This window comes from Pristiophorus japonicus, chromosome 18 (genome assembly GCF_044704955.1).
Source record: "Pristiophorus japonicus isolate sPriJap1 chromosome 18, sPriJap1.hap1, whole genome shotgun sequence".
Classification (NCBI taxonomy): Eukaryota; Metazoa; Chordata; class Chondrichthyes; family Pristiophoridae; genus Pristiophorus; species Pristiophorus japonicus.
The window spans coordinates 95,874,073-96,000,241 of NC_091994.1; the positions used below are offsets into that span (position 1 = coordinate 95,874,073).

Sequence of the window (126,169 nt, forward strand, 5' to 3'; positions counted from 1 at the left end):
CAATTTGCTAAATGCACTCAGTGACGTTACCCTGCAGCAATTAGATGTCTTGAATTCCACTTTTTATTCATCTCCGCTGTCTGACATGCCCGATTACAGATAGCAGCCATTGTCTGAATTACAGCAGTCATGTTGCACAGTACAGTACAATTGCTGCAAGCTAATCACAAAATCCCTGGCATTAGTACGCAAGTAACTTGATTTAGCCCAGCCCTACAACCTCCCCCGCGAACACTCTGAAAGACTGATCTTTTATGCATAGTACCCTCCCCCTCACCTTTAGCAGCTGCGCCTTTGTTCCCTAAACCCCTCCACCTCCTCCTTAAAATCACAGAATGGGACAGCAAGGAAGGAGGCCATTCAGCCCCTCGTGTCTGTGCCAGCTCCTCAAAAAGTGCTATCCCAATTAGTCCCACTCCTCTGCTCTTTCCCCATAGGCCTGCAAGTTGTTCCCATCTCTTTGCCCAAGCTATTGGTCACCCCTCAAAATATCATCCTTGGCTAGGCATCCATTTTAGTTTGATTCTGCCTCTGAAGCACCTCAATGCATTTTTCTACATTAAAAGGCACTATATAAAGCAAGTTATTGTTGATGGTCCAAAATGTGGGGATAAATACACACTATATTGGGATAGTGAGATGTCCTGTTGTTGTCAAAAAGCGCTATATAAATGCAAGTCTTTCTTTTCTTTTTAGGTGATCAATAATCACTGGGTAGCTATTTTCACATTGTTTGGCCCAGGGAGAGATAAGAAAAAATGAGATGAGAATCAGACAACTTCAAAATGACAGACGGTACTTTGATGCAGAATTTCTCTTTAATTTAAAAGACATGGGCTGGTAAATTCCAAAAAGAAACCTTGATAATATGCAAATTTCCATGAAATCTCCACACACATGGATATGCCCTGCTCATGGTAGCTCAGGAACAAAAAACATCTTTGTTGCTACAAAAACTAGAAAATGCTGGAAAGCACAGTGAGAGGCAGTCAGCACGCGAAAGAGAAAAGACAGCTTAATATTTCAGGTAAGCTGTTCTATTTCAAATTTCCAGCATTTGCAGTTTTTCTTTTCATATCTAAGTAGATAATGTTTTTCTCTTCTCTCTCCCTCAACAGTGCAGAGGTAATCAAATTGTACTTAATAGAATGTGGTCATTTTTGTGTGTAGATTTTTCTCATCAAGGTGGGGAATGGAACACTTTCATTTCAGACACCCAGTGTCAGCATTAAGTAGTCCCAAGTCAGGTACGGCACGGGTTAGATACAGAGTAAAGCTCCCTCTACACTGTCCCATCAAACACTCCCAGGGCAGGTACAGCACGGGTTAGATACAGAGTAAAGCTCCCTCTACACTGTCCAAACAATGTGCCTCAGCTCCAACCTCAGAAGAGCACCATCTATTGCACCAACATGCCCACTCCTCTTGAGAATGCCAATTCATCCAAAATTACAGATTTTGAGGAATGGGCCCATGCCCAGTAGAAATTGGGTTGAGACGTCACCCATTTAATTTCATGAAAGGCCTTTGGTAGAGGAAATTTTCATCCCATCAGCCTGGCTGGATGTGTAACCAGGACCCAGAGGTGATTTAAAAAAAAACAGATCAATGTAAAATATCACTAATGTTAACATCTTCCTGAATAAAATGTAACAGGTTTTGATCCAGACAAAATAAAAAGCAGTTGTCCCTATCTTCTACAGACCATGATTATCCTGTGTTTACAATAAGAGACTGATAATTATGGAATTTACCTTTCCTGATACAGTATGTTGGTATATTGCAATACTGCGGCATCCCTACACAGTATAAAGCAGCCCTCCATGGACTTTCTTTTTGGTCAAAAACAGACAGTCTTTACGTAAAGTACCAAGTCTATAACGAATGGCTTTTGTCAAAGCAATAGCTGGAGCAAGTGGCCGCTACAATTCGCACTGCGTTGCCAGTTCCCGCTATGCACAACACAGCGCGCCCCTGTACAGATAAGCCCTCTGCAGCACCGCACTCTTGCTCTAACAGACTGAAGCTAGCTAACATATTCTCGACAGCAACAGCCGTGGAATTCTTTTCAAGGCTGAAATCAAACAATATTCAGGTGCTAAGGATTAAACTGTAGCCTGTGGATTCAAGGCCCGTTTTGATTGTGCATTTTTCTCTTCCCGTCTCTTCCCACTTCAGGGCTCTATTTTGGCACCTTTGATGAAGGGAAGCCGTGTTGGAATTAGTTTCTTGTACTGTTGATAGTCTTCGCCGAAAAATTGGATCAGAGTCAACTCCTCTTCCTCAATGCGTTCACGGAAGAAACGCCATGAAGCCAGCGTGTATCCTACAATGCAGATGGGGTTACACAAAATTACCTGAAAGAGAAAGAGGCAACGATTACCTGGGTGATGTCTCTAACAGTTTCGGGGCGGAGAGCGAGAGCAGGTGGGCGGAGGGAGAGCGGGCACACAGCAAGCTCTCACAAACAGCACTGTGATAATGACCAGATAATCTGGTTTTGCGATGCTAATTGAGGGATAAATATTGGCTGGGACACCAGGAAGATGTCCCCTGCTCTTCTTCGAAATAGTGCCGTAGGACCTTTTACGTCCACCCTAGAGGGGAGGCGTCTCATCCGAAAGACAACACCTCCAACGCACTCCCTCAGTACTGCACTGGAGTGTCAGCCTAGATTTTTTTTCCTGCGCTCCAGTCTCTGAAGCGGGTCTTGGACCCATAACCCAGAGGCGAGGTTGCTACGAGGGTGTGGAAACCAGTGATGAACCTACCTGAGTGCCGATACTCCAGTAAAACCAGCCCACGTAGGAGGGGTGCCTAGACCAGCCGTAGACTCCGGAGGTGACAAGCCTGTGTGTCTCGGCCTTCTCGTTCTGTACGACATGATTGAAGTTTGACCCGGCGGTCAGCATGGCCGCCTTGCGCAGCGACTCCCCGACCAGGACCATCAGCAAACCAAAGAAACTGAGCCATGTGATCTGCTTCATGCCTGCAAGTGAAAAGCAAAAAGAGATTTATTTTTCTCTATTAAGACAGAAAAAAATTCTGGAAAATACTCAGGTCAGGCAGCCTCGGTCGAGAGAGGAACAGAAGTTAACGTTTCAGGTTGATGACTTTTCATCAGAACTGGAAGATGTTAGAGATTAACAGTTTTTAAGCAAGTACTGAGCCAGTGAAAAAGTGTGTGTGTGGGGGGGGGGGGCTGGTGGGTAGTGAAGGAAAGAATAAAAGGGAAGGACCGTGATAGGACGGAGGGCAGGAGTGATTAAATGACAAACTGAATGATGTAACATGTTCCCCAGGAGATCTATTATCCGACAGTTCTGATGAAAGGTCATCGACCTGAAGAATTAATTTTTTTCCCACTGTCTGACCTGCTGAGTGCTTTCCTGCTTTTATTTCAGATTTCCAACATCCGCAGTATTTTGCTTTTATTTTTTTCCGATTTCTAATTTGTGCTGATTTAGTCGATGTCAGCTGTCAGGATGGGATGGGAGAGGCGGGGGGGGGGAAAAAGAGACGAGCCAGAACGCCCATTCCCGGTCAAAATCTCGTGGCTCCTGCGGGGAAATGCACGTATATGGATGTCAGATTGGGCTTAGCTGTGATCTCCACCCCTGTCCAGTGCATAGTTCATCAACACTAGGCTTACAGATTCACAGATGAAGAAAAGCTACATAGGTGAGGCCTCACCTTGACATGAAACTGTATCCAGCAGAAGTCAACAACCCTCCGGAGAAAAGGGGGAGGAAATGGAGGCAACGGAAGCAATTTGGAAAAAAAACCCAAGCAACTGGGCGACATTGTGCCTCATGCAGTCCTTGTGGTTTCAGAAGTGGGTGGTGGGTGATACTATGGTCGACATCAAAAGGGTTTCATGTCTACTGTACTCCATCCAACTTTCCAAAGACAGACAATAAGGCTCCTGTTAGATTCTGTGATCAAGCAAGGGGACATCCCCACAGCCATCTCCCATTTTACTCAGATACCTCAACCGAGATGAACAAGCTCGCCACTCCCCCTCCCAGATATGAATGCTTAATTCAGGCTAGAGTCCAAACCAGCTACTCAAAATGTGGAGTCCAGCTCTTAAGTGTCACAGCTACTGAGCTACGCTGGCCATTCCTTACAGTGAGGGGCACGTGACACTGGTCTTGGGGTCATTCATCCAGCACCTCTTATTATTCAGGTCTTTGTTGATAAATGCACATTAGTGAGGTATCAATACAGTCAGGAGACCCAACAAGGAATGTGACAAGAGTGGAGATTCTGGGCACTCTGGCTATAATTTTACCAATTGAATACTTGGGGCATGCTGGGATCTACAGGGTAAAAATACATTTTCCTAAAACCTGTAACAGCACCAAAATTTAGTCGTTCCTCCAGTTGCTTTGAATGAGAAAGCAAGGGGCAACAGAACCACTTAGCTAATCACGTGCCCCTTTCGCTGAAGTGGATGAAGAATCCGACAGTTTTAGATCAACAGGAGATGCAGAATTGCTCTATCTTGACCAACTCTCCAAAGATGCACTCAATGGCGTGGAACGAAGCTTCCCAAAGCAGGAAGGTCCCAGGTTGGATTCCTGCTCGGGGAATTAGCTGATCTCAGTCGCGGCAACAGTTGGAGCATTACAAATAAGCCACATTACCCTGGGCTAGCGAGGCAAAAATAAAAATCACCAATGCCCGGTCACTACCATGAAGTGAATGTCACACAGGACAGGAGAGGGCTTTGGTCCGCACGGTCAAATCATTAACACTCAGTCAAATCGCAACGATTTGTGATGAGCAATTTATCTCTCTTTTGGACCTCACCACTAGAGCAAATCTGGGAGTATATTACGAACCACACCAGGTTTATAAAAGGGCAGGGAGAATTCAGTACTGTACGCAGTGCACCTCCTCAAGCTACCACACCATGTGAATCCTAAAACAAAACAGTGCCACAACTCACTCACCTGGAAAGAGAAGCTTCTCGATTGTGAATTCCACCCAGGATGACATGGCTGCTAGCTTGTATTCCACACTATGATTTAACAGGAAGGAGTCCAAAGAGAGGGACCTGGGATTGATAACCGCAGTTACCAGATATTCTGAATAATGGAAAAAACTCAGCGAACACATGTACCTGTGAAAGAACAAACAGAAACTTGCAGTATTATTCTGAAATGCAAGAGCACTTTGTGCTAACTATGAAACAGAAGTTATCACAGGGAGTAGAGTCACTGTCTGTGGCGACCAGTTAGAATGGGAAAGTACAGGGATGATAATTGCTCTTTGAATGTTTAAACATTGCTACAACCTGCACTTGTTGGGTGCCAGAAAATCACTCACAATGTCGAATTGTATTGCTCCCATTTTTATTTTTTGCAGTTTGCAGTAGATAGTTGCGGGGGAGATCAATTATTTTTTGTTGAAAAAAACCCAAGAGGACTTTGGGAGTCGCCCTAAAGTCACTGGTCACAACTGTACACCTCTTTAAAGTATATATTAGTGAATCTTCCATGACATTGTTCACAGTTGACATCCGTTAGCCATATTTGTTGTAACAAAACAAAATGGCAGGTGGACCTGGGAGGGCTGAACAAGCAGGCATTACTGAGAATCCACTTTTGAACCTGCGAACAAAATCTTTGAACATGAGGTGGCGTTGAACAAGGCAAGTTTATTTTGGCCATCAAGCCTTTCGCCTGCACACCACATACAATCTACCAACAGGCAGCTTACCAGCCAAAGTGTTGCCATGATGATCCTCCAAAGCTTAGTATTAAACCACAGCCACAAGCAAAGCCGAGGAAACAGGCCCTCACAGCAACCTAGGAGCACAGATTAAAAGTCGGGAAACACATTTGAGAAACAGCCTTAACAAGTGGTTCAGTAAGAGCTCGAGCACAGCAGCTGCAAGTAGCTAGAACAGTTTAACAAAAATGTCATGGCTAAGAAAAGGGACGTGATCCACTGAGTCGATCTCACAAGTACTCCAGTTCGTCCAACACGTGTACTCACATTTTGAACTCCCATAATATCTGACTACTGCCTTAACCTGCTGGATTATTTCAAACAGCTTGAGCAGAGAGCACATCGGGGGAAGGGGCTGGGAACATGCTTTGTTTCCCCACGGGTTCCACAGTAAGAGATAATCTCAGACGAGAAAAAATTGTGGAAGGAGAGGGGCAGCAGCCAGTCACCATGGTCAGTGGGAGCCAACGACACAGGAATGGAAAAGCCTGCAATTCTGCAAAAGGAGTTTAGGAGATTACGAAGCAGTTTAGGAGCAGAACTTCAAGGGTGGCAATCTCCAGGTCACGTTCCCCGCCACATGCTGGAATAGGGAAGGATAGGAAGATTAGGGAGCTCAACATGCGGCTAAAGGGTGGTATCAGGAGGATGGTTTCCAATTTATGGGGCATTGGCATCAGTTCTGGGGAAGATGGGAGTTAATCCATAGGATGGGCTACATGTGAACCGCAATGCAGCTAATGAACTGGAAAATGGATAAATAGAGAAATCAAATGTTATTTAAAACTACGAAATGGCATACACTTCAATTCAAGGAGTCGAGGGAATAAGGCAGATGACCTGAGGGCACTGATAAACACGTGAGATTTTGATATTATAGCTATTATTGACACATGGCTGAAAGAAGGACTGGAATGGCAGCTCAACATTTCTAGTTACAGGGTTTTCAGACGGTATAGAGAGGGAGATAAAAAAAAAGGCGGGGGGGTGGGGGGGGTTGCAGTTTTGATTAAAGAAACAATTACAGCTGTGAGGAGGGATGATATGTTAGAAGAATCATCAAATGAGGCCATGTGGGTTGTACTGAAGAACAAAGAAGGGGCAATCACATGGCGAGAGTGTACTATAGACCCCCGAACAGTCAGAGGGAGATAGAAGAGCAATTATGTCGGCAAATTTGAGAAGTGCAAAAACAATAGGGCAGTAATAGTAGGGGATTTCAACTACCCCAATATTAACGGATAGAATTAGTGTGAAAGGTATAGGGGGGTGTAGAATTCTTCAAATGCATTCAGAACTGTTTTAGCCAGTACGTAGAAAGCCCAAGAGAGGGGGCGGTTCTGGACTTAGTTTTAGGGACTGAAGCTGGGCAGATGGAATGGGTAGCAGTGGGAGAGCATTTTGATGCTAGTGATCATAATCCCATTAGATTTAGGGTAGTTATGGAAAAGGACAAAGATAGACCAGGAATAAAAGTTCGCAATTGGGGAAAAGCCGAGAAGTGATTTAGCCAAAGTGAACTGGAAACAGCTACTGGAAGGTAAATCAGTGTCAGGGCAGTGGGAGGCATTCAAGGAGGAGAAAGTGAGGGTTCAGAGCAAGTATGTTCCCTTAAAAAAAAGGGTGGGACTAACAAATCTAGAGCCCCCGGATGTCAAGGGGCATACAAAGTAGGATAAAGAAAAAAAGGGAAGCTTATGACAGATACCAAGGGCTCAATACTGCAGAAACCCTAGAGGAGTATAGTGTGTGTACGGTAAAATTAAAAGGAAATTAGGAAAGCATGAAAAAAATATTGGCAAGTAAAATCAAGGAAAGCCCAAAGATGTTTTATAAATATATTAAGAGCAAGAGGATAACTAAAGAAAAAGCAGGACCTATTAGAGACTGTAAAGGTAACCTGTGTGGTGGCAGAAGACATAGGCATTGATCTTAATTAATACTTTGCGATGTTTTCACAAGAGAGACACGATGCAGGCATTGCAATCAAGGAGGAGGAGTGCGAAATATTAGATGAAACAAACATAGCGAGAGAGGAGGTATTAAGGGGTTTAGAATCTTTGAAAGTGGATAAATCCCAAGGCCCAGATTAAATGTATTTCAGGCTGTTAAGAGAAGCAAGCGAGGAAATAGCAGAGGCTCTGACCATCACTTTCCAATCCTCTCGGGCTGCAGGTGTGGTGCCGGAGGACTGCTAACGTTATACCGTTGTCTAAACAGGGAGACAGGGATAGACCGAGTAATTACAGGCCGGCTAGCCAGCCTAACCTCGGTGGTGGGAAAATTACTGGAAAAAATTCTGAGGGACAGGATAAATTTTCATTTAGAAAGACACGGATTAATCCCGGACAGTGAGCATGGATATGTTAAGGGAAGGTCATGTCTGACAACTTGATTGAATTTTTTGAAGACGTAACAAAGAGGGTCGATGAAGCTAGTGTGTTTGATGTAGTCTATATGGATTTTAGCAAGGCTTTTGATAAGGTCAAACAGGGCAGATTGATCACAAAAGTAAAAGCCCATGGGATCCAAGGCAAAGTGGCAAGTTGAATTCAAAATTAGCTCAGAGGCAGGAAGCAAAGTGTAATGGTTGATGGATGTATGTGTGACTGGAAGGCTTTTTCCAGTGGGGTTTCCTAAGGGCTCAGTACTAGGTCCCGTGCTTTTTATGCTATATATCAATGATTTAGACTTGAATGTAGGGGGTATGATTAAAGAAGTTTGCAGATGATACAAACTTGGTTGTGTGGTTGATAATGAAGAAGAAAGCTGTAGACTGCAGGAAGACATCAATGGACTGGGCAGAACAGTGGCAAATGGAATTCAATCAGAAGTGTGAGGTAATGCATTTGGGGAAGGCTAACAAGGCAAGGGAATATATAATAAATGGTTGGACACAAACGTGTAGAGGAACAGAGGGACCTTGGAGTGCATGTCCACAGATCCCTGAAGGTAGCAGGACAGGTAAATAAGGTGGTTAAGAAGGCATACAGGATACTTGCCTTTATTAGCCAAGGAATAGAATGCAAGAGCAGGGAGGTTATGCTTGAACTGTATAAAACACTAGTTAGGCTACAGCTAGAGTACTGCGTGCAGTTCTGGTCACCACTACAGGAAAGATGTGATTGCACTGGAGAGGGTAGAGGAAATTTATGAGAATTTTAGCTATGAGGAAAAATTGGATAAGCTGGGTGTTTTCTCTTTGGAACAGAGGAGGCTGAGGGGAGACCTTAGAGTTGTAGAAAATTATGAGGGGGGCTAAATAGAGTGGATAGGAGGGACCTATTTCCCTTAGCAGAGGGGTCAACAACCAGGAGACATAGATTTAAAGTAATTGGTAGGAGGTTTAGAGGGGATTTGAGGGGAAATGTTTTCACTCAGGAGGGTGATGGGGGACTGGAACTCACTGCCTGAAAGGGTGGTAGAGGTTGAATCTCCCTTATCCGACACCCTCGGGACCTGGCCAGTGCCACATAAGGGATTTTGCTGGATGCGGGGAGGTCAGCGGCCCGAGGTCGGGGAGGGGGAGCAGTTCGGGACCCTGGGCAGGCACAAAGTGTCAGTGGGCCCTCAGCAGGCCGAGCGTCGGTGCGGCCCCAAAGTCGGGGTGGAGGTCGGCCGCGTTCTATGCATGCGCCCCTGGCATCATGCTGGACGAGGGGTGGTGCCGGATAAGCGAGTCCCGGATAAGTGAGGTCCAACCTGTAGGGGCAAAAACCCTCACCACATTTAAAAAGTACTTGGATGTGCACTTGAAGTGCCATAACCTACAAGGCTACGGACCAAGAGCTGGAAAGTGGGATTAGGCTAGATAGCTCTTGTCGGCTGGCAGGGACACAATGGGCCGAAATGGTCTCCTTCTGTGCTGTACATTTCTATGATTCTATGAAAAACAAGGGCACAAAATTGGATTAAGGCAGATTTTAGGAAGGTGATTGAACGGAGATGGAAAGCGAATTGGCACACAGGATTTTAAAATCAACAATTAGTTTTTTTAAAAAAAGGATGGCAAAGTTGCAGAATATCTTGAACATAAGAAATAGGAGCAGGTGTAGGCTATTTGGCCCCTCGATCCAGCTCCGCTATTCAATAAGATCATGGCTGATCTGATCATGGACTCAGCTCCACTTCCCTGCCCGCTCCCCATAACAGTTTACTCCCTACCAATAAAAAACTACTATAAATTCCAGAATGCCATGGATATATAAATAGGTTAGAAACAAACTAAAATTGAAGAGGGCATATAGAGCCTCAAGGTATAATTGAAAACAAGAGAGAATGAGAAAATAAAGAGGTTAACAAAGGATAAAGAAAGCAAGAAGAATGAGGAGAACCTTAAAAAAAATTAAACAGTAAAGAATTCTACAAATATATCAGTGAAAACAGAAGTGTCAAATCTGAGGTGGGCCCGGAGAGGAAGAACAGAGGATAAATTGAGAGTGGCAGTATCGACAGAGACCAATTGGGTTAAATAGTCTGTTTCTGTGCTGTAATTTCTATGTAAAAATAGAAAGACATGAAAAATTGGCATTGTTTCATTAGAACAAATGATATTATAGGGTGATTTGATAGAAGTGTGTAAAATATTGAAGGAATGGGACAGAGTTGATATAAACACTCTGTTCCAGTGATTGAAGGGTCTAGAATCAGATTATATGCATCAAATTTAAGACAAGGAGGAGTGTTTCCTTTTTGTAAAAAAACACATACATGGTTGTCAGGCTTTAGAATTAATGACTGAAAACAGGTTAGATAGGTGGTTAATGGTAAAGAGAATAAAAGAGATGTGGAAACAAGGCAGGCACATGGGATTAAGACAACCATGGAACAGTTGAGGTGAGTGGCATGTTTCTGTTTTATGTGTATGTAATTTATCACCTCCCCCCACAAAAAAAGATACTTTATCAATTTAAACTTGTATTATCCTATTGACCTGATTTACCTTGAAGTCGTATATTCTAGATTAACTTTCTCTATACTATTCAGTACTTCACATACCTCAGTTTCCTTCAACCACCTTCTTTAACAAGATAAACCTCTGCTCACCACACAAGAAGCATAAGTATTGAACTAATCCCAACTTCAGGGGCTGAGTGAATCTGACTGGGGTACGATTCTAGACACCATTTGCCCTCTGGTACCTCACACAAGTGGACAACAGTTTGGCAAGGGAATAATATTAGCCATGACACTTGTTGCTCTTCAGAGTAATGTATGGGATTTTATAATCATGGCAGTCAGTGCCCTCAGTTTAATGTTTCACCACAAAGGAGGGCAGCACCTCTGTCAAATCAACAACAACAGCTTGCCTTTATTTAGCACCTTTAACGTAGTAAAACATCCGAATGCACATGAGTTTTATCAAACAAAATTTGACACGGAGTCACATAAGGAAATATTAGGGCTGTAGACCAAAAGCTTGGTCAAAGAGTTAGGTTTTAAAGGAGTGGCTTAAAAGGAGAAGAGGTAGAGAAGATGAGAGAGCAGTACTCCCTTCAGTACTAGACTGGTGCAAAGAGGATAGGGATAATGTTATCCTGGGGGAAAGAGAAATTACTCTCACCAGATAACTGAACGGCGTGAGCGTGCTATTCAACTGTAAGAGGCATCATGTCAAGCCCTCCACAATCCCTGTCCTTACCCGCACCTTTCACCACGGGGCGCTGCATAGCAACCGGGGTGAGAACAGCGGCCGACTTTCCCTCTTCTCGCCTCGACCCGCCCCCTGGGCCCAACACCAACTATCTTAGCCAAGACCGGGGATCCCCACCGTCAGCTCCTCCCGCCCGCTGGCCTCACCTGGTAATGGGGGCCGCGGTACAGCAGCAGTAACAACACGTTAATCGCGGCCAGGTAGGCGGCGATCAGTGCGCGGCTGGCGAAGCCGGACTGGGCCCCACTGAGCCGCGGCACCAAAGTGACCGACACTCCGAGCGCGAAGCAGCCGGCGCTGAGGCGGCCCTCAGCAACCATCCGGCCGCCTGCCATCTCCGCGCCTCGTATCGCGAGAATTTGACACCAAACACCGCGAGAAGGGCGGCACTCACCAAACATCGCGGGACTTGCAGGACCCCAACAGTGAGACTGAATGGCCTACATCCTAGGGTATTAAAGAAAAACAAAGACTTGCATTTATAAAGCGCCTTTCACGACCACCGGACGTCTCAAAGCGCGTTACAGCCAATGAAGTACTTTTGGAGTGTAGTTACTGTTGTAATGTGGGAAACGCAGCAGCCAACTTGTGCACAGGTAAGCTCCCACAAACAGCACTGTGATAATGACCAGATCATCTGATTTTGTTATGTTGATTGAGGGATAAATATTGGCCGGGTCACCGGGGGATAACTCCCCTGCTCTTCTTCGAAATAATGCCGTGGGATCTTCCACTCGAGACGGAGCCACGGTTTAACATCTCATCAGAACGATGGCACCTCTGACAGTGCAGCACTGGACTGGAGTTAAAAGAGGTTGCTACAGAGATGGTGAGAAAGATGTGATTGCACTAGAGAGGCTACAGAGGTGATTTACGATGATGTTGCCAAGACTGGGGAATTTTAAGCTATGAGTAAAGATTGGATAGGCTGGGGTTGTTTCCTTTGCAGCGGAGGAGGCTGAGGGGAGATTTAATTGAGGTGTATAACATTTTGAGGACCATAGATAGAGTGGATAGGAAGGACCCATTCACCTTAGCAGAGAGGTCAATAACCAGGGTGCATAAATTTAAAGTAATTGGTAGAAGGATTAGAGAGGATTTGAGGAGAACTTTTTCACCCAGAGGGTGGTGGGGGTCTGGAACTCACTGCCTGAAAGGGCGGTAGAGGCAGAAACCCTCATCGCATTTAAAAAGTACTTGGATATGCACTTGAAGTGCCATAACCTACAAGGCTATGGACCAAGAACTGGAAACTGGGTTTATACTGGATAGCTCTTTTTTGAGTGGTGCAGACACGATGGGCTGAATGGTCTCTTTCTGTGCTGCAATGATTCAATTGGTTTTGATCTTCCAGAATTCCCTAGATTCTAGAATGGTCTCCGTGGATTGCAAGCTGGCAAACGTAACCCCACTATTCAAGAAAGGAGGGCAAGAGAAAACAGGGAACTATAGTCCAGTTAGCCTAACATCAGTAGTAGGGAAAATGCTAGAATCTATTATTAGAGACTTGGTAACAGGGCACTTAGAAAATCATCATATGATTGGGCAGAGTCAACACAGATTTCTGAAAGGAAAATGCTGGCACAGGCTCGAATGGCCTTCTGTACTGTAACCATTCTATGATTCTATGATTCTAAAGCATGTTTGACAAATCCATTAGAGTTTTTTGAGGTTGTAATTAGAAGGGTCGATAAGGGGGAACCAGTGTATTTCGATTTTCAAAAAGCATTCGATAAGGTGCCACACAAGAGGTATTACACAAAACTAAGGCTCATGGATTGGGGGTAATTAGCATGGATTGAGGATTGTTTATCGGACAGAAAACAAAGAGTAGGAATTAATGGATTATTTTTGGATTGGCAGGCTGTAACTAGTGGGGTATCGCAAGGATCAGTGCTTGGGCCTCAACTATTTATAGAGTAATTTATATAAGTGACTTACATGAAGGGACTGAGTGTAATGTATCCAAGTTTGCTGACGGTATAAGGTTAGTTGGGAAAGTAAGCTGTTAGGAGGACGCAAAGGGGCTACAAAGAGATATTGTCAGGTTAAGTGAATGGGAAAGAACATGGCAGATGGAATATAATGTGGAGCAGTGTGTAGTTATCCATTTTGGTAGGAAAAATATAAAATAATATTTTTTAAATGGTGAGAGACTGGGGAGTGTTGGTATTTAGAGGGACCTGGGTGTCCTTGTGCACGAATCACAGATAATTAACATGCAGGTACAAGCAATAAGGAAAGCAAATGGTATGTTAGCCTTTATTGCAAAGAGATTGGAGTACAAGAGTAAAGAAGTCTTACTGCAATTGTACAGGGCATTGGTGAAACCACACGTGGAGTACTGTGTACAGTTTTGGTATTGAGTCCCAAGGAAGGATATACTTATCTTAGAGGGAGAGCAACAAAAGTTCACTAGACTGATTCCTGGGATGAGGGAATTGTCCTATGAGGATAGATTGAGTAGACTAGGTCTATATTCCCTAGAGTTTAGAAGAATGAGAGGTGATCTCATTGAAACTTAAAATTCTGACAGAGCTTGACAGGGTAGACGCTGGGAGGATGTTTCCCCGAGCTGGGGAATCTAGAAGTAGGGGTCACAGTCTCAGAATAAGGGGTCAGCCATTAGGTCTGAGATGAGGAGAAATTTCTTCACTCAGAAGGTTGTGAATCTTTGGAATTCTCTACCCCGAAGAGCTGTGAACTCTCAGTCATTGAGTATATTCAAGACAGAGATTTTTGATACCAAGGGAATCAAGGTATATGGAAATGGTGCAGGAAAGTGGAGTTGAGGTAGAAGATCAGCCATGATCTTATTGAATGGCAGAGCAGGCTCGAGAGGCCAAAAGGCCTACTCCTGCTCCTATTTCTTATGGTCTTATCAATTTGTGCAGCAACTTTTAGTTATTTATGTATCTGTATTCCCAGATATCTTTGTTCATCTCTCCCATTTCGTTTCTTGCCTTCCAAAGAATAAGTGGCTTCTTTATTTGTCCTACCAAGATAAACCACGTCACACTTTGTTATATTGAATTTAATTTGCATTTTATCTGTCCACTCTGCAAGCCTGTACTTTGGTGCAGTCCTCCACATTATTAGCTATACCCCACAATTTGGTATCATCTGCAAATTCTGACACCAAACCTGCAATTTCTGAGTCCAAATCATTTATGTTTATGGTGAACAACAGTTGTCCCAGCATGGATCCCTGCCGGACATCACTTCTCACTTTCTGCCAGTCTGAGAAACGTCTTTTAAATCCTACCCTTGTGCAGGAAAACATCAAAAGTGTTTAACATTAAGCAGGAAATGAAACAGTGGCCGCAGAGCATAAGGAAAAAGTTGGAAGGGTTAGGGTAGCAGTTTCAAAGCACAAGCAAAAAGAAGCATTATGAGGGAGTTCTTATAGTATGGAGGGAACTGGTAAGGGAGCTCCAGTGACAGTTGAATCCTGTAAGGGCTGAATGAGTTACCGCCAGTAGTGGAAGGGGGACAGTGCAGAACAAGAAGCCTAATGTTAGTCAGTTCTAGGTGTCAGCTGTGGCTCAGTGGGTAGCACTCTTGCTCTGAGTCAGGAGGTTGGGAGTTAAAGTCCCACTCTAGGACTTGAGCTCATAATTTAAGCTGACACACTAGTGCAATACTGAGAGAGTGCTGCACTGTCGGAGGTGCTGTCTTTTGGATGAGACGTATTTTTCCCTCAACCAGCATCACTAAAATAGATTATCTGGTCATTATCACATTGCTGTCTGTGGGACCTTGGTGAACACAAATTGGCTGCAACGTTTCCTACATTACAACAATGGGTACACTTTAAAAATACATCATTGGCTAAAAAGCGCTTTGGAATGTCCTGAGGCCATGAAAGGCGCTATATAAATGCAAATTATCTCTTTCTTTACAGTACTGGAGAATAATGTTTGCTACTTCACAAAGTGCTGGGTTTGAAATGCCTGGGGAGAATATTGAGGGGAGATACAAGATTGTAGATAAGGTTTTTACCTTTATGATGGTGGCTCTGAAGGGTATTGGTGACGACCATGTCTCTCTCTGGTAGTTGATTGAAGAACCGTAGGCTTCTTAGCTTGTTTCTTTGTGTGAGAGGATCATCTTCATAGGGAGCGATAAGGACTTTTCTGAATTGCCATATTACTGCTCAGAATGCTTTGGTGTGCAACCCCCGGTGGGCCGTGAGTCGAGCCCCAGTGGGCCGTGAGGGGCCGTGAGCCAAGCCCCCGGTGGGCCGGTGAGTCGAGCCCCAGTGGGCCGGTGAGTCGAGCCCCCGGTGGGCCGGTGAGTCGAGCCCCCGGTGGGCCGGTGAGTCGAGCCCCCGGTGGGCCTGTGAGTCGAGCTCCCGGTGGGCCTGTGAGTCGAGCCCCGGTGGGCCTGTGAGTCGAGCCCCCGGTGGGCCTGTGAGTCGAGCCCCCGGTGGGCCTGTGAGTCGAGCCCCCGGTGGGCCTGTGAGTCGAGCCCCAGTGGGCCTGTGAGTTGAGCCCCAGTGGGCCTGTGAGTCGAGCCCCAGTGGGCCTGTGAGTCGAGCCCCAGTGGGCCTGTGAGTCGAGCCCCAGTGGGCCGTGAGCTGAGCCCCCGGTGGGCCTGTGAGTCGAGCCCCCGGTGGGCCGTGAGCCGAGCCCCCGGTGGGCCTGTGAGTCGAGCCCCCGGTGGGCCGTGAGTCGAGCCCCCGGTGGGCCGGTGAGTCGAGCCCCGGTGGGCCAGTGAGTCGAGCCCCCGGTGGGCCAGTGAGTCGAGCCCCCGGTGGGCCAGTGAGTCGAGCCCCCGGTGGGCCAGTGAGTCGAGCCCCCGGTGGGCCAGTGAGTCGAGCCCCCGGTGGGCCTGTGAGTCGAGCCCCCGGTGGGCCTGTGAGTCGAGCCCCCGGTGGGCCTGTGAGTCGAGCCCCGGTGGGCCAGTGAGTCGAGCCCCCGGTGGGCCAGTGAGTCGAGCCCCCGGTGGGCCAGTGAGTCGAGCCCCCGGTGGGCCTGTGAGTCGAGCCCCCAGTGGGCCTGTGAGTCGAGCCCCGGTGGGCCGTGAGTCGAGCCCCCGGTGGGCCGTGAGTCGAATCTCCAGTCAATTCTGGTTTTCACTCCCCAGTTTGACCAGCTGGCTATTGCATGGAGGCACAAAAATGGTGACCTCATGGCTGCAGAGATAGTGGATGCATTGGTTGTAATCTACCAAAATTCCCTAGATTCTGGGGTGGTCCCAGCAGTTTGAAAAACTGCAAATGTAACACCCCTATTTGAAAAAGGAGGCAGACAAAAAGCAGGAAACTATAGACCAGTTAGCCTAACATCTGTCATTGGGAAAATGCTGGAGTCCATTATTAAGGAAGCAATAGCGGGACATTTGGAAAAGCATGATTCAATCAAGCAGAGTCCGCATGGTTTTATGAAAGGGAAATCATGTTTGAAAAATTTGCTGGAGTTCTTTAAGGATGTAACGAGCAGGCTGGATAAGGGGGAACCAGTGGATGTGGTGTATTTGGATTTCCAGAAGGCATTCGTTAAGGTGCCACATAAGAGGTTACTGCACAAGATAAAAGCTCACGGGGTTGGGGGTAATATATTAGCATGGATAGAGGATTGGCTAACTAACAGAAAACAGAGAATCGGGATAAATGGGTCATTTTCTGATTGGCAAACAGTGACTAGGGGGGTGCCGCAGGGATCTGTGCTGGGTCCTCAACTATTTACAATCTATATTAATGACTTGGATGAAGGGACTCAGTGTAATGTAGCCAAGTTTGCTGATGATGCAAAAATGGATGGGAAAGCAAATTGTGAAGAGGACACAAAACATCTGCAAAGGGATATAGACAGGCTAAGTGAGTGGGCAAAAATTTGGCAGATGGAGTATAATGTGGGAAAATGTGAGGTTATCCACTTTGGCAGAAATATTAGAAAAGCAAATTATAATTTAAATGGAGAAAAATTGCAAAGTGCTGCAGTGCAGAGAGACCTGGGGGTCCCCCTTGTGCATGAGACACAAAGTTAGTATGCAGGTACAGCAAGTAATCAAGAAGGCAAATGGAATATTGGCCTTTATTGCATGGGGGATGAAGCATAAAAGCAGAGAGGTCCTGCTACAGTTGAACAGGGTACTGGTGAGGCCACACCTGGAGTACTGCGTACAATTTTGGTCTCCGTATTTAAGAAAGGATATACTTGCATTGGAGGCTGTTCAGAGAAGGTTCACTAGGTTGATTCCGGAGATAAGAGGGTTAACTTATGAGGACAGGTTGAGTAGGTTGGGCCTATACACATTGGAGTTCAAAAGAATGAGAGGTGATCTTATTGAAACTTATAAGATAATGAGGGGGCTCGACAAGGTGGATGCAGGGAGGATATTTCCACTCATAGGGGAAACTAAAACTAGGGGACATAGTCTTAGAATAAGGGGCCGCCCATTTAAAACTGAGATGAGGAGAAATTTCTTCTCTCGGAGGGTTGTAAATCTGTGGCATTCTCTGCTCCAGAGAGCTGTGGAGGCTAGGTCATTGAATATATTTAAGGCGGAGAGGGACAGATTTTTGAGTGATAAGCGAGTAAAGGGTTATGGGGACCGGACAGGGAAGTGGAGCTGAGTCCATGATTGTATTGAATGGCGGAGCAGGCTCGAGAGGCCAAATAGCCTATTCCTGCTCCTATTTCTTATCCAGCATCATCATAGGCAGTCCCTCGGAGTCGAGGAAGACTTGCTTCCACTCTTAAAAATGAGTCCTTAGGTGACTGAACAGTCCAATACGAGAACCACAGTCCCTGTCACAGATGAGACAGATAGTCATTGAGGGAAAGGGTCGGTGGGACTGGTTTGCCGCATGCTCTTTCCGCTGCCTGCGTTTGATTTCTGCAATGAGACTCGAGGTGCTCAGCGCCCTCCCGGATGCACTTCCTCCACTTAGGATGATCTTTGGCCAGGGATTCCCAGGTGTCAGTGGGGATGCTGCACTTTATCAGGGAGGCTTTGAGGGTGCCCTGTAACGTTTCCTCTGCCCACCTTTGGCTTGTTTGCCGTGAAGGAGTTCCGAGTAGAGCGCTTGCTTTGGGAGTCTCGTGTCTGGCATGCAAACAAGGTGGCCTGCCCAGCAGTGCTGATCAGGTGTGGTCAGTGCTTCAATGCTGGGGATGTTGGCCTGGTCGAGGACGCTAACGTTGGTGCGTCTGTCCTCCCAGGGGATTGGCAGGATCTTGCAGAGACATCATTGATATTTCTCCAGCAATTTGAGGTGTCTATCTACATTGTCCATGTCTCTGAGCCATACAGGAGGGCGGGTATTACTACAGCCCTGTAGACCATGAGCTTGGTGCCAGACTTGAGGGACTGGTTGGTCTTCAAACACTCTTTTCCTCAGACGGCCGAAGACTGCACTGGAGGCGATGTTGAATCTTGTTATCAATGTCTGCTCTTGTTGATAATAGGCTCCCGAGGTATGGGAAATGGTCCACGTTGTCCAGGGCCGCGCCGTGGATCTTGATGACAGGGGTGGGGTGGGGCGGGGGCAGTGCTGTGCGGCGGAGACGGATTAGTGGAGGACCTTTGTCTTACAGATATTTAGTGTAAGGCCTATGCTTTCGTACGCCTCAGTGAATACGTTAACTATGACTTGGAGTTCAGCGCAGATGCAGGCGTCGTCCACGTATTGTAGCTCGACGACAGAGGTTGGGGTGGTTGTGGACCTAACCTGGAGACGACGAAGGTTGAACAGGTTCCCACTGTAGTTTAGTTTAGTTCCACTCCAGCGCTTGGTCACTCAACCAGGAAACACCAGGACTGGTTTCATGAGAATGACCAGGAGATCCAAGAGCTAATAGATCACAAGCGCAAGGCATTTCTGAGCCTTAAACAACAACCCAACTCGGGAGCAGTAAGGCAGCATTACAGACGGCTTAAGGCTGAGGTCCAACAAAAAACTCGGGACCTAAAGAACAGATGGTGGATGGAGAAAGCACAGGAAATACAGCAGCTGGCCGACAGCCATGAAGTGCAAGGATTCTTCACCACAGTCAAGACCTCCTATGGCCCAAACACCCAAGGCTCCGCCCCAGTGTCCTCGACTCCATCCCGAAGCATGCTACCCGCCACCACCTCGGTAAAACTTCAGCCCTGCACGAGGTAGAAAAAGCCATAAGGCAGCTTAAGAACAACAAGGCTACGGGAGCGGATGGAATCCCCGCTGAGGCACTGAAGTATACTGTTGGCGCAAACCTCATCTCCCTCATCTGGAGGGAGGAGAGCATGCCGGGAGATCTCAGAGATGCAGTGATTGTGACCATCATTAAAAGAAGGGACAAGTCCGACTGTGGCAACTACAGAAGAATCTCCCTGTTATCAGCCACTGGGAAAGTTGTCGCTAGAAACCTCCTCAACCGTCTTCTCCTATTTCTTATGTTCAAACCCATTGCTAACGCATCCAATAATATGGAATTCTGTTGAGTTTCTGATTGAGAAACATCAGTGCACACCAAAACGAGATATTAGCACTTCCTTGGTAAAGTTGTGGTGCTCTGGCCCATGCCAATCGTCTCCATGGTTACCAACTGAATCAAGATGGTGGCCGAGAGTCTCGGAGACGGCGCGTGACCAGCGTGAGAATCTCGGTCGCCATTTTGCGATGCTGCCGCGCAGTTTGACCGCCGGAGGCCGCGCTTCAACAGACAAGGGGGCCTGGTGGAGAGCGAAAGGTATTGGGGCAGACAGCTAGCCGGAGGCGAGAAACCCTGGCAGGAGGCAGGGGAACGTACAGGGGAAGCGGCAGGCAGACGGTGGGGGAGGAGGGCGAACCCGCACATGCCGCGGCCAGAGGACTACAACTCCCGGCGCGGCGCTCGTGCACATGCGCAGCGTGCGGCGGACAGCAGGCCGCGCATGCTCAGTTTCAAAGTTTCACTTGACAGCTGCTTGGAAGGTTTAAAGCATTTTTTTTCCACTGAAGGCATCGTTCACATTGCATTCAGCTCCTGTGGTGGTCAGGAACCATCAGCCTCCAGGTAGGAAAGCCTAAAATGCATCATTTTCACCATCAGTCAGCAGCCCTCCTGCTTGTAACCTATGCCGCTTTGAGAAGGTTTATTCGGTAATGGAGGGAAATGGGTCTTCACCTCCTCCTCCTCCTTCCAAAGGGTCTGTCACTGACCGATTGACTGCATGCATGTTGTGTAATGCTGAGCTTCCTAACTGTTCGCTGACATGTTTTATTGTACAGATTTCTGATTAAAATTATTTTGGCCTAAATAGGCCTTTTTAAAAAAAAAACAGGCTGACTTGGTGAGTTACTGAAAAGCCAAGTACTAAGTGGCACTGGATGTAAAGTGTGTGTGCCTGAATAACAAGTGAATTATGCAGAGCCAATTTTAAATTCATTTTATACGTGTCTTCACCCCACAATGCCCTGATTTTCTATCTGTGTAGCTAAATTGAGACAATATAATAGTTTATTCTGTAGGTTATTTGGAGGGGAAGGATGCTGAATCCACTGTGATATGATACTCTTGCACTACAGTGCAGTCATATTGTTGGTTATTCTCGGATTTATCCATCACTCCTGCCCTTGATCACCTACACTGGCTCTGTGTCTCCAATACATTGAAATTAAAATCTTTGCCCTCATCTTCAAATCTCTCCAGGGCTTCACCACGCCCTATCCCTTCAGTCTTATTCACGCTTGTATCTCCTCCTGAACCCTTATGTTCTCTTTTTGTACATCGCCTTCTCCCTTTTCCCCAGCGATAACAGGTCTTCAGCCACATTAGTCCTGCTCTCTGGAACGCCATCCCTAAACCTTTTTGCTTCTCTTCTCTTTTTCCCCATTAAAAACCATTTAGTCGCCTCTTCTAACTCTCCCTCCTCGGCTCAGAGTCCAATCATTTATCTATTTTGTTCATCCCTTTCTGTGAAGCACATTGGAATGTTTTCTACATTAAAGACTCTATATAAATGTTGTAGTTTGATACAAAAGTGAAGCAAGACAAAAGAAAAAACACCAGTGATATTCTGGCTAAAAATGGTTGTGGAGCTGAACTCTCCAATCAGTTGGCAAAAACAGCATTGATTTGCAAAACAGACCAAAAGCTCCCAGGATTGAGCCCCTTGACTGTGATGCGTCAGCTGATCGCAGCCAGCACGCAGTATGGATGCTAGAATTGGGCTCTGGGCTAGGGAGTGGGAAAATCAGTCAGCATTCCCACTGCTGGTAGCTGTCCAGTAACTGCTGCTGCTGGAAAGTTCATGTTTGTGGATGTCTGATGACAATTGGACTGGGCTCGGTTGTGACGACTCCTGTAGTCAAATAGCCACTGTCTAGGGTAACTCATTAAGAATTGGCAATCGGACGAGGTCCTGGAAGTCAGCTGGCAGCTTGGAACTGTACTGAAACACGTTCAGTGGAGGAACAGGAAAGAAAGATTGTGATTTGTTTATATTTGAGCTATAGTCCAGGTTTAAAGTTGCTGTACAAAATGTTATTGAGTAAGCAATCTATGGCAGTGAAGTAGTGATGACCCCAGGAATCAGAGGTTTGATTCCTTCTCTCCATTAATTCCAGTATCAGTCATTGGGAGGGGGGATTACACCTGGGCATATGGTGGGCTAGTTTCATAGTAGCATTGATACAGCCTGGGAGCGATCACTCCTATTCCCCCTTGGCTCAATTTCCACCACCCAGACCGGTTTACAGTCCAAGTGCTGTTTTGAAGAAGAGCTTAGAGTTCTCCCAGTGCTCTGGCCACCATTCCTCCTTCAGCTAACACCGCCAAAAACAAGACTAACTGGTTATTCATTGGATGTTGCTGGCACAGAACGGGTACCACATTTGCCTACGTAACACTTGCTATACTCTGCAAAGTAAGTGTTAGGCAGTCTCCCGTGTCCAGGATGACCTGCTTCCACACCAAAAAGGATGAGTTCACAGGTGTTCAATGAGGGACCTGATATTCTAGGTCCCAAACTATATCCTGAAGGGTGGAAGATGCCTGCGTGTGAATTCTTTTAATGTGGCGTGGCCGTTGTACACCAGCCACCACACGGGCCTGACAGAGCAAGGCTTTGGTCCAGTGGCAAGGGTTAACCAAGACAACTGGAGACCAAACTCTGCTGCACGGACCTAGTATGCATACATACTCCTACTGTCCATAGATCGCAGTGTGGGCTGGCCTGTGCTGCACCTTCCCTGGGCCCCGACCCTGCTGTTATACACCGCGTTGCTCCTGGGGGCCTCTGCCTCACTGCTGGGCTCCTCAACTCTGACCTTGCCGTTCCCTGACTCCGACACTGCCGCCCCGGGCAAAATAAATTTGATGCGTGAAGCACTTGGAGATGTTTTGATGGAACAGGGTGCTGTATGTATGGAAATATTATAAGGAAGAGCAGGCCCCCTCGAGAGAGACACTTAAAAGTGGTTCTGGTTCTAGAGTGCGATTCTGATTTGTTTCTTTAAGTCCACTGTGCTAAATCCTGGGAATTGTAGTTTAATTTTAAAATGTCTAAGTCAGGGGACAGAAGTAATTGCTGCAAGTTTTAGGCTCCTGGTCGACACCTGCTTTCTTTCTCCTTGTATTCAGAAAGATTATAACATTCTAGAATTTTATAGCTTCAGAAAGAGGTCTGTTGTGCCTGAGCTGCCTCTTAAAGAGCAAGCCACCTGGTCCCATTTGAATTTTTCTTTTTCAAATATTTAGCCACTGCCCTTTTAAAAGCTGGAATGGATTCTGCTTCCAGCACTGTTTGTGATTGGGCATTCCAGATCCTAAATTCTCCTGACCACTCCTTGTTCTATTGGTGATGATTTTAACATTTTTGCTCTCGAGATTTTGTGTATCTGTAACAAAGTGTGATGGACACCACACTTTTTGTGGATGGAGAAGTGGTGGAAATAACTCTTAGTACCACTTGAATTTTGTACAGTTGCTAGATCGGTATATTTAAATACATTGTCAACCCATTCTGTTTTTAAAGTTAAACCTTATGTGGGGAAAATACACATGTACAGCCACAGAAACTTTGGACAGCCTGAATTAGATCCTGTAATAAAGTAAGGTGCTTTTAATCCTGAATTCAATGCGTCACCATCATTAATTACAATTTATGGATTGCTGATTCATAATACCCCGCAGCAACGTGTGGGAGAGAGGGCAAGCTAGACTCTTGGGAATTTAGCAGCTAAGTACTTGGTGTCGCACATTGGGATATCTCGGGATGAGACTAAAACAAACATCAATTATATCTTGTGCATAACTGCAGTAACCAATGCTATAGGTTTGTGTGCAATGAACAAAGACATGACGGAGTTCTCAAAAAAGAAAGATTTGTATTTCTACAGTGTCTTTCACAACTTCAGGATGTCCCAAAGCGCTTTACAGCCAATCAAGTACTTTTAAAGTGTAGTCACTGTTGTAATGTAGGAAACGCAGCAGCCAATTTGTGCTCAGCAAGCTCCCACAAACAGCAATGTGATAATGACCAGGTAATCTGTTTTATTGAGGTTGAGGGATAAATGTTGGCTTGGACACCGGGGAGAACTCCCTGCTCTTCATGGGATCTTTTATGTCCACCTGAGAGAGCAGAGGGGGCCTCGGTTTGACGGCACCCCCGACAGTGTAGCATTCCCTCGGCACTGCACACAGAATGTCAGCTTAGATTTTTTTGATCAAATCTCTGGTATGGGACTTGAACCCACAACCTTCTGACTCGGGCGAGAGTGCTACTACACAACCATGGCAGACACCAAGGGAGTAAAACCAAAGGCAGTGCCGAGGGAAGCCTGTGTTTGTATAGTCAACTCCATTTAAGTTCACAGCTGATCCAAGCAGAGAATCGCATTGAGCACTCCCACTACGCAGAATCCCAATGGACTAAACCCTTTTTCTATTTATTCCAATTGCATATAGTCGCATTGGACCAAACACATTGTATAGAATCTCAATCGACCAAAACCCTTCCCATTCATCCCAATTACTGAGTTCTGAGCTAACCATAAACTGTTCCCCAATTATCTGGGGCTTAATGCTCCGCTTCTGAATATTGGCAGTCTGTTGCTAAATTGCCCTCAATTGTACAGTGTGGCAATTGGTGCAAACTTGGATTGTGCACAGTGTGGTAACTGGTGTAAAGTAGTCTTGTGCAGTGCATTGTCTGTTCTTTAGGGTGATTCAACAATTGTGAGACAAAGAATTACATTTATTTGCAATAAATTGAAATCCTTACTTTTGTGTTTATAAGTATCCTTCGGTGTATATAATATCTCTTTTGTCTTCAAAAACACAGTAAAAGGAATTTTTCCTGTTTGAAACTGAAGACTGGCTTTGTGACATTGCTGAAATGAGCTGCCACTGTAATTTAACCATGTTAGAAATAGAAAACAGTAAAATCTCTTAGAATTTCTGAGGTTGGGCTAGGAAATGGCTAAGAACCTGCTGGGGCATTATGGATGTGCTTCTGAGCCTAGAGCCATGACATAATGGGGCAGTGTAGAGGGAGCTTTACTCTGTATCTAACCCATGCTGTACCTTCCCTGGGAGTGTTTGATGGGACAGTGTAGAGGGAGCTTTACTCTGTATCTAACCCGTGCTGTACCTTCCCTGGGAGTGTTTGATGGGACAGTGTAGAGGGAGCTTTACTCTGTATCTAACCTGTGCTGTACCTGCCCTGGTAGTGTTTGATTGGACAGTGTAGAGGGAGCTTTATTCTGTAAATAACCCGTGCTGTACCTTCCCTGGGAGTGTTTGATGGGACAGTGTAGAGGGAGCTTTACTCTGTATCTAACCTGTGCTGTACCTGCCCTGGTAGTGTTTGATTGGACAGTGTAGAGGGAGCTTTATTCTGTAAATAACCCGTCCTGTACCTTCCCTGGTAGTGTTTGATGGGACAGTGTAGAGGGAGCTTTACTCTCTATCTAACCTGTGCTGTACCTTCCCTGGGAGTGTTTGGTGGGACAGTGTAGAGGGAGCTTTACTCTCTATCTAACCTGTGCTGTACCTTCCCTGGGAGTGTTTGGTGGGACAGTGTAGAGGGAGCTTTATTCTGCATGTAACTCATGCTGTACCTGCGCTGGGGGTGTTTGATGGGGCAGTGTTAACAGATTGCTTGAGGAATAATGCCTCCGTCCTTTTTTTTTTAAGATATGGAAGACCATTTTTCTGAACACAGCAAGAAAATTCTTCATGCTTTGAACAAACAACGGGAAGATGGTAAATTTTGCGATGTTACTCTGGACCTGGACGGCCATTGTTTAAATGCGCACCGCAGTATCCTGGCTTGTTGTAGTAATTTCTTCCGTGTTATCTATGGAGCTGGCACGTCCGCTGAAGTCAACCTTCCTGATAGTTGCACTGGTGTCTTGGGCCTTCTGATTGACTTTATATACACAGGTGAGCTTCAGTTGACCCAGACTAACGTCTCCAAGGTGCTGATCGCAGCGGAGGAACTTTCAATCCCTGATGCTATTCAGGCTTGTCGTTATTATCAGCAGAAGTTCACAGACAATGAGAGAAGGAGTAAGGAAACCTCGTGCAACCAAGCAGCAGCTGAAGACGGACCTGCGAAGGTACCAACAGACACCACAACACAGACAGGAGAAGTTGGAGCTCTCGAGAGACAAATCACGAAATATGAGTTCAGAAATCTTGGCCGAAGGAGCAACCGACACACCCAAAAAGAAAAACTCAACGTGCTGACTGAGAACCAAAAAGATAAAATAAGATCCCTTGCTATTCAGAAAAGGTCTAGAGAATCCTTGACGGTCCACGGAAGCCAAACTTCTAAACAAGTGGAGAAAGCCAAGGAAGTTGACCCAGGAGGCAGCAGTGAGGAGAACAGTCACGAGAGCACCAATGGGAACAGCAACCCTGCATTGGATATGGGCCTCATCAAAGTGGAGGAGGAAGAGGATGAGGAAGATTTGAACGACAGCGGCGAAATGGACCATGACTACATTCCATCCAGGCACATTTGTAAGAAACGGAGAAAGGCTGGCATGCTGGGCGACAGCGCACAGGGACTGGAGAGACAGAAGCTCAAGGCCTCAGACCCGGCAAACAAACAGAGCGAACCAGTGGAGTGTGCGACTTGTCATAAGAAGTTTCTCAGCAAGTATTACCTCAAAGTTCACAACAGGTAAACCCAGTGCTTCCTATGTTCCATTGTTGAAGTCAATGGAGATGTTGCTGTGTCCTGTCAGTGTGATGTGGAGAATGATGGAAACCCAGGAAACGCAGCAGCAATTGCAGACAGTCACCTCATCACACTGACTGCATTAATCATGAGAGCAAAGGGCAAGTGATTTATAATCAGCATCTGAGATCAAGGATGAGATTGCTGGCCTGAAATCCCAAGTATCCATTAAAATGATTATCCAAATAAAATGAGTGCTGTGGAGGTTGGGACACTTTTTCGTTCTGTTTGTGTGTGTCTGGAGAGAATTTGGCCAGGGCACTGGTACAGGGGACATCCTGACCGATTAACAGTTGGGGGGGGTAATCCGTCATTTTCTGTTTGAGCGGCAACTGCACTTTATCACCAGTTTTGTTATTTATTTGAAATTGGTCAAATCGTGCACGAACAGTAGAACTCGGGATACTGCACCTTGACCCTTCCACCACTTCCCAGAATTTAAGTGGCAAAACTGCATTTTTTTCCATACTCTGGCCAACAGCCAATATTCCAATTGAGCAGAATATTCGTACCAACTTTTGTGGTTTACTCCTGAAAGTAGTAATATTCGGGGCAAGGGCAGCTCGTGAGTTTTGACACATCAACGTTAATATAGCAAAGAATATTGAAAACAGCCTCTGCACTTCTTGTAACCCCTGGACTTGCAACTTCCTCTCTTCATATTCCTGGTGAATAAAAATCAATAGTTCAAAGGAAAATATGATTATTGTGGGAGGGGGAGGGAGTAGTTTTAATCTAAAGTGCTTTGCAGGCTCTGAGGAAAATATGCAAAAGAATATGTGGTCACCTGCAGTCTCTTGGACCCCCTCACTCAGATAACGTATCCCTCAGATCCGTCTATTAGACTCGTTTATCATCCTCCCTGTGCCTGGACGCTGATCCCACCACAAAATGGCATCTCACTGCAGTCCCAGTTCAGTGGGTTCCTGCTGAGTCTGCAGTTATCCTTTCAGGAACAAAACATTCTGTAACTTAATAGAATCATAGAGCTCAGAAGGAGGCCATTCGGCCCATCATGCCTGTGCTGGCTCTTTGAAATTGCTATCCAATTAGTCCCAATCCCTCTTTCCCCAAAGTCCTGCAAATTTTTCCTTTTCAAGTATTTATCCGAATCCATTTTGAAAGTTACTATTGAATCTGCTTCTACCACCTTTTAGGCAGTGCATTCCAGATCATACCTCCCTCATGTCACCTTTGGTTCTTTTGCCAAACACCTTAAATCTGGTTATCACTAGAAACAGTTTCTCGATATTCTACAAAACCCTTCAAGATTTTGAACACTTCTATTAAATTTCCCCTTAACCTTCTATGTTCTAAGGAAGGTTTTCTGGGGAAAGTACTTTTAAATTTAAAAGCTGTTTCTTCTTGCTGTTGATAGTAACATTTCCCCTTTAATCACTTAATGAATGTTCAAATTCTGTCTGCTGGTTGCATAAACACAGCATCCAGTAGGGGAAAGCAATGCAATACATAGTCATACTCATTCATGGACTGACTCATATCACATATTTCTGACTTGAGAATGAATCCCAATTATTTCACAGTTCCCTCTGTTCCCAAGATGATCACAAGATCATCACTCCTCCAACAGCACCTCCCAAACCCACGATCTCCACCACCAAGAAGGACAAGGGCAGCCAGTGCATGGGAACACCATCACCTCCAAGTCTCACACAAGCCTGACTTGACACACATCGCCGTTCCTTCATCGTCGCTGAGACAAAATCCTGGAGCTCCCTCCCTAACAGCACTGGGAGCACCTTCACCACACGGACTGCAGCGGTTCAAGAAGGCGGCTCACCACTACCTTTTCAAGGGCAACTAGGGATGGGCAATAAATGCTGGCTTTGCCAGCGATGCCCACACCCATGAATGAATTTTTAAAAAATAGAATAGAATAGTACTGCATGTAAGGGGGCTATCCAGCCCATCAAGTCTGCGGCAGCTCTTCAGTTAGAGCAATCCAGTTAGTCCCATTTCCCTGTTCTTTTCCCCATAATCCCCGCAATTTTTTCTCCACGTATTTATGGAAATGGTAGGAAGTTGGACCCATCTTAGCTAATCCACCCAGAAAGACCCTAAAATCTCCACCCTCCCACCTCACGACAGTTGGTTAAATTATTCCAAGGTTTTGCCTCCTGTCTATTCCATGTGTTGATTACTGTGTGTGAAGAACTTCCTGTTGTCAGTCCCAAATGTGCCTTTCTCCAGTTTAAACTTGTGTCCTCTTGTCCTCCTCTTACGGTTTAGTTTGAAGTATATTCTGGATCAATCTTTACTATCTTATCTACTTTTCGGTCTCGGCTGAAGAGCTCAAATATCTTTTAGACATCTGATGCTGGGAATCAGTCTCGTGGTTCTCTACACCATTTCCTGGGCTTAAATGAACATAAGAACATAAGAAATAGGAACAGGAGTAGGCCATATGGCCCGTCGAGCCTGCTCCACCATTTAATACGATCATGGCTGATCCGATCATGGACTCGGGTCCACTTCCCTGCCTGCTCTCCATAATAATCCCTTATTCCTTTATCGTTTAAGAAACTGTCTATTTCTGTCTTAAATTTATTCAATGTCCGAGCTTCCACACCTCTCTGAGGCAGCGAATTCCAGAGATCCACAACACTCGGAGAAGAAATTTCTCCTCATCTCAGTTTTAAATGGGTGGCCCTTTATTCAAAGATCGTGCCCTCTAGTTCTAGTCTCCCCTATCATTGGAAACCTCCTCTCTGCATCCACCTTGTTAAGCCCCTTCATAATCTTATACGTTTCGATAAGATCACCTCTCATTCTTCTGAATTCCAATGAGTAGAGACCCAACCTACTCAATCTTTCCTCATAAATCAACCCCCTCATCCCAGGAATCAACCTAGTGAATCTTCTCTGAACTGCCTCCAAAGCAAGTATATCCTTTTGTAAATAAGGAAACCAAAACTGCATGCAGTATTTCAAGTGTGGCCTTACCAATACCCTGTATAACTGTAGCAAGACTTCCCAGCTTTTATATTCCATCCCCTTTGCAATAAAGGCCAAGCTTCCATTGGCCTTCCTGATCACTTGCTGTGTACCTGCATACTAACTTTTTGTGTTTCAAGCACAAGTACCCCCAGGTACCGCTGTACTGCAGCACTTTGCAATCTTTCTCCAGTTAAACAATAACTTGCTCTTTTATTTTTTTCTGCCAAAGTGCATGACCTCACACTTCCCAACATTATACTCCATCTGCCAAATTTTTGCCCACTCACTTAGCCTGTCTGTTCTTTTGCAGATTTTTTGTGTCCTCCTCACACATTGCTTTTCCTCCCATCTTTGTATCGTCAGCAAACTTGGCTACGTTACACTCTGTCCCTTCCTCCAAGTCGTTAATATAGATTGTAAATAGTTGGGGTCCCAGCACTGATCCCTGCAACACCCCACTGGTTACTGATTGCCAACCTGAGAATGAACCATTTATCCCGACTCTCTGTTTTTTGTTACTTAGCCAATCCTTTATCCATGCTAATAAATTACCCCCAACCCAGTGAACTTTTATCTTGTGCAGTAACCTTTTATGTGTTTCTCCTTGTTAAATGCCTTCTGGAAGCCCAAATACACCACATCCACTGGTTCCCCTTTATTCACCCTGTTCGTTAGAGTTCCTCAAAGAACTCTAGCAAATTTGTCAAACATGACTTCCTCTTCATCAATCCATGCTGACTCTGCCTGACTGAATTTTGCTTTTCCAAATGTCCTGCCACTGCTTCTTTAATAATGGACTCCAACATTTTCCCAACCACAGATGTTAGGCTAATTAGTCTATAGTTTCCTGCTTTTTGTCTGCCTCCTTTTTTTTTTTAAATAGGGGCATTACATTTGCAGTTTTCCAATCTGATGTGACCTCCCCAGAATCCAGGGAATTTTGGTAAATTACAAGCCATGCTGTACAGTTTTGATCCCCTTATCTAAGGAAGGATATACTTGCCATAGAGGGAGTGCAACAAAGGTTCACCAGACTGATTCCTGGGATGGGGGGGGGGGGGGGGGGGAATTGTCCTATGAGGAGAGATTGAGTAGACTAGGCCTATATTCTCTTGGCTGATCTTCTACCTCAACTCCACTTTTCTGCACTATCCCCATATCCCTTGATTCTCTTACTATCCAAAAAGCTATCGATCTCCGTCTTGAATACACTTGACGACTGAACCTCCACAGCCTTTTGGGGTAGACAATTCCAAAGAGTCACCATCGTCTGAGAGAAGAAATTTCTCGTTTGTCCAAAATGGCCAACCCCTTATTCTGAGACTGTGACCCCTGGTTCTAGACTCTCCAGCCAGGGGAAATATCCTCCCTGCATCTACCCTGTCAAGCCCTGTAAGAATTTTGTATGTTTTAGTGAGATCACCTCTCATTCTTATAAACTCTATAGAGAATATAGGCCTAGTCTACTCAATCTCTCCTCATAGGACAATCCTCCCCCATCCCAGGAATCAGTCTGATAAACCTTTGTTGCATTCTCTCTATGGCAAGTATATCCTTCCTTGGGTAAGGAGACCAAAACTGTACACAATACTCCAGGTGTGGTCTCACCAGAGCCCTATACAATTGCATTAGGACATCTTTGTGGTATCTTCTCTACAACATCACTGAAGCACATACACTCAAGATGGCTTCAACTCAGGAACTTGGTCAGGTGACCTGTATAAACATCAATCGCTGCATTAACACAGTAGTCCACTAGGTGGAGCTATATGTTAGTCTTTACTATCATCATCATATCCTCTTGTAATAAAGGCCAATATACCATTTGCTTTTCTAATTGCTTGCTGCACCTGCATGTTAACTTTCAGTGATGTGTACAAGAACACCCAGGTCCCTCTGAACATCAACATTTCCCAGCCTCTCTCCATTTAAAAAATACTCTGCTTTTCTATTTTTCCTACCAAAGTGGATAACTTCACATTTCTACACATTATATTCCATTTGCGATGATCTTGCCCAGTTACCTGTCTATAGCCCCTTGAAGTCTCTCCTCACAACTTACATTCCCACCTAGCTTTGTATCAGCAAACTTGGATATATTACATTTGGTCCCCTCATTCAAATCATTGATATAGATTGTGAATAGCTGGGGCTCAAGCTCTGATCCTTGCGGTACCCCACTAGTTACAGTCTGCCAACCCAAAAATGACCCGTTTATTCCTACTCTGTTTTCTGTCCTTTAACCAATCCTCAATCCATGCGAGTACATTGCCCCCCAATCCCATGAGCCCTAATTCTGTTAACCTTTTGTGTGGCATCTTATTATTGAATGTCTTCTGAAAATCCAAATACACCACATCCCACTTATCTACTCTGCTAGTTACAACCTCAGAAACAGATCTGTCAAACATGATTTCCCTTTCACAAATCCATGTTGACTCTGCCCAATCCTATTATTTTCTAAGTGCCCTGTTACTGCATCTTAATAATAGAGTCTAGTATCTTCCCTACTACTGATGTCAGGCTAACTGGTCTGTAGTTCCCCATTTTCTCTCTCCTTCCTGTCTTAAATAGCCGGGGGTTACATTTGCTACCTTCCAATCTGTGGGAACCATTCTACAATATGGAATTTTGGAAGATGACAACCAAAGCATCCATTATCTCTATAGCCACCTCTTTCAAAACCCTAGGATGTAGGTCACCAGGTCCAAGGGATTTATCAGCTTTCAGTCCCAATCATTTCTCCAGTATTTTTTTTACTAATACTAATTTCTTTTAGTTCCTCATTCTCGCTAGACCCTTGGTTCTCTACTATTCCTGGGAAGTGTTTTGCATTAACTTCCATGAAGACAAACACAAAGTATTTATTTAATTTCTCTGCCATTTCCTTATTCTCCAATATAATTAAAAAGTAGGACCTCAAAAGTAGTAATCTCGGGATTGCTACCAGTGCCACGTGCTAGTCAGAGTAGGAATCGCAGGATAGCGCAGATGAATACGTGAGCAGTGGTGCAGCAGGGAGGGATTCAAATTCCTGGGGCATTGGAACTGGTTCTGGGGGAGGTGGGACCAGTACAAACTGGACGGTCTGCACCTGGGCAGGACCGGAACCAATGTCCTAGGAGGAGTGTTTGCTAGTGCTGTTGGGGAGGAGTTAAACTAATATGGCAGGGGGATGGGAACCTATGCAGGGAGACAGAGGGAGACAAAAAGGAGGCAAAAGCAAATGATAGAAAGGAGATGAAGAAAAGTGGAGGGCAGAGAAACCCAAGGCAAAGAACAAAAAGGGCCATTGTACAACAAAATTCTAAAAGGACAAAGTGTGTTAAAAAAACAAGCCTGAAGGCTTTGTGTCTTAATGCAAGGAGTATCCGCAATAAGGTGGATGAATTAACTGTGCAAATAGATGTTAACAAATGTGATGTGGTTGGGATTACGGAGACATGGCTCCAGGATGATCAGGGCTGGGAACTCAACATCCAGGGGTATTCAACATTCAGGAAGGATAGAATAAAAGGAAAAGGAGGTGGGATAGCATTGCTGGTTAAAGAGGAGATTAATGCAATAGTTAGGAAAGACATTAGCTTGGATGATGTGGAATCTATATGGGTAGAGCTGCAGAACACTAAAGGGCAAAAAACGTTAGTGGGACTTGTGTACAGACCTCCAAACAGTAGTAGTGATGTTGGGGAGGGCATCAAACAGGAAATTAGGAGTGCATGCAATAAAGGTGCAGCAGTTATAATGGGTGACTTTAATATGCACATAGATTGGGCTAGCCAAACTGGAAGCAATACGGTGGAGGAGGATTTCCTGGAGTGCATAAAGGATGGTTTTCTAGACCAATATGTCGAGGAACCAACTAGGGGGGAGGCCATCTTAGACTGGGTGTTGTGTAATGAGAGAGGATTAATTAGCAATCTCATTGTGCGAGGCACCTTGGGGAAGAGTGACCATAATATGGTGGAATTCTGCATTAGGATGGAGAATGAAACCGTTAATTCAGAGACCATGGTCCAGAACTTAAAGAAGGGTAACTTTGAAGGTATGAGGCGTGAATTGGCTGGGATGGATTGGCGAATGATACTTAAGGGGTTGACTGTGGATGGGCAATGGCAGACATTTAGAGACCGCATGGATGAACTACAACAATTGTACATTCCTGTCTGGCATAAAAATAAAAAAGGGAAGGTGGCTCAACCGTGGTTATCTAGGGAAATCAGGGATAGTATTAAAGCCAAGGAAGTGGCATACAAATTGGCCAGAAATAGCAGCGAACCTGGGGACTGGGAGAAATTTAGAACTCAGCAGAGGAGGACAAAGGGTTTGATTAGGGCAGGGAAAATGGAGTACGAGAAGAAGCTTGCAGGGAACATTAAGGCGGATTGCAAAAGTTTCTATAGATATGTAAAGAGAAAAAGGTTAGTAAAGACAAACGTAGGTCCCCTGCAGTCAGAATCAGGGGAAGTCATAACAGGGAACAAAGAAAAGGCAGACCAATTGAACAAGTACTTTGGTTCAGTATTCACTAAGGAGGACACAAACAACCTTCCGGATATAAAAGGGGTCAGAGGGTCTAGTAAGGAGGAGGAACTGAGGGAAATCTTTATTAGTCGGGAAATTGTGTTGGGGAAATTGATGGGATTGAAGGCCGATAAATCCCCAGGGCCTGATGGACTGCATCCCAGAATACTTAAGGAGGTGGCCTTGGAAATAGCGGATGCATTGACAGTCATTTTCCAACATTCCATTGACTCTGGATCAGTTCCTATCGAGTGGAGGGTAGCCAATGTAACCCCACTTTTTAAAATAGGAGGGAGAGAGAAAGAAGGGAATTATAGACCGCTCAGCCTGACCTCAGTAGTGGGTAAAATGATGGAATCAATTATTAAGGATGTCATAGCAGCGCATTTGGAAAATGGTGACATGATAGGTCTAAGTCAGCATGGATTTGTGAAAGGGAAATCATGCTTGACAAATCTTCTGGAATTTTTTTGAGGATGTTTCCAGTAAAGTGGACAAAGGAGAACCAGTTGATGTGGTATATTTGGACTTTCAGAAGGCTTTCGACAAGGTCCCACACAGGAGATTAATGTGCAAAGTTAGAGCACATGGGATTGGGGGTAGTGTGCTGACGTGGATTGAGAACTGGTTGTCAGACAGGAAGCAAAGAGTAGGAGTAAATGAGTACTTTTCAGAATGGCAGGCAGTGACTAGTGGGGTACCGCAGGGTTCTGTTTACATTGTACATTAATGATTTAGACGAGGGGATTAAATGTAGTATCTCCAAATTTGCGGATGACACTAAGTTGGGTGGCAGTGTGAGCTGCGAGGAGGATGCTATGAGGTTGCAGAGTGACTTGGATAGGTTAGGTGAGTGGGCAAATGCGTGGCAGATGAAGTATAATGTGGATAAATGTGAGGTTATCCACTTTGGTGGTAAAAACAGAGAGACAGACTATTATCTGAATGGTGACAGATTAGGAAAAGGGGAGGTGCAACGAGACCTGGGTGTCGTGGTACATCAGTCATTGAAGGTTGGCATGCAGGTACAGCAGGCGGTTAAGAAAGCAAATGGCATGTTGGCCTTCATAGCAAGGGGATTTGAGTACAGGGGCAGGGAGGTGTTGCTACAGTTGTACAGGGCCTTGGTGAGGCCACACCTGGAGTATTGTGTACAGTTTTGGTCTCCTAACTTGAGGAAGGACATTCTTGCTATTGAGGGAGTGCAGTGAAGATTCACCAGACTGATTCCCAGGATGGTGGGACTGACCTATCAAGAAAGACTGGATCAAGTGAGCTTGTATTCACTGGAGTTCAGAAGAATGAGAGGGGACCTCATAGAAACGTTTAAAATTCTGACGGGTTTGGACAGGTTGGATGCAGGAAGAATGTTCCCAATGTTGGGGAAGTCCAGAACCAGGGGTCACAGTCTAAGGATAAGGGGTAAGCCATTTAGGACCAAGATGAGGAGAAACTTCTTCACCCAGAGAGTGGTGAACCTGTGGAATTCTCTACCACAGAAAGTAGTTGAGGCCAATTCACTAAATATATTCAAAAGGGAGTTAGATGAAGTCCTTACTACTCGGGGGATCAAGGGGTATGGCGAGAATGCAGGAAGGGGGTACTGAAGTTTCATGTTCAGCCATGAACTCATTGAATGGCGGTGCAGGCTAGAAGGGCTGAATGGCCTACTCCTGCACCTATTTTCTATGTTTCTATAATTTCTCCTGTCTCAGCCTGTAAGGAAATCACATTTACATTTGCTAATCTTTTTCTTTTTACATGCCCTATAGAAGCTTTTACAGTCAGTTTTTATGTCTCTCGCTAGTTTACTCTCATATTCTAATTTCCCTTTCTTGATCAATTTCTTGATCCTCCTTTGCTGACTTCTAAAATCCTCCCAATCTTCAGGCTTACTTCTCTTTTTGGTAACATTAGAAGCCTCTTCCTTTGTTCTAATACTATCTTTAACTTCTCTTGTTAGTTAAATGTGACGAGAACTGCACAGCTCCTAAACTGTTCTTCCCTTTCCCTTCTTTCCCAACCCCTCCTCCATAAATGCCGAATGTCTAAAATAAAAACAGAACTTGCTGGAAATATGGAGCAGTCAGCAAATGAGAGAGAAAATAAGTTTGTTTCGGAGGGAGAGCTTTTATTGGAACACCCAAAACATTAATCTGTCTTTAAAGTTGCTGACTAACCTGCTTGTGTATTTTCTGCTTGTGTCCCTGGTGCTGAGATTTATTTAATGCCGAGGTAATTCTTGTACAAACGAATGTGTTCCTAACTTGATTGTTTTGCCATCAGGAGACATACGGGAGAGAAACCGTTTAAATGCAGCAAGTGTGGAAAGTGTTACTTCAGGAAAGAAAACCTGCTTAAACATGAGGCCAGGAACTGCATGACCAGAACAGGCGTGGTACGAAAATTAGGTTTCTAATCACTTTTTTTAAATTGTTTTTTTGGGTGACTTTGTTCATCAAATTAAGGGTGTCAATGCTGGCAAGTTTCAACATCAACCCATTTCTGGGACCAGTTTGGCCATGAAGTTGTACTTATATTTCCTGTTTTGCTAGTTTGTTTGAATTATGTGGACCTGGAAAGTGCTATTGCTTAATAGGCGGATGAATCCTAAATCCAAACGCAAAGATCTATTATTATCAGAGGAACATAGGCCATTCAGCCCCTCGAGCCTGCTCCGCCATTCAATGAGATCACGGCTGATCTGCAACCTAACTCCTTATACCCACCTTTGGCCCATATCCCTTAAAATCATTGGTTAACAGATATTAATTTCCAATCTAAAATTAACAATTGATCTCGTATCAATTGCTGTTTGCTGAAGAGAGTTGGAAACATCTACCTTTGTGTGTAGAAGTGTTTCCTAATTTCACTCCTGAAAGCACTGGCTCTAATTTTTAGACTGTGCCTGCTAGTCCTAGAATCCCCAACCAGTAGAAATAGCTTCTCTCTACCCTATCTGTTCCCCTTAATATCTTGAAAACCTCCATTAGATCACCCATAACCTTCTAAATTCTAGGGAATACAACCCTCATTTGTGTAATCTCTCCTCGTAACTTAACCCTTGAAGTTCGGGTATCATTCTGGTAAACCTAGGCTACACTCCCTCCAAGGCCAATACACCTGCATATCCTTCATAAGGTGTGGTGCCCAGAACTGCTCAGTGCTCCAGGTGTGGTCTAAGCAGGGTTTTGTATAGCTGCAGCATAACTTCTACCCCCTTGATTTCTAGTCCTCTAGATATAAAGGATCCCATTAGCCTTTTTGATTATTTTCTGCACCTGTTTGTGATATTTTAATGATCTATGTACCTGGACCCCAAGTCTCTTTGAACCTCTGCTTTGTTTAGCCTTTCACCATTTAGAAAGTACCCTGTTCTGTCCTTTTTAGGCCCAAAGGGGATGACCTCACATTTACCTAAATCGAAATCCATTTGTCACAGTTTTGTCCATTTACGAATCCGTTGAAATCCCATTGTAATTTTATGGTTCCAGCTACGCTGCCTATTGTACCACCAATCTTTGTGTCATCTGCAAATTTGGATATATGACTCTCTGTGCCATCATTTAAGTAGTTAATAAACACTCTGAATAGTTGAGACCCCAGCACTGATCCTTGCGTACTAGTAGTCACCACCTGCCAATTTGAGTACCTACCCAGTATCCTGCCGCTCAACCAATTTCCTAACCAGTTCAATACTTTGCCCTCCATTCTTAAAGTCCCACATAAGAGATTGTTAATTATCAGATGCCTTCTGGAAGTCCATATAAATAACATCCATAGACATTCCCCTGTCCACTACTTTAGTCACCTCCTCAAAAAATTCAATCATGTTTGTCAGACATGACCGACCTTTCCCAAATCCATGCTGGCTCTCTCTGATCAACTGAAAATTGAGATGTTCAGTCACCCTATCCTTAATTATAGACTCTAGCATTTTCCCGACAACAAATGTTCGGCTAACTGGTCTGTAATTCTCTGGTTTCCCCCTCTCACCATTTTTAAATAGCGGAGTGACATGTGCAGTTTTCCAATCTGAAGTAATGGTCCCTGAATCGAGGGAACTTTGGAAGATTATAGTTGGGCATCTGCCATGTGCTCGCATACTTCCTTTAAATTCTGGGATGGAAATCATCTGGCCCTGGGGATTTGTCACTCTTTCGTCCCATTATTTTCTTCATTACTGTTATTTAACTTACATTAATTTTATTGAGTCTCTGTCCCTGATTCAGAATTTGTTTCCTTGGGATTTCTGGCATGCTCTTCCTCTACTGTAATTATTCAGCAGGTCCGCCATTTCCTTATTATCATTGACCATATCACCACTTTTTGTTTTTAAGGGGCCAGCATTGCTACTGACTACCTTTTCCTCATATAATTGTAAAAAAAAATTGTTGATTTTGATATCCCTTGCAAGTTTCTTTTCATACTGTCTTTTTGTAGCTCTTACTATCTGTTTTGTGACACTTTGCTGTTCTTTGTATCTTTTCCATTCACCAGGATCTGTGCTATTTTTTTCATTTTTGCATGCTTTTTCTTTTAGTTTTATGCTGTTCCTTACCTCTTTTTAGTTGTTCATGGCTTTTTTTTGGCAGATAGAGCTCTTGCCCCTCAAGGGTATAAACTGATTCTGTATCACATTAAATTATTTTTTGAACATCTGCCACTGATCGTCTGTCATTTTACCCATGAACAGATTTGCCCAATTTATTGTGAACAGTCTCTGTCTCATCCCTTTGAAGCCGGCCTTACACAAATCTAGAATCTTAGTAGCTGTTCCGCGTTTCTCCCTTTCAAACACTACGTTGAACTCGATCATGTTTTGATCGCTATTGTTGTAAATGTTCTCGCAGTTAGGCTGTTCACTAAATCTGGCTCATTACTAAATCTAATATGGCTTGCCTCCTTATTGCCGCTAGGATATATTGTTGTAGAAACTATCCTGGACACAAGAAATACACTACCTTTTTGACAGGTGCTAGTCTGCTTATCCCAATCTATATGAAAGTTAAAATCCCCCATTAAAACCACTTTGCCTTTACAACACGCTTGTCTAATCTCTGCATTTGTACAATCTAGCACCAGCTGCTACCAGGGGGCCGAAACATAACTCCCACTACAGTCTTAAATCCTTTCCTATTTCTTAATTCTACCCATAAAGTCTCCACTGCCTGCTTACCTCTCGTTATATCCTCTCTCATTGAAGTGATTTCATCTTTAATCAATTAGGCTACTCCTCCCCCTCTGCCATTTTCCCTATCTTTCCTGTCGACCTTATAACCTGGTATATTTCATTCCCAGTCCTGACCGTCTTGTAGCCATGTCTCAGTAATGGCTCCAATGTCATACCCTCCAATTTGAATTTGAATTTGCATCTGCAGTTCATTCAATTTATTCCTTATACTCCATGCATTTGTGCAAAGAATGCTTATTTGGGCCACACACCCTAGCCGGTCTTTCAGCTCTAATGTTTTACTTACTTATTTCTCTCACCTGGTTTAATCACTTTACATCTTTTAGTTTTCCCTCTGCATTTAGTGCCTAAAGCACAATTTCTGACCGTTACTTGAGATGCATGCAAATTAATGGAAGCAGGATTAAAGAAAAAGCTTGCATTTATATAGTGCCTTTCACAATCTCCGGACGCCCCAAAAGCACTTTACAATGAAGTACTTTTTGAAGTGTGGTCACTGTTGTAATGTAAAAAAATGTGGCAGCATTTCAGCACAGCAAGATCCCAGAAACAGGAATGAGATAGTGACCTGATGATCTGTTTGTGATGTTGGTTGAGAAATAAATATTGCCCTACACACTGGGGATAACTTCCCTTCTCATGGGCTATTTTACGTCCACCTGAGAGGGCAGACAGGACGTCTGATTTGAAAAACCAGTGAAGCACTGGAGTGCAAGCCTAGATTATGAGCTCGAGTCTCTGGAGTGGGGGTTGAACCCACAATGTTCTGACTCAGAGGCAAGAGTGCTACAAATTGAACCAAAGGCTGACACCTGCTTACACTTTAAAAACGGCTGCTGAGGCTCCATTATATGTATTTGTGCACTTTTTTTTATTTCTCTCTCCTGGTTTAATCACTTTACATCTTTTAGTTTTCCCTCTACATATAGTGCCTAACGCACAATTTCTGACTGTTTTTATATGTATTTGTGCAGCTGGTCTTAGCTGGGCAGTTATAGCTGTGATATCTTTGTGTGCCCAGAAAATACAGCTTGCTCATTGGTTCTGTCCTCACTGACATCTCTAGCCCCCTTTTCCCCCCAAATTATCCTTGTTTCCTACATTACAACAGTGACTACATTTGAAAAAGTACTTCTTTCACTTTAAAGTGCTTTGAGATGTTCTGAGGTTGTGAAAGATACTACATAAATGCAAGTCTGTATTTTAATAAAGCTATTTATGGCCTCATCCTTCCCTCCTCTAGCCTTCCATCCTAGCTCATTCTCTAAAGTCTTCAGACTGTGGCATCCTGTGTAGTCCCTCGCTGCTCGTACATCAGTAGTGGAGTCACCACTGCCTAGGCCTCACTCTCTCAGAACTTTCTTCCAGACCCCCTCTTGCATTGCTCCTGTCCTCCCACCTTCAAAAAGCTCCTCAAAATCTGCACTGTGGACTGTACCTCTCATCGTCTCTCCCAACTCTTCACTCTTGCTTGATGTCCGTGCTGTCCTGTGTGAAGCACCACGGGAGTGGTGGGGGGCACTTTATTCTGTTGAGAGGTGCTGTCTAACTACATGTCAGCACAATGTGAACAGGCCTTTAGGCCTACTAAGCCTCTTCCCTCTGAAGACTGGTGTAATTCTGACCGCGGTTTTAAATGCTTCTTTCCCCACAGATTTACACTTGTCCTGAGTGTAATGAGACGTTTAAAGGACGGAGCGAGCTGAGAAACCACCTGGTATCTCACACGGGCGAGATGCCCTTCAAGGTAGGTCCTGTGGCACTGTCCGATTTGGACTGATTTAAGTAATCTCAGCTGGGGTTGGCATTTTGGAGCTACAATTGGCCTCAGCACCCCAGGGCTAGGGAGGGTAGGGTGGAAATAAGCCAGGGTTCCCATTCCTAGTGCCTATCCTGCGTTCTTTGTGGAGGTGTTGACAGTGAACCAGGTGTCGAGGCTCCGTTAGGTGGCTGGCTGGTTGGTGCCCGTTAAACTAGGGGGCAGCAAAAGCCAACGCCCTGAGAATGAAGGTGGAAAGAAACTGGGAAATAGAATCATACAGCACGGAGACCATTTGGCTCATCGTGCCTGTGCCAGTTCTTTGAAAGAGCTATCCAGTTGGTCTCTCGTCCCCTGCTCTTCCCCCAGAGCCCTGCACATTTTTACTTTTCAAGTATTTATCCAATTCCCTTGAAAATTATTATTGAATCTGCTTCCACCGCACTTTCAGGCCGTGCATTCCAGATCATCATAACTCACCTCTGGTTCTTTTGTCGATCACCTTAAACCGGTGTATTCTAGCTACCGCTCCTTCTGCCGCTTTAAACAATTTCTCTATCAAAACCCTTCAAGATCTTAAACATCTCTATCAAATCTCCTCTTAACTGGCTCTGCTCTAAGGAGAACAAACCCAGCTTCTTCAGTCTCTCCACATAACTGAAGTCCCTCATATCAGGTACTAGTCGAGTAAATCTCCTCTGCACCCTCTCCAAGGTCTTGACATCCTTCCTAAAGTGTGGGTTCCCAGAATTGGCCATAATATTCCAGCTGGGGCCTAACCAGAGTTTTATAAAAGGTTTGGCATAACATACTGAAAGGTGATGTAAAGTCCAAAAAATAATGTGGCAAAATGTTGAATAAGTGCAGACAATCGATGTAGGTGTAATCCATGAGCAGTATACCATACGTACAGGAGGTGTACAGTGTGTATATCTGCCACACATCTCATTAGGTGCCAGATGTGGTAAAAGCATCTGCATTAACGTCAACAAAACTCGCTGTGCTGCAAATATCAACTTCTGTGTGTCATAGAACAGCAAAAGAACAGAGAGAGCAGTAACCTCGCATTGTCTTATCTGCAGAAATTGTGATTTGGTTCCCGCTCGCCCCTCCCAATTCTGTTGATTCTCTCTGTTTTAACCCTTTCAGTGCCCCTCGTGTCCTCAGCAATTCATGCAGAAGAAAGACCTGCAGACTCACATGATCAAATTACATGGAGCCCCGAAACCCTACCCGGTGAGTAACTAACGCAAGTTGTAATACAATATATTCCCATTTTTGCGACATCTGAAAGCTCTACATACAGGAGTCCAGTGACCGTTCCGTAGCCAAACCTCTAACCGCTACATCCCATAGATACCCAGTGTGAGTCACTGCCTCCCGCTCGGTGTCTGTGAAACCGTAACCCAGTGTGGGTCACCGCTTCACTCGGTGTCTGAAACCGTAACCCAGTGTGGGTCACTGCTTCGCTCGGTGTCTTAAACCGTAACCCAGTGTGGGTCACTGCCTCCCGCTCGGTGTCTGTGAAACCGTATCCCAGTGTGGGTCACTGCTCCCGCTCGGTGTCTGTGAAACCGTAACCCAGTGTGGGTCACTGCCTCCCGCTCGGTGTCTGAAACCGTAACCCAGTGTGGGTCACTGCCTCCCGCTCAGTGTCTGAAACCGTAACCCAGTGTGGGTCACTGTCTCCCGCTCGGTGTCTGTGAAACCGTAACCCAGTGTGGGTCACTGCCTCCCGCTCGGTGTCTGAAACCGTAACCCAGTGTGGGTCACTGCCTCCCGCTCGGTGTCTGTGAAACCGTAACCCAGTGTGGGTCACTGCCTCCCGCTCGGTGTCTGTGAAACCGTAACCCAGTGTGGGTCACTGCCTCCCGCTCAGTGTCTGTGAAACCGTAACCCAGTGTGGGTCACTGCCTCCCGCTCGGTGTCTGAAACCGTAACCCAGTGTGGGTCACTGCCTCCCGCTCGGTGTCTGAAACCGTAACCCAGTGTAGGTCACTGCCTCCCGCTGGGTGTCTGAAACCGTAACCAGCGTCAGCGGCCGCCTCCCAGGAGAAGCGACAAGGCAAAAAGATGGATAAGAAAACGATTAACGTGTAGTGTGTCTCTTGTTCATAGTGTCCTGCTTGCTCCAAATGTTTCCTCGCCCGCAACGACCTGCACCTGCACGAATTGTCCAAACACCAGGGGGAGAAGCTATTTGTGTGTGAGGAGTGCGGTCACAGGGCTTCCACTCGTCATGGCCTGCAAATGCATATAAAATCCAAACACAGGTACAGTATAAATGCAAGCATTCTCCTTTATGCAGGCTCCCTAATGGTAGCTATACCATTGGACAGAATATCAATAAATAGTAGGAGCTTGTAACAAAGGTATTGCAATAATCGTGGGGACTTTAATCTTCATAGACTGGGCAAATCAAATTGGCAAATGTAATCTGGAGGACGAGATCATGGAATACATTCTGGACAGTTTCCTAGAGCAAGAAGTCATAGAACCAACCAGAGAACAGGCAATTTTAGATCTTGTATTGTGCAATGAAACCGGGTTAATTAGCAACCTTTTATAGTAAAGAATCCTCTGGGACAGAGTGATTGTAATATGATAGGATTTCACTTAAAGCCAATTACATAGGTATGAGGTGCAAATTGGCTAAAGTAGATTGGAAAAATAGATTAAAAGGTATGGCGGTAGATAAGCAGTGGCTAGCATTTAAAGAAATATTTCATAATTCTCAACAGAAATACATTCCATTGAGATATAAAAACTCCTCGGGAAGTGATTCATCCGTGGCTATCTAATGAAGTTAAGGACAGTATTAGATTGAAAGATGGAGCTTATAATATTGCAAAGAATGGTAGTAAGCCTGAGGATTGAGTGTGTTTCAGAAACCAGCAAAGGATGACCAAAAAGGGAAAAAATAGAATGAGGGAAAACTAGCAAGAAATATAAAAACAGAACTTCTCCAAGTATGTAAAAAGGAAGAGTGTAGCAAAAGTAAATGTTGGTCCCTTAAAGGCTGAGACAGGAGAAATTATTATGGGGTATAAGGAAATGGTACAAAATATTTGTTTAATATTTCTATCTGACTTCACAGTAGATGACACAAAAAGCATACCACAAATGGTGGGGAACCAAGGGTCTAATGAGGGTCAAGAACTTAACGTAATTAATAAGTAGAGAAAAAGTACAAGAGAAACTAATGGAATAAAAAGTCAACAAATCCCCTGGACCTGACAGTCTACATTCTAGGGTTCTAAAAGAGGTGGCTAGAGAGATAGTGGATGCATTGGTTTTGATCTTCCAAAATTCCCTAGATTCTAGAACGGTTCCAACAGCTTGGAAGGTAGCAAATGTAACACAACTATTCAAGAAAACCGGGAACTACAGACCAGTTAGCCTGACGCTCCATCATGTCATCTTCCCAAATAGAGGAGTATTCCCCCCTTTCCTTCTCCTAGGATTCTCCCATGACCTGCCCTTCCCTGTGCTGCTGTACAGCTTGTGTATATCTGTGTCTGCTGCTGTGTGACTAAGTACTGGAACAGATATTTGAGAGATGGATGAGTGGGCTTGTGTGACCAGGACCCCAGATTGCGTACAGTAACTATTTAGAGTGTATCTCGCCAGCAAGAAGACAGACAGACTTCCATTTTAATAGCGCATTTCATGAGCTCAGGATGTTCCAAAGTGCATACAGTGAATGATGAAGTGTAGTTACTGTTGTAATGTAGGAAACACAGCAGCCAATCTGCACACAGCAAGCTCTTCCAAACAACATTGTGATGAGGACCCAATAATCTGCTTTTGCGATGTTGGTTCAGATTGGAGAGAAAATGGTATTGTAATGTTATTGGGGGAGAAAGGAAGTGACGTTCACATTGTTTTTGCACCCCGCTATTGTAGGAACGAGCGGCCATACATTTGTGAATTCTGCGACCGTGGGTTCACTCAGAAGGGGAATCTGAACGTCCATCGGCGGACACACACGGGCGAGAAACCCTTCCAATGCCATTTGTGTGGGAAAACTTTCAGGATCCAAGGTGAGCATCTGCCTCCATGGGGAGCTCAGCTCGGATTTGCGCGCAGCTCCTGTTCCGAGTATTTACAGCTACCTCTCTAACGGAGGAACCCGCACAAAACCCTTCCTGTGATGGCTCAGTTGCCACTTAAATCACCCAGTGCTGCACTAAGGCCATACAGACCAGCCGGCCCCAGGAAACTGTAGTATAGCGGTTATGTTACAGAGGCCTGGACCAATGATCCAGAGATGCGAGTTCAAATCCCACCACAGCAGCTGGGGAATTTAAATTCAGTTAATTAAATAAATCTGGAATAAAAAGCTAGTATCAGTAATGGTGATCATGAAACCATCGGATTGTCGTAAAAACCCATCTGGTTCACTAATGTCTGCTGTCCTGACCTGGTCAAGGCTATGTGACAGCACTGGTTGACTCTTAACTGCTCTCTCAAATGGTCCAGCAAGCCCCTCAGTTGTGGAAAAAAAATGGCCCGGCACCTGCTACGGACACAACAATGCCACAACCAGCCCAGTCGACCCTGCAAAGTCCTCCTCAATAACATCTGGGGACTTGTGCCAAAATTGAGAGAACTGGCACACAGACTGGTCAAGCAACAGCCTGACACAGTCATACTCACAGAATCATACCTTTCAGCCAATGTCCCAGACTCCTCCATCACCATCCCTGGGTATGTCCTGGTGCACCAGAGGTGGCGGCAAAGTGGTACACGGGAGGGAGTGGCCCTGGGAGACCTTGACATTGACTTCGGACCCCATGAGGTCTTGTGGCTTCCGGTCAAGCCTGGGCCTTGTGGCAAGGAAACCTCCTGCTGATTACCATGTACCGCCCTCCCTCAGATGATGAATCCATGCTCCATGTTGAACAGCACTTGGAAGAAGCAGTGAGAGGAGCAAGGGCACAGAATGCAGTCTGGGTGGGGGACTTCAATGTCCACCACCAAGAGTGGCTCGGTAGCACTTACCACTGACAGTCAGTCACTACTGACCCGAGCTGGCAGAGTCCCGAAGGACATAGCTGCTCGACTGGACCTGTGGCAGGTGGTGAGAGAACCAACACGAGGGTAAATCCTACTTGATCTCATCCTCACCAATCTATCTTCGCAGACGCATTTGGCCACGACAGCATTGGTAGCAGTGAACACCGCACAGTCCTTGTGCAGACGTAGTCCATCTTCACACTGAGGATACCCTCCATGTGTTGTGTGGCACGACCGCTGTGCTAAATGGGATAGATTCAGATCAGACCTAGCAGCTCAAAACTGGGCATCCATGAGGCACTGTTGGCAGTCAGCAGCAGCAGAGTCATATTCCACCAAAATTTATAACCTCTGGCCCAGCATATCCCTCAAGGGAGGGGCCAACCCTGGTTCAATGAGGAGTGTAGAAGGGCATGCCAGGAGCAGCACCAGACATATCTAAAAATGAGGTGCCAACCTGGGGACTACATGCACGCTAAACAGTGGCACTCAGGACTACATGCATGCAAAACAGTGCAAGTAGCATGCTATAGACAGGGTTAAGCGATCCGATAATCAGTGGATCAGATCAAAGCTCTGCAGTTCTGCCATGTCCAGTTGTGAATGGTGGTGGACCATTAAACAACTAACTGGAAGAGAAGGCTCCATGGATATCCACATATCCTCAATGATGGCAGAGCCCAGCACGTGAGTGCAAAAGACAAGGTTGAAGCGCTTGCCACCATCTTCAGCCAGAAGTGCTGAATGGATGATCCATATCGGCCTCCTCCTGAGGTCCCCACCATCACAAAGCCAGTCTTCAGCCAATTCGATTCACACCACGTGATATCAAGAAACGGCTGAGCGCACTGGATACAGCAAAGGCTATGGGCCCCGACAACATGTCAGCTGTCGTGCTGAAGACTTGTGCTCCAGAACTAGCTGCGCCTCTAGCCAAGCTGTTCCAGTACAGCTACAACACTGGCATCTACCTGACAATGTGGAAAATTGCCCAGGTATGTCCTGTCCACAAAAAGCAGGACAAATCCAAGCCGTCCAATTACCGCCCCATCAGTCTACTCTCAATCATTAGCAAAGTGATGGAAGGCATCTTCGATAGTGCTATCAAGTGGCACTTACTCATCAATAACCTGCTCACCGATGCCAAGTTTGGTTTCTGCCAGGACCACTCGATCTTGGTCCAAACATGGACAAAAGAGCTGAATTCCAGAGGTGAGGTGAGAGTGACTGCCCTTGACATCAAGGAGCCCCAGTAAAACTGAAGTCAATGGGAATCTGGGGGAAAACTCTCCACTGGTTGAAGTCATACCTAGCACAAAGGAAAATGGTTGTGGTGGTTGGAGGTCAATCATCACAGCCCCAGAACATTGCTGCTGGAGTTCCTCAGGACAGTGTCCTATGTCATCTTCAGCTGCTTCATCAATGACCTTCCCTTCATCATAAGGTCAGAAGTGGGGATGTTCGCTGATGACTGCACAGTGTTCAGATCCATTCGCAACTCCTCAGATAATGAAGCAATCCATGCTTACATGCAACAAGACCTGAACGGCATTCAGGCTTGGGCTGATCAGTGGCAAGTAACATCCGCGCCACACAAGTGCCAGGCAATGACTATCTCCAACAAGCGAGAGTCGAACTTACCCCTTGACAGTCAGTGGTATTACCATCTCCGAATCCCCCATCATCAACATCCTGGGGAGTCACCATTGACCAGAAACTTAACTGAACCAGCCACATAAATACCATGGCAACAAGAGCAGGTCAGATGCTGGGTATTCTGCGGCGAGTGTCTCACCTCCTGACTCCCCAAAGCCTTTCTACCATCTATAAGGCACAAGTCTGGAGTGTAATGGAATGCTCTCCCTATGCCTGGATGAGTGCAGCTCCAACAACACAAGAAGCTCGACACCATCCAGGGCACAGCAGCCCGCTTGATCGGCACCCCATCCATCACTTTAAACATTCACTCCCTCCACCACCGGCACACCGTGGCTACAGTGTGTACCATCAACAAGATGCACTGCAGCAACTCGCCAAGGCGGCTTGGGTAACACCTCCCAAACCCGTGACCTCTACCACCTAGAAGGACAAGGGCAGCAGGTGCATGGAACACCACCACCTCCATGTTCCTCTCTAAGTTACACACCAGCCTGACTTAGAAATATATCGCCGTTCCTTCATCAAGACTGGGTCAAAATCCTAGAACTCCCTCCCTAACAGCACTGTGGGAGTACCTTCATCACACAGGATGCAGTGGTTCAAGAAGGCGGCTCACCACCACCTTCGAGGGCAAATAGGGATGGGCAATAAATGCTGGTTGTGCCAGCGACACCCACATCACATGAACAAATTGTTTTTTAAAAAGGCCTGTGTTGAGTTGGCTGGTCCCTCATCCCAGCCTTGGGGCACTGCAGTAGACTTCTGCTCTTGGATTGGGGAGGAGGAATGTCAGCCAGGGTTTCTGGTCCCAATAATTATCCAGTGACCCACTCCTGGTGCAGACTAGGATGTGTTATGAGGCCCTCTATAGTGGAATGATCTATATTAAGCCAGGATTAGTAAAAGTGAAACTATCCGATTGTCCTTAAAACCCCAACTGGTTCACTGATGTCCTTTTTTGGGAAGGAAAATTGCCGTCCTTACCCAGTCTGGGTCGACGTGACTCCAGTCCCACACCAACGTAGTTGATTCTTGGCTGCCCTCAAGTGGCTCAAACTGCTACGCACAGCGGTTCAAGGTGAAGGCCCACCACCTTCTTGGGGCAACTAGGGATGGACAACAAATGCCTGTCTTGCCAATGATGCCCATATCCTGAGAATGGAGAAGAAAATAAATTAGCAGCTTAATTAGAATGGCAGGATGGAGGGTGGAATTTACTCATCTCGGCGAAGGTGAGGGTTTTGCCACGAGGGAAGGGAAAGTGCGAGGAGCTTGGTCTGATTGTCCAGGTACGAAGCAGCATCCATGGAAGCCCGGGATGGGTAGGAAACGCTTGGCCAAGGAACGGTGTGTAACGTGTGGGGTGGAAAGCTCTGCTGGTGCGGTGAAGCATGAAATAAAATTACTTCTTCAGCCATGTTCTGTGACATATTAAGATTCGGGTTTCTTAACACCACGTCTGATCTTTGCACCAGCGAGTCTGGACAAACACAACAGGACTCACACGGGTGAGCGGCCATTCAGCTGTGAGATCTGCAGCCAGAGGTTTACAGAGAGAGGTCCCCTCCATCGTCACATGGCCAGCAAGCACCAGGAGGGGCGGCCGCACTACTGCAACATCTGTGGCAAGACCTTTAAAGGTAATGTTGGGTGCGTAGCACGTGAAGGCAGTTTTCCCTCCACCAGCCCTTCCTAATGAGCTCTAGCCTCTGATGACTTTCTCCATGAGTGGGAATACTGGCTGGCATTGATACTGCCACATTAACTTTTAATTTAATTGTTTTCCTGTCTTTCCTTCCTTCTCTGTGGTTCCACCATCTTGATGGATTCCTCTCTTTACTAATTCTGCTGAAACATGTCTTTGGTGCACTGCGCTTGGTGTCTGTGGCCCTGGGTTAGGGATAGAAGTGGAAGGAGGGCCAGAGTCCCTGCTCGTTGTCCCAGTGATTGTTGCTGGAACCTGCTGGTGAATGTTGTGAGGGGACACTACTGGGGACCAGCTGTGAAACCCATCCGTGGCCACACCGCGATCGAATACCCTTTCACATCCAAAAATGGCCGAGGTACAGGAGGGTGCCTGTAGCTAGCTAGAGTCACCCCATTCAGGAAAGGAAGGGAGAAAGTTTGGGGAACGGGGAGAGAGATGGTGGGAAAGTTGATCTTAACGGGGAAAGAGAAAACGCAGTGTTGTTACTCAGTTTATCTAAAATGTTCTCCTTCGTTCCAGCCATCGATCAGTTACGTGTTCATGTTGGGAGGCACAAAGGGGTGAGGAAGTTCGAGTGCACTGAATGTGGCTATAAATTCACTCGCCAGGTAAGACGCTACACCTACTGATGCAGGAATTCGATTGTATTTTGTAAAATCAAGTGTCGTTGAGATAATCTGGAGAACTCACTCACTCACCCACCCACCTCAACCCCCACCAAATCCCCAGATAGACCTGTGAAATTTGGTTGAAGAGAAATCGTCCCCCGGAGCTAAAATGTCAGAGTAATGGGGGCCATTAGTAATCTGACTAATGAGCAACGGCTGGAGCCGGACTGTGTGGATAGCCCGGGAGCCGGATCAGAGCAGCCGGGGAGTGTGGGCGAGTGTTGGATTACGAGATGGGGGAGGAGCCAGTGACGCTGTGAACAGCGACCGCATTATTCAGGTGGAAAGTTCTGCCGCTGCTGTTTGCATCAAAGTAACAATCTTGTGCCGCGCCTCGCTACGCTGCGCAACCCACATTTTCCGTCCTGACCACTTTGCTGTGCTCCCAGCCTGTGTCCCCGGATTTGGTTCAGAAAAGATGGGGACTGAAATTGCGGTTGGAGGCTTCCCGCGGGCAATTTCTACATTTCTACGAACTTACCTGGTGGTCCGGGAGGAGCGGGGATTCCGGTGGGGAGGCCTTCTCTTCCCGCACTGCGAAGCGTGCTCCTGTCCTCCAGGTTCCCACGCAGAAAGTGCAGTCACATGTGACTGCTCAGCCAATCAGGTGTAGCATTCCACAGCTTTCCCATTAATAGCAATGGGAACTCCGTATCTACCAGTTGTCATTACTATTAGAGAAAAAAAAACCTCAATTAAAATTAATTGAAATTAAAGTTAATAAATGCCTTAAACAATATTCAGATTGTTTTAAAGTTTTGTAATTAGTGTTAAACTGTGCCAACTAAGATAAGTTTACTTTTTAACAAAATGTTTAATTTAATTTAATTATATTTGTGCGTGTTTTTAAACACTTACGCCTGTAAAAGTAGGCTATGCGCCTGCTTTTTGAGGCGCAAGAATTTTGAGGACATTTGCTGGGCAAGATATGGGTAAATACCGCAATCTTGCCCTTGCAAATGTCCTCGCTCCAGAGAGGCGGATCATTTGTCAAGCTCCAGCGTGACAGAGCGGAAAAGCCCATTTTCAGCATAGGCGCATTGTGCGCTGAAAACCGGCTTTTCCAATGACTTCCCAGGTCCGTAGAAACTTCGTACGGAGCCAGGGAGGCCGGGATTTTCAGGCCATGGTCACCCTACCTTGTATGGCCCAGTATCAAGTTTTATTTGATAACGTCCCCGTGAATTGTCTTTGGACATTTTATTACATTAAAGGCGCTATAGAAATACAAGTTTTAGTTGGCATTCTGCTCAGCAGTGACGTGTTTTGTTTCAATGCAGGCTCACCTGAGGCGACACATGGACATTCACGGGCGAGTAGAAAACTACAGTCCCCGCCAGCGAAGGCTCCGCAACCTGGTCATCACCGAGGAGAAAGAGGGAGACACGGACGCAGATCCACACACTGCTGACCCGCCAGACAAGGCCCCTCCCACTGTGACCGCAAATGAACTGACCAATTGGAGTATAGAAACCCCAGAACTCTCGGCTCCTAGATTGACAGACAATGGGAACTACCACTCGGAGGAGAACGTGGAGCCATCAATCGGCGTGACAGACATGTTTGTCGAAGAGATCACCATAGTCAAGATATAAAAGAGCCAATTGCCTGACTGTGGGGAACAGAGGGGGCAGAATCACATTAAACAAATAATAGTGTAAAAAAAAATATGTAACATAAAATTGACATTCACCAACCAAATGTATCTTCTGTACTTCAGAAATCTCCTCCTTTAACCCCCTCCCACCAAGACTTGGGCATATAATCCAGGCTGACACTCTAGTACAGCTGCACTGTTGAGAGTCATTCTTCGGATGAGGCAGTAACCGAGGCCTGTCTGCTGCTCACATGGATTTTGAAAATCGCATTGTCACTATTCGAAGAGCAGCAGGGGGGCTCGCTCTGGTCCTGCCCAACATCCCTCACTCAGCCAACACCACCATAAATAGACCAACTGGTCATTTACCTCATCGCGGGATATTGCTGCACAAAAAGAACAAATTGTTTTTTTTTAAAAAGCGCCTTTCATGTCCTCAGGATGTTGAAGTTTTTTTCGAAGTGCAGCCACTGTTGTAATGTAGCGAAACGTGGCAGCCAATTTTGTGCACAGTAAGATCCCACAAACAGTAATGGTGATGACCAAATAATGTGTATTTGGTGGCACTGGTTGAGGTGTAAATATTGGCCAGGACATCGGGAAAACAAAAAGTTAGTGCTGACATTAGTTCTCCTTCCCTCCCCAACATAATGGAAATCATATGTCCACTGATTTGCAACCAGCACCACCGCTGTCCCTTAATATCTCACCTCCAGCCCTACAACTATTTTTGTTGTATCTGTAAACAAGTGCCCTCCAGCCCTACAACCTTTCCCCCCCAGACTCTGTCCTCAGCTTCTTATGCCTCCCTCACCCCACCTTGCCATTAATGGTCAGGGCTTCAGCCTCCTGCGTCCCACGCTCTGGAATTCCCTCCCTAAACTTCTGATCACTCCTAATATCTCTCCTCCTTCCTTGGCTGTGTCTGCGGTAAAAAGGTACTGGATAAATGCAAGTTCTCTTCACTACAGGATGGGTGACAGTTTGAGATTCAGCTACTTTCTCACTGAATGTGTGGTGTCTCAACCATGCAATATGGATCAGCGTATGCTGACAGATGTCGCTGCCTGCTTGCATGCTTCACCTGCAAAATAATAGGGCAGGAAGACGTACATAAATGCGAATTAGAAATAAAAGCAGGAAATGCTGGAAACACTCGGGTCAGGCAGCATCTGTGGAGTGAGAAACAGAGTTAACGTTTCAGGTCAATGACCTTTCATCAGAACTGAAAAGCCATCAGAAGGGCAGAACTTCAATGTGGGTATTCCTAGAAGAGAAGTGGCAGTGAATTAAACACACACAAATTTACAGCGCAGAAGGCGGCCATTTCGGCCCATCATGTCCACGCAGGCCGACAATGTGCCTAACGGCCAGCAGCCCTGAAGGTTATAAACCTATGAACAATGACGGAAAGGCAAAGAGCAACCAGCCCAACCAGTCCGCCTCACACAACTGCGACACCCCTTACTCCACCCCAACCGGAGCCATGTGATCTCCTGGGAGAGGCAAAAACCAGATTAAAAACCCAGGCCAATTTAGGGAGAAAAAATCTGGGAACGTTTTTCTCCGACCCATCCAGGCGATCGAAACTAGTCCAGGAGATCACCCTGGCCGTATTATATTCCCTGCAGTACTTACCATTATATCTGCGCCGTCCAACAAAAGGTCATCGAGTCTAATACCAAGTACCAGCTCTAGGTCCGTAACCCTGCAGGTTACTGCACTTTAGGTGCCCATCCAACCATTTCTTAAAAGTAGTGAGGGTTTCTGCATCCACCACTCTTCCAGATCCCCACAACCCTCTGCATAAAGAAACACACCCCCCCCCCCCCCCCCCCCTCAAATCTCCTCTAAACCTTCTACTAACCCTTTGCGTGTAGAAGTGTTTCCTAATTTCATTCCTGAAAGGTCTGGCTCTATTTTTAGACTATGTTCTGTACTCGTAGAATCCGCAACTAGTAGAAATAGTTTCTCTTGCCCTCTATCCTATCTGTTCCCCCTAATATCTTGAAAATTTCGATTAGATCACCCTTTAACCTTCGAAATTCTAGGGAATACAACCCTAATTTGTGTAATCTTTCCTCGTAACTCATTCCTCCAAGGCCTTCACAGGTTCAGTTTTAGCAGAGCTGAATTGACTTGTTATTCAACCAATAAATTCCAGGGTGTTTTAATTAAGGGTTGTGTGTTTAAAGGGACACTACATCCCCTAAATGGAGAGTGTTTCTGGTCAGAATAAATAATATGCAAACTGGAAAAACACACAACTTTCTTCATTTCCCCATCTCGGTTCCACGGGCAACAGCCGACCTCTCGTGCCTCAATAAGGAATCCATTCTGCATGGTTGAGCCTGGAAGATGAGTGACAGCAGCCATAGGTCATCACAGCCCAAACCTATTCCTATCCCCACTGCCTTCTAAATAAATGCAGCAGGGTTTCTGGATAGGGAACAGGAACCCTGGCCGATTTATTTTTTTCCTCAAAGAGCAAGGAACAATCCATGTGTAGTGAGCAACTTTCTTCACATCCAACAACAAAAAAATAATAGGTCATTCGTGTTATTGCTGGCAATAGGATTTCACTATGCAAAATGGGATCTTTCTCTGTGCAAAATGGCTACTGCTTTTGGCAGCCGAGAAACAGTCACTGACCGAGATGAGAAACAAGAGCTATGAGAAGGTACTCTAAATGCAAGTATTTATTTACTTTACCAAATGAATTTTTTTTAATATCTTAATTGTGAATGGTGTTTGGAGCTGTTCCATATTTGTTTCACATTCACACTTGGGATAACGAGTTTTTCATCCCCCACAAATTAAAGAGACAGAGTCCATGTTAAGTCAGCATTAAATTATTTTGACTTAAAAAAAAATCAGACCCAATCCTTCAGAGTAAACACATTTTATTTTGTGGAATTTGTGTTGTACTAAATGTAAACTACAGTGTGTGTGTACAATAAGTCACAACACTTAAAGAATAAAAAACATTGAAACAATTCAAGATAAAACGAGGAAATGCTTGAAATCCACAGCATCTGAAAGAGAAAACCACTTGTCCCAACTTAAAGGTAAATGTATCAATTTTCTCTTTCAGGTGTTTATATCTAGTTTCGATATTTAAAAAAAAGTTAATATTCTAAGTCTGATTTAGATTTTTTTTTAAAAACACCCCTCCACCAACAACAGAGTTTATCCACATTGAGCTGAGCTGTACAGACCAGCAAAAACACAGGTTCAATCCCTGGTCTGCACTCAGCTCACCTCAGCCACCAGGCAGTGGGGGCTGCTGGAATTGGTCTCGGGAGAGATGGGGTGAAAAGTAGAGATATAAATGACAAACTCCTGCTATACATTTAATATGTTTCCGAACAAAATACTTCAAACAATTGGACTTTTAATACTGTCAGCAGCAAATAATATCATTTGTTTCATAATTTTGTATTCAAGTTATCGCAAAACAGACACAATAAGTAACACTTACTTTCAGAATCCAAAAGAACTACAATTGAAAAGCTCTCTTTTGGTGGCATATTCTGAATTAGCGACCCTGGAATATTTAATTGCAGCCCTGTCGCTACTTCCACTGCTTTATAAATAAATATGTGTGTATATATATATATATATATATAAAAAACTGCCTTTCCCATCCCTTCTGTCCTGATCACGAATGGAGAAGGCAGGTGCACTAGTCTAGAGCAAGCCTTAAGCTGGGACAGTGTTACAAGGAAACTCCTGGCAGATTCTGCCCTTCCAAACCTGGGTTGTGTTTTGTTTCAACACCAGGGTGAAGTACTGAGGGTTACAAGCCTGTTACTGCTGGGGAGGATGGGGACAAGGCAGAGCAATTCGAGGTGAATTAAAAAGGTGTCCCACGCGATTAAAGTGCACCAGTTCCAACTCACCATCCAAGGCAGTGACACCCCAGTTCTACAGTCCCCAACAAGCTATTCCCGCTGCACAGATTTGCTCACTTGGTGTCGGGAGAATTCATCAAATCAGATCCCGCCATAACAGAAAGCATCAGTCAGCACCTTCAAAGGGCTGTTCGCGAGATCTATTTGGAGCCAGTCCTAGTCAACCCTTGTACGGGCCGAGCTGTCCTTCAAACTGGGACTCACCACTTCTCCTTCACGTAAACAGTAACACTGGATTATATCAAGGGTCTTCATTAAAAGTCAGTAAACAGCTCTCTACATGTTCAACATGAGCACCTAGCTCTACACTCTATCCCAATCCACTCATAGAAAACTCACAAACAGTAAAAAAATATTTTAGACTCCACTTAGCTGTGACTAAATGCACAGCTCAGATAGTTCTGACCAAAGTATAAAGAGAACAAATTCCTGGGCTCTCCATCCCTTCGCAGTGATGGTTCCAGAGCCTGCTTCACGGTCGGGCAATTGCAGTTTGCACTCTTTAATCAGTGTTGCCATATTGGAAGCACCAATCAACAGGTTTCTACGCCCTCCCAAGCTCCCCCACCCACCTCTCCTTGCTGGGTTACAGCTCCGTTGGTGCCAAGAGCCCATTCTTCACGCACAAGTCTAGTGTCCTGGCCAACATTTAATCTTCAACCAATAAGATCTCTATAACAGATGATCTGGTCATGATCACATTGCTGTTTGTGGGAGCTTGCTGTGCACAGATTGCCTACATTACAACAGTGACTACACTTCAAAAGTACTTTGTTGGCTGTAAAGGCTTTGGGACATCCTGAGGTCGAAAAGGCACTATATAAATCCAAGTCTTTTTAGATAGTGAATGGCAGAAGGCTATTTGACTATGGAGGGCATCAGACAGGAGATAGGAATTGGGATATTCCCGTTTCTGCTACTCGGCCACACAGAGTATTGCACCCAACTGAACCATCATCAGACTTTATGATAGTTCGAGGAACAGGTCAAATCCAAATGCACCTGAAACTCTTCCCCCCCATCAGGTGTGTGTTTTTTTATATAAGGGCAATGTGCAGAGTAACCTCACTGTAGCACACACCTTCATTGAAGATACCCAGCACCTGGTACGGTGTTGTACAGATTGGCTCATTTTTAAATAGCATTTGCAATACCATGTAACATTGACATAATATCTATAGCCTTTTACTACCATAGAATCGGACAGCACAGAAGGTGCCCCATTCAGCCCATCATGCTTGTGTCGCTCTGTAAAAGTGCTATCCGATTAGTCCCACTCCCCTGCAATTTGTTCCTTTTCAAGTGGTTCTTTCTCTACACTGCATCGTCTGCCCCAGAGTTTACCAATATTATCCATTATACGGTGTCTTTAAAAAAAAACTACCTGGGCAGATCAATACAGATCAGAGCCCTCGGGATCTGTGATGTTTGTGGTCTGCCCAAGCTTTGGTCTCAAGGTTTAGGATGTTGTGCCCACCCCTTCCCTCCTATTGATTGAGACTCAATCTTTATCATATACAGTACACAGGCATCACGTCACCTCACCATCCCGCAGGTGGGACACTAAACCAAGGCTGCCTCTGCTTGTGCAGGTAGAAGCTGAAGATCCTGTAACATTATGTGAAGAGCAGGTAGTTCTCCTGGTGTCCTGACCAGCCCCAAACATTATCACTGCAGCCAGTCAATGGCTGTTCGTGGGTTCTTGCTCTGCACAGAATAGCCGTCTCATTTTGCTACATCGTTACACTTCAAAATTAAACTGATTGCAAGTGAAGCATTGTTGCGATGCGATCAGGCGCTATATAAAGGCAAGTCTATCTTTCTTAACCAATGCTTTGTAACAAGCATCAGTCGTTGAGTCCAAGGGAGAAGACAAAGCTGATACATCTCCTCACTTAGCAGAATCGGGTCAACAGATACAGTGAAACCTGCGAGTCTAAACACAGCCGGCAGCCAATGACAGAAGGCAACCAATGAAAGTAGCCAATGGCAGAGCCCAGCCAATATTAGCAATGCAAGACAAAAAACCAATCTAACTGGGAGCAGCGATCTATGGGGGCCACTTAATCCAACACGGACAATTTTTTAAATAATAAATTGGGGAAGGCCGTTGTCCAGTTGACACATGTCAGTTCACTATTGGACGCGAGCTTTTTGAAGTGGGCTAGAAACCAGCTGGTTTTGGAGAGAATTAGAGCAGGTTTCACTGTACAGCTTTCAGCCTTCAGTCCAAGCGGGTCAGTGCAATAGGCGGAGGTTGTCGTTGTGCAGGTGCCTCCGGTACCTGGCTAGATTCAGCACGTTTATTTCATTGTTGTGATTGTCGTTCACGGTCCCTTCGAAGGTAACCTGGGCGGTGGGCATGAACTGCCGGAAGATACTGACGGTCCCGTGCCAGAAGGTGGGCTGTGGGAGATGGCCCACAATGCTCCAGCTGCCAGTCTGTACGTCGAAGCTCTCGATTGTGTCGGATAGTTCAAACGTGTTATCGTAGCCGCCGGAGACAATCAGCTTCCCCCCCAGAGCAGCCACACTGCCCCCAACATGGACCTGGAGTGTAGAGAACACACAATTGAACATTACACCATCGGCACAGGGAAGCATCCTACATTGCGCAGGGATTGGTGGGAGCGAGATTATGGAACCACACTTAACCACTCAGCACCAGGAAATTCTCATCCTTGTTTTCAAATCACTCCAAGGCGTCGCCCCTCCCTATCTCTGTAACCTCCAGCCCTTTAACTCGCCCCCCCCCCACCCCGGCGCTGCTCCACCCTGCCCTGCCCCGCCCTTTCTCCCCCTGCTCCCACTATGTTCCTGGACCCCTTAGTTGTCATAGAATCATAGAAATTTACAGCACGGAAGGAGGCCATTTCGGCCCATCGTGTTCGTGTCGGCCGACCAAGAGCTATACAGCCGAATCCCACAAGAGCTCTTGGTAAATGGGATTTACCCACGTGCCTGGAACTAACGCAGAAGCTTGTCGGATTCCAAGCTAAGAAACCCGATATCATCAAGCATTTGTCAGCTGAGTGCTGCTGGTGAGACCCCGACTCCCCTCGCCCTCTGTACCTGATTCATGGGCGGGATTTTGTCCCATTCGTTCTTTGTCGGGCTATACACATCGATCTCGGAAGAATCGTCCCTGTGGAGAGAGGGGAAAGAGACGGGGTTTAATGACCAGCCCAGATCCCAGCAGTCTATAGCCAGAAGCATAATACCGACAAGTGAGTATTCACAAATAGACGCCCCTCAAAGCTCTCCAACACAAACTGACATTCTTTATTTTGTTCTCTTCCCACCAGAGAAAAGGAGGAAGAACTCATGCCTTTCACAACCTCGGGACATTCCAAAGCACCTTTACAACCGATGAAGTACTTTTGAAGTGAAGTCACTGTTGTGATGTAGGGAACTGAGGCAGCCAATTTGCACACAGCACGGTCCTAGAAACAGCAGTGAGATAACTGACCAGATAATCTGGTGTTAGTGATGTTGGTTGAGGGATAAACATTGGCCCAGAACACCTGGGGAAGCACATGATTCTGTAGCGTGAAAACTAACCTGCTGGCTGCAATTTAATTCAATCTTATTTACAGACCCGAGATCCAGTGTCACCTTCGCAACGCTAACCACAGCTAATGGTTAAAAATCACACTGGTCAGCAGGTGCAGAAATATTAGGTATTCATAAAAGGTTTCTGGGAATTGACAAGAGTCAGTGAGATAGGTCATTGTGGAATCGTTTTAATAAGCCCTATTTTGTTGCTTAAAGTGGCACCAATTGGAAGCTCCTTTCCAGCTTGGTCAGCACGGTCAGAGGTCAGTTAATCTCTGTCGGGGTGGTGTTAATGATGCTGCACTTGGCTTCGGTCTTGGGGAAACACAGGGTTCCCTTTCCTGCTGCACCCCCCCCCCCCCACCCCAGTCTGTGCGTGGACATCAGGCTCAGGGTTGGCTGTAATCTCCCCCTCCACCCCACCCCCTGATCCAACTGACACTCAGTGTCCGGGCTCACACACGGACAGCGAATACTTGGGATGGGGTAGCAGCGCTTGTGGAACTGAAGCCAAGCAGAGAGGAGGGGTGTAAAACTGGCAAATAAAATAACATTGCGATGAATCAGAGTTCACACAGTAAACAACACGATTAGATAACAGACAGTTGCTGCTGATGCCTGAAAACAAACTCCTCCGCCCCTGTGTAGCTCAGACCCACTTGTTTACTGGGTCAGTATCTCGCGGTGTGCCTGACAGCAGCAGGTGTAACAGCTCCTGCTCCCTCCCATCCACTGGGAGACCAGAGAAGACGGGCGAAGAGGTGACATTTTTTTTTTTTAAAAACACACACAGCTAGTTGTTATGATCTGGAATGCACGGCCTGAAAGGGCGGTGGAAGCAGATTCAACAATAACTTTCAAAAGGGGAATTGGATAAATACTTGGGAAAGGAAAAATGTGCCGGGCTATAGAGCAGGGGCAGTGGGACAAATTGGACAGCACTTTCAAAGAGCCAGCAACAGCACGAGGGGCCAAATGGCCTCCTTCTGTTCTGTATGATTCTATGAAACAGGCACAGTTGTTGCATGTTAAAAGAGAAACAGGTAACCGAGGGGTGGGGTGGGGGGGGGGGGGGGCGGCGGGGGTCAAGGGCTGTTTGATTGCGGAAGAAAATGCCACCAAACATTGAAGCCAACCCATTGCAGCAGGCAACCCGAGTCACTCAATCAATGGGAGCTGTCCCAGTACCACTTCAAGTCACTGAGGGAAGTCTGGAAATGAGCCCGAAGGCAGTGAAACGCCATTCTCCTTAATGGAGAGTCAATCTGGTCACACCCACATACATTCACTGAAACTAATCAGGCGGAGGGAAGCTGAACTGGAAGAGAGGTGGGGTGCACCCACGCAGGTCGGGGGACAAATAGTTATCAGGCTGCGATGCCACCACAGTTGCATAGCCTGAAGCACAACCAGCAAGGGGAGAGGGACTGCAGCATCAAGAAAGGAGGGGGAACCTCACCCACAAAGGTTCTTGGCGCTCCTGTTTATGGCGGCCCCCCTTACCCCATGACGCACCCCATTTAAACTCACCGCACAAAGTATATCAGTCCATTGAGAGTCACCGTTTTCGGCACAAATGACCACGGAGGCAAGGAGCCGCACACCACGACGCTCCAGGAGTCGGTCCCCGGGTCGTAGCACTGAATCGCCATCGACTCTTTGCCAGCGAGAGAGCCGATGGCGTAGAGCTTGCCCCGGCAGGCCGTGGTCGAGCAGTTGTCCATGGCGAATGGCATGTGTTGCAGGGCCTCCCAGCTGTCGATGGTGTGATCGTAGCGCTCCAGGCTGTTGTGGGCGATGATGTAGATGTGCCCCTTGAGCACCACAGAGCTGTGGTACTCGCGGGCCTGCAGCATGGGCGAAACCTCAGTCCACTCATTCACGCTGGAATTGTAACGCCACACGCAGTCGTACAGCGACGTCCCGTCAGAGCCGCCTGTTGGGACAAAAACAGACACAATGTAAGACCCGAGACTTACCGACCATTCCTCCCCCTCCCACAACCAGGTGGCCATTCTTCACCTATGGCTCAGTGGGCAACACTCTCGCGCCAGAGTCAGAAGGTTGGGGGGGGGGGTTCAAGTCCCACTCCAGAGACTGGAGGGCTGACAATACCAGTACAGTACTGATGGAGTACTGCACAGTCAGAGGTTCCGTCTTTCAGATGAGCCGTTAAACCGAGGCCCCGTCTGCCCTCTCAAGTGGATGTATAAGATCCCGCGGCACTCTCTGAAGAGCAGGGGAGTGCTCCCCGGTATCCTGGCCAATATTATTCCCTCAGTCAACATCACTAAAATAGACTATCTGGTCATTATCACATTGCTGTTTGGGAGAGTTGCTGTGCACAATTTTTCCTACGTTACAACAGTGTCTACACTTCAAAACCACAAAAGTACTTCATTGGTTATAAAGCACTTTGGGACATCCTGAGGTTGTGAAAGGCGCTATAGAAATGCAAAACTTACTTTCTTTCATGTGGGCCTAGGCGGGCTATCCCTCTGTGAGAGCGTCACAGCCAGACTAATGCACTGTCCTTAGTGGTTAACAGCACAGAAAGAGGCCATTCTACCCATCGTGTGTGTGCTGGCTCGAGAAATCCAAACCTAATCAGTGTCCCATATAGCCCTGGATCTTCCTCGGCTTCAGATATTTAGCTAATTTTTCCTTAAAGCACTCCCTGAGGCAAAGCATTTCATTGGATATATTCAAGAGGGAGTTAGATATGACCCTTACGGCTAAAGGGATCAAGGGGTATGGAGAGAAAGCAGGAAAGGGGTACTGAGGTGAATGATCAGCCATGATCTTATCAAATGGCGGTGCAGGCTCGAAGGGCCGAATGGCCCACTCCTGCACCTATTTTCTATGTCTATGTTTCTATGCTCCAACAACCCTGTGTGTGAAGAAAGTTTTCCTAAATTCTATCCTCAGTCACAGTGACAATTTTAAATTGATGACCCTTGTCACTGACTCCCCGACCAGAGAAAATAATATTTCCCCGTTCACTCCATAAACCACTCAGAATGTTTAAAAACCTCCATTAAATCTTTTGGCCTTCCCTGCTCCAGTGGAACCAGTCCCAGTATCTCAAGTCCCTTCTCAGAACTATAGTTGTCCACCCCCGGCATCACCCCAGTGAATCAAAGCCCTCTATACCTCTAATAGGGCCCCTGAAACTGCTCAGAGTGCTGCCTGTGGCCTAGCCACTGCCTTGTATAAATTTATCATTTTTCTCTTTGCTCTTGACCGCTATGATTTTATTTATAAAACACAAAATACTGTTGGCATTGGGTCTGAATAACAATTAGCAGCAAGAACTCTGGCCAAGACCAGACCAGCCAACTCAGCACAGACCCCGGTCGTTCTCAGGGCTGGGCCCTAGTGTGTGTGTGGGGGGTCTCAGGGCCAGACCCGAGTGTGTGTGTGAGTGTGTGTTCAAGGCCAGCTCGAACTCAGCGGAAAGTTCTCGAACTCCGGGAGATCTAAACAAGTTTTTAAAAAAAAGAGGCAGGCAAGTTAAAGAGGCCAGTGCAGCTCTTGCAGGCTCCGGCAACACGACACTCTCAGCTTCCGACATTCGCCCTGTTCCTTGGGGAACGCCAATCCCCCAGCTGGGGTCAGTTTACCGGCACGGAGCTGTCTCATCAGCTCTGGGCAGCTGAGGCCGAGTACGTACACTGACCCACACAAGAGTCCCTGGCACACCGTGTGCGGGGGTAAATGGAGATCTTTAACTCTCAGAAATATATATTGGAAAGATCATTTACATCACACCTCACCACTAGCTGCTGATTAAAAATAAATTGTACAAATATAAAATATTCCATGAAGTAAAAATAGCCGCATGCGCTGCCCACATCGGCACGATGTGCGTGTACAGCAAGCGCAGAAATAACAGGACAGTATTCCCCGGCAATGTCGCTGTGTGTGTCTAGGCAGTTATACCCCTGCCTGCGCACTGCAACGGTGTACTTAAAACAAACATGCAAAGTTCTGCGTAATTATCAATTATATAGAAAAGAAAGACTCGCATTTATATAGCACCTTTCACAACCTTAAAATGTTCCAAAGAACTTTATAGTCAAGGAAGTACTTTTGAAGTGTAGTCATTGCTGTAATGCAGGAAATGTGGCAGCCAATTTGCACACAGCAAGTTTCCACAAAGAGCTTGTATGGATATAGAACCTTTTACAACCCCAAAACTTCCCAGAGTGCTTTACAGCCAGTGAAGTACGGACAACAATATGAACATGACCAGTTAACTGTTTTTGTTTTAGTGATGTTGATTGAGGGATAAATATTGGCCAGGACACCGGGGAGAACTTCCCTGCTCTTCTTTGAAATAGTGTCACGGGATCCTTTAAATCCACCTGAGAGATCAAACGGGGCCTCGGTTTAACATCCCAAACAAAAGACAGTGCAGCACTCCCTCAGTATTCCACTGGAGTGTCAGTCTAGATTTTTGTGCCCACAACCTTCTGACTCAGACGTGAGTGTGCTGACACATATACCCAGAAAGTTTATTTTAATGTTGGGTGAGCTGTCTTTCTCGAAGCTTCTAAAAACAAGATCACGTTCACCTCTGAGGTGATCTCACACTGAACGACCGAATTCAAACTAACGTGAGGTTTGGTTTTGATTGTACCACATATTTGTGTGGCTGTGAAGCTAAAGCAATCTCTTGGGAGAAGCGGTTTAACTACCAGAGGGTGGGCAACAAATACCAATCTTGCCAGTAATGCCCACATTCTTAGCCTCAATTTAAAAAAAAAAGTCTACAGCAGCTTTTGCTTTTATTTCAGATGTCTGGTGTTCACAGTTGTGTTTATTTCATCGGGTTGTGAAGTTTAGCCTCGAGCCTCTGTTGAGGGAGCTGACTTAAGCACTCTCGCCTCCGAGCCAGAAGGTCACGGGTTCAAGTCCCACTCCAGAGACTTCAACACATAATCCAGTGCAGTACTGAGGGAGGTGCCATCTTTCGGATGAGATGTTAAGCTGAGGCCCCATCTGCCCTCTCGGGTGGATGTAAAAGACTCAACGACACTATTGTACGAAGAGCGGGTGGGGGGAGTTCTCCCTTCAAATGTATTCTATTGAAGGGTGATCTAATCGAGAGGTTTAAAACGATCAAGGGAATTCGATAGCATTGATACAGAGAAACTATTTCCTCTAGTGCGGGAATCCAGGACAAATCACAGAATCTTACAGCACAGAAGGAGGCCATTGGATCCATCGAGTCTGTGCTGAGTCTTTGAAAGAGCGATCCGATTAGTCCCACTCCCTGCTCTTGCCCCATAGTCCTGCAATTTTCTTCCCTTCAATTATTTATGTAATTCCCCATTGAAATTTACTGTTGAATCTGCTTCCACCACCCCTTCAGGCCGTGCGTTTCAGCACACAACAACTCGCTGCATAAAAAAAGATTTTCTCATCTCTCCTCTGCTCTGCTCCTTTTGCCAATGGCCTTAAACCTGTGCCCTCTGGTTACCAACCCTCCTGCCAGTGGAAACAGTTCTGTCTGATTTGCTCGATCAAATCCCTTCATAATTTCGAACACCTCTATTAAATCTCTCCTTAATCTTCTCTGCTCGAAGGAGAACAACCCCCAGCTTCTCCAGTCTTGCCACGTAACTGAAGTCCCTCATCCCAAGGGGGCACAATCTTAAAATTAGCGCTAGGCCATTCAGGAGTGAAATCAGGAAGCACTTTTTCCACACGAAGTGTAGTGGAAACCTGGAACTCGCTTCGCCAAAAGGCTGCGAATACTGTGGGACAAGTGAGACCTTCAAGGCGGGGAAAGAGCAGGGAGGGAGTGTGATCAATTGGATCACTCTTTCAAAGAGCCGGCACAGGGACGATGGGCCAACTGGCTTCCTTCTGTGCTGTAATATTGTCAGAGATGGATTTTTGTTGGGTTAGGGGTGTCAAGGGACTTGGATCAAAGACAGGGGTTGAGGTATAGATCAGCCATCATCTAATTGAATAGAAGAGCAGGCCCGAGGGGGCTGAATAGGCCTACACCCGTTCCCATGGGGACAGGGGCCAGACTAAAGTACTTCAGCTAGTGGCGAGGGCCTTAGGGACAAGCCCCAAGCTCAGTGTAAAGTGCTTTCACTTGCCGGTCACATAGATGTCGTTGCCGAAGGCCGTGATGCTGTAGCCGCCGGCCAGGTGGTCGGGGAACTCGGCCAGGTAGCGCCACTGGCCGCTGTGCGGGTTGAAGCAGTCCACCGTCACCAGCTCGTCGCAGTCCTTGTCGCAGCCGCCCACCACCACCAGGATCTCGGCCAGGCCGGTGGAGGGCCGGGCCCTCATCCGCTCGCACGGGTAGTCGTGGCGGTCGTAGCCAGACGACTGGAAGGCGCGGGCCTGGTGGATGAGCTGCAGGCAGGCCGGCGAGTAGTAGACCAGCGGGTCGCTCTCCACGTAGGCCAGCAGGTAGAAGCGGCGGATGAAGGGCAGCCGCACGTGCTCGAAGAGCTCGGGCCAGAAGCGCAGGCGGCGCTGGAGGTCAGCCTTGACCCAGCGCAGGGCCAGCTGGTAGGCCGCCTCCTCCTTGTCAACGTGCAGCCGGTCGTCGGACAGGTACTCGAGCAGCCGGCACGGAGGCAGGGCCTCGAACTCCTCCTCCTCCGCCAGCTCGACGATGTGGCGCAGGATGAAGCGCTTGGCGTTCTCCGCCAGGCCCCGGCAGGCGTAGGCCTCGGCGAACTCCTGGATCTCCAGGCAGTTGGCCACGTCCAGCTGGCGCTCCAGGTAGGCGCAGCACGCCTCCTTGACCGACTGGAACTGGAAGAGGTCGGCGGCCCGCGCCAGGGGCTCCACGTTGCCCTGGGTGACGGTCACCCGGCCGGTGTAGCAGAAGTCCAGCAGCAGGTCCAAGGTGTCGGCCTTCACCCCGTGCAGCTCCACCCGCTCGGCGTAGCTCTCCTTCAGCCGGCCGGCGAACATGGCCTTGAAGTAGTGGCTGGCCGCAGCCAGCACAGTGCGGTGACACGGAAAATCTCGGCCGTCCGCCGACAGGGTCATGTCGAAGAACTTGCGCTCCACCCGCAGCTCGTTGATGCCCTGCAGGATGTTGAGGGCGTGATTGGGGTCAAAGAAAGGCAAGACCGAGGCCTGGGTTAGCGTGCTGGGCCTGTCCATCCTTCTCACCGCTGGAGATCAAACCATCTGCAAACAGAGAGAGAGAGAGAGAGAGAGGCCGAGAGATTATTACAGGAATGAGCAAATCTTCCAGCAGCTTTATAACCGAGACCCAGTCATGTGGCAGGTTATATTTACCAGCAATTGGGCCAGGTGCAACCTGTAAATCATCCAGACATCACTTGCATTCAACGGATTAAAACTTGGCTGGTTGCAGCCTCTCAACAACCCAATACTCCCAGCTCAGCCACACAGACAGTCGCAGTGCAAGCTCGCGCCCTTTGCTCTCCCTTTTTGGTTTTTGGTGGTGTTGCTCGAGGGAGGAATGTTGGCCAGGACACCAGGAGAACTCGCGTCGAGTCCCAAGATCTTTTGAAGTCCACTGGAACAGGCCAATCGGGCCTCGGATTGGAAGCTCACCTCGAAAGACAGCACTCCCTCAGTACTGCACCAGAGTGTTAGCCTGGATTATGGCCTCAAATCCTGGAGTGGAGCTTGAACCCACATCCTTCCAATCCAGAAATGAGTGTCACCACAGAGCCACTTCGACACCATAGAAATTCACTGCACAGGAGGAGGCCATTCAGCCCACAGGGGTCTCTCCCCTCAGCTCAGCATCATCCTCTACCCCAAACATTTATCCAATTTTCCCTTAACAGATGCAATGGTCTCTACTTCATTCATTTCCTGTGGCAAAGCAATCCATACTCCTGTCTAAAGAATATTTGACTAACTTCTCTCCTCATTCTCAAAGCGTTGATTTTAAAGCACCACTTACCCCTCAACCTGAGAAAATAGTATATCCATAGTCACCCTATTAAAACCCTTGGGAATGCTGAACATTAAATCACCTCTTAGCCTTTGCTTTTCCAGTGGAAATAACCCCCATCTTGAATGCATCGCATCATTATAGCTTCCCAGCCCTGGCATCATCCTGGGGAATATCTTCTGTACGCTCTCTTTGGCCTCAACGTTTTATTATGGGGGCGCTCAGTTTATTATGGGGGTGCTCAAAACTGCACTCTAACCGTGAACTTTGCATAAATTTATCAGTAACAACAGATGAAATATTGGACCGTTGGTGCTCAAAGTAAGCCATCCGATCAAACATTTTATTCTTCAACAGGCACCCGCAAGCAATTTGCTGGATCATCCTATTCTGCGAGTTTCCTATCTCAGCTGGATTGCACAGTAGGCAAGTGCAGACCTGGTACTTCCCCACCAGGGGGCAGAAAGTGTTCAGTTGCAAAGTGGCAGCAGATCTCCAGCCAAGGGAGTCACAGCTCAAAGAGAGAATGGTTTGGAAATTAAACTGCAACTATAGTGGACCAGTCCTACTGTTATTTTATCACAGCAGAATTTCTAGACCAACAAGAAATTATTTTGTTTATTTATTAAGTATATAACAACAATTTGTATTTATATAGCACCTTTAATGTAGTGAAACATCTCAAGGCGCTTTACAGGAGTATAATGCGATAAAAATTTGACACCAAGCTGCATAAGTAGAAATTAGCTTGGTCAAAGAGGTATGTTTTAAGGTGCGTCTTGAAGGAGGAAAGAGAGGCGAAGAGGTTTAGGCAGGGGCCTAGGTATCAGAAGGCAAGGCCACCAGTGGTTGAGCGATTATAATCAGGGATACTTAGGAGGGCAGTATTAGAGGAGTGCAGACATCTCGGGAGTGGGGTTTTTTTGGGGCTGTAGGAGATTACAGAGATAGAGAGGGGCAAGGCCATGGAGGGATTTGAAAATAAGGATGAAAATTTTGAGAGGCGTTGCTTAACTGAAGCCAATGTAGGTCAGTGAGCACAGGGGTGATGAGGCGTACGAAAGCATAGGCCTTACGCTAAACATCAGTCAGACAAAGGTCCTCCACCAGCCTGTCCTCGCCGCACAGCGCTGCCCCCCAGTCATCAAGATCCACGGAGCGGCCCGGGAAAACGTGGACCGCTTCCCTTATCTCGGGAGCCTCCTATCAACAAGAGCAGGCATTGACGACGAGCTCCAACACCGCCTCCAGTGCAGCCTTTGGCCGCCTGAGGAAAAGAGTGTTTGATGACGGGGCCCTCAAAACTGTCACCAAGCTCATGGTCTACATACCTGCCCTCCTGTACGGCTCAGAGGCATGGACCATGTACAGTAGACACCTCAAGTCGCTGGAGAAATACCACCAACAATGACTCACACATACACATACACTGACACACACACTGTGGCTTCATAGAGAAAAACTGAGATTTTTTTTAAATCACTAATTCTCAAGGCTATAAACAAACCCAATGACTCACCGTAGAACCCACTCGCAGGATAACAATGTGTACTAACAGCTCGCTTCACACAAACTTAATCAAGCATTATTTGACACCGAGCCACATAAGATATTAGGACAGATGACTAGAGCCTTAGTCAAAGAGGTAGATTTCAAGGAGTGCCTTAAAAGGGAGAGAGAGAGAGAGTAGAGATGCGGAGAGGTTTAGGGAGGGAATTCCAGAGCTTAGGGCCGAGGCAGCTGAAGGCACGGCCGCCAATGGTGGAACAATGGAAGTGGGGTTGCAAAAGAGGCCAGAATTGGAGGAGCGCAGAGATCTCGGTGGGTTGTAGGTCTGGAGAAGATTACAGAGATAGGGAGGGGACGAGGTCATGAAGGGATTTCGCTATAAGCTCTGTGGGTAAATATACCACCTTGTGTGGTGCAGAGTCGTGCAGATCCTCTCTTTGGTTGCTGGTTGATGCTGAGTTAGCTCACCTTACCCCGGGGCAGCAGTTAGGATGCTACAATTAGTCGGAATGCCCGAGCTGGGGAGGGGGAATCCAGGATTCCTTCTCCTACTCATTATCCAGTGACTCAACTTTAGCAGAGGACACGACGGAGCTCACCTGTGAAGCCCTCCAGTAATGTGCCAACACAGGCCGGCAAGAATAAACAAGTTACATTTATATAGCCCCTTTCACATCCTCAGCACATCCTAAAGCATTTACAGCCAATAATGTACTTTTGAAATGTAGTCACTGTTGCAATTAGGTACCAGAGGGCGGAGATGAGCCCAGAATAAGTCGGTGCCTTCCAGTCTGAAGGGGGAAAAATAAATTGACAAAAAAATCCCACACATCCAGCAAAAGTTAGATGCTAAACCAGGCTGGAACCATCACTTGTAGTGGAATTCCAAGTGATGGTTCCAACCTTGACCCCTTATCATGTATCCTAGTGATATAAATGCCACAATAATGCTGGGGAATGACTAGTGTCACTATAATAATAATAAAATGGGCACGGAGAGTTCTTTACGTGGGGAGCCCAGCAACAGCAGAGGGAACGAGACAGAGTGTGTGAATTTATTTAAGGCACTCGCTCCACCATTGGTGGCTGTGCCTTCAGCTGTCTAGGCCCCAAGCTCTGGAATTCCCTCCCTAAACCTCGCCACCTCTCCTCCTTTAAGTCACTCCTTGATGAACAATGGCAAAATGCTTGGAAGAACGGTGACATATGGAATAGATTCTTTATAAAGGATCCCACAGTACAACAAGAAAGATCAAACCTTCTTCGCAAACTGGACAACCATCAACCTCCTCACAACTGGTCATGGCAGATATAATCACAGAGCGGTTACAGCATGGAGGGAGGCCATTCGGACCGCCAAGCCCGTGTCAGCTCACTACAAGAGCACCTCAGCTAGTCCCACTTCTCCACCCTTTCCTCGTAGCCCTACAATTTTTTTCCTTCAGGTAATTCTCCAACTCGCCTGTGACAGCAGTGATCGAGTCTGCTTCCACCACCCTTTTAGGCAGCGCATTCCAGATCCTAACCACTCGCTGCGTAAAAAAGTATTTTCTTGTACAGCCTATTAGTTGGTCCGTTTGCCAATCACCTTCAATCTGTGTCCTCTGGTTCTTGACCCTTCTGCCAATGGGAACAGTTTCTCTCTGTCTACTCTGTCCAGACACCTCATGAAATTGAACAGCTCTATCAAATCTCCTCTCAATCGCAGCTTCTCCAGTTTATCCGCATAACTGAAGTCCCTCATCCCTGGACTCATTCTCGTAAATCTTTTCTGCACCCTCTCTAAGGCCTTCACATCCTTCCTAAAGTACGATGCCCAGAATTGGACACAATACTCCAGTTGAGGCCGAACCAGTGTTTTATAAAAGGTTCATCATACTATCCATGCTTTTGTACTCCATATTTCTATTCAAGAAGCCCAGGATTCTATAAGCTTTGTAAACTGCATTCTCAACTTCAACGATTTGTGCACATATACCCCCAGATCTCTCGGTTCACGCACCCCCTTTAGGATTGTACTCTTTAGTTTATATTTCCTCTCCTCATTCTTTCTACCAAAATGCATCACTTTGCACTTTTCTGCATTAAATTTCATCTGCCACTTGTCTGCCCATTCCACCAGCCTGTCTATCTATGTCCTCTTGAAGTCTATCACTATCCTCCTCACTGTTCGCTATACTTCCAAGTTTTGTCTTATCTGCAAATTTTGAAATTGTGCCCTGTACACCCAAGTCATTAATATGTATCAAGAAAAGCAGTGGTCCCAGTACCGACCCCTGCAGAACACCACTCTATACCTTCCCCCAGTCCGAAAAACAACCATTCACCACTACTCTCTTTCCTGTCACAGAGCCAATTTTGTATCCATGCTGCCACTGTCCCTTTTATTCCACGGGCTTTAACTTTACTGGCAAGCCTATTATATGGTACTTTGTCAAACGCCTTTTGGTAATCCAAGTACACCACATCAACCCCATAGCCCTCATCAACCCTCTCTGTTACCTCATCAAAAAACTCGATCAAGTTGGTTAAACAAATTGCTTTCAACAAACCTGTGCTGGCTTTCCTTAATTAATTCAAGTGTCCAAGTGACTGTTAATTTTGTCCCTGATTATTGCTTCTAAAAGTTTCCCCTCAGTAGCCTGTAGTTGCTGGGTTTATCTTTACACCCTTTGATCCTGCCACCTTCGCCATAGATGGAAGATTAAAGCATTCCATCATGCGACTGGAGCTCCTGGTCAGACTCTGGAGTACATCATCGAGCACTGCCAGAAAGAGTAATTCGGAGGCAGCCTAGAAGATATCCACACTGTTACACCGGAAGCTTCGGCCTGGATATCCGACTTAAATATTGGCATTTGATTTGCTACTACCATACGAAAGAAGAGTCGTTCCTTAAATCCTACCGCTTTGACCAAGCTTTTGCTCACCTGTCCTAATATTTGTGTGTGGCCCGGTGTCAGAATTTGTCTGATAATGCTTATGTGAAGTGCCTTGGGACATTTGCACTACGTTAAAGGCGGTATATAAATGCAAATTGTTGTTGTCTCCATTGTGTTTCCAAGCTACACAGTCTTATATAAAAAGCACAAGTACAGAAAGAGTCAAATTATCTGCACCCGCCCAACTCTTACTTTTGTTCCAGATCAGCAGAAAATGTTCCTCAGAAATCTTACGGCTACCATGCAAATTCTTGTCGCTAGGCGGCACCAAATAAAATAACAGCGCCGACATATGTTGTAGTACTGCATGCCATCCACTGGGTGGTGCCTTACACCAAGGTTGAGTATAGCGCCATCTATTGGCAGAGATTAAGTACTACTTCAATATAGAATTGTATTAAAGCTCTGACAAGGGTAATCGACCTGAACTGTTAACACGGTTAGCATTGAGGCACTGACCACACTTGATCAGCTCCACTGGGCAGGCCACACAGTTTGCATGCCGGACAAGGGAATCCCAAAGCAAGTGCTCTACTCGGAACGTCCACGGCAAACGAGCCAAAGGTGGGCAGCGGAAACGTTACAAGGACACCCTCAAAGCCTCCCTGATAAAGTGCGACATCGCCACTGACACCTGGGAGTCCCTGGCCAAAGACCGCCCTGAGTGGAGGAAGTGCATCCGGGAGGGCGCTGAGCTCCGAGTCCCGTCGCCGAGAGCACGCAGAAATCAAGCGCAGGCAGCGGAAGGAGAGTGCGGCAAACCAGACTCCCCGCCCACCCTTTCCTTCAACCACTGTCTGTCCCAACTGTGACAGAAACTGTGGTTCTCATATTGGACTGTACAGCTACCCAAGGACAGTGGAAGCAAATCTTCCTCGATTCCGAAGGACTGCCTATGATGATGATGATAACACCGTTTCTCTCGCCACACATGCTGCCTGACCTGCGGAGTATTTCCAGCATTTTGTTTTAACTGCTTTACGGTGCTGTTCAGTGGCAACATCCCTGCACAACAAGAGGATTTTCTGTCAGGTTTTAAAAAAAAGCCAGTCACAAAATTACAAGATAAATAGAGAGCAGAAAGCTATTTAGTCCATTCTACCTCATCTATCCAGAAAGATCTTCCCCAAACTCACATCATCATACTGTTTTTTTGGACCTTGCTGTGTGCAAATTGGTTGCTGTGTTTCCTACTACAACAGTGGCTACGCTTAAAGTATTTAATTGGCTGGAAAGCGCTTTGGGACATAAGAAATAGGAGGAGTAAGCCATTCAGCCCATCTAGCCTGGTCCGCCATTCAAGATCATGGCTGATCTTTTACCTCAACTCCACTTTCCTGCTCTATCCCCATATCCCTTGATTCCCTTAATATCCAAACATCTATCGATCTCACTGTCTTGAATATACTCCCATCCCTCTGGGGTAGAGAATTCCAAAGACTCACCGCCCTCTGAGTGAAGAAGTTTCTCCTCATCTCAGTCCTAAATTGCCGACCCCTTATTCGGAGACTGTGACCCCTGGTTCTAGACTCCCCAGCCAGAGGAAACATCCTCCCTGCATCCACCCTGCCAAGGCCTGTAAGAATTTTGTATGTTTCAATGAGATCACCACTCATTCTTCTAAACTCTAGAGAATATAGGCCTAGTCTACTCAATCTCTCCTCAGAGGGCAATCGCCCCATCCCAGGAATCAGTCTGGTGAACCTTTGTTGCACTCCCTCTATGGCAAGTATATCCTTCCTTTGATAAGGAGACCAAAACTGTACACAATACTCCAGGTGTGGGTCTCAACCAGAGGTCATGAGAGGCGCTATATAAATGCAAGTTCTTTTATAAATGATTCCAGTACTTTTGCCGCAGCTACTGTATACAAAGTCCATTCCAAGTGCAGATCATTCGTTGTAAAGAAAAACGTCCTGACATCAGTTCTGATTGTGCTTTTTACTAGCTTGTCTCCTTGCCCAGTCACAGTGTTCCACATCCACTCTCTAGTATTTTTCAGTTCATGTACCTCTACGAGGTTCCCTCTTACACATCCCCTTTCAGGTCTATAAAGCTCGGCCCCACAGCAGGAGAGGGGATGTTGCAAGCTTTGCGTTCCTACACTGACTGTAGACCATTGCCTGTAGAGAGCGAGATGCAGTTGGAAATCTCTGCCGTTGGGGGAAGAGAAAGAGAGGTGCACAAAACACAGAAACTGCCTGGGCTGATCCAAGGTGAACCTGTGTGGTTAGTTGGCTTCCAGCTTTCTAGTCCCAAACCATTGGTCGGTGTCAGGTCAAAAGGCACCCCAAGTGATAAACATCCAATAGGTTACAGAATTCTTTTTTTTTTAATTTGCTCTCGGAATGTGAGTGAAACTGGTCAACTGGGTATTTATTGCCCATCCCTAGTTGCTCTGGAAGGTTTGATACAATTGTGTGCACTCAGTCACTTCAGGCAAACCACATTGGTGTGGGACTGGAATCACATCTCGGCCAGACCAGTTAAGGACAGCAGATTTACTAAGAGACCAGTTGAGTTTTTAAGTCAATCCTATAGCTACATGGAAACATTTAATGATACCAATGTTTTATTTCCAGATGTTTAAAACAGAATTCAAATTCTCATACTGCCACGGTGGGATTTGAACTCGCGTTCTCTGGATTATTAGTCCAGTAACATAAACCACTACTCTACTGTACCATGCTGTGTCACTGCAATTCCTGATCTCAGATACGACACTGTGGAGAGACCAAGGAAAACACAATGTTCATGCCCCCATTCTCACTCTTAATGCATGTCCTAGCAGCTGGTTCGAATGCAATTGATACCACGAGGGTGCATAGGGGCACAAAGACAGAAATAACAAATAAAGAAGAAATGCTGCAAATATGCAGCAGCTCAGTCAGTATCTGTGAAGGGTGAATAACTTGTGTTTTCTCGTTACAGATGCGGTGTCGCCTCCCAGTAATTTCTGTTTTGAAGAACTGGGCTGGTGCCAGCTTGGCTCAGTGGGTAGCACTCTCACCTCTAGGTCAGCAGGTTGTGGGTTCGACAACCCCCTGCTCACCCCCTGGGCTCACAGCCCATTGCAGTACTAAGAAGTGCCGAATTGTGCCGTCCTTCGGAGGAGACGTTAAGCTGAGGCCCCAGTCTGCCTTTCGAGGTGGATGTTAAAGGTCGACGTGGACAGGCCTTCTCCCAGTGTCTTGGTCAATATTCCTCCCGCAATCACCATCAGAACAGATTAGACATTCATTGCTGTCGGTGGGATGTATTGACACAGAACTGTCGTTTGCCTATACAAGTCACCATGCTCCAGAAAGTCATTCATTGTGTGAAGCATTTTGATATATTTCAATGGCACTGTATAAATGCGGGCACGGAATTTCCCCCAGAGGTGCAATCAGCAGAATGGGCCGGACACAGCACCGGTGCTGCTGAGGTGAGGTTACACTCATCTTTCCGCGTAAACACACCAGCATAAACCCAAAGGTAAAATCTCCCGCAAATCAGCGCAATCAAGCAGCGTGATAGACCGTAATCAATTCGTGACTGGAACAGGGCAGTCCCCAACATCACCAGGGAGTGAGATGGCCAGGAAACAAACGAGACATTCTTCAACCGACTGATTTAATGCTCTTGGTCTTACTTTTTAAGATTGGCTCCAATTGGCTGCTTTGACCGGCCCTTGGTGCACAATACCTGTGACCAAGTCAATTGAAGCCACGCAGATGCTGTTATGTCTCAAATAAAGCAATGTGACTGAGTACTGTAGTCTTGAGCAAGTATGGCCTTAGTCTCTTTATTCTGACTCCAGAGTGCTGGCACAGCATGGGAGGCCTGCTTAGATATCGTGCTCCCAAGGGATGCTGGGATCCCTTGGGACTCCAGCAGATGGGCTCTCTGCTGGCGGTAGAATGCTGGTTACAACTCTTTTGTTGGACAAAATTAACAGTTAAATCAAGTGCCCCCTAATCTGAGGACACTCAAAACCCTTCTCAAGTGCCCTTGTTTTGTTTTTTTAAAAAAAATTTGGGGCACTGAAAATCATAAATTATACAAGTGCCCCCTATAAAAGGGGAGGGGGACACTAAAACCGGCAATAAAACAAATTAAACTTTAAAACATATTTAAAATCAAACTAAAATTTGGTTGCCAGGAGTAATGATGCACTCCAGTCCCTCCGACGCCCACCTCTCGCGGAAGGCCGCGAGCGTACCGGTGGACCGGTCAGCCTGACCTCAGTAGTGGGTAAAATGATGGAATCAATTATTAAGGATGTCATAGCAGCGCATTTGGAAAATGGTGACATGATAGGTCCAAGTCAGCATGGATTTGTGAAAGGGAGATCATGCTTGACAAATCTTCTGGAATTTTTTGAGGATGTTTCCAGTAAAGTGGACAAAGGAGAACCAGTTGATGTGGTATATTTGGACTTTCAGAAGGCTTTCGACAAGGTCCCACACAGGAGATTAATGTGCAAAGTTAAAGCACATGGGATTGGGGGTAGGGTGCTGACGTGGATTGAGAACTGGTTGTCAGACAGGAAGCAAAGAGTAGGAGTAAATGGGTACTTTTCAGAATGGCAGGCAGTGACTAGTGGGGTACCGCAAGGTTCTGTGCTGGGGCCTCAGCTGTTTACACTGTACATTAATGATTTATACGAGGTGATTAAATGTAGTATCTCCAAATTTGCGGATGACACTAAGTTGGGTGGCAGTGTGAGCTGCAAGGAGGATGCTATGAGGCTGCAGAGTGACTTGGATAGGTTAGGTGAGTGGGCAAATGCGTGGCAGATGAAGTATAATGTGGATAAATGTGAGGTTATCCACTTTGGTGGTAAAAACAGAGAGACAGACTATTATCTGAATGGTGACAGATTAGGAAGGGGGAAGGTGCAGCGAGACCTGGGTGTCATGGTACATCAGTCATTGAAGGTTGGCATGCAGGTACAGCAGGCGGTTAAGAAAGCAAATGGCATGTTGGCCTTCATAGCGAGGGGATTTGAGTACAGGGGCAGGGAGGTGTTGCTACAGTTGTATAGGGCCTTGGTGAGGCCACACCTGGAGTATTGTGTACAGTTTTGGTCTCCTAACTTGAGGAAGGACGTTCTTGCTATTGAGAGAGTGCAGTGAAGATTCACCAGACTGATTCCCGGGATGGTGGGACTGACCTATCAAGAAAGACTGGATCAACTGGGCTTGTATTCACTGGAGTTCAGAAGAGTGAGAGGGGACCTCATAGAAACGTTTAAAATTCTGACGGGTTTGGACAGGTTGGATGCAGGAAGAATGTTCCCAATGTTGGGGAAGTCCAGAACCAGGGGTCACAGTCTAAGGATAAGGGGTAAGCCATTTAGGACCGAGATGAGGAGAAACTTCTTCACCCAGAGAGTGGTGAACCTGTGGAATTCTCTACCACATAAAGTAGTTGAGGCCAATTCACTAAATATATTCAAAAGGGAGTTAGATGAAGTCCTTACTACTCGGGGGATCAAGAGGTATGGCGAGAAAGCAGGAAGGGGGTACTGAAGTTGCATGTTCAGCCATGAACTCATTGAATGGCGGTGCAGGCTAGAAGGGCTGAATGGCCTGCTCCTGCCCCTATTTTCTATGTTTCTATGTTTCTATGACACCGCGTGCTCCATCTCCAGGGACACCCTGGCTCAGATGTACACACGGAAGCGAGGCAGGCAGTCAGGCTGAACGACCCCCTCGACCGCCCACTGCCTGGACCGGCTAATGGCCCCCTTGGCCGTGCCCAGGAGCAGTCCTACGAGGAGGCCTTCGGACCTACCCGCTCCTCTCCGCACAGGGTGCCCAAAGATCAGGAGTGTGGGACTGAAGTGCAACCAGAAATTGAGGAGCAGCCCCTTTAAATAATGGAACAGGGGCTGCAACCTCACACTTTCAATAAAAACATGGAACATGGACTCCTCCAGACCGCAGGAATTGCAGGCGGCCTGGGAGCCCGTGAACCGACTTAAAAATTTGTTGCACGGGACTGCTCCGTGCAGAATGCTGGTTACAAGGTGTTGCATACACAACAGGTGCATCCTGCTCTGCCCCAAGTGACTGGATTTAGACCAATTTAAGCTGATTTTAAAGTAATTCCAGCAGCAGCAGGAGAAACACAGCAAAGTTTAGGCTTCAGCTGACCGCTGGTCACTGCAGGTGTGGGTGATTAACGCTGGAGTCATGTGACCACGGGTGCCAATGCGCCCCAGAATCTGGGCGCAATGTGAACGCCCCTGAACGGGGGTAATTGGCCAACGCTCGTCGTTCCGACCTGGGAACATGGACAGCTCTGTGGACAGGGAATGCTTCGGCTGAATGGACATTCGAACTAGCGCAAACGATTGCAGGGACTCCAGTGTAAAGTGTTTATTTGTGTAACAATAATGTTTATAGTGTCAGCAGTGGCTCAGTGGGCAGGTTGTGGTTTCAAGTCCCACTCCAGGGACTTGAGCACATAAATCTAGGCTGACACTCCAGTGCAATGCTGAGGGAGCGCTGCACTGCGGGAGGTGCCTTCTTTCGGACGAGACGTTAAACCGAGGCCCCGTCTGCTCATGGCCACTATTTCGAAGAAGAGCAGAAGAGTACTCCCCAGTATCCTGCCAATATTTATCCCTGGATCAACATAACGAAACAGATTATCTGGTCATTATCACATTGCTGTTTGTGGGAGCTTGCTGTGTGCAAAATCGCTGCCACATTTCCCACATTACAACAGTGACTACACTCAAAGCGCTTTGAGAAATCCGGTGGTCATGAAAGGCGCTATATAAATGCAAATCTTACTTTCTTTAACTCATTTGTGCTTAAAATTCCGCTGTCTTTTGCGCTATTTAATTCTGCTCAGATTCCATGGCTACCCAGGCAGAAATCACGCGGACACTTGACGCGGTGATGAATTTCCGTCTTATTTTCACATGTTGTGTGGGTGCAGCTGCACCAGGGCTGTGTCCCGATGGCTGGCAGACGGCAGCGTCTGATGGGGATACTGGATTTGTATGAATGTCGTTTCCATTCTCCGAGTCAATAGAAGACACTAGTTACATGGTCATTAACCCAAACCTTTCAATCACAAAGCAACACAGACCTCCTGCCCGCCTCACCCAGCCCAAGACACTCAGTTAATGGCAAACTTACAAAAGGGCTCTGAATACCAGCATTTAAAAAAAACGCAAGAGATCACAGCCGATTGCTAGGAGACTGGTCTACAATCCAGACAGAGAATTCACTGCACCACATGGTGTCAGTCACAAACAGACTGGTCTCAGTGCGAAACTTAAACCTGTCTCTCCTCAGCTCTGCAATTCTTTTATGGCCAGTGTCCCTCGGATTTTCCTAATTCCCATACACGCTCTTCCCTCCTCCCTGTATTGAAATCAGGACACCTCACACCCGCTCCTACCCGAACGCATTCTTTCCTGGGACTTCAGAACCGTACAGCTCCTCACTTCCCTCAGTCATCCATTTCTCCTACAATCCACAGGCTTCGAAACCCAAACTTGGCATCACATAGTCAATTCTCAATTTACCACACCTCCTTTCCCAGCTTGGTGCTGTCCCGGGCAATGAGCCTTGACCTCGGTTTTTCATTATTAAAATAGGTTCCCAATACAAGGCTGCCTTGTGGTATGTTCCAAGTGCAGGAATCCAGGGACAGATTTCAGGAAAGAGCACCAACAGCACCGGGGAATTGACTGCAAATGCACAACCATTTAAAATCAGAATGGTGATGTACAAAGTTTCTGGCTGCGAATAGTCTTCGCTGTCAGAGGAAGGTTTCTACAGACAATGTTAAAAAAAAACACACGACTGGTCTGCAGAGGTAATCCGAGCACTCAGCCCACACAGGGCATGAGAAAAGTGGCAGCTCTTGACACCGTTCCCCAGCAGAGGCAATTTACACTCATCACCACCACTAACCTGCCCGAAGCTGATGCTGCAACACACAGCATGTCAGCACTTTATTCTGTCCTGTGAAGCTCCTTGGGATGTTTTACTACATTTAAAAGGTGCTATATAAATGCAAGTGTTTAATGTTGCATTTCCACAAGTGAAAATGGGGCAAAAATACTCTAACACCAATGTGCAAGTTCCTTGTTGGCTCCCTTTAGGTTTGTGTGCGAGAGGCTTCCTTCCGGGGTGAATACATCGGCCAGGGCGCGCGCGCGTGTGTGTGTGTGTGTATTGGATGAGGACAAGATAATCTTTCCCACCCCCACCCCGATGGAAGAGCCTGCTCACACAGTCTAGGCTCATACTTCAAAATGCTCATCCTCGTACGGTGCAAGAGGGTAACCAATAACTGAAATCATACCACAGTGTCAGAGATATACAGCAACACACAGATAGATATACACAGTAACACACACCCTCTTAGGTATATACAAATAAACAGGCAGATGAACACTGCATGTTATTGTACATGTTGAGATGCATTATACCCTACGTGTTACACAGAACCAACTGATCCCCATGGTGTTGCTTATGTGTAGTCTGGGTTGTGGTTGTTAACTTGTCCTGTCTCTTTAAGGTCACTGTTCCAAATAGGCCTATCCAGGGAATTGTAGGTATTATGGAGTGTTAAGGTCAATCAGAGGATAGTTGTAATTCCTTAAAAAAAATCTGGAGCCTGAAATTTATAATTGTTTTACATCTGTACCAGTCAGATGTGTGTTGGACACTGGGCACAAGACGAAGTGAGACATCACACATTAGAATAACTCGGTTACTCTTGGCAATTGAAAATTAAACCCATCTGTTCACTCGATCCCTGGTCTAGCATCGTAATCTCATTGAATACTGTGGTGCCTGGCGAGGAGCCTGCAGGGGTTTTTCCCATCCTATTTTCTCTTTTTTCTCCTCCTGAAGTTGCCAAGGAATGCAACTCTCCAAAGTGCTCATTCAGCAATTGTGAGCGTGGACAGTCAGACTTTAATCGCTCCACCAATGCAGCCGTGCCTTCAGCTGCGTTGGTCCCAAGCTCTGGAAATCCCTCCCTAAACCTCTCTCCCCTCCTTAAAACCTACCTCTTTGACCAAGCTTTTGGTCACCTGTCCTAATCTCTCCTTATGGTTCAGTGTCAATTTTTTTCTGATAATCACTCCTGTGAAGCGCTTTGGGACATTTTATTACATTAAAAAGGTGCTACATAAGAATTAAGAGCAGGAGTAGGCCATTCAGCACCTCGAACCTGCTCCGTCATTCAATGAGATCAGGCTGATCTTCTACCTTAACTCCACTTTCCTGCCCGATCCCCATATCCCTTGATTCCCTTAATATCTAAAAAGCTATCGATCTCTGTCTTGAATATACTCAGAAGCCTTCACAGCCCTTTGGGGTAGACAATCCAAAGATTCACCACTCTGAGTAAAGAAGTTTCTCTTCTTCAGGGAACTACGGGCCAGTTAGCCTGACATCAGTCGTAGGGAAAATGCTAGAATCTATTATTAAGGATGCGGTAACAGGGCACTTAGAAAATAATAACAGGATTGGGCAGAGTTAACACGGATTTATGAAAGGGAAATCATTTTTGACAAATCTGTTGGTTTTTTGAGGTTAACCAGTGGATGTGGTGTATTTGGATTTTCAGAAGGCATTCGATAAGATGCCACACGAGGTTATTGAACAAAATTGGGGCTCATGGGATTGGGGGTAATATAGTATAGCATGGATTGAGGATTGGTTAACAGACAGAAAACAGAGAGTCGGGATAAACAAGTCATTTTCAGGTTGGCAGGCTGTAACTAGTGGAGTGTCACAACTCTTTTTGGGCTGTACAAAATAAACATTAGATCGAGTGGCCCCCGATCTGGGGGACACTCCAGACACTTAACTGCCCTCTTTTTAAAAAAAATTATTGGGGTTTTTTTTTGTTTTTTTTGTTGTGATTTTTTTGGGGGCATTAAAACCATATAATTTACAAGTGCCCCCTATAAAAGGGATGGAGTGTCACAAGGATTGGTGCTTGGGCCTCAGCTGTTCACAATCTATATCAAGGATTTGGATGAGGGGACCAAATGTAATATATCCAAGTTTGCTGATGATACAAAGCTAAGTGGGAATGTAAGTTGTGAGGAGGATGCAAAGAGATTTCAAGGGAATATAGACAGGCTGAGTGAGTGGGCAAGAACATGGCAAATGGAATATAATGTGGAGAAATGTGAAGTTATTCATCTTGGTAGGAAAAATAGAAAATGGTGAGAGATTGGGAAATGTTGGTGTTCAGAGGGACCTGGGTGTCCTTGTACACGAATCACTGAAAGTTAACATGCAGGTACAGCAAGCAATTAAGAAAGCAAATGGTATACTGGCCTTTATTACAAGAGAATTTGAGTATAAGAGTAAAGACGTCTTACTGCAATTGTATAGGGTCCTAGTGGGACCACACCTGGAGTATTGTGTACAGTTTTGGTCTCTTTACCCAAGGAAGGATATGTTTGCCATTGAGGGAGTGCAACAAAGGTTCACCAGACTGATTCCTGGGATGGGGGGGGATTGCCCTATGAGGAGAGATTGAGTAGACTAGGCCTATATTCTCTAGAGTTCAGAAGAACGAGAGGTGATCTCATTTGAAACAGACAAAATTCTTACAGGGCTTGACAGGGTAGATGCAGGGAGGATGGTTCCTCTGGCTGAGGAGTCAAGAACCAGGGGTCACAGTCTCAGAATAAGGGGTCAGCCATTTAGGACTGAGATGAAGAGAAATCTCTTCACTGAGTGGTGAATCTTTGGAATTCTCTACATCAAAGGGCTGTGGATGCTCAGTTTGAGTATATTCAAGACAGAGATCGATAGATTTTTTGGATATTAAGGGAATCAAGGGATATGGGGATAGTGCAGGAAAGTGGAGTTGAGATAGAAGATCAGCCATGATCTCACTGAATGGCAGAGCAGGCTCGAGGGACCAAATGGCTGACTCCTGCACCTAATTCTTATATTCTTAGTGTGTAGAAGTGTTTTTTAATTTCACTCCTGACCAGTCTAGCTCTAATTTTTAGACTATGCCCCATCCTAGAATCCCCAACCAGCGGAAATAATTTCTCTCTATCTACTCTCTCTGTTCCCCTTATATCCTGAAAACTTCGATCAGATCATCCCTTAACTATCTACATTCTAGGGAATACAACCCTATGTTATGTAATCTCTCCTCATAACTTAACCCTTGAAATCCAGGTATCATTCCAGCTCCAGTTCTTCTGTTGCTGGGAGAGTTTATCTGTACATTACAAATGAGTGCCTTTGTTGTTTTAAATGCCCACCTCCCCCCCAAAAAATGTGACAGAAATGTGCATTAGACACTGAATGACAACCATTTGAAATGTACACCTATGTAAGATTATTAATGATATAATCTTGCATTGAAAGATTACCCAGTTAACAATATAAACAGGCGAAAGCCCTTTTACTGAAACATTGTCGAATCCCTGTTTATCTTTATAATGAATGACCCACTAATGAATTCATGAAATATGTGATTATCAACAACCACAATTAAACCAAAGAAGGTTCATGCCCAGACCCAGACTAATGAACTCATGAAATATGTGATTATCAACAACCACAATTAAACCAAAGAAGGTCCGTGCCCAGACCCAGACTAATGAACTCATGAAATATGTGATTATCAAAAACCACAATTAAACCAAAGGTGGTTTGTGCCCAGACCATTCAGCCTGTTGTTGTTGTGTCTGTGCTGGACTTCACAACAGCAATCAAAAACGAATCCCATTCTCAACCCAGAGCAATGTATCTGTCTCTGCTTGAAATATTTATCTAGTTATCCATTAACAGCAACACTTTGCATTTAGTTGGCGTCTTTAGTGTAGAAAAACATCCCAAGGTGCTTCAATGATGCAATGGTGTCCATCTCAAAAACTCAAAACATTTCATGCCCCAACAACCCTCGGCATGTAAAGAAAATTTCCCCCATCAATCTCTAAACTGATGGATGGTGTGTATAAACCACCCGAACCCTTCGATTAAATCCAGCCTGTAACTCACTCCTGGGTATCGGTTATTCTATATATAAATCCCCCAAGCCCCTCGATTAGATTCCAGTCTGTAACTCACTCCTGGGTATCGGTTATTCTATATATAAATCCCCCAAACACCTCGATCAAATTCCAAGTGAACAACGATGAAAATAATGGTGAAAAAGAAAATGATGATGAATTTAAATTGGAAACCCCTTTATCGAGTTACACGGTTAGAAACGGTCTGCACGGAGCGCTGTAACGTTTATCTACAAGTGTCTACTATCATAAAGATCTGGTTAAACGAAAGCCTAAAATAGTCTGCCACTGAGCTATAGGGAGTGAATGAGAGTGCGAGTGACTTGTGGTGACGTGGGCCCCACAGGCTGGAAACACCCTGTCTTCTCGACACGTGCAAATTGCAGATCCACAATATGGGGCTGGACACAGGTCGATCACACCAGCCGCCCCTGTTACACGCAGTGAAAACCTTTGTCATTGCAAAAAACGCGACTCCCAACCCTTTAGATAAATAAACAAACACTTAGAACCATCCCTTGTATTAAATAACACGGGGGGGAGGACACATTGTAGCAGGAAGATAGATGATAAAATCCCCGATTAACCCTCTGCTACCTGGAGCTGCCGGCTGTAGTGCTGGTGGGTCGACTTGACCGATTGAAGAGACGATGGAACTGACACGGGTCTGTTTCCTGGCGCTGTCTGGGATCTCTGCTCTCGCCCTCGCCCCCACCCCCTGGAACAAGAGGAGGGAGGGAGACTCCGCAGGAAAGAGCTAGGAGCAGAATGGACTGCACTTACCGGGAATTTAATCACCACAGCCGCCCCGCCGACCTCCCCATCTCCTGCCGTGCACTTTCGAAGTGAATTTGCAGATACGGGTAAAAAAAAACTTCTTGCAAATTCCTGCTTGCAACTATTTCTGGACACCAACACACCCAGAGGGAGAGGGGGAGAAAGACACTGGATTTATCTGAAACTATGAGATAGACATGAATAATAAACAGGGTTGCATTTACAGGATGGCTAGATATGTATGTTCTTTATTATATGTGTGTGAAAATGAAGCTGTGCTTTTTAAAATGACTGTTTTAAGAGAATTAATTTGGTGATTCCCCCCCTAAGGCTGCGAGGCTGATGGAAGGAGCCTCATTTGCATGGAGATTAAGGATTGCCATCAGGATTTTGTTACATTGTATCATTCGGGCAGGGAAAAGGTATCAATTTGTTTTTAATTATTATTTTTCTTTCTCGGAAGCCGATTAAATTCTGGAGCGATACCGTTATAGCCAAGCCTCGAATGTGGGAGAAGCTTTTTTACAAAATGACAAATCGCATCGCCAGGGAAGCTTTCCAAGGTGGGCTTCGGATCCAGGATTTTTTTCTCTCTTCCTTTTAAATGCTACGTTTAAACCATTCGCAACTTTCTTTCTCTCCCTTCCTTCCTTCGGAGGAGCTTTATTTCGGAGGAATTGCTGGCAAAGATCAGACTTAGTGGACGAGTAGTTTATTTGGGGGATTTAAAAAAATTAATTTAAGGCGCGTTCGGCGTCTATTTCGTGTTAATTTCTCCAACCGAGAGAGAGAGAGAGAGCGAGACATGGCAACATCGATCCGGAGTATCAGTAGCCAGTTTATTATTTTAATTATTTGACAACACTTTCTGGTTTCTGGTTTAACATCCCTCCCTTCTCCCAAGACTCCACGCCAGTGGTCGCGTTGCCCCTGACTGTAAACGATCAGCCTTTCGAAATATACACAAAAGCTCCCAACCCGATTAAATTCGCGTTTAATACCGAGGCGGACGTTATATATTTGGGAATAAAACGGGAGGGAAGGATGGGGTAATTCGGGTAACTTTTAAGTTTGACCTGTCTCCTCCCCCTCCCATGGCGATTTCCCCCAACACCCTGAACTCCAGCCCTCAGCAACATTGTATCTCTCTCTCTCCCACCTCAAATCTCTTCAGGGGAGAGACAGACTAATTCATTTTCTTTTTATTCTTGTAGAGATGGATTCTGCATCGTCTTCAACTTTCGACTCTGAGGTAAGATCATTCTACAATTTACAAATGTGTGAACGGCAGGGGGAGAATCAGACGATGTTAGGATCTCCCTGTGGTTGGGATTTCGATTTTTTAAAAAAGAAATCCCTCTTTAAATGATCAATTTCTTGTCGATTTTAGTCGACAGTCGGATCAATTTCATAACTAAAGGTTTCTGATTATAGTACAGTGCCTTGCGCCATCTTGTTGATTTATTTATATATATAATATATATATATCTTTTTTTGAAACCCCTTATTAATCGGAGCAGATAGGTTGGCAACGTGTCTCCCAACGCTTTCCTGTGCTTTTATCTGAAGTTAGAGATTTATTGTCGGGGGAGGGGAACATTTCCCTTTTAAATCAGCGCTGTCCCTTTTTAAATTCCCTCCCCTCCAAGTGTCTTCTGCTTGTCTGTCCCTCCGAGATCGCCAATCCCTGTGTGTGTGTTTTTTAATAATGAATATTCGCCATCTTGCCTCTCTGACCCGTCCCTTTTCCTGCCCTTCCCTCCTCTTTAAAATAATCTTATTTTCCTGGTTAATCGTCCCACATATCCTGAGACCTCCCCCTTTCCCCCTCGAGCCCCGGGCTCCAATCCCCCACCTCAAGTCGTTTTACAAATGTCACAATGTTCCTACTTAAAAAAAAAAATTTCTCCGTTCGGATGTGTACCCGCGAGAGGCCTCTTAGTTTATGGTCAAATGAAAAGGTTATAATTGTATTAAATATACAAGAATGAATCAGCCCCTTTGTTGAAGGATGTGTTTGTACAGTCACTCGGTGATGTATTATGGGGAGAGGGACCTCCCTCCTGTTGGTTTGTAAATTCCCTCTGTGAGACATATATATATATATATATATATAATAACTCCATGTGTTAACAGTAAGCAGATCAACATTGGCGAAGTGTTAAGAGTGAGATTTATATGATGGAAGAAAGCGGCTGCCACAACAGCCCTGTTTAATTATGTGGAGCAGTATTTACTGTTCAGACGGAGATGTATTGAAATAGGTGACACTTTTCAACTATACGAAATAGGCGGGTCTCACTTGAAGTGAGCGCGAGTTGGCGGGTCTGGTTAGCAGCTGAACTGTCCGGGTTTGGATGGCAGTGGTCATCTGTTCCGTCTCGTTCATCATCAAGATTTTCCAGACTACAACTATCCCCTGTACCGCCCTCCCCGCATTAATCCCCACCCCCCAGCCGCTTTAGCATTAATCCACAGCGGCTCATCGCACACCTAAGGGGATACGATGTGATGCTGTGATAGTATAGAGTGCAATAATTCTGGAGCGTGGGGGGGGGGGGGGGGGGGGCGGAGGTTTAGTTGGGCTCTCGCTGCCTGATCTCCCCGGGTGCAGTGCCAGGGAAAATCCAAGGGCGAGGGAGGGTTCAGGCAGCTAGATGTTGCGTGTCTCCTATAGATAGGAATCACACTGTGAATAACCTTTTTAATATACAATGACTTTTTTTGTTGTGTTTATGTAGTTCGGTATTATTTCACAAACACCGATAACGTGAATGACTGTCTAATTCATTTTTTGAAATGTTGATTTGAAAGTGGAATGTTGCCCAGATCTCTGCGAAACTTGTGCTATACATATCCCTGCCTAGCACTGAGACTATAAACAGGTTCTTCCCACCTGTGTTCCAGTGTAAGTAGGAATATCGTCAAAATCCACGGCGCGGCCTTGGACAACGTGGACCATTCTCCATACCTCGGGAGCCTACTATCAGCAAGGGCAGACATCGATGACGAGGTTCAACACTGCCTCCAGTGCGCCAGTGCAGCCTTTGGTCGCCTGAGGAAGAGAGTGTTTGAAGACCAGGACCTCAAATCGAGCACCAAGCTTGTGGTCTACAGGGCTGTAGTGATACCCGCCCTCCTATATGGCTCAGAGACATGGACCATATACAGTAGACCCCTCAAAGCACTGGAGAAATACCACCAATGCTACCTCCTGCAAATTCACTGAGAGGACAGATGCACCAACGTCCGTGTTCTCGCCCAGGCCAACATCCCCAGCATCGAAGCATGGACCACACTCGACCAGCTCCGTTGGGCAGGCCACATTGTCCGCATGCCCGACACAAGACTCCCAAAGCAAGTGCTCTACTCAGAATTCCTACATAGCATGTAAGCCCAGGTGGGCCGAGGAAACGTTTCAAGGATACCCTCTAAGCCTCCTTGATAAAGTGCAACTTCCCCACCGACACCTGGGAATCCCTGGCCCAAGACAGCCCAAAGTGGAGGAAGAGCATCCGAGAGGGCGCTGAGCACCTCCAGTCTCATCGCCGAGAGCATGCAGAAATCAAGCGCAGACAGCGGAAAGAGCGTGAGGGAAACCAGACTCCTCACCCACCCTTTCCTTTAACCACTGTCTGCCCACCTGTGATAGAGACTGTAATTCCTGTATTGGACTGTACAGTTACCTGAGAACTCACTTTTAAGAGTGGAAGCAAGTCTTCCTCGATTTTGAGGGGCTGCCTATGATGATGATGGATACCTATTATCCCTGCCTCGTACTGGGATTATAAGCAGGTTCTTCCCACTCGTGTTCTATTGTAAGTGGGAATAGGGCAAAAATTCCACTTTAATTTTATCAAATATACGTGAAATTGCTCTCCCATCATCAGTGACAGACCTGTATCCTACAAGAACTGTACCCAGTGTTATACAGCAACTTGCATTTATATAGCACCTTCAATGTACTTGAATGTAGCTTCACAGGAACGTTATTAGAGTTAACATCCAGTGCAGACCTGTCCTCACCAGTACTGTACCCCAGTGTTATACAATTACAGACCTGTACCCACCAGTACTGTACCCCAGTGTTATACAGTGACAGACCTGTACCCACCAGTACTGTACCCCAATGTTATACAGTGGCAGATCTGTCCCCACCAGTACTGTACCCATGTGTTATACAGTGACAGACCTGTACTCACCAGTACTGTACCCCAGTGTTACACAGTGACAGACCTGTACCCACCAATACTGTACCCGTGTTATACAGTGACAGACCTGTACTCACCAGTACTGTACCCCAGTGTTACACAGTGACAGACCTGTACCCACTAGTACTGTACCCGTGTTATACAGTGACAGACCTGTACCCACCAGTACTGTACAGTAGTTATACAGTGACTGACCTATATGCACCAGTACTGTACCCCAGTGTTATACAGTGACAGACCTGTACCTGCCAGTACTGTACCGTAGTGTTATACAGTGACAAACCTGTACCAGCCAGTACTGTACCGTAATGTTATACTGTGACAGACCTGTACCTACCAGTACTGTACCCCAGTGTTATACAGTGACAGACCTGTACCTGCCAGTACTGTACCATAGTGTTATACAGTGACAAACCTGTACCAGCCAGTACTGTACTCCAGTGTTATACAGTGACAGACCTGTACCTGCCAGTACTGTACCATAGTGTTATACAGTGACAAACCTGTACCAGCCAGTACTGTACCGTAATGTTATACTGTGACAGACCTGTACCTACCAGTACTGTACCCCAGTGTTATACAGTGAAAGACCTGTACCCATCAGTACTGTACCTGGGTATTATACTTGGTTAAATCCAAAACTAGGGTCTTACATCTAAACAAAGCAAACTACGTAGGTATGAAAGGCGAGTTGGCTAAGGTAGATTGTGAAACTACATTAAAAGGTTTAGTGGTAGACGAGCAATGGCTAGCATTTAAATAATTAATACATAATTTACAACCAATATACATTCCTTTAAGGCACAAAAGCTCCACAGGAAAAGTGGTCCAACCATGGCTAACTAGAGAAGTTAAAGATAGTATCGGATCAAAGGAAGAGGCTTATAGAAGTTGCCAAAAAGGAGCAGTGAGCCTGAGGATTGGGAGGATTTTAGAATTCAGCAAAGGAGGATCAAGAAATTGATAAATAAAGAGGAAATAGAATATGAGAGTAAATTAGCGAGAGACATAAAAACAGACGGTAAAAACTTCTATAGGTATGTAAAAAGGACACGATTAGTGAAAGTAAGTGAAGGACCTTACCGACTGAGACAGGAGAAATTATAATGGGGAATAAGGAAATGGCACAGAAATTAAACAAATACTTTGTGTCTGTCCTCACAGAAGAAGACACAAAATACCTCCTGGAAATACAGGTTGAACACCTCTTATCCAGAACTTCCTTATCCAGAACCACCCTCGTCCAGAACCATTCCCGGCCACCGGGTGGCACATGCACACAACTCCGACATGAACAAATTGAAGTCCTTCCTCGCTGCCGACTCCCGCAGTCGCTGGTCTGACCCCATGAATCCCCCCCGCCCCCATGATCTCTCCGCCGCACTCCCAGCCCCAAGCCAGCCAGCTCCGATATCCCCTTGCTTAGTACCTGCACCATCCAATTTAACGTGACCACCCCTTGTCCAGAAAACTCCCTTATCCAGAACAGGTCAGGTCCCGAGGGTTCCAGATAAGGGAGGTTCAACCTGTAGTGGAGAACCAAGGGTCTAGTGAGAATGAGGAACTTTGAGAATTTAGTATTAGTAAAAAAATAATATTGGAGAAATTAATGGAACTGAAAGCTGATAAATCCCCTGGACCTAATGGCCTACATCCTAGGGTTTTTAAAGAGGTGGCTATAGAGATAGCGGATGCATTGCTTGTCATCTTCCAAAATTCCCTAGAGTCTAGAAAGGTTCCCGTGGATTGGAAGGTAGCAAATGTAACCCCGCTATTTAAGAAAGGAGGGAGAGAGAAAACTGGGAACTACAGACCAGTTACTCTGAAAATGCTAGAATCTATTATTTAGGATGTGGTAACACTTAGAAAATAACAATAGGATTGGGCAGAGTCAACACAGATTTATGAAAGGGAAATCATGTTTGACAAATCTGTTTTTTGAGGATGTAACTAGCAGAATAGATAAGGGGGGAGGAACCAGTGGATGTGATGTATTTGGATTTTCAGAAGGTATTCGATAAGATGCTACACAAAACATTATTAAACAAAATTAGGGCTCATGGGATTGGGCGTAATATAGTAGCATGGATTGAGGATTGATTAATGTTGCTGAAGGTTTGGAATATTGGTGACAAAGGAAGAAAGCAGACTGGGGAATTTCATACAGCTGAGCTAACACGCGCGTGGCTACTTGTGCACAGCCAGAGTACAACCAGGTAGTGTGTACTGCTTGCACAGATTCAGTGCTAACCTTCTTGTCTCTCTCTCCTCTCTCTTCTCCCCAGGATTACACCCCAGCTGATAAGAGATGCAGGACGGTGGAAGATTTTAACAAATTCTGCACTTTCGTGTTGGTTTACGCTGGGTACATCCCCTACCCTCAAGATGTGAGTTGAACTGTTTTTATTTCAAACCCCACGGCACCCAGATGCTTTGTCATCTTATGATCTGACAAAGTAACAGTCTTTCCTGCTCAGCAAATTGTTGGAATAGATGCACTGATAATATTGACCATGTCAAAGATTTCAATTCCAATAATGGTGAAACTCATCCAATGGCTGGGTGAGTAACTGCACCACACTGACCCGGAAGGTCCCGGGTTTGATTGGTGATCCGGGATGCACTACCTGGAAGGGCGGTGGAAGCAGATTCAATAGTAACTTTCAAAAAGGAAATGGATAAATACCTGAAGGGGAAAAATTGGCAGGGCTATGGGGAAAGAGCGGGGGAGTGGGACTAATCGGATCGCTCTACCAAAGAGCCGGCACTGACACAATGGGCCAAATGACCTCCTTCTGGGCTGTATCATTCTATTATCTGTGCTGAGTTAGCTGAGTTCGTGGGATGGCGATAGGGGCAGAACGCTTGGCCTCAGTGCCCCTCGGGAGGGGAGAATTCAGCCAGGCTTCCAGCTCCTGATCACCACCCTGCTGGATGGTAACTCTGTGTGTACTTCAGATGGGCACAAGATGGGCTTGGCTGTGATCCCATTCAGCCCATCCATTGCTCATCGTCTGCGGTCACACATAACGGAGACCACTAGATTGAGATAGCAGAGTGCAGTTGGTATCTACAAACCTGTACCCCAGCATGAGTCAGTGCCTACTGGAGAGGAAAGGGGGGAGGTATGAAAACTAGTGGTATGTGCTTCCCCTTTAAGTGAGGAGCAGTGGTCTGCACGTCACCTTTAAGTGAGGAGCAGTGATGTACACGTCCCCTTTAAATGTCCTCGTCAGTGTCCATCTTTAAGCCCTAGTATGACAAATTGTAACAAAACTCTTTTGATTTTGTTACCGGCTAGCGAAAGATTGAAGCTTTGCACATGGTGCTTTAGGGGAGAGGATTCTGTGATTGTGTCCAAAGTTCAATTTCAACTGGCAACAATGAACTAGGTCAGGCAGGAGCTGCAAGTGTCAGCACATCCGTGCAACAATATCAAATTGAGGGAGGGCAGTGGGCTTTTAAAAGGGCATCATTGCTCCTGAAATTGATGGGCTAACTCCCAGCCGGTTTGCAGACACATGGTACAATGATGTATCAAAAAGAGTACTGAACGGCGAACTTTCTGTTCACAGAACAGCAGCAATCTCTCTTCAATCAGCCCATGGGCTCAAATTGGAGACCTGTCCCTCCCCTCCCCCAATCACTCGCACACACTGAGCGAATAGTTGAATGTATCTGTTTTTTATTTCAGTCCCATTTATGGGTAGAATTCTTTGTTTTCCTGTTGATGCTGTGGCATTCCGAGCATGTCGCTTGGAATGTGCCAATTCCCAAAGAAAAACAGGGACTGCCGGCCAAAGCAGCCTTCTGTTTCTCTGTGTGGAGCTGAGTTGTGTCTGGAAGTTCCATTGTGAGATGCTGATTCCCGTTGATTTTTCCGTCTATGAGCAGCCCGTCCATCGCCCACTGGCTGAGGCTCTGTTGGGGGCGGGCAGACATGTTAAAAACTTGCATTTATATTGCGCCTTTCACGACCTCAGGATGTCCCAAAGTGCTTTACACCACCATTGTAATGTAGGAAACGTGGCAGCCAATTTGCGCACAGCAAGCTCCCACAAGCAATGAAAAAGTGACCAATTAATCTGTTTTTTAGTGATGTTGGTTGAGGGATAAATATTGGTCCAGGACACGAGGGAGAACTCCCCTGCTCTTCTTCAAACAGTGCTGTGGGATCTTTTATATCCATCGCGAGGACAGACAGAGCCTCAGTTTAACATCTCGTCTGGAAGACGGCACCTCTGACAATGCAGCACTACCTCAGTATTGCACTGGAGTGTAAGCCTAGATGAAGTCTCAAGTCGCTGGCGTGGGACTTGAACCCACAACCTTCTGACTTGGGCGACCCACTGAGCCACAGCTGACTCCTCATTATTCTCTGACGTGAAATGAAGCCAGACAGCCATTTATCGATCTGCTCTCTTTCTCCTTTTCAGGAGGTGCCTCTGCGGACCAGCTCGAGCCCTCCCAACAGCACAGGCAGTACTGCGGAGAGCGACCCCTGGGACCTTCGCTACAATGACCTACCGCTCTCCAGCCCTCACACAGACAAAGGCAGCAAAACGTTCACAGGCTTCAAGCGGGCCAAACCATACTCATTCCTGAAGCATCACAAATCGGGCAGCTTTCTGCTGCCTGCCATCAACCGCAGGAAGCCCGACAAGGTGAAGAGGAGGCGCGGGGTGAGGACGAAGGAGTGTGGCCTGAGGATAGAAGAACCGCCGATGGAGGAGACGATGAAGCAGGAGCCGCCTGATCCAGCCGCAGAGATCAACCCAGACTTTATTGACCGTGAGGCAGAGGATACGGCACCGGAGCCCCCTGCCCGGGAGCCTCTCAAGGCCCCGGAGCCCCCCACCGCGGAGCCCCCCACCCGGGAACCCTTCACCTCGGAGCCCCTCACGGCCCCGGAGCCCCCCACGGCCCGGGAGCCCCTTGCCCCAGTGCCCCTCACGGCCCCGGAGCCCCCCATCCAGGAGCCCCCCACGACCCGGGAGCCCCTTGCCCCGGAGCTCCCCGCCCGGGAGCTCCCCACCCCAGAGCCCCCCGCCCAGGAGCCCCTTGCCCCAGCGCCCCTCATGGCCCCAGAGCCCCCCATCCAGGAGCCATCCATGACCCGGGAATCCCCTGCCCCAGAGACCCTCGCCTGGGAGCCCCTCACAGCCCCAGAGCTCCTCACGGCCCGGGAGCCCCTTGCCCCAGCGCCTCCCACCCGGGAGCCCCTCACAGCCCCAAAGCCCCTCATGGCCTCTCCGAGCACCGGCCAGAACAGTTCTTTTCTGCCAGTCATTGCGGCAGTCGTGACGAATGAGACGATAAAATGTGAGAAAGTGGAGCGGCAGAGGACGGTATTCCGTCAGGGGAAGCAGGTTGTGTTCAGGGACGTGGACACGACCGGGAATGATGAGGACATCATGGTGGATTCGGGTAAGTGAGCGTTTGGAATGCTGAATACCAACTACCAAGCTTAGATGTATGTCTGTAACACAGACCCGATGTGGCCTCCCCTCGCACCCCCCCACACCCATGTCTCGGTTGGTAAACTTACTCTCCTGTGTGGGACTGTGTTGTGTGGATAAGAAAAGTCCGAGGTTTGATCTGTGGTGTTAGCTGGGTTAGCTGTTCTCTGCTGAGATGACAAAAGAGCTGCCACTAGGCACACATCTGTAATCATCAATACTAGTGACAGACCTGTAACCATCAATACTAGCGAGAGAATATAATGGCCAGCACTGGTGACAGACCTGTAACCATCAATACTAGTGACAGACTGTAACGGACAGGACTATTGATAGATCTGTAACCATCAATACTATTGACAGATCTGTAACCATCAATACTAGTGACAAATCTGTAATGAGCATGACTAATGACAGATTGTAATGGACTGGACTAGTGACAGATTTGTAACAGGCGGTACTAGTGACAGACCTGTAACCACCATGTCAGTTAACCAATTTTCAATCCATGGCAATACATTACCCCAATCCTATGTGCTTTAATTTTGCACATTAACCTCTTATGTGGGACTTTATCAAAGGTCTTCTGAAAATCCAAATACACTACATCCACTGGTTCTCCCATATCTATTCTATCAGTTACATCCTCAAAAAACTCCATTAGGTTTGTCAAACAATATTTTCCTTTCATAAATCCATGTTAGAACATAAGAACATAAGAATTAGGAACAGGAGTCCCTCGGGCCTGCTCCGCCATTCAACAAGATCATGGCTGATCCGGTCGTGGACTCGGCTCCACTTACCCGCCCTCTCCCCGTAACCCTTAATTCCCTTATTGGTTAAAAATCTATCTATCTTTGACTTGAAAACATTCAATGAGCTAGCCTCAACTGCTTCCTTGGGCAGAGAATTCCACAGATTCACAACCCTCTGGGAGAAGAAATTCTTTCTCAACTTGGTTTTAAATTGGATCCTCCGTATTTTGAGGCTGTGCCCCCTAGTTCTAGTCTCCCCTACCAATTGAAACAACCTCTCTGCCTCTATCTTGTCTATCCCTTTCATGATTTTAAATGTTTCTATAAGATCACCCCTCATCCTTCTGAATTCCAAGGAGTAAAGACCCAGTCTACTCAATCTATCATCATAAGGTAACCCCCTCATTTCTGGAATCAGCCTAGTGAATCGTCTCTGTACCCCCTCCAAAGCTAGTATATCCTTCCTTAAGTAAGGTGACCAAAACTGCACGCAGTACTCCAGGTGCGGCCTTACCAATACCTTATACAGTTGCAGCAAGACCTCCCTGCTTTTGTACTCCATCCCTCTCGCAATGAAGGCCAACATTCCATTTGCCTTCCTGATTACCTGCTGCACCTGCAAAATAACCTTTTGGGATTCATGCACAAGGACCCCCAGGCCCCTCTGCACCACAGCATGTTGTAATTTCTCCCCATTCAAATAATATTCCCTTTTACTGTTTTTTTTCCCAAGGTGGATGACCTCACACTTTCCGACATTGTATTCCATCTGCCAAACCTTAGCCCATTCGCTTAACCTATCCAAATCTCCTTGCAGCCTCTCTGAGTCCTCTACACAACCTGCTTTCCCACTAATCTTAGTGTCATCTGCAAATTTTGTTGCACTACACTCTGTCCCCTCTTCTAGGTCATCTATGTATATTGTAAACAGTTGTGGTCCCAACACTGACCCCTGTGGCACACCACTAACCACTGATTTCCAACCGGAAAAGGATCCATTTATCCCGACTCTCTGCTTTCTGTTCGCCAGCCAAATCTCTATCCATGCTAATACATTTCCTCTGACTCCGTGTACCGTTATCTTCTGCAGTAACCTTTTGTGTGGCACTTTATCGAATGCCTTTTGGAAATCTAAATACACCACATCCATCGGTACACCTCTATCCACCATGCTCGTTATATCCTCAAAGAATTCCAGTAAGTTAGTTAAACATGATTTCCCTTTCATGAATCCATGCTGCGTCTGCTTGATTGCACTATTCCTATCCAGATGTCCCGCTATTTCTTCCTTAATGATAGTTTCAAGCATTTTCCCCACTACAGATGTTAAACTAACCGGCCGATAGTTACCTGCCTTTTGCCTGCCCCCTTTTTTAAACAGAGGCGTTACATTAGCTGCTTTCCAATCCGCTGGTACCTCCCCAGAGTCCAGAGAATTTTGGTAGATTATAACGAATGCATCTGCTATAACTTCCGCCATCTCTTTTAATACCCTGGGATGCATTTCATCAGGACCAGGGGACTTGTCTACCTTCAGTCCCATTAGCCTGTCCAGCACTACCCCCCTAGTGATAGTGATTGTCTCAAGGTCCTCCCTTCCCACATTCCTGTGGCCTACAATTTTTGGCATTGTTTTTGTGTCTTCCACTGTGAAGACGGAAGCAAAATAATTGTTTAATGTTGACTTTGTTTAATCCCGTTGATATTATCTAAGTGTGCCTTTATAATAGACTTCAGCATTTTCTCTACTACTGATGTTAGGCTAACCGGCCTGTAGTTCCCCGTTTTCTCTCTCCCTCTTTTTTTAAATAGTGGGGTTACATTTGCCACCCTCCAATCTGCAGGAACTGTTCCATAATCTATAGAATTGTGGAAGATGACAACCAATGCATCTACTATTTCCATGGCTACCTCTTTTAGTATTCTGGGATGCAGATCATCAGGCCCTGGGGATTTATCTGCCTTCAGTCCCATTAGTTTCTCCAGCACTATTTTTCTTACTAATAATCATTTCCTTTAATTCCTCTTGCTCATTAGACCCTTGGTTCCCTAGCATTTCTGGGACGTTATTTGTGCCTTCTTCCGTGAAGACAGAACCGAAGTATTTATTTAATTGTTCTGCCATTTCCTTGTTCCCCATTATAAATTCTCCCATTTCTGACTGCAAATGACCTACATTTGTCTTCACTAATTTTTTTCTTTTCACATACTTGTAGAAACTTTTGCAGTCGGTTTTTTATGTTCCTTGCAAGTTTACTCTCATACTCGCTTTTTCTCCTCTTAATCAATCTCTTGGTCCTTTTTTGCTGAATTCTAAACTGCTCCCAATCCTCAGGCTTGCTACTTTTTCTGGCAACTTTGTATAACTCGTCTTTGGATCGAATACTTTCCCTAATTTATTTTGTTAGCCATGGTTGGGCCACTTTTTCTTTTGTGTTTTTACGCCAGAAAGGAATGTATAACTTGCAATTCATGCATTCGTTCCTTAAATATTAGCCATGGAGGGTGACCAGGACCTATGCCCTCCAGGACTGGTTGGGCTGAATGACTGGTTTCTAATGTACCATATATTAACATAGAAACATAGAAACATAGAAAATAGATGCAGGAGTAGGCCATTCGGCTCTTCGAGCCTGCACCGCCATTCAATGAGTTCATGGCTGAACATGCAACTTCAGTACCCCATTCCTGCTTTCTCACCATACCCCTTGATCCCCCGAGTAGTAAGGACTACATCTAACTCTTTTTTGAATATATTTAGTGAATTGGCTCAACAACTTTCTGTGGTAAAGAATTCCACAAGTTCACCACTCTCTGGGTGAAGAAGTTTCTTCTCATCTCAGTCCTAAATGGCTTACCCCTTAACCTTAGACTGTGACCCCTGGTTCTGGACTTCTCGAACATTGGGAACATTCTTCCTGCATCTAACCTGTCTAAACCCGTCAGAATTTTAAACGTTTCTATGAGATCCCCTCTCATTCATCTGAACTCCAGTGAATACAAGCCCAGTTGATTCAGTCTTTCTTGATGTCAGTCCCGCCATCCCGGGAATCAGTCTGATGAACCTTCGCTGCACTCCCTCAATAGCAAGAATGTCCTTATTCTATGTAAGCCCCAGGACTCGACCTGAGTGGCTGGAATATATGATTGTATTTTTCACAGTTCAGGCAGATATTGTATGAAAATATCACACACCTACAATTAACCAAAATCTTGGTGACAGCATTCACTTCCTTGCACACATTGTCTTGGGCCCAGGATAATTTCCTTGTGTCAAACACTTTCCAAATTACAAACACAGCCTACTGCGGGATAAACTGCTCACTGCTGCGCTGACCTCTCATTAACCCCTGCTGCTTAGTGTACACCTCACAGTGAATTAAAGAATTACTCTTGTAATATCCAAGGATAAATACACGAGGTTTGTGTTCCCTTCACGGACAGGTGTGTCCAAGGCAATTTCCTTTTTCTCCCCTTGCTCTTGTTGAAGTGCTGACTGTTGCTGGGATTTGATTCTCCTGCTGCCAGGCACCCTCCAGTACCTCTGTCCGTTGCCATCTCTTCATGTGTGTATCTAGACTGCGTGTTCAGACCATGTGGAGAAATACATCCAAGCCTTTTTACACACACCTTCCAGCAGGGGAGGGGTGTGACTGAGATCCTCTCCCTAGTCCAGGGGTAGTGAGATCAGCAAGCTTGACACCGATCAGGGAACCTGGAACCGTCCTGATTTGTATGGCTCTACCATACTTTATGGTGCATTTACACGCTCCGCCAATTCTTCACTGACTGTAGGTTATTGGGCAAACAACCCAATACGCAGGGGTCCTTTCCAGATCCCTAATGTTAAAGGGATTATAATCGTGTTATAGATTGAGAAATCCAAAGTGTTTCATAGACTAGGCCTGTATGTATTCCCTTGAGCAGAGAAGATGTAATGTAATCGAGGTGTCTTAAGATGATTAAAGGATTTGATCGGGTAGATGGAGAGAGATTATTTCCTCTGGTGTGCGAGTCCAGAACAAGGGGACAGAGCCTTAAAATTAGAGCCAGGCCGTTCAGGGGGTGATGTCAGGAAGCACTTGTTCACACAAAGGGCAGTGGAAATCTGGAAAACTCTCTCCCCTAAAAAACTGATGAGAATGAGGGTCAATTGAAAATGTCAAAACTGAGACTGAAAGATTTTTGTTGGGCAAGGGTATTAGGGTTATGGAACCAAGGCAGGTTAATGGAGATAAGATACAGATCAACCATGATCTAATTGAATGGGGAAACAGGCTCGAGGGACCGAATGGTCTCCTCCTGTTCCTATACCTTCTCTCTCTCTGGGATGACCTTGGTCAGTTTTGACACGGTTCCAAGTGACAGAAGTGTCAATCCTCTCCCGAAAGGCTGCAGATTGGCTAAATGGTCTAACAAGGGGTGGCCTTCTGAACTTGGGACTGATTAATGTCGATGTCTTTGGACACTAGTTAATGTACAATTTTAAAATGAAGTGGGTCCTCTATTGACACTGCAGAGGAGCACTAAGCGTTGCCTTTACGTGCTGTTGTCTAACTGTCTTAAACCTTTCTTGCACTACTCAAACACCTGCTTCCCTGCAAAATGTGGAATCAGCTGGTTCAAAATGTACAAGAAACGGTTCCCACCTCTCCTGAAGGCCTGACTCCTGCCGAGTACAACTCCAAAGGCCCTGGCCGCCCTCCAGTACCGCGCCCAAGTGGTGATTCGTGATGCGTGAGCCCACACACTGCTTGTCAGCTGTGCCTCAGTGGGTGTCAATCTCGCCTCTGAATCAGAAGTTTGTGGGTTCAAGTCCCACTCCAGAGACTCGAGCACAAATCTAGGCTGACACTCCCAATGTGGTACTGTCAGAGGAGCCGTCTTTCAGATGAAATGTTAAACCGAAGCCATGTCTGCTCTCTCAGGTGGACTTAAAATATCCCATGGCACTATTTCAAAGAAGAGCAGGGAAGTTCTCCCCGGTGTCCTAGCCAATAATTATCTCTCAACCAACATCATTAAAACAGATTATCTGGTCATTATCGCATTCCTGTTCGTGGGATCTTGCTGTGCACAAATTGGCTGCTGCGTTTCCTACATTACAACAGTGACTGCACTCCAAAAGTATTTCATTGGCTGTGACACGCTTTGGGACGTCCTGCACTCATGAAAGGCGCTTTTTAAATGCAAGTTGTTGTTGATCTGATTTGTGATGATTAACTTTTGGATCTTCTCCCCTGAACAGATGACGATTCCTGGGACTTGGTGACATGTTACTGCATGAAGCCGTTTGCCGGCCGGCCGATGATCGAGTGCAATGAGTGCGGTACTTGGATCCACCTGTCCTGTGCCAAAATCCGCAAGTCCAATGTCCCGGAGGTGTACGTCTGCCAAAGGTGCCGAGACTCCAAATACGACATCCGGCGATCGAACCGGTCCCGAACCGGCTGCAGGAAGCACTTCCTCGACTGAGGGGTCCCAGTCTGTCTTTCTTTCTTGGTTTTGTTTTGTTTCGGGGAGAGAAAGAAGAACTTTGAAATGACAACGGGGGCAACAAAGAAAGCTTTTAAAACAAAATAGACTGGTGATGCACTTGTTTGGAGAGTTTCGCCCATTCGGGCAGGAATCGTCTGCTTTTCTGACTCTCTGTCTCTCCCTTCACCCTCACAGCCTTCAGTTCAGAGCCAAGAGATCAGAACAGGTTAAGTCAATGTTTTTATTGTCACGTCCTGGCTAACTCAGCACAGGGGAGATGATGCAGGGGGAGAGGGAGGAGGGTTTGCGAACTCGCTGACTACTAATAAACCACATTTCCTTTCCCCTCTCGCCCCTCTTTAGCTTTAACACTTACACCACGAGTCTAAAAGGCCTGAATCCACAAAAGCCCCTCAGGATGACAGTAATGGCCATGTCGGGTCCCTGACTCCCACCTTCCTTTCTGTGCAATCCCGACAATGCTTGCTATGAAACGAGCCCCAAGCAGACAAAAGGGGCCCCGTGCAATAGACAAAGGTTTCAAGCACTGTCACATTATTAAAAGAAAGGGTAAAGGGGAAAATAAATAATACATACCTAGTGGCCTGGCATTTAACAATGTGCAATAAAACCAGATAATGCTGAAGCTACACCTCTGTTCTGTCACTATCTGAGAGTTGGTAAAGGTAAGTTAATGTTTCAGTAGTCTGACCAAGTGTACACACTTGAGACCTTAACTGGTCTTCTCTCTTTCCGGTGCTGACTGACCTGTGTATTTCCAGCATTTCTAATTTTATTTCAGATCTCCAGCATTCACAGTTTTAATATGACAATATTCACAAAAGTAACTTTTTTAGAATAATTTGGCCCCCTTCGCACTTTTGTTTTTCATCTTTTATATCAATTAAAACCCAACCAGATCTAAATATTCTTTCTATGAACGACAGGAAGCTAGTCGACAAAGGGTTAAAATCCTGTGGGGGGAGCAGGGGAAGTGTTGCAACTTCTGGGTTAATTTGTTGGGCTTTGGCTGATGTCATTAAAAGGTTTGGAATAGGCAAAGCAATTTATTTAGAATTTATTTTTTTACAATATTTGAGGGAGGCCGTTTACAATTTTTATGACCAAAATTCAGTATTTAAAACCAAACTTTGATGGACAGAAAATCCTGAAGAGCTGGGACTGTGGGTTTTTAAAAAAAAAAAGATCAGTTAATAAACTCCCATCCTCTTCTATGCAACTGAGCAGCTGATTTACAAGCCGCAAGGGGAGGAGATGACAAACTTGACATTTAATCTCTGGCCGTGTATCAATTGTTGAAAGGTCTGGACCGAGAAGTCTGTTTAAGAAGGCAGCAATCCAGATTCTCTGCAAAATACAAATTACTTTTTTTCAGCCTTTTGGGTCCATACTTGGCACCACATGGAATAAATTCAGGACAATAATGTGAAAGCCTGGATTGAAAAGTTGGGCGAGGGGAGGAGGAGATCACCATCTCCTTTCGATGTCCCCTCTGCCCGCGTCTATTCCTTACTCTGCCCCTCATGATGCATGAAAACATTGTGAACATGTTGAGGGGAAGGAACACGGTTGTGATTCCCAAGATGTCGACGCATCCATTCCACAGATCTCTGGCAGTTTCGTTGTTCAGTGACACCCTGACTCCATTTGGGCAACCTCTGTGGGTCATCAGACCCGGTTTGCTTTGAAGGAATCCTGTAATTTACCTCTCCTTCTCTCCTGAAGGCAGTGAAGGCATGCTGAGCACCCGTAACCATCCCTCTGGCACCTTGCCCAAGAAGCCTGGGACCCTTCTGGTCTCAGTGGCTTGTGACTGAGCACTGGAGAGTCTGCTGTACTTTGTTTAAATGTACGCAGACACTATTGTATTGTGCACTTAGTCTACAGTCTTCATCATTTTGACCCCTTGCAGAAAAGCATTGGGGTGGGAAGGTCGGGGGGGGTGGGAAGATCGGAGGGGGTGGGAAGGTCGGGGGGGGTGGGAAGGTCGGGGTGGGGGGGTGGTGGCTTCTTGTCCACCCTTCCCTCATTGTTTATTGTAAAATATATACTGCCATAAGAACATTACTAGTGTATGTTTACCCTCAAATGCCTTATCCTACGGATATTTACCAAGTTGGATCTCCTCAACTCGATGATTCCAGTGAAGTCATTGACAGGAAAGAGCTCACGGTTGGCTCCCCTGATTTTTGTCGGAGCCAATCAAAGTGCACAGTGGTTTTGCCCATGATTGTATAACAGGTGGGGGCCAGTAAGCCTTCCCCTCTCCTCCTCCTCCCCATCCCCTTCCCAAACAGGTTTTCTTTCCCCTTTTACAGGTTACCTCAAACCAGTGATTTATTTTTTCCTCTTCTGTAACAATTGGCTTTGGGAGGCGGTGGATTAGAGACATAGTGAGCACTTAAAGATGTCTGACAATCAACCCGTATTGCCACCACCACCTTACACAAGGAGTTAATGTGCCTCCTCCAGCCACCCACATTCAAATAATAGAAATTTAATCTGCTATCAAAGTATGATTTTTTTTTTTTCCCCACTAACTGTTTTTCCTCTACCAAGAGTATGTGATCTGGTGGTTTCCCTCTTGGCAATAAAAAGTATCCCCTCAAACTTTTCTTCCCATATGGAGGGAGGGGAGAAGAGAGAGAGGCAGAGGCTGTGAGGTGGGAAGGCAGTCCTTGTCATGGCTTGGATGGAAAGTTACCCTCAGAATTCCCACTCCCGATCATTGTCCTGTGATTCCTGCTGTGAACATTTGCACATATGGACTCTGGGTGAGGACAGAATGGGGCTCAATTGTGCTGACCACGGTGAATTAGTTTGGGGTGGGGGTGGGGAGCATGCATTGTCAAGGGTGAAGAATAGCTGGCAGGGCCAGCAAGTGGAAGGTGACTGCTCCCCATGGAACTGTTCGAGAGTCAACACTTGTCAGGAGAGGAGTAAATCCTTCGCCAACACCTCCAGTCAATCCAAACCCCACAAAGGCCACGGATATCTATTGTGCTGTAAACAATAATGAAAGCATTGTAATGTAATCTGGTCTTTATTACATGATCAAAACACTCTCTACAATATCCTTTTGAAGAAAACCTGTTTCTTGACTTTTATCCCCCTTTAACTTATTTTTTGAAAATGTGGAGGAATTTTCTTTTACAAAGCAGCATTGTGACATTGCAAGCAGCGGTGGTCCTCCTGCTCCCGATGGGAATATTTGTGCTAGATTGTCACACACATGTAACACGTCTCTGACTCTGGGACTGTGTGCAGTGATGTTGCCGGGAATGTTGGACCGTGTCCTCGGAAGAATCGTCAAAGCGGAACAAAGAAAGCCTTGTTTCTGTGAAACTTTGTACATGTATATCGGAAGTTATTTTGTAAATAAAGATTTAACTATTGGTATTTTAATTGATAAACATTTTTCCCCCTTATCTTCCAAAGAAGCAATGGAAAATGTACAGAATATGGATTTTAGCAAAGCTGTTGATAAGGTCCCACATGGCAGACTGCTCACAAAAGTAAAAGCCCATGGGATCCAGGGCAAAGTGGCAAGTTGCATCCAAAATTGACTCGGAGGCAGGAAGCAAAGGGTAATGGTTGATGGGTGCCTTTGCAACTGGAAGGATGTTTCCAGTGGGGTTCTGCAGGGCTCAATACTAGCTCCCTTGCTTTTTGAGATATACATCAATGATCTAGACTTGAATATAGGGGGTATAATTAAGAAGTTTGCAGATGATACTAAAATCGGCTGTGTGGTTTGATAAGAAGAAAACTGCAGACTGCAGAAAGATATCAACCAACTGGTCAGAACAGTGGCAAATGGAATTTAATCCAGAGAAGTGTGAGGTAATGCATCTTGGGAGGGCTAACAAGGAAAGGGAATACACATTAAATGGTAGGATACTGAGAAGTGTAGAGGAACAAAGGGACCTTGGGAGTGCATTTCCACAGATCCCTGAAAGTAGGTCAGGTAAATAAGATGGTTAAGAAGGCATATGGAATGCTTGCCCTTAATAGCTGAGGCATAGAATACCACAGCTGGAGTACTGTGTGCAGTTCTGGTCATTACAGGAAGGACGTGATTGCACTGCAGAGGGTATAGAGGAGATTTATGAGGATGTTGCCAGGAGTGGAGAGTAAGCTATGAAGACAGATTAGATAGGCTGGATTTGTTTTCATTGGAACAGAGGAGGCTGAGGGGAGACCTCATTGAGGTGTATAAAATTATGAGGGGCCTAGATAATAGTGGATAGAAAGGGCCTATTTCCCTTAGCAGAGGGGCAAGAACCAGGAGGCATAAATTTAAAGTAATTGGTAGAAGGTTTAGAGGAGATTTGAGGGGAAATTTCTTCACCAAGAGGGTTGTGGGGGTCTGAAACTCACTGCCTGAAAGGGTAGTAGAGGCAGAAACCCTCACCATATTTAAAAAGTATTTGGATATGTACCTGAATTGCCATAACCTGCAGGGTTACAGACCAAGAACTGGAAAGTGAGATTAGGCTGGATAGCCTCTTATTGGCCGCCATAGACACGATGGGCCGAAATGGCCTCCTTCCGTGCTGTAAACTTCTATGATTCTATGAGAATGGGCTGATCTCGAGTAAAATCCCCATTATACTTCCCATCACACCCCAAGTCAGGTACTGAACAGTTAGACATAGAATAAAGATAGAGTTACTTAACTGAAACTTCAGAACAAGTCCCTACTGCAGCACTCTGACATTTTCATAACCTATGTAGCCATGATTGAACAATTTGGATGGTTCACATTCAGATTAATACCTGGACATTGATGGGGCAAAAATCAGGCAGAATTGTCACACCTTGCTGCTACCCAGTAACCCATGTTAGTGGGTGTGTACATGTGGGCAGTCGGACAAGATTGCTCTTGGTTGTGATGCCCCTGTGCTCAAATAGCCCCCACCAACACCCATAGCCTGATTCATAGATTGGTCAGAGTGCTTTATAGTGCAGAGGAAAAAATGCACACCCAGCAGAAAGGGACAGAGAATGCAGTTGGTGGCAGGGCACCAATTGAAGAAAAAAAGTAGTAAACTGTTAGTTTGGCTCTGTTGGGTAACTCTCACTTGGGGGGGAGAGACTGGGGAAGGGGGCAGAGAGACTGGGGAAGGGGACGGAGAGGGAGGAGAGACTGGGGAAGGGGGCAGAGAGACTGGGGAAGGGGGCAGAGAGACTGGGGAAGGGGGCAGAGAGACTGGGGAAGGGGACGGAGAGGGAGGAGAGACTGGGGAAGGGGGCAGAGAGACTGGGGAAGGGGACGGAGAGACTGGGGAAGGGGGCAGAGAGACTGGTGAAGGGGCAGAGAGTCTGGGGAAGGGGGCAGAGAGACTGGGGAAGGGGGCAGAGAGACTGGGGAAGGGGACGGAGAGGGAGGAGAGACTGGGGAAGGGGGCAGAGAGACTGGGGAAGGGGGCAGAGAGGGAGGAGAGACTGGGGAAGGGGGCGGAGAGACTGGGGAAGGGGACGGAGAGGGAGGAGAGACTGGGGAAGGGGACGGAGAGGGAGGAGAGACTGGGGGAGAGGGAGGAGAGACTGGGGAAGGGGGCAGAGAGACTGGGGAAGGGGACGGAGAGGGGGGAGAGACTGGGGAAAGGGACAGAGAGACTGGGGAAGGGGGCAGAGAGACTGGGGAAGGGGAAGGGGACGGAGAGGGAGGAGAGACTGGGGAAGGGGACGGAGAGGGAGGAGAGACTGGGGAAGGGGGCAGAGAGACTGGGGAAGGCGACGGAGAGGGGGGAGAGACTGAGGGAGGAGAGACTGGGGAAGGGGGGGGGGGGGGGCTGATACGATCTGAAATTGTTGAACTCAATGTTGACTCCGGAAGGTTGTTAAGTGCCTAATCGAAAGATGAAGTGCTGCTCCTCGAGCTTCATTGGAACAATGCAGGAGGCCGAGGACAGACAGGTCGGAGTGGGAGGTACGGGCTGCTATATAAATACAAGTTGTTGTTGGTGACAGAAATCAATGAACAGAAAAAAAAACTTCCAAGACAAAAACTTTGTGCCCATCAAACTTTTCCCCAAACGGCCGCAGCAGCCACCCTGATTGTGGCGTCATCGCGCAGGGCGGTGACCCCGCCCTCCTAACACGCGAATGCGTCATCGCGCAAATTCCTCCCCCCCCCCCCCCCCCAGTAAAAATAATCCCAGCAGCTTTTGCGGTAAAGGGCTGGCGCCTCCGAGATGTTTTTTTTATATAATTAATTTTTCCTCCGTAAGTTAAGCGTGAGGGGCCAGGTCCGGGAGGAATTTGGATTTTTAAGTTCGCTATCCTAATATCTATCTATTTTCCGGTTGGATTGATGTGTTGGAAGCACATGTTGCGGCGCCATTTTGTTGTGCGGGGTGGTGGCGGGCCGGGTGTTGCCGCTCGGCCGCCATTATTGTGGGGGGCAAAAGCGGGGCTGGGACATGCCGAAGTCGTGCACTGCCTACAACTGTACCAATAGGTACAGCAGCACGAACAAGGAGCTCACCTTCCACAGGTAAATCAGCAAGGGCACCTAGAATATTAATCATCAGTAATATCATGTATATACTGAGTCATTTTATTATAAAATAATTCTCAATGTGTAAAAATACTGTATAATCACCCACAGCACATCAGGGACCAGTAGCTCACCTGTCCCAGGTAAATCAGCCAGGGACCCAGAATTTTAATCAATATATGTACAGTCATTTTATATAAATAATAGATAAAAATACTGTGTGATTACCAACTATAGCACATCAGGGACCAGTAGCTCACCTGTCCCAGGTAAATCAGCCAGGGACCCAGAATTTTAATCAATATATGTACAGTCATTTTATATAAATAATCAATAGATAAAAATACTGTGTGATTACCAACTATAGCACATCAGGGACAAGTAACTCACCTGTCCCAGGTAACTCAGCCAGGGTCCCAGAATATCAATAATATAATGTATATACTGAGAGTGAAGAGTAATTTTAAAATCAATTAATTTGTAAAAAAATCTGTATAACTATTACAACACATCAGGGACAAGGAGCTCACCTTCCACAGGTAAATCAGCCCAAACGCCACGAATAGTAATAATCAATAATATCTATATACTGAGAGTGAACAATCATTTTATTTAATTAATTAATTAATCAATGTTTATGCAGAGTGTTGTTATGATCTGGAATGCACTGCCTGAAAGGGTGGTGGAAGCAGATCAAAAGTAACTTTGAAAAGGAAATTGACCCTATACCCGAGGTGAAATTTTCAGGGATGTGGGGAAAGAGCGGGGGAGTAGGACTAATTGGATTTTCAAAGAGCTAGCACAGGCGCGATGGGCTGAATGGCCTCCATCTGTGCTGTAAGATTCTATGAATTAATGAGCGAAAATACTGTATAACTACCGACAGCACATCGGCGACAAGTAGCTCACCTAACATAGGTAACCGGTAGGGGGCCGCATCATCAGTATAGATACTGAGAGTGAGCAGCCATTTACATTAATAATGAATTGATAAAAATACCGTATGACACATCAGAGACAAGGAACCCACCTACCACAGGTCAGTCAGCCTGGGTCGTAGAATATTAATAATAGATATATTGTGCGTGAACAACCAGTTATATTTTTAATCAATTAATTTGTAAAAATAATGTATAACTACCAACAACTACCAGGAACTAGGAGGTAACCTTCCACAGGTAAGTCAGCTAGGGGCCCAGAATAATAATTACTATAGATACTGCGAGTGAGCAGCGATTTATATAAATAATTAATATATGTCAGACTCCCCAGAAAATTATTAAAAATAATATCTAATGCAGTTACTGTAGAACATGCTAACAGCTGTGAGACTAAGCAAGAACACCACCTTGCATTTATATACCACCTTCAACATTGTAAGATATCCAAAAGGTGTTTCACAGGAGCGTGATCGAGGCAGTGCATGTGTAGATCGATGGTTGGTTGGTGGGGGAGGGGAGAGAGGGATAACTCGGGGGTGGGGAGAGGGGGATAACGTTGGTGGGGGGGAGGGGGAGGGGGAATAGGGGAGGGGAGAGGGGATAACTCGGGGTCTGGGTGGTGGGGAGAGGGGAATAAATCGGGGTCTGGGAGAAGGGGAGAGGGGGATAACTCTGGTATGGGTGGTGGGGAGAGGGGGGATAACTGAGTGGTGGGGGAAGGGGAAAGGGGGATAGCTTGGGGTACGGGGAGAGGGAGATAACTTGGGGTCTGGGTGGTGGGGGAAGGGGAGAGGGAGATAACTCGGGGTCTGGGGAGAGGGGGATAACTTGGGGTGGTGGGGGGAGGGGAGAGGGGGATAGCTTGGGGTACGGGGAGAGGGCGATAACTTGGGGTCTGGGTGGTGGGGGAAGGGGAGAGGGAGATAACTCGGGGTCTGGGGGTAGGGGAGAGGGGGATAACTTGGGGTGGTGGGGGGAGGGGAGAGGGGGATAACTCGGGGGGGGGGGGGGGAAGGGGAGAGGAGGATAACTCGGGGGGGGGGGGGGGGGAAGGGGAGAGGAGGATAACTCGGGGGGGGGGGGGTGGAGGGGGATAACTGGGTCTGGGTGGTGGGGGAAAGGGGAGAATGAGCCTTGCTGTTTAACGGGCGGACTGTTTCCGACCTTGATGCTCTTTCCTCATAATGCAGGTTTCCCTTCAGCAAGCCGGACCTATTGACAGAATGGATGAAGAATGTCGGAAGAGCAGAGTTCAAACCCAACCAGCACACTGTCATTTGCTCAGAGCATTTCAAGCCAGAATGTTTCAACACTTGGGGGAACCGAAAAAATCTGAAGCATAATGCCGTGCCCACAGTCTTCCCTTACCCCGATATCATGAAGGTACAGTATAGGTGTCATTCGGCCTCTTGCTTGGCCCCAATTTTAATTGGCGGTCTTGCCTTCAGCAGCTGAGGCCCGAAGCTCTGGAATTCCCTCCCTAAACCTCGCAGTCTCTCCACCTCTGTCTCCTTCTGTAAGACGCTCCTTAAAACCTGCCTCGTCCCCTGTCCTCATATCTCCTTATACGGTTCGGTGTCAAATCCTGTTTGATAACACTCCTGCGAAGCGCCTTGGGACTTTTTACTACGTTAAAGGTGCTATATAAATACAAGTTGTTGTTGAAGTAACAGAATGTGAAGGGACTGGGACCTTTCACCTCTGGGGCCTGAGTTATAATCTCGACTGATGGGGTGAAAGCATCTGTTGGCTGCAAAGGTCCGAAGGGAAATGAGATCGCGTGTCTCAACCCAATTCCCGTAGGATGGCTGGTGTGCAGAAAGAGGTGCTCTTCTGAGGTGGGGGTGGGGGGGGGGAGCTGAGGCACATTATTGGGAACAGATCAGAGGGGAGCTTCACTCTGCATTGGCTGTGCAGGTCTGCAGTGCTCAATCCTATCTCTGGCTGCTCACTATGAGAGGTTTTCCATTTGAATGGCTCAGCTTAATGCGTCATGCATTGCTTGTGTTTTTCTGGGCTCCCGCTCCTGCTCAGTGACCTTTGTAAGAATGTGTGTTAGCCAGTGGCTCAGTGGGTAGCACTCTCACCTCTGAGTCACATGATTGTGGGTTCAAGTCCCACTCCAGAGACTTGAGCCCAAAAATCTGAGCTGACACTCCAGTGCAGTACTGAAGGAGTGCTGTACTGTCGGAAGTGCCATCTTTCGGATTGAGCGGTTAAACCAAGTTTTGAAGAAGAGCAGGGGAGTTATCCCCGGTGTCCTGGCCAGTTTTTATCCCTCAATCAACAACACAAAAGCAGATTATATGGTCATTATCACATTGCTGTTTGTGGGAGCTTGCTGTGCACAGATTGACTGCTGCGTTTCCTACATTACAACAGTGACTACATTTCAAAAATGGGATGTCCGGTAGTTGTGAAAGGCGCGATATAAATCTAAGTCTTTTTGTTTGTTGTACGAGGATAGGTTCTGGCTTGGCTAGGCTATGATGCCACCACAGTTGAATAGCCTACCTAAACTCACTATTGAGACTCTTCTGTGAAGAATGGATGCTAGGGTGAGGTGCCGGATGATTGTCGGTGCCTGTGGAACCCGTATCCCAGCCAATCATTACTTTTACGAGATTTTGAATAGAAGATCTTTGTCACTTCTCCCCCTGTTCTAAAACTGTGGTCCCATGTTTGATCCTGTTTGTTATCCCAGCAGAGACATCGCGCAAGGAAAAAGTTGAAAAAAACCAGCAGTGTGATGAAGACTGAAGTAATTGAGGAACTGGCTGAGACGGTGGGTATTCGTTTCGTTGGAGCACTTCAAACCTTGGGGGAACAGAATACTCGCCCCAGTGGTAAAACTTAATAATCGGCCTGGCTCAGTGGGTAGCACTCTCACTTCTGAGTCAGAAGGTCATAAGTTCAAGTCCCACTCCAGAGATTTTATAATCCAGTCTGACATTCCAGTGCAGTTCTGAGGGAGTGCAGCACTGTCGGAGGTGCCGTCTTTCGGATAAGATGTTAAACCGAGGCCCTCTCAGGTGGACGTAAAAGATCCCACGGCACTATTTCGAAGCAGAGCAGGGGAGTTCTCCCTGGTGTCCTGGCCAATGTTTATCCCTCAACAAACATCACTAAAAACAGATGATCTGGTCATTATCACAGTGCTGTTTGTGGGAGCTTGCTGTGCACAAATTGGTTTCTGTGTTTCCTCCATTACAACAGTGACTACACCCCAAAAGTACTTCATTGGCTGTAAACACTTTGGAACATCGTGATGTTGTGAAAATCATTATAGAAATGCAAGTTATTTTTTTTACTCGTTTTAACTGGTGGGTGCCATGTGATTGAAGGCATGGGTTCTTGCTCAGGATTCTCCATGTGGTGAATTTCCTATCTCGCTTTAAGGAGATTGCAAGCAAAGGCCAGACAGGGAGGGAGGGATACCTCAAGAGTGGGGCTCAGTGTCGTTCCTCCTTGTGTCGGGCACAGCCGCAGCCACAAATCCAGGTGGTTCAGCTCAGTTCTGTCTGCACGGGCGTTTCTTTCTCATTAGTTTGCCTGTTTGAATCTTGTGGGCTGTTTTTAGCCGTTGCCTCACTGGTGAGTAAATCCCATTATACCGGTCACCGCTTATAGCGGGCGGGTTCGTGTGAACACAGTTTGCCCATGATACGTGGTAGCCTGTATAACATGATCGCAATATTACAGTTTGTTCTTTGTAGTGACCTTTTGCCATAGTTACATCGAATTACATACCTTGCACAGCACAGAAACAGGCCATTTGGCCCAACTGGTCCGTGCCGGTGTTTATGCTCCACACAAGCCTCCTCGCATCCTACTTCATCTCGTCCTATCAGCATATCCTTCTATTCCTTTCTCCCTCATGTACTTATCCAGCTTCCCTTAAATGCATCTATCCCGTTCATGTGATCTCAGCAACCCACTGAATGAGTTTGCTCAATTAAAGTGCCTTTTGAATTCGTGCCCACGTGTCAAACTAATTTCACTTTCAACAGCCGGAGGGAAAACTTTCATTTCTTGTATCTGGGCTGGATTTAAATACAGGTCCCAAGGATGCAAAGGCACGGTTGTTTCCAGCTCTAACCTGCAGCTTTCTTTAAACTACAGTCAATAATTAGTAACGCTTAGAGGGCCTTAAGTACCCAAAAGATAATTGAAAATTAACAAGATGTTAAACTAAAAGCAAAATACTGTGGATGCAGGAAATCTGAAATAACAACAAAAACTGCTGGAAACACTCAGCAGGTCAGGCAGCAGCTGTGGAGAGAGAAACCGAGTTAACGTTTCCAGGTCGGTGACCTTGCATCATGAGGTGTTATTTACATATTTGTTGACTTATGTTTGTTCTTGCAATCAAGGGCACATTAACAAGGCGCAAACTAGTGAGTAAGTGCAGCTGCTTCTGCCCAAAATAAACGGAGCATGAAGGACACTACAGCCGGCAACTTTGCAGTTGATGATAATGTAAATGGTTGGCGCTTTTTGTCCGATATAAGTGACTGCTCATTTTAAACATGGACGTTTAAAGTGATGGGGACTATGTATGCAATTAATGGGGACATTGATGTAAACATTATCTGTGACCCTCAAGGTTCCATGGTCCCTCAGCAGCCCGGGACAACAAAAAGCTTGGGTGCTCCTGGATTAAGGACATGATGTTTATTCCACCTGTGTACAGTTTTGGTCTCCTAATTTGAGGAAGGACATTCTTGCTATTGAGGGAGTGCAGCGAAGGTTCACCAGACTGATTCCCAGGATGGCGGGACTGACATATCAAGAAAGACTGGATCAACTGGGCTTGTATTCACTGGAGTTCAGAAGAATGAGAGGGGATCTCGTAGAACCGTTTAAAATTCTGACGGGTTCAGACAGGTTAGATGCAGGAAGAATGTTCCCAATGTTGGGGAAGTCCAGAACCAGGGGTCACAGTCTAAGGATAAGGGGTAAGCCATTTAGGACCGAGATGAGGAGAAACTTCTTCACCCAGAGAGTGGTGAACCTGTGGAATTCTCCACCACAGGAAGTTGTTGAGGCCAATTCACTAACTATATTCAAAAGGGAGTTAGATGAAGTCCTTACTACTAGGGGGATCAAGGGGTATGGCGAGAAATCAGGAATGGGATACTGAAGTTGCATGTTCAGCCATGAACTCATTGAATGGCGGTGCAGGCTCGAAGGGCCGAATGGCCTACTCCTGCACCTATTTTCTATTTTTTTTCTAACCATAAGTGGGGGATGCGGGGAGGGAGGGTCACATATGTCTGCAGGCAGGGTGTCGCGTGATAGTCTGTGGAGAGGATGTGGTCACGCATGTCTATCCCTGCACCTGCGTTTATTCCGTTAACTCAAGTCTGTGTCGAGTCACCGCGGATTTCTGTTCCCTCAGGTGCCCGTGGCCACGCCGGGTGGAGGGGAGGAGAACCCACTGCAGGCGGCTCCCAAGGAGGGCAAGGCCACCGAGGGCTGTGCTGACCACACCTACGCTGCCACCAACATGGGCATGATGAAGCGGAGGCTGTTTGCTGCCCTGGAGAAGAACGAGAAGCTGCGTAAGCGGCTGAAGGTGAAGCAAGAGGAGATGCGGAGGATGGTGAAGAAGTGGCAAGCAGTGAAGGACGAGCTGGAGGACCTGAGAGCCAAGAGTCTGTCGGCAGCCAGCGAGCTAGCCCTCACAGACATAACCCAACTACAGGACTGCGTCAACTAAATCACTGATCGTTTGGTGAGCGAGGGGATGGCTCGCACCGTCTCCATGCAGTCAGCGCGGCGGAACTGGCAGTGACACGTTGCTGGTGCAAACAAACTGCTGCAAATGAAGTTTAAAGGGGGAAGGACGGGCGGTCGCTGTTAATCTGGAAGCGATGGCAGTGATGCGGACCGAGCTGGTCACGAAAAGACACGTCCCTTCCCTCCTTGGCTGTAACCTGCCGCACCGTCTCTGCCAGTCCCAGGATGCTTCTCAGCAACCGAGTCGGAGGAATTCTAGCAGTGGACTGTCGCAGGTGGTCGTGGGTCAAGGAGAGTTGACTGGAGGCCAGCTCGGGATCACAAGTCTCTGACCTTCTGGACTGCACTGCGCGTCAACAACAAGCCTCGTCATTCAAACTGTGCCATGCTTGCGTGTCAACATCGGGCTTACTGTCTTGTGTATGAGATGCCTTGATGCCCAAACTGTGAACTCCTTTGCTTTTCTTTTGTATTAACTCCCAGTTCAAGACCTGCTGCAAGCCCCTTTGCGGTGAATATATCACAGTAAATCCCACGGGTACCAGGTGCTTGGATCAGGGAAATCTGTACATGATACGTCAGCTCAAGTTCCAGATACCAGGCAGTTAACTGCTATCTACTGCACTGTCGCTGGTATCCGTCGTGTTGGAACACGATTCGATGCTGTTGAGTGTCATTCGGATTGAACCTAATGCTGAACAACGGCTCTCTGTATTCGCCTTATTACTGCTGCTGAGAGGTCAGTGGGCTGGACATCGGTCTGCTGCCCCTGGGACTTGAGTCTGCAGGCTGTGAGATTCCCGCAGCCTCAATACTTAGGCAGGGGGACACAGCACAAAACTGCCCCTAACTCTGCACGAGTTGGCACTAAGCTGATACTTTTACTGGGAGAGGCGACCAGGGTGGCTATTGTGTGGAACACATTACACTGGTGCAGTTGGAGCAGTGCACGGGGAGTTTTACTCTGCATTTAACCTGTGCTGTATCAAACCCGAGAGTATTTGATGCCGACAATGGATGTATGAAATGAGGAGCTGTTTCAGTTCCCGACGCTATAAATCCCTCGCCTTGAGTGCAAAAAGGCACATCCAAAAGTGGTAATTAACAAAGAAAAAAGTTAAAATGAACTGAACAGAATGAGTAACTGCTTCAGTGAATAAATGCAGTGTGTGGTGTGGCCCCCTGCTGGACAGACCAGCAGGTCACAGGTTCGATTGCCAATCTAGCTTGGGGCGGCGGCAGTGGAGGCTACAATTGGCCTCAGCACCCTGGGGGGTAGGGGGTCAATTCCAACTCCGGGTCACTGCCCAGTGACCCTTGCTGGAAAGTGCGTGAAGATCAGGTTCGCGCTCGGCATGATTGAGTAGCGTGCTGGCGTTGACTATCTAGGCAGATGGGGCAAGGTACCAGAGGGTAACTGGCACCCATGGGACCACTCCCAGCTTGGGTTGGCACTGAGGAGATGCGGGAGGATAAAATCAGTAAAGAAAATAAAACTCAACAAATGCCATGAGGACTTTGAGCTCATTATTGTTAATGTTTAGGGGGGTACGGTAGCATAGTGGTTATGTTACTGGATAAATAATCCAGAGGCCTGGACTAATAATCTGGAGATGTGAGGTCACACCTCACCACGGTAGGTGGGGGAATTCAAATTCAGTTAATTAACTAAATCTGGAATTTGCTAGTATCTGCAATGGTGACCGTGAAACTACCGGATTGTCATAAAAACCCATCTGGTTCACTAATGTCCTTTAGGGAAGGAAATCTGCTGTCCTTACCCGGTCTGGCCTATATGTGACCTCAAACCCACAGCACTGTGGTTGACTCTTAACTGCCCTCTGAAATGGCCCAGCGAGCCACTCAGTTGTCCCAAACCACTACGGAAAAGTCAGTACTGCGGGAATACTTTCACCACAAGGATTGCAGTGCATTCACCACCTTCTCAACGACAATTAGGGATGGGCAATAAATGCCGGCCTTGCCCGGGACATTCACATCCTGTGAATGAATAAATAAAAAATAAAACGAATCTCCTGGCGCAGCTGAATCACTTGGTTATGGTTTCAGGCTGAACTTATAGCTCGCTCTCCCCCACTGTAATGTGGGTTAGGGGGAAGAGATGAGGATAGGGTCGGCAACTGTGATTGGACATATTCCCGGAGGAATACTCATTACCTCTCACCTCCGTCAGTCCTGCCCCACCCAGATGTCCGCCATTGGTCGGCCAACATGTCCATCCTTGCGGCACCCCGCCCCCACACTACCGCCATTGGTCGGCAGACACACCCATCCTCGCAACGCACTGGACACTGGAAGCAGCTGTAATGGGAGACGGTCAGGTGTGTGGATGGATGAGATTAAGTGCGCCATCTTTTCAAGTATTTATCCAATTCCCTTTTGAAAGTTATTGAATCTGCTTCCACCATCCTTTCAGGCCGTGCATCCCAGATCATCACATAAAATATCCTGATCTTCCTTTGGTTCCTTTGCCAATTACCTTAAACATGTGTCCTCTGGCTACCGGTGGGAACAGTTTCTCCCCTCTATCAAAACGCCTTATAATTTTGAACATCTTGACTAAATCTCTCAACTTTCTCTGCTCTAAGGAGAACAATCCCAGCTTCTCCAGTCTGTCCACATGACTGAAGTCCCTCAACCCTGGTACCATTCTAGTAAATCTCCTCTACAGCCGCTCCAAATGTTCAGCCCAGTGCAGTACAGTCGAGACCAGCACCAGTATAATCCCTGACCTCTGCCCAGTTCACTGATCTCAGTTGTGGCAGAAGTCAGGTTTGCAAAAAGGAAAACGCTCCCTGGTTAGGGAAAAGACAAGCAACCAGGCTCCCTGCTTCATCATAGAAACATAGAAAATAGGTGCAGGAGCAGGCCATTCAGCCCTTCGAGCCTGCACCACCATTCAATAGGATTATGGCTGATCATGCAACTTCAGTACCCCACTCCTGCTTTCTCTCCATACCCCTTGATCCCTTTAGCTGTAAGGGCTGCATCTAACTTCCTTTTGAATATATCTAATGAACTGGCCTCAACCACTTTCTGTGGTAAAGCATTCCACAGGTTCACAATTCTCTGAGTGAAGAAGTTTCTCCTCATCTCGGTCCTAAATGGCTTACCCCTTATCCTTAGACTGTGACCCCTGGTTCTGGTCTTCCCCAACATCAGGAACATTCTTCCTGCATCTAACCTGTCCAATCCCGTCAGAACTTTACATGTTTCTATGAGATCCCCTCTCATTCTTCTAAATTCCAGCGAATACAAGCCTAGTCGATCCAGTCTTTCTTCATATGTAAGCCCTGCCATCCCGAGAATCAGTCTGGTGAACCTTCGCTGGGCAATGACCCCTTCTGGAAAATCTGCATGAGCGGAGGTCAGGTGTATGCAAAATTGGACTGGGCTATGGAAGCTGCTGGCAGACTCGATAACTACGGAGGGAATCATACTCTGAGCCCATCCTTGTTGATGTCCACTTTCCACCAGTTGAAAGATTTGGGGAAAGAGCAGGGGAAGTAGGTCTAATTGGATAGCTCTTTCAAAGAGCTGCCACAGCCATCTTGGGCAGAATGGCCTCCTGCGCTGTATGATTCTATAATTTATTAATTGACAGACCTGTGGTTAAATCTTCAATCACTGCAGTCAGTGAAATGTCTGCATCCAGTATAAGTGGAACATGCAAATCCAAATAAAGATGTCTAATTTTAGTCCTGTTTTTCTGTTGATGAAATCATCCAGTGTAAATATGGATCAGTGAAATAACGTAACATTTGAAGAATCCATTCAATTTTGGCTATTCACCACTGGAGGGTGCTGCTATCTTGCTGCAGATGTCAAACCGTACACCAGATGGCGCTGGAGCGCTATTTTCCCTCACATATTTAGAGTTGGGTATCATTCGGACTGATAGCTCATTTTGGTTTAATTAAAAGCAACCTTATTTAATTTGTGTCACTCAAATAGACATTGCTCCTTACGTGTACTGCAGTTCAAATATAAAATGAAAGCGGGAAATGCACAGCAGGTCTGTCAGCATCTGAAAGATAGGAAAGATTAGTTGACGTCTGTATTTGAGATATAGGAAGGAACAGGATCAAGAGGTTTTGAACCCACTCAAAACTATAAGCAAAAACTTTATTTATGTAGTACCTTTCACATCTTCCAAACATCCTGAAGCGCATCACAGCCTATTCATTTTCATGTGCAATCACTCTCAGAATGTAGGCAAACACCACAGCTAATTTTCACTCAGCAAGATCCCACAAACAGCAATGACAGTTAATCTGTTTTCCATGAAGTTAATTGAGGGAGGAATCTCCTGCTCTTTGAATAGTGGCACAGGATATTATCCTACATAAAATGATATAAGTGCTGTTGATGTCAGTGCTGGTGACCAGTGTGGTAATGTCAACAAAGGTGATGTCTGTAGATCACAACAACAACTTGTATTTTCTGGCTCCTTTAACGTAAAACATCCCAAGGCGCTTCACCGAAGTGTTATAAGACAAAACAAATATATTTGACGCCGAGCCACATAAGAAAGATTACGGCAGATGACCAAAAGCTTGGACAAAGAGGTAGGTTTTAAGGAGCATCTTCAAGGAGGAAACTGAGGCGGAGAGGTTTAGGGAGGGAGTTCCAGAGCTTGGGGCCCGGGCAGCTGAAGGCGGGTCACCAATGGTTGAGCAGTTATAATCGGGGATGGTCAAGAGGGCATAATTTGAGGAGTGCAGACATCTCGGGGGGGGGGGGGGGGGGGGAGGTTGTGAAGCTAAAGGAGATTACAGAGATGGGGTGAGACCATGAAGGAATTTGTAAACCAGGATGAGAATTCTGAATCGTGGTGTTGCTTAACCGGAAGCCAATATAGGTCAGCGAGCACAGGGATGATGGGTGAGTGAGACTTGGTGCGAGTTAGGACACGGGCTGCCGAGTTTTAGATGACCTCAAGTTTAGTTGGGTAGAATGTGGGAGGCCAACCAGGGAGTGCGTTGGAATAGTCAAGTCTAGAGGTAACAAAGGCATGGATGAGGGTTTCTGCAGCAGATGAGCTGAGGCAGGGGTGGAGACGACGATGTAACGGAGGTGGAAATAGGCAGTTTTAGTTATGCTGCAGATATGTGGCCGGAAGCTCTTTTCAGGGTCAAATATGACACCAAGGTTGCAAATAGTCTGGTTCAGCCTCAGACAGATGCTAGGGAGAGGGATGGAGTCAGACGTTAGGGAATGCAGTTTGTGGCGGGGACCAAAGACAATGGCTTCGGTCTTCCCAATATTTAATTGGAGAAAATTTCTGCTCATCCAGTACAGGATGTCGGCCAAGCAGTCTGACAATTTAAAGACCATGAAGGGATCGAGAGAAGTGGTGGTGATGTAGAGCTGAGTGTTGTCACCATATATGTGGAGACTGACACCGTGATATAAGTACAGGAAGTGTCTGTCAGTACATCACAAGTACAGGAAATGTCACAAGAACAGGAACAGCCTGAGGAAGAATGTATCAGGAAGAATGCTAGCGAGGGTGATGTATGCGCAGTCCTTCACATGAAAGGCCGATGATACGGCTTAGCCTTCATATTGGTTTAATAATGGCTGTTAACTGATGTCCAGGTTGATAATGATGAAAGTTTCACTGTATTTTCTTGCATGCAAATGCTTCATGAAAATAAATCTAGATGGCTTGCATAGTGCAGAATGTTATTTAACGTTTTAAAATGTGTGCTCGCTATACTGCATAGCTTTCAGCAGAATTTCAATCTATTGTCGGCTTGAAGACTTTCAGCTGCATTTATGTCTGTTTTATGTTTTACATCTAAAATTGTGTTGAAGTAAATCAGTACAATGTTCTACAAACTCGTTTCTTCTGAGATGTATTCTATGCTTACTTTTGTTGTTAGTAATATTTAAAAGTACGCACATTTTTGTTATAGTTTTGACCGTTGCTTTTCTCATTCGTAGTTATTTAAAGAGGAGACTTTGGGGCAGTTCAAGCAGTTTACTCTGTTTATCCCTCAAATCAGCATAATAAACAGATTATCTGATCATTATCACATTACTGTTTGTGGAAGCTTGCTGTGCGCAAGTTGGCTGCTGCGTTTCCCACATTACAACAGTGACTACAAAAGTACTTCATTGGCTGTAAAGCGCTTTGAGACATCCGATGATCGTGAAAGGCGCTATATAAATACCAGTCTTTCTTTTATATTACAACAGTGACTACACTTCAAAAGTGCTTAATTGGCTGTAAAGCATTTTGGGAAGTTCTGAGCTTGTGAAAGGCGCTATATAAATGCATCTAAATTTATTTCTAGACATTGTAATAAAGGTTCAGCAGCAGGAACCCTGGTTGATTTTTGTTTCTTTTCCCTACTCCATTGGCATTGAGATCAGATCTAACTGCATCCCGGCTGAAGCCAGGTACCTCAGTACACCCCAAGGACTGAAGCTGGGGATTCCCTGCCCCTTGATACTCAGTTGTATATGACACAATGCATTGAGCCATTGGGAGAACTGTTAAATATCTTCCTTTTACTGGTTCTTGCTTTTTTTTTCACCAGTCATCGAGCAGTTTCAGTAATGGAGGAAAAATAAGTTCCACCTCTCAGTAACACTATGTTCTTGTGAGATTATAGAGTGACATGGAGTGAAGCAGAGCATAAACAGGTCAGTAACGTGGGAAGTAAAATTGAGGGTGAAGCTAGTTCAAGTTACAAACTATGTGGTATATTTTCTACGACATCATAACACACTCGGACTACAAGATGGCTCCATTCCTTTTTATTGTAAACAGCAATGGCTGCATTACCACAAGTCCACCAAGTGGAGCAGTAGTCCACTAGGTGGAGCAGTGTATTACACTTCTCCCTCCTGAATGAAGAAGTAATTATAACAAACAATCATCATACATAACTTACATGGTTATACATAACAAAAGATATGGACTTATTTTGCCATATTTACAAATCAAATTTAAACATTTGTTTTCTGTTTCAAAGAGGATACTTTCGCTCGTGAACAGAACTCCCCAAACATGGTGTATAACTTAGACTCATTCTAGGTTGATCCTGAGGAAAGTTTTCCTCCAAGAGTAACCGTTGATTTACATTTGGACTCTTTACAACTTCAGACTGTTTGTCTGCTTGACTTGGACTCAGACTTAAATTCTGATTTTCTCTTGGGCTTGTTTCCAGTACATTTGATGTAGGATATGCTATTGGTACTGAACTTGTAACAAAACTATCTGATGAGTCAGAAATAATCAAATCATTCCAACTTTCAACTCCTTCCACACCTGTAGGTAAAATATGATCAATGTGAACAACCCTAACCTGTCCATGATCAAACATCCTGACCAAATATGTGCTTGGACCACATATCTTCACCACCCTTCCTGGTAACCACTTTAACCATTTAAGGTGATGGCTCTTCACTCTCACCTTCTGATTTAATTTCACACTTCTCTCTCTTACTCTACCTCTACCATGATTCTCTTTCTGTTTTAATTGTTTCTCTTCTACGGAGTGTGGCAAGTTTGGCTTTAACAATGAGAACCTAGTTCATGGCTGTCATTTGAGAAACAACTCTACTGGTGTTCTACCAGTAGTTATATGAGGAATATTACGATAAGTAATTCTAAAATTAGCCAATTTGTGATCCAATGACAACTGCCATTTCTTTGGATTTGGATCCAACACTTGCTTGATGAGAGCACGTTTTACAATTTGTACTTTGCGCTCTGCTGCACCATTTGAAGCAGTGTGGTATGGTGGAACCTTGGTAGTGCAGGAGTCCCCTGCGGTCATCTCCCTCCAAAACAGATATACCGCTTTGGATACTGTTGGGGGAGATGGCTCATCAGGGGAAGGCAACAGCAGTCAAGTTCATGGCACCATGGGTGGTTCTGCTGCACAGGAGGGCTGGAAAAAGAGTGGGAGAGCTATGGTGGTAGGGGATTCTATTGTAAGGGGAATAGATAGGCATTTCTGTGGCCGCAATCGAGACTCCAGGATGGTATGTTGCCTCCCTGGTGCAAGGGTCAAGGATGTCTCAGAGCTGCTGCAGGGCATTCTGGAGAGGGAGGCTGAACAGCCAGTTGTCGTGGTGCATATAGGTACCAACGATATAGGTAAAAAACTGAATGAGGTCCTACAAGTTGAATTTAGGGAGCTAGGAGTTAAATTAAAAAGTAAGACCTCAAAGGTAGTAATCTCAGGATTGCTACCAGTGCCATGTGCTAGTCAAAGAAGAAATAGCAGGATAATTAAGATGAATACGTGGCTTGAGGAATGGTGCAAGAGGGAGGGATTCAAATTCCTGGGACATTGGAACCGGTTCTAGGGGAGGTGGGACCAGTACAAACCGGATGGTCTGCACCTGGGCAGGACCGGAATCGATGTCCTAGGGGGAGTGTTTGCTAGTGCTGTTGGAGAGGGTTTAAACTAATATGGCAGGGGATGGGAATCTATGCAGGGAGACAGAGGGAAGTAAAATGGCGGCAGAAGCAAAAGGTAGAAAGGAGATAAGGTAAAGTGGAGGACAGAGAAATCAAAGGCAAAAATCAAAAAGGGCCACATTACAACATAATTCTAAAAGGACCAAGAGTGTTAAAAAAAACAAGCCTGAAGGCTCTGTCTCAATGCGAGAAGCATTTGTAATAAGGTGGATGAATTAACTGCGCAGATAGCTGATAACGGATATGATGTAATTGGGATTACGAAGAATGGCTCCAGGGTGACCAAGGCTGGGAACTCAACATCCAGGGGTATTCAATATTCAGGAAGGATAGACAGAAAGGAAAAGGAGGTGGGGTAGCGTTGCTGGTTAAAGAGGATGTTAATGCAATAGTAAGGAAGGACATTAGCTTGGATGATGTGGAATCTGTATGGGTAGACCTGCAGAACACCAAAGGGCAGAAAATACTAGTGTGAGTTGTGTACAGACCACCAAACAGTAGTAGTGAAGTTGGGGATGACATTAAACAGGAAATTAGGGATGCGTGCAAGAAAGGTACAGCAGTTATCATGGGTGACTTTAATCTACATATAGATTGGGCGAACCAAACTGGTAGCAAAACGGTGGAGGAGGACTTCTGGAGTGTATAAAGGATGATTTTCTAGACCAATATGTCGAGGAACCAATTAGAGAGCTGGCCATCCTATACTGGGTGTTGTGTAATGAGAGAGGATTAATTAGCAATCTTGTTGTGCGAGGCCCCTTGAGGAAGAGTGACCATACTATGGTAGAATTCTTCATTAAGCTGGAGAGTGACACAGTTAATTCAGAGACTAGGGTCCTGAATTTAAAAAAAGGTAACTTCGATGGTAGAGACGTGACTTGGCGAGGATAGACTGGCGAATGATATTTAAAGGGTTGATGGTGGATAGGCAATGGCAGACATTTAAAGATCACATGGAAGAACTTCAACAATTGTACATCCCTGTCTGGTGTAAAAATAAAACGGGGAAGATAGCTCAACCGTGGCTAACAAGGGAAATTAGGGATAGTGTTAAATCCAAGGAAGAGGCATATAAATTGGCCAGAAAAAGCAGCAAACCTGAGGACTGGGAGAAATTTAGAATTCAGCAGAGGAGGACAAAGGGTTTAATTAGGAGGAGGAAAATAGAGTATGAGAGTAAGCTTGCTGGGAACATAAAAACTGACTGCAAAAGCTTCTATAGATATGTGAAGAGAAAAAGATTAGTGAAGACAAATGTAGATCCCTTGCAGTCAGAATCAGGTGAATTTATAATGGGAAACAAAGACATGGCAAACCAATTGAACAAATACTTTGGTTCTGTCTTCACTGAGGAAGACACAAATAACCTTCCGGAAATAATAGGGGACCGAGGGTCTAGCGAGAAGGAGGAACTGAAGGAAATTGTGTTAGGGAAATTGATGGGATTGAAGGCCGATAAATCCCCAGGGCCTGATAGTCTGCATCCCAGAGTACTTAAGGCAATGGCCCTAGAAATAGTGGATGCATTGGTGATAATTTTCCAACATTCTATCGAATCTAGATCAGTTCCTATGGATTAGAGGGTAGCTAATATAATCCCACTTTTTAAAAAAGGAGGGAGAGAGAAAACAGGAATTATAGACCGGTTAGCCTGACATCAGTAGTGGGGAAAGTGTTGGAATCAATTATTAAAGATGTAATAGCAGCGCATTTGGAAAGCAGTTTCAGGATCGGTCCAAGTCAGCATGGATTTATGAAAGGGAAATCATGCTTGACAAATCTTCGAGTTTTTTGAGGATGTAACTAGTAGAGTGGACAAGGGAGAACCAGTGGACGTGGTGTATTTGGACTTTCAAAAGGCTTTTGACAAGGTCCCACACAAGAGATTAGTGTGCAAAATTAAAGCACATGGTATTGGGGGTAACGTATTGATGTGGATAGAGAACTGGTTGGCAGATAGGAAGCAAAGAGTAGGAATAAATGGGTCCTTTTCAGAATGGCAGGCAGTGACTAGTGGGGTACCGCAAGGTTCAGTGCTGGGACCCCACCTATTTACAGTATATATTAATGATTTAAATGAAGGAATTGAATGTAATATCTCCAAGTTTGCGGATGACACTAAGCTGGGTAGCAGTGTGAGCTGTGAGGAGGATGCTAAGAGGCTGCAGGGTGACTTGGACAGGTTAGGTGAGTGGGCAAATGCATGGCAGATGCAGTATAATGTAGATAAATGTGAGGTTATCCATTTTCATGGCAAAAACAGGAAGGCAGAATATTATTGGAATGGTGACAGATTAGGAAAAGGGGAGGTGCAATGAGACCTGGGTGTCATGGTACATCAGTCACTGAAAGTTGGCATGCAGGTACAGCAGGCAGCGAAGAAGGCAAATGGCATGTTTGCCTTCATAGTGAGAGGATTTGAGTATAGGAACAGGGAAATCTTACTGCAGTTGGTGAGGCCACACCTGGAATATTGTGTACAGTTTTGGTCTCCTAATCTGAGGAAGGACATTCTTGCTATTGAGGGAGTGCAGCGAAGGTTCACCAGACTGATTCCCAGGATGGTAGGACTAACATATGAAGAACGACTGGATCGACTAAGCTTATATTCACTAGAATTTAGAAGAATGAGAGGGGATCTCATAGAAACATATAAAATTCTGATGGGATTGGACAGGTTAGATGCAGGAAGAATGTTCCCGATGTTGGGGAAGTCCAGAACCAGGGGTCACAGTCGAAGGATAAGGGGTAAGCCATTTAGGACTGAGATGAGGAGAAACTTCTTTACTCAGAGAATTGTGAACCTGTGGAATTCTCTACCACAGAAAATTATTGAGGCCAGTTGGTTAGATATATTCAAAAGGGAGTTAGATGTGGCCCTTACGGCTAAAGGGATCAAGGGATATGGAGAGAAAGCAGGAATGGGGTACTGAGGTTGCATGATCAGCCATGATAATTTTGAATGATGGTGCGGGCTCGAAGGACCGAATGGCCTACTCCTGCACCTATTTTCTGTGTTTCTATGTTTCACCGTTTCTACTCGTGAACTGTGCAAATTCTTCTGAATAAAATTGTGGTCCATTATCAGACACAATTTCTTCTGGGAGGCCATGTGAAGAAAAACATCTTTGCAAATGGTCTAGTGTTTTACTTGTTATTTTCTTGCTTACCGATTGACATGTTGTACACTGACTAACGATGTACTCTCTCGGCTACAATTTCCAAACAATCCACCAGCGTCCGATTGCCGCCCAAAATAATGCCGTTGCCCAAAATTTTCGCCGGCAAAAAATTCCCACCAAAAAAGAAACAAATCCGCCCAGCGAAAAAAGATGGGCATTACACCCCAATTCTCAGCAAAAAATGGAATCTTGTGCTGATTGGGCAGTTCTTCAAAAAAAAAAATGGGCAATAATAAATGTACTAAAAATTTACACCAAGGCTAGGAGGAGAAAAGCACAAAAAATATTTTTTCAAAAAACACAATCATTCTCAGGACCCTTTTCACTTAAATCATTACGAGAGAATTTTAAAATAATTAGTAAAAAAAACAATTACTTACATTTTTCTTGCAGGGCTACTTACTTATCACCCAGCTCTGCTGATTCTTGTGGGCGTTTTTGTTTCAGCTTACCTACGGGTCACCGCTGAGCCAAAAATTGTGCCATGGGGCAATCTATGGATGGTGCATGCCAGCGGTCCGCTCCCCAGTGGTACCTCGAACGCCGGTGGAACTCAGCTGGGAAATTTTTCGGCAACCCGATTCTTGCCGAAAATGGCAAATACCGCCGAGAAACCAGGTGGTGAAGCATGAGAAATTCTAGCCCATCTTTATCTAGATCTGGTCACCATAATTAACTGCGTGCAAAACTCTTGGTCAAACATATTTCCAGGTGCTGGTCATCAAGTTTGGACCTGAATTTATTTGGGATAACTACTTTTGCACCTCACATCATACAATCTTTATTCCTTGATGATTCATTCCTATGAATGAAGTATGGATGAATTTCTTGCTCTGATACCTGGTTTGGCCAGTCATTTGCTTTGTAATCATACACCTTTGACATAACTGGGTCACATTTGGTTGCTCTACCAATCTCTTCAGCTGTGACTGGCAGTTCATAAATGCATGAAAAATAAATCACTTCTTCCCTGTCGGGTGTAACTTGTGATGGGGATGTAACACTGTAGCCACATTTGGTTGGAACTTCCCATAATAGTTCAAAAGACCCAAAAATGATTGAAGTTCAGTGACATTCTTGGGAGTGGGTGCATTTCTCATTGCATCCAGCTTTTCCTCACTTGGATGTAAACTATCTTTGTCTATTCTG

At 46.0% G+C, this 126,169-nt stretch overlaps 5 protein-coding genes across 12 annotated transcripts; 3 read left to right on the forward strand and 2 right to left on the reverse strand.

The window, feature by feature from the left end:
• Positions 1 to 799: 799 nt before the first annotated feature.
• icmt (isoprenylcysteine carboxyl methyltransferase) lies at positions 800 to 11,734 on the reverse strand. The gene is made up of 5 exons (XM_070860431.1): positions 11,539 to 11,734; positions 5,728 to 5,816; positions 4,959 to 5,128; positions 2,772 to 2,989; positions 800 to 2,357 (listed from the first exon to the last, which is right to left on the reverse strand). The coding sequence occupies exons 1-5, from the start codon at positions 11,725 to 11,727 to the stop codon at positions 2,175 to 2,177; spliced, it is 849 nt and encodes a 282-aa protein (XP_070716532.1). The 5' UTR covers positions 11,728 to 11,734; the 3' UTR covers positions 800 to 2,174.
• LOC139228914 (telomere zinc finger-associated protein-like) lies at positions 11,399 to 51,741 on the forward strand. 5 transcript variants are annotated; one of them, XM_070860427.1, is made up of 10 exons: positions 11,399 to 11,844; positions 25,501 to 26,494; positions 36,320 to 36,431; positions 40,882 to 40,974; positions 42,136 to 42,222; positions 43,105 to 43,259; positions 44,893 to 45,029; positions 49,140 to 49,304; positions 49,892 to 49,980; positions 51,321 to 51,741. In XM_070860427.1, the coding sequence occupies exons 2-10, from the start codon at positions 25,503 to 25,505 to the stop codon at positions 51,633 to 51,635; spliced, it is 2,145 nt and encodes a 714-aa protein (XP_070716528.1). In that variant the 5' UTR covers positions 11,399 to 11,844; positions 25,501 to 25,502; the 3' UTR covers positions 51,636 to 51,741. The 5 variants fall into 5 exon arrangements, with proteins under 5 accessions (XP_070716528.1, XP_070716527.1, XP_070716529.1 ...); XM_070860426.1 differs by lacking the exon at positions 11,399 to 11,844 and adding an exon at positions 11,857 to 11,988; XM_070860428.1 differs by lacking the exon at positions 11,399 to 11,844 and adding an exon at positions 20,045 to 20,070.
• Positions 51,742 to 54,523: 2,782 nt separating this feature from the next.
• Positions 54,524 to 84,337, reverse strand: klhl21 (kelch-like family member 21). Of its 3 annotated transcripts, none has more exons than XM_070860432.1 (5): positions 84,266 to 84,337; positions 65,223 to 66,276; positions 60,637 to 61,042; positions 58,624 to 58,696; positions 54,524 to 58,101 (listed from the first exon to the last, which is right to left on the reverse strand). In XM_070860432.1, the coding sequence occupies exons 2-5, from the start codon at positions 66,247 to 66,249 to the stop codon at positions 57,790 to 57,792; spliced, it is 1,818 nt and encodes a 605-aa protein (XP_070716533.1). In that variant the 5' UTR covers positions 66,250 to 66,276; positions 84,266 to 84,337; the 3' UTR covers positions 54,524 to 57,789. The 3 variants fall into 3 exon arrangements, with proteins under 3 accessions (XP_070716533.1, XP_070716534.1, XP_070716535.1); XM_070860433.1 differs by lacking the exon at positions 84,266 to 84,337 and adding an exon at positions 84,080 to 84,214; XM_070860434.1 differs by lacking the exon at positions 84,266 to 84,337 and adding an exon at positions 68,350 to 68,367.
• A 342-nt stretch (positions 84,338 to 84,679) lies between these two features.
• phf13 (PHD finger protein 13) lies at positions 84,680 to 102,119 on the forward strand. Its single transcript, XM_070860990.1, has 5 exons — positions 84,680 to 84,822; positions 85,474 to 85,511; positions 90,756 to 90,857; positions 92,907 to 93,897; positions 99,933 to 102,119. Exons 1-5 carry the CDS (start codon positions 84,765 to 84,767, stop codon positions 100,157 to 100,159), a joined length of 1,416 nt encoding a protein of 471 aa, XP_070717091.1. The 5' UTR covers positions 84,680 to 84,764; the 3' UTR covers positions 100,160 to 102,119.
• A 4,222-nt stretch (positions 102,120 to 106,341) lies between these two features.
• thap3 (THAP domain containing, apoptosis associated protein 3) lies at positions 106,342 to 117,130 on the forward strand. Of its 2 annotated transcripts, none has more exons than XM_070860440.1 (4): positions 106,342 to 106,685; positions 108,820 to 109,012; positions 110,334 to 110,414; positions 113,031 to 117,130. In XM_070860440.1, the coding sequence occupies exons 1-4, from the start codon at positions 106,612 to 106,614 to the stop codon at positions 113,349 to 113,351; spliced, it is 669 nt and encodes a 222-aa protein (XP_070716541.1). In that variant the 5' UTR covers positions 106,342 to 106,611; the 3' UTR covers positions 113,352 to 117,130. The 2 variants fall into 2 exon arrangements, with proteins under 2 accessions (XP_070716541.1, XP_070716542.1); XM_070860441.1 differs by having other exon boundaries at positions 110,337 to 110,414.
• The last annotated feature ends 9,039 nt before the right edge of the window (positions 117,131 to 126,169 follow it).

Bases quoted from the DNA above. Each gene is read 5' to 3' on its own strand.
- icmt (XM_070860431.1), bottom strand. From the start codon at position 11,727: ATGGCAGGCGGCCGGATGGTTGCTGAGGGCCGCCTCAGCGCCGGCTGC. The intron at 5,817-11,538 runs GTGAGGCCAGCG...CTGTGCTCCTAG, and splicing joins ACCGCGGCCCCCATTACCAG to GTTGCTGTGAGGGCCTGTTT. The intron at 2,990-4,958 runs GTGAGTGAGTTG...TTTCACTTGCAG, and splicing joins CGAGAAGCTTCTCTTTCCAG to GCATGAAGCAGATCACATGG.
- thap3 (XM_070860440.1), top strand. From the start codon at position 106,612: ATGCCGAAGTCGTGCACTGCCTACAACTGTACCAATAGGTACAGCAGC. The intron at 106,686-108,819 runs GTAAATCAGCAA...CTCATAATGCAG, and splicing joins AAGGAGCTCACCTTCCACAG to GTTTCCCTTCAGCAAGCCGG. The intron at 110,415-113,030 runs GTGGGTATTCGT...CTGTTCCCTCAG, and splicing joins TTGAGGAACTGGCTGAGACG to GTGCCCGTGGCCACGCCGGG.
- phf13 (XM_070860990.1), top strand. From the start codon at position 84,765: ATGTGGGAGAAGCTTTTTTACAAAATGACAAATCGCATCGCCAGGGAA. The intron at 84,823-85,473 runs GTGGGCTTCGGA...TTATTCTTGTAG, and splicing joins CGCCAGGGAAGCTTTCCAAG to AGATGGATTCTGCATCGTCT. The intron at 90,858-92,906 runs GTGAGTTGAACT...TCTCCTTTTCAG, and splicing joins ACATCCCCTACCCTCAAGAT to GAGGTGCCTCTGCGGACCAG.
- LOC139228914 (XM_070860427.1), top strand. From the start codon at position 25,503: ATGGAAGACCATTTTTCTGAACACAGCAAGAAAATTCTTCATGCTTTG. The intron at 36,432-40,881 runs GTACGAAAATTA...CTTTCCCCACAG, and splicing joins GCATGACCAGAACAGGCGTG to ATTTACACTTGTCCTGAGTG. The intron at 43,260-44,892 runs GTACAGTATAAA...CCGCTATTGTAG, and splicing joins CATATAAAATCCAAACACAG to GAACGAGCGGCCATACATTT.
- klhl21 (XM_070860432.1), bottom strand. From the start codon at position 66,249: ATGGACAGGCCCAGCACGCTAACCCAGGCCTCGGTCTTGCCTTTCTTT. The intron at 61,043-65,222 runs GCAAGTGAAAGC...TTGTCCCAACAG, and splicing joins CAACGACATCTATGTGACCG to GCGGCTCTGACGGGACGTCG. The intron at 58,697-60,636 runs GTGAGTTTAAAT...CTCTCTCCACAG, and splicing joins GGACTGATATACTTTGTGCG to GGACGATTCTTCCGAGATCG.